Raw genomic sequence first — 124,630 nt, forward strand, 5'->3', positions numbered from 1 at the left:
TTTTAAATTTTAGCTAATTATCTTATTTTAACCGTTCTCGAGACCACTAGAGAATTTTATCTTGCTCCCACTCCATTTGACTTTTTTCCCTGACTCTGCCTCGCCAGCTTCCGTGCGGTTTTAATAATAAAGGTCAGGAGGAGGGTTCCAGAACCAAGGAACGCCGAGGTCCAAGGGAAGGGACAGCAAGCCGGATTCCAGAGAAACTGAGGACGCAGCTAATCCCTCCACGAACTGGTGCAAAGGGCGGAGAAGCGGGGACCACACCCCCGCGGCGCGAGACCCGACTGGCCAATCGCCGCCCCCAAGCCCTGCTCTGTTCTTTGATTGGTTTTGGTGGAGACGCCCCCACCACGCCTCGGTCTGCCTACTGCTTGGCTTTGACTTGTACGGTGGCCGGCGGAGGACAAGAGGGCTGCGCAGCTGCGACAAGTTTATGTAGGGAGGGGGTCGCAGCTCGTAGCTTAAGGCGTCAGAGAGCTACGCGGCTGAGGGACATGTCGGCGGCCTCTTTGGTGTCGGTGCTGCTCGTGGCGGCGGAGAGGCACCGGTGGCAGCGAGTCCCGCGCTTGCTGCTGCCGCCGAGGTAACGGCGGGTGGAGGGGCGGTGGATCTTTGTCGCGCCCGGAAGTGAATGGACTCGTGCGCGCTGTGAGAGGCGCAGAGGAACCAAGGGTCGAGGGAGAGGAAGGACAGAAGAAAAATTCTAGCCCATCCCGGGAGGATTCCCTTCTTTTTCCCTTCCACACATCCACCCTTCAGCCTTCTGCCCATTTTGGAGGGGGTGGAGCTGGGCCTGCCATCTCCATGCTCCCCTCGCCACAGGGGCAAGAAAAACGCTTGTGCGGCTGCTAACCATTCACACTGGGCTTTCACTGCTTGCAGTCTGTGGCGAGCTTTGTTATAATCCCTCTTCTGGTGAAGTCCGAAGGAGCCAACGACTTGCCCTAGATTGCACTGCAGCTGTGTGTGTTGGTTGCTCAGTCGTGTCCGACTCTCAGTAAGAAATGGCGCCAAGATGCTAAGGGCTCTTGGAGTTCTTCCCCTTCCCTGAGATAAATCAAGTTAACAACAGCAAATTTATCGTCCAGAGGGCTGATAGGTTTTGTCAACAGCTTGGTACATATCAGATATGACTCACTCTAGCTAACCTGACTGCTGATGAGTTTCAGGTTTTAAGCTTTGGCGCTTATGGTAAAGAACCCACCTGCCAATGCATGATCCCTGGTGGGGAATATCCCCTGGAGGAGGGCACTGGCAACCCACTCCAGTATTCTTGCCTGGAGAATCCCATGGACAGAGGAGCCTGGCAGGCTACAGGCCATCGGATCTCAGAGTTGGACGCGACTGAAGCGACTTAGCACGCACCCACGACAATAACTCTGGCAGTGAAGATACCCCCAGGTTTCCAGATAGCAGGCTTCTTTAACTTCCTTTGCCTTCTCTTCGCACCTCCTCTGCTTCCTCCTCGTTTATCATTCTGGAAAGATAGTATAGTTTAAGGGCACAGACTCGATGCAGTCAGAGTTCTGGGGATTCAGTTTGCTCTTCACTGGGTGTGTGAGTAATCTTGGGCAAGTTACCTACTTCAGTGCATCAGTTTCTTTAGGAGGAGATGATGATACTATCCCTAGAAGAGACAACACTAGTATCTTGGACTATGTTTATTAAATGAATTAACATTAATGTGAAGAGGCTTAAATAGAATAAATAGAATTAGAACTATTTATTCTTAAATATAATCTGATGCATATGAATCAATCCATAGAAGTAGCCTTTGCAGACTCAATGATTTAAGTCTCAAGTTTTTTTGTTTTCTTTTATTGTCCCAAAGTTATTGTATATATGTAGATTTTCAGTTATTTAATTGTGTAGGACTAGCCCCAGAGTAAAATATGATGGTGAAAGCAATATTAGTGCTCTTGTCTTTCTCCTGATTTTTTCTTAAGTTTCCAGGGCTCTTCAGGATACTATACAGACTCATTTTCTCTTACTTCTCTCTACCTCTCAAATTTTTAGGTATTAGGTATCTATTCTCAAATAGTTGTCACCCTGGAAAATGTTAGAGTTGTTAATGGCATGCAGAACTAAAATCTTATCAGTATATAGGGTGTTTACATGTCTTTTTTTTTTTTTTAAGAATTGGGATTTCATTCTAAGTGACAGAGGGAAACAACTGGAGGAGGAATTGAGCAGGGAGTGCCATGATCTGATTTATTTGTTATTTGTAAAGATTTTATTTCAGTTTTTAAAAAATATTTATTTGGCTGGGCCAGGTCTTCGTTGCATCATGCAGAATCTTTTAGTTGGAGCATGCGGAATCTAGTTCCCTGACCAGGGATCAAACCCAGGCCTATATTGAGAGCGCCAAGGCTTAGCCACTGAACCACCAAGGAAGTCCTTCTTTACATATCTTTTTTTTTTTTTTTTTTCAGTTGGAGGCTAATTTACAATATTGTGGTGGTTTTTGCCATACATTCACATGAATAAGCCATGGCTATACATTTACATATCTTTTTATGTTATGATTTTGTAGTAACTCAGAAAAGAAATCTAGTCTAGTGTAGAATTTTTTAAATGCGGATAAACTAGTGTAGAAATTCTTGAATCAGGGTACAATAATCTCATGAAGGCAACTTCTTAATGTTTTTTAAAGCATTTTAAATTGTAAATGGTCAAAAATGGAGTAGACCAGTCAGAATGTTGTTGGGATAGAAGATTATAGTTAAAGTGATGTGTGTGAGGTCTACACTGGAAAATGGCAGAAGAAGACTTTAGTTCAGCAATGTCCTTAAAACAGAATCAGAGTCTTAGCTGGATTTATCAAAAAATTGCAATTTTATAGACACTTGTCCCGGAGAAGGCAATGGCACCCCACTCTAGTACTCTTGCCTGGAAAATCCCATGGACAGAAGAGCCTGGTAGGCTGCAGTCCATGGGGTCGCTAGGGTCAGACACGACTAAACGACTTCACTTTCACTTTTCGCTTTCCTGCATTGAAGAAGGAAATGGCAACCCACTCCAGTGTTCTTGCCTGGAGAATCCCAGGGACGGGGGAGCCTGGTGGGCTGCCGTCTATGGGGTCGCACAGAGTCGGACTCGACTGTAATGACTTAGCAGCAGACACTTGTCCAGGACAGGCCTTGAATCTTATCAGTAAACCTATCTGAAGACTGTGATAGGAAGAGACTTGGATCCTGTCCTCACCACTGAAGCTCAAGAAAGCTGTCAGGTGATTGGAAAGATGTGGGAAGGCAGTAACCTCCTGAGAAATGGTCTTGTGGAACTCAAGTGCCGAAGCTATGGATCTTCCCAGGAGCCCTTTGTGGATGTCAGCTTTTGACTGAGTGTGCATCAGAGGGCAATGAGTGTCTGGTCCTCCACTCTAACAATCTAGCCTCCTGCATCTCTGCTCCAGTGAAAGGCTAGTCCTGTTCAATTACATTTCTATATATACTATTGATACATGTATATGTTACACATGTGAGTTATGCAGTATCTATAATCAGTTCAGTTCAGTTACTCAGTCGTGTCTGACTCTTTGTGACCCCATGGACTGCAGCACGCCAGGCTTCCTTGTCCATCACCAACTCCCAGAGCCTACTCAAACTCATGTCCATCGAGTCGGTGATGCCATCCAGCCATCTCATCCTCTGTCGTCTCCTCCTCCTCCTGCGCCCAATCCCTCCCACCATCAGGGTCTTTTCCAGTGAGTCAACTCTTCGCATGAGGTGGCCAAGGTATTGGAGTTTCAGCTTCAGCATCAGTCCTTCCAGTGAACACCCAGGACTGATTTCCTTTAGGATGGACTCGTTGGATTTCCTTGCAGTCCAAGGGTATTCTTTTTAACCGACAGCTAATAGGCATTGTATGAATCTGGCCTGCTTTCTATCAGTTCTTGGTTGGTTTCAATGTTAAGTTACTGTATCAATAGGTATGGTAGAACTTAAAGTTGTTAGACATTACAACTGGTTAAGATACAAATTATTAGGCTCCCTGCTTCTCCATTTCTTATATATGTAAAAATTGTTTCTTGAGAGAGTGAAAAAATCTTAGATGTTAATTACCATTGTTGGTGGCTCTGCAAAGCTCAACCCCTCCTACAAAATCTTTTTCCTTAGTATTTTTTTTTTTAGTGGGGAGTAATGAAAAAAAGATTGAGAAACACTGATGTAAGTGACTTGCTTGGTGTCACCAGCACTCTTTCTACTGCCTTTGCTCAGCTCGTTCCCTTTATTTCTCTGGGCTTAGCTGTGCAAACCTGTCTTACCAGAGGAGTGAATTAGATCAGTATTTTTCCAACTGTAGTTTGATCAATGTTTTATTTAATAAAATGGAATAGAACAGGAACTACTGAAACATAGGGAAATTTTTCTTTCTTGAAACTTCTGTGTTTGTATTGGATTGTAAAGTTGAACATAGTTTTTACTTTGGGTTCTAGTGAAAAGAGTTCGGGAAAAAAGCTGAACTGGATGATCTTGAAGTACCTTAGCTTTCGAATTGTCTCTAACTCCAGGCTCTCTTGCCAGACTCAGGAGTGAGCAGAGCAGGTTAGGTGGTCTGGTCAAGGACATGGAGTGCCAGGGAAATCAGTCAGAACGGTAATTTTTAATTTCTATATTTGTTTTCTTCCTACAAAGAAAATCTTATTAAATCATGCTGTAGGCTTTAAATTTAACTAAGGTCTTATCTGGACTTGATTTCAAGTTTTAAAAAATTGAGATTCTTCTGAAAAAGCAATGACAGATCTTATATATCCTGTTTAATTGTAATTCCATTTGGATTCATTTTATAGGGGATGGGCTTGGAAGCAAAGAACAAGGAAGTATGCAACAACCACAGGTACTGACAGTGTCTTCTGTTTGGCTTTGTTTCAGATTGTGAAGAAAAGGAAAGGTTTAATTATTTAATGTGTGCATAATAGATTTTTTTATATACTTAACTCACACTGCTGTGTACAGAGGGATAGAGGCAATGGAGCAGAGTGACGAAGAGCTTCACTCATTGTGGAGTGAAGCTAACCTGGGTTCAAATCCTGGAGCTACCATTTCTTTTAGCTGAATTGTTAGCCCAAGTTTGTGTGCCCCACAGACAGTGAGGCCAAATAAACCAAAACATTGAAGTCTGGAGCAGAGAAAGGTTTTCAGCACAACATCTTTAGAAGTCAGGTGAGGGAGATGGGTCTCAGGATATGTGATGAGCTTGTGCACAAGTCTCTGATTGGCTGATGGTGAGGAAACAGGGTGATGTCACAGGGTGATGTCACATTATCAGTCCTTAGGCTCTAGGAGGCCTGGGGTTATGTACTCATGGTCACCAAGTAGTTAACCAGTCCCCCACCTATACTGAGGGACAACTATATTTTGCATTCTCATTCCTTAATTCCCCAGTAATATTTGTATATGGTTTTCATGGTATTTTAAACAGGACAAAACATTTCCAAGGTCCTCATTGCAAACAGAGGAGAAATTGCCTGCAGGGTGATACGGACAGCCAAAAAAATGGGTGTACAGTCTGTGGCTGTTTATAGTGAGGCCGACAGGAATTCCATGCATGTTGACATGGTACGTTTTTAAAAACCAGAAGTCAAATTTTGTAAGTGACTGTTACTTGTTTATTGTGTCAGTATTTTACTTCTTGGTTGACAGTTTATATTTGCTAGTGTTAACAGTGTCTAAGTAGGTAAGTTCAATCTGCTCAGTGATAATTTTTCTTGGTAACCAAACATAACACCAGTGGGACTAAACCATGTGCTTAGTGGTGCAGTTGACTGGTAGGCAAGGTCCTGTTTCATCAAGGGTTGGTTCAGAGAGTGCAGCTGACCCACAGATCCCACTGTCGGTGGCGCACGTCCAGATCCTCGATTTCCCAGGACTGAGGTCAGCCTTCGCAACTGCCACTTACTGGCCAAGGGATCTTGGGCAACTCAGTGTTTCTGAGCCTTGACTTAACTGTAAATTATAACTGAAAGGACCTTACTCCCCTGAGGTTTGTGATTGTTATTAGTTACTAACACCAGACAGAACCCAACCATGGATGAACTTAGGTACTGGCCTTCTTTCTGGCTGCAGCAAGACTTCAAAGACTGACAGAAATTCCTGGTGACCTGCTTTACCTGGGTTTTCACACTGCACAGCAGGCCCATGCAGCTCTCTGGCCACTTTCCTCTCAGATTCTATCTAGAACCCATTTTGCTCCATTTCGGCCTCTGAGTCTCCACCTACCATGTGTTCTCACCTGATCCCAATTCACAGAGGACGTAGGACTGAGCTTCCTGCCGCAGAACCCACTCACTGCATCTGGATCTGTCCTCTTCCCATTCAAGGCCAGTTGTCTTCCTGTGCTCTGGAATCCTTCTGTCTCCTACCAAGAATCTTCCAATTTCTCCTTTTCTCACTGTGCACTCTTACTCTAGATTGTATCATCAACTTCTTTGGTAAAAACTTTCAAAAGTGAGTTTCTAGCCCACCCTACCTTTTGAATGTGATTCATGTCTGTCCAGCTCCCCCTGGATGGGCACCAAACCAGTGTGTCTGAAATTGAACTCATCACCTTTCATCTTTTCTGAAGCTGCTTTTCTTACAGACTTCCTTAACCCAGTAGATCGCAGTACCATTGCTTATAAGAATAATAATGCCAGAGATTTGGGGGTTATTTGAATATCTCCCATCCTCATCCCCAGTCTACATCATTCTCCCTCTCCCATCCAGACAATCCCCAGTTGTTGTTAATTCTGCTTCTCAAACATTTCTTTCCACTTCTGTGTGCCCTCTACCACCTGCGCCTTAAGTCAGAACCACTGTCATCCTCCCCGGTCAGATGCTGTACCCTCCTTGTACGTGGTTTGCCTACTTCTACTCTTGACCCCCTCCCACAATATTTTCTACACTCCAGCCAGATTGATAGCTTGAAAAGCAGATTTCCATGTTACTCCTATGCAAGATGGATACTATTCAGTGCTGGTTAACGTGGTTAGAAATTAATTTGCTGATAGAAATATATATTAATGACACCATTTCAAAGGGTGATTAACCAGGAGTGATTAAAATGTCATGTCTTTCACCCAACCCTGCAAACACTCCTCTAGATCTCCGCCCAGAGATACACTCATACATGTGCCCCCGGAGTCATGTACAAGATGTTGCTGGCACCCATTTGCCATTATGGCTTGAATGTCTGTTAAGAGGTACCTGATTAAATGAACTAAGTTACCTCCCTACTGTGGAACTTTATGCAATTGTTTCAAAAAAATGAGGTAGACATGTGTACTAGCAAGGAAAGATGTACTGTTAATGAAAAAAGGAATTGCAGACAGTGACTCTAGAGTTTAACCCTATTTGTGTAAAAGCAAAAACTAAAACTGTTGTATGGTTATATAAATATGTTCAAATAAATAGGAATGTGGAAATGGAAAGATATGTCCCAAACTGATCACAGAGGTAACTTCTGGTCTGCTTCAAGAGATGCTATGATTATGTGACAGTTTTAAGGGACAGTATAAAATAGTTCACAAATGTATAGAAGGAGTATTATCATACTGTAATAATGATAAAACTTCAGGAAACTTTGTAATTTTATTTCTTGCTGTATATATCTGTTGTATATTTTGTCTGTTTTCAAACTGCGTTTTTGGCATTAACTACATTTAAGGTTACTCTTGTTGCTAATAATAATGCTGTGACTAATGCCTCTTCCTTCCTAACCCAGAGCACTTTAATTTCACTCTGTGTGTTTTATTCATAAAAAGTCAAGTTTTGGGTATCTCATGCAAAAGATTCCAAACTGGCTAATTTTGGTAACATAGACATGAGCTGCTGCTGCTTTCTCAGTTCTTGCGTTGTCCTTAGGCAGCCAGCAGTTCTGTACAGTGTATGCATGGCTCCTAGCTGTGTGGTCTGTTAAGCCTGTAATATTCCTTCCACAGGCAGATGAAGCCTATCTCATCGGCCCTGCTCCCTCTCAGCAGAGCTACCTTTCTATGGAAAAAATCATTCAAGTGGCCAAGATCTCTGCCGCACAGGTAATAGAATCATGAAGAAATCTTCATTGCAAGAGGAATAAGTTTTGTACAGTTTACACAAAGTTATTTATTATTTATAGAACTTGTTCTCTCTTTTTAACTATTCCTAAGGTTTTTATATTTGATTATGGGGTTGTTCACTTCATGGGAAATAGATGGGAAAACAGTGGAAACAATGTCAGACTTTATTTTTGGGGGCTCCAAAATCACTGCAAATGGTGATTGCAGCCATGAAATTAAAAGGCTCTTACTCCTTGGAAGGAAAGTTATGACAAACCTAGATAGCATATTCAAAAGCAGAGACATTACTTTGCCATCAAAGGTCCATTTAGTCAAGGCTATGGTTTTTCCAGTAGTCACGTATGGATGTGAGAGTTGGACTGTGAAGAAAGCTGAGCACCGAAGAATTGATGCTTTTGAACTGTGGTGTTGGAGAAGACTCTTGAGAGTCCCGTGGACTGCAAGGAGATCCAACCAGTCCATTCTAAAGGAGATCAGTCCTGGGTGTTCATTGGAAGGGCTGATACTGAAGCTGAAACTCCAAAACTTTGGCCATCTCATGCGAAGAGTTGACTCATTGGAAAAGACCCTGATGCTGGGAGGGATTGGGGGCCCGAGGGGAAGGGGATGACAGAGGATGAGATGGCTGGATGGCATCACTGACTCGATAGACATGAGTTTGAGTGAACTCTGGGAGTTGGTGATGGACACGGAGGCCTGGCATGCTGCAATTCATGGGGTTGCAAAGAGTCGGACACGACTGAGCGACTGAACTGAAATGAATGGGGTTGTTATTGTAAACAAGACGTGTCCCTTCTCACTCATCAGCCAGTCTACCTTCTTACTGAATCCTGTGCTTTAAATCTTTAGATGTAAAAGCTTTAGATCTTCGGGGAAACAGGTAGAGGGAGGTTTTAATTACATATTTAAGAGGGAGATCCTCTGTCTTCCAAGAAATCCTCTATCTTCTGAGACAGGTCCTAGGAACATCAGATTCTTAGGGAGATTTCTCCCTAAGAAAGAATTAGATGTTGGTCTAAATTATAAGGAAAAGTAGAATCAAAAAAGGAATCTTTTTCCCTCTTGACTTCCCAGTCTCATTCCAGGGCCCTGCTCCCTGGTTTTTCAACATCTCAGGCTCAAAACTTAACTGCTATTACATCTCTCATCCTTCAAAATAAAACAGGAGCCAACTCGTATTGAATCTTTCTATGAATTGTCTCCAGAAGTTCTTTTTAATCACACAGCCAGTCCTTACAATCTCTTATCTGGATTTTCTGATTCTCATCTGATTTCCTTGCTTCTAAATACCCTGCCCATCCAATGAGTTGTGCTAGGCAGATAACTGCTAGCACTTGCTTTTACTGTAAGACAGGTGTTTCCTAAACACTTGTTTTATCAATACCGCCTACTCTTTATTTTTTTCTCAATAACTTGCCCCCTGTCTCATCCTATTCCCCAGTGAGTAAATCTCCAGTGCTTACAAGGTAAAGTTCAAACTCTTCAGCCTAGCATTTGAGTGTTTCCAGTATTTATCAAAACTTACCTGTCATCACCAGTTCTTTATTATGGCTACAGTGAACTTTTCTCCATCTTTACACATCATGCTTATTTCCCTGAGCATTTGCTTATATTGTTCTATGTGCCTAAAGTACTCTTTTATTTGCTCAGCAAGCATTATTTGGTCTTCTGCTTTGTGCCAGCTTCTAAGTATGAATGCAGCAATGACTAAGAGTTTATACCCTGTGTCTAAAGCTACACTCTGGTAGTTGAGGCAGAAAATAATGAAACCAGTTCATTTCAGTTCAGCCGTTCAGTCATGTCTGACTCTTTGTGACCCCATGGACCGCAAAACGCCATGCCTCCCTGTCCATCACCAACTCCCAGAGTTTACTCAAGCTCATGACCATCAAGTCAGTGATGCCATCCAACCATATCATCCTCTGTCATCCCCTTCTCCTCCCACCTTCAATCTTTCCTAGCATCAGGGTCTTTTCCAATGAGTCAGTTCTTCGCATCAGGTGGCCAAAGTATTGGAGTTTCAGTTTCAGCATCAGTCATTTCAATGAATATTCAGGACTGATTTCCTTTAGGATGGACTGGTTGGATCTCTTTGCAGTTTAAGGGACTCTCAAGAGTCTTCTCCAACATCACAGTTCAAAGCATCAATTCTTCAGCGCTCAGCTTTCTTTATGGTCCAACTCTCACATCCATACATGACAAAAACTATAGCTTTGACTAGATGGACCTTTGGTGGCAACGTAATGTCTCTGCTTTTTAATATGCTGTCTAAGTTGGTCATAACTTTTCTTCTAATAAGCAGGCATCTTTTAATTTCATGGCTGCAGTCACCATCTGCAGTAATTTTGGAGCCCATGAAAATAAAATCTGTCACTGTTTCCATTGTTTCCCCATCTATTTGTCATGAAGTGATGGGACCAGATGCCATGATCTTCGTTTTCTGAATGTTGAGCTTTAAGCCAACTTTTTCACTCTCCTCTTTCACTTTCATCAAGAGGCTTTTTAGTTGCTCTTCACTTTCTGCCATAAGGGTGGTGTCGTCTGCACATCTGAGGTTATTGACATTTCTCCCAGAAATCTTGATTCCAGCTTGTGCTTCATCCAGCCCAGTGTTTCTCATGATGTACTCTGCATATAAGTTAAATAAGCAGGGTGACAATATATTCCTTTTCCTATTTGGAACCAGTCTGTTGATCCATGTCCAGTTCTAACTGTTGCTTCCTGACCTGCGTATAGGTTTCTCAAGAGGCAGGTCAGGTGGTCTGGCATTCCCATCTTTTTTAGAATTTTCCACAGTTTATTGTGATCCACACAGTCAAAGGTTTTGGCATAGTTAATAAAGCACAACTAAATGTTTTTCTGGAACTCTCTTGCTTTTTTGATAATCCAGCAGATGTTGGCAATTTGATCTCTGGTTCCTCTGCCTTTTCTAAATCCAGCTTGAATATCTGGAAGTTCACAGTTCACATACTGTTGAAGCCTGGCTTGGAGAATTTTGAGCATTACTTTACTAGTGTGTAAGATCAGTGCAATTGTGCAGTTTGAGCATTCTTTGGCATTGCCTTTCTTTGGGATCAGAATGAAAACTGACCTTTTCCAGTCCTGTGGCCACTGCTGAGTTTTCCAAATTTGCTGGCATATCAAGTGCAGCACTTTCACAGCATCATCTTTCAGGATTTGAAATAGCTCAACTGAATTCCATCTCCTCCACTAGCTTTGTTCATAGTGATGCCTCCTGAGGCCCACTTGACTTCGCATTCCAGGATGTCTGGCTCTAGGTGAGTGATCACACCATAGTGATTATCTGGGTTGTAAGATCTTTTTTGTATAGTTCTTCTGTGTATTCTTGCCACCTCTTCTTAATATCTTCTGCTTCTGTTAGGTCCATACCATTTCTGTCCTTTATTGTGCCCATCTTTGCATGAAATGTTCCCTTCAGTTCAGTCAGTTCAGTCGCTCAGTCGTGTCCGACTCTTTGCGACCCCATGAATTGCAGCACGCCAGGCCTCCCTGTCCATCACCAACTCCTGGAGTTCACTCAGACTCACGTCCATCGAGTCAGTGATGCCATCCAGCCATCTCATCCTCTGTCATCCCCTTCTCCTCCTGCCCCCAATCCCTCCCAGCATCAGAGTCTTTTCCAATGAGTCAACTCTTCGCATGAGGTGGCCAGAGTACCAGAGTTTCAGCTTTATCATCATTCCTTCCAAACACCCAGGGCTGATCTCCTTTAGAATGGACTGGTTGGATCTCCTTGCAGTCCACGGGACTCTCAAGAGTCTTCTCCAACACCACAGTTCAAAAACATCAGTTCTTCGGCACTCAGCTTTCTTCACAGTCCAACTCTCACATCCATACATGACCACTGGAAAAACCATAGCCTTGACTAGATGGACCTTTGTTGGCAAAGTAATGTCTCTGCTTTTGAATATGCTATCTAGGTTGGTCATAACTTTCGTATCTCTAATTTTCTTGACACGATCTCTAGTCTTTCCCATTCTATTGCCTTCCTCTATTTCTTTGCATTGATCACTGAGGAAGGCTTTCTTATCTCTCCTTGCTATTTTTTGGAACTCTGCATTCAAATGGAATGCATTCAAATGCATTTAGTATCTTTCTTTTTCTCCATTGCTTTTCACTTCTTTTCTTTTCACAGCTATTTGTAAGGCCTTCTCAGACAACCATTTGGTCTTTTTGCGTTTCTTTTTCTTGAGGATGGTCTTGATCCCTGCCTCCTTTACAATGTCACGAACCTCCATCCATAGTTCTTCAGGCACTCTGTCTATCAAATCTAATCCCTTGAATCTATATCTCACTTCCACACTGTATAATTGTAAGGGATTTGATTTAGATCATACCTGAATGGTCTGTGGTCATACCTGAATGGTTTTCCATACTTTCTGAATTTAAGTCTGAATTTGGCATTAAGGTGTTTATAATCTGAGCCACAGTCAGCTTCTAGTCTTGTTTTTGCTGACTGTATAGAGCTTCTCCATCTTTGGCTGCAAAGAATATAATCAGTCTGATTTCAGTGTTGACCATCTGATGATGTCCATGTGTAGAGTCTTCTCTTGTGTTGTTGGAAGAGAGTGGTTGCTATGATCAGTGCGTTCTCTTGGCAAAAGTCTATTAGTCTTTGGTCTGTTTCATTCTGTACCTTAAGGCCAAATTTGCCTGTTACTGCAGGTGTTTCTTGACTTCCTACTTTTGCGTTCCAGTCCCCTATAATGAAAAGGACTTCTTTTTTGAGTGTTAGTTCTAGAAGGTCTTGTAGGTCTTCATAGAACCATTCAACTTCAGCTTCTTCAGCATTACTGGTCAGGCCATAGACTAGGATTACTGTGATATTGAATGGTTCGCCTTGGAAATGAACAGAGATCATTCTGTCGCTTTTGAGATTGCACCCAAGTACTGCATTTCATACTCTTTTGTTGACTATGATGGCTACTCCATTTCTTCTAAGGGATTCCTGCCCACAGTACTAGATATAATGGTCATCTGAGTTAAATTCACCCTTTCCAGTGAATGAAACAAGTAAAGAACTAATATAAATAAGAATGTTATAAGTGGTAGAAAGAAAATAAAGCTGGATAAGGGGTTACATACTCTTTAGGAAATGCTTTTAAATATTCATATAAAAGTGCGATCAGCGCCTCTCTGAAGAGGTGCCAGTTGAACAGAGACCTGCCTGAAGAGAAGGAACCAGTCATAAAAGTTCAATCAAATGGGACTGCCAGGACACTGAGATGAGTATAAGGTTGATGTTCAAGGGACAAAAATATTCAATATGGTTGGAGGGAAGGCAACTTCCCTGGTGGCTCAGACAGTAAAGCGTCTGCCCACAATGCGGGAGACCCAGGTTCGATCCCTGGGTTGGGAAGACCCCTGGAGAAGGAAATGGCAACCCACTGCAGTATCCTTGCCTGGAGAATCCCATGGACAGAGGAGCCTGGTAGGCTACAGTCTACAGGGGTCGCAGAGAGTCGGACAGCTGAACAGAGACCTGCCTGAAGAGAAGGAACCAACCATAAAAGTTCAGTCAAATGGTACTGCCAGGACACTGAGATGTGAATAAGGTTTATATTCAAGGGACAAAAATATTCGGTGTGGATGGAGGGAAGGCAGTGAAGAGCTGTGTCATTCAGGATCCAGTTAGTAAAATTCCACTAGATATTTCAACAGAGGGGAATTAAGTTAGGGATTAGTTCCACCAGTTGTCTAGAAGGACTAGAAGAGAAAAAAAGTATGATGAAATTACCTATTGATAAAAACTTACCTCTTTGACTGGGGAAGAGGTTGGAGGAAGGACCTTCTACCTTCTGCAGCTCTTCCTCAGTTCTCTGTGGAGGGGCCCTACCTAGGAGCATGAGGCTAGTTCTGAAAATTCCAGGGGAGACTCATCTCGGGAACTGCTGGTGAGGGCTATGGAGGAACAGAGAGCTTCCCTGGCTGCCAGTTGCCCTACAGTGACCCCTGCTGGTAGAACCTGATAGGGAACCAGCTGTCCAGAATGGTAATTGGCAGAGCCTGGTCGCCAAACTCAGTGGAAGGTTGGGTTTGGAGCTGGAAAACCAACAAGACACAAGAGGAAAGTGCTAGATGATGAAGCTGAGAAGGGTAGAGGCAGCATCTTTTAGACTACTATAGGCCTTATACAGAGCATTAGTAAGGAGTTTACATTTCATTCTAAATAGCTATTAGAGGATTTTAAGCAGAGGAGTGAGGTGATCTGATTTATATTTTAATAAGATCTTTGTGGCTGCTGGTGGGGAATCAGCCAGTGGAAGAGAGCAAAGGTGGAATGAGAACAAAGGCTGCAGTCAGGATAATTAGGAGTCAATTGCTCCAGACTTGCTCTTCACTAGCACCTGAATTCCTGCCTCTAACAAGTCACATTGATGTCTGCCTTTTCCTTTAGCATTTGCTTTCCAGTTCCAGTCATCTTTAGATTTAATTAGCTATTTTCTTGTTTAACAATTTTAATGCACATCACGACTTCTTGACTCCACTGTGCTCCGCTTAAAACAAGAACCCACATTTGAGACTTTTTTCTCTACCTCCCAACATTCCTGTTACCTGGCACAGGGAGTCATTAATTTGAATTAATGAATATATGCAGTTGTTTTGTATTTATGTGTTTCTGCATCAGTGTTCTCTTCTTTAGAATCAGAGTTTCTAGACTGAACAATGTAGGCATTAATTTATAAACACAGATATTTAAAATTTGCTTGTTTCTAAAACTTTTTAATTATCAGTTGGAGTAAAAGGCCCTTAGGAATCCAGGCACTGTAACGTAATTGTCACTTTGTATCTATTACGTGTTTGAGCTTCCACGATACAGTATTATTACCACCATTTTACAAACGTAAAATCTAATGCGCAAGATACATGATACCCAAAATCATCCAGTCTCACTACTCAAAGTGTGGTCCATGGCATCATTTGGTTGAAATATAGGTTCTTAGGCCTCACTCCTAGCCAGGTATAATTTACATTTTTATGCGTAATTTGCATTTTTCCCCCAAGGTCCCCAGGTGCTTTGAAAGCAAAACTTGTCTCATCAATGAAAGAGAAAGAATTAAACAAAAGTTTCCTGACTCTCAGCTCCTATTTAATAGACCTTGTCTGGCATTTTAGGAAAGAGGAAGGTGTTGTTTAATCAGAAGTTTCAAAAATAACTTCTTGTAAGCCAGTCAGCTTCCTTATTTTATCTTTGCTTTCTAATCAAAGAAGTGAAAATCCTTTTCCTTTTTAATGGCAGTTCACTGAGACCATTTTTCAGTGTAAGTAATGACTCTATAGCAAATGTATCATATGTTAATTCTGGGGAGTTTGTCAACGTGGTATCTATCTGGATTAGTATTACGTTAGATGCTGTGAGAACACAAATAGTGTTCAGTTCAGTTCAGTCGCTCAGTCGTGTCTGGCTCTTTGCGACCCCATGAATCGCAGCACACCAGGCCTCCCTGTCCATCACCAACTCCCAGAGTTCACTCAAACTCACGTCCATCGAGTCAGTGATGCCATCCAGCCATCTCATCCTTTGTCGTCCCCTTCTCCTCCTGCCCCCAATCCCTCCCAGCATCAGAGTCTTTTCCAATGTGTCAACTCTTCGCATGAGGTGGCCAGAGTACCGGAGTTTCAGCTTTATCATCATTCCTTCCAAAGAACACTCAGGGGTGATCTCCTTTAGGATGGACTGGTTGGATCTCCTTGCAGTCCAAGGGACTCTCAAGAGTCTTCTCCAACACCACAGTTCAGAAGCATCAATTCTTCAGTGCTCAGCTTTCTTCACAGTCCAACTCTCACATCCATACATGACCACTGGAAAAACCATAGCCTTGACTAGATGGACCTTTGTTGGCAAAGTAATGTCTCTGCTTTTCAATATGCAAATAGTGTTACAGTAACACAAATAATCTTCATACATTTTGCCTGGATATTTAAGATTTGAGGTGAATTGTAAGCATTACAGATAGTGGTTAAGAGTAAAAGCAAGAAATAAGTAATATGGGACTATTACTGGGGCATAGTGATTGGAATTAAGTCAGAAAACTTAGGCCAGAGAAAGCTGCCTGATCAAAAAGGAAGTTTGGTAGGTTACAATTTACAGGGCTCTTTGCTTGCTTGCGTTCATGCTAAGTCACATCTAACTCTTTGTGACCCTATGGACTGTAGCTTGCCAGGCTTCTCTGTCCATGGGTTTCTCCAGGCAAGAATACTGGAGTGGGTTGCCATGTCCTCCTCCAGGGGATGTTCCTGACCCAGGGAGCAAACCTGTGTCTCTTACATCTCCTGCATTGGCAGGCAGGTACTTTTCCCCTAGGGCCACCTGGGAAGCCCACAGGGTTCTTCACTAAAAGGCTATTTGCCAATTAGGGGAGCAAACCTTGCCCTCACTTTGGCAAGAATCATATTGATTGTTTTAATAAAAGACATTGAATAACGTGTGCGTAGCGACTGAGCGACTTCACTTTCACTTTTCACTTTCATGCACTGGAGAACGAAATGGCAACCTGCTCCAGTATTCTTGCCTGGAGAATCCCAGGGACAGAGGAGCCTGGTGGGCTGCCGTCTATGGGGTCACACAGAGTCGGACACGACTGAAGCGACTTAGCAGTGATATTGAAAGAAGTTTGCAAAAGATGTAGAATTCTTTTTTAAATTTTTATACAGTTTTTAAAGGATACATTTCACTTGCAGTTATTACAAAGTATTGGCTATATTCCCCGTGTTGTAGAATATATTCTTGTAGCTTATTTTATACGAAATGGTTTATACCGCTTAGTCTCCTCCCCCTATTTTGCCCCTCCGTTTTGCCCTCTCTGCACTGGTAGTTCTATGTATCTGTGAGTCTGCCTTTTTTTTTCCTGGTCATGCAGCGTAGCTTGCAGCGTCTTAGTTTCCTGGGCAGAGATTGAACCTGCGACCCTGGCAGTGAGAGTACTGAGTCCTAACCACTGGACTGCCCGGGAATTCCCTGTTTCTTTTTTGTTGTCTTCACTAGTTTGTTGTATTTTTTAGATTCCTCATATAAGTGACATCATATTTGTCTTTCTCTGTCAGATTTATTTTACTTAACATAATGCCTTCCAAGTCCATTCATGTTGCTGCAAATGGCAAAATTTCATTCTTTTTTATGGCTGGGTAGTATTCCATTGTGTACATATACCAGATCTTCTTTATCCATTCGTCTATTGATGGGCATTTGGGTTGCTTGCAGATCCTAGCAATTGTAAATAATGCTTCTGTGAACCCAGTAGAATTGCTGGGTTTATGGTAGTTCTCTTTTCAGATTTTTGAGAAGCCTCCATAGTGGCTGCACCAATTTACATTCCCACCAACAGTGCAGAAGTATCCCGTTTTGCCCATATCCTTACCAGCATTTATTATTTCTGTTCTTTTTGATGGTAGCCCTCTGACAGTTGTGAGATGATATCTCATTGTAGTTTTGATTTGCATTTCCCTGTTAATTAGTGATGTTGAGCATCTTTTCATGTGCCTGTTGGCCATCTGCACTTCCTTTTTGGAGAAATGTCCATTGGGTTCTTCTGCCCATTTTTTAATCAGGTTGTTTGTTTTTTTGATGTTGAATTGTATGAATTGTTTATATGTTGCATATTAATCCCTTATCAGTCATATCATTTGCAAACATTTTCTCCCATTCAGTAGATTGTGTTTTAGTTTTGGCAATGGTTTACTTTGCTGACCAAAAGCTTTTAAGTTTAATGTGGTTCCTTTTGTTTATTTTTGCTTTTATTTCCTATTCTTTAGGAGACTGGTCAAAAAAATATATATTGTTGCAATTTATGTCAAAGTGTGTTCTGCCTGTGTTTTCCTCTAGGAGTTTTATAATATCTGGTCTTACATTTAGGTCTTTAATCCATTTTGAGTTTATCTTTGTATATAATGTTAGAGAATGTTCTAATTTTATTCTTTTACATGTGGCTGTATATGTACCACTTATTGAGAGTGGTCTTTTAATAATAAAGAGACTGTCTTTTCTCCATTGTATATTTTTGCCTTCTTTGTTGTAGATTGAACATAGGTATGTGGATTTTTTTTTTCTGGGCTCTATCCTGTTGCATTGATGTATGTCTGTTTTTATACCAGTACCATACTGCTTTGACTACTATAGCTTTGTAGTATAGTCTGAAGTCAGAGAGTGTGGTTCCTCTAGCTCTGTTCTTAAAATTGTTTTGGCTATTTGAAGTCTTTTGTGTTTCCATGTAGAATTCTAAATGTGGCCATTTTGACATAGGCATTTTTATAGACACTATAAAATTTACTGATGAGCTAAATTTCTGGTAATTTGTTCTGTGACATGGCTGTATTGAGAGAATCTAGAAGATATAATGGTAAGCATGCTCATTAGACTGGTCCTCTTGATTGTCAATTGTCTCAGGTCTCCTGTGGCTGGGAAAGTGGTAGTAGTAGTAAGCTCTGGCTGAAGATTAGAACCACTGAGGAGCCTTTTAAAGAAAATGTTGATGGTAGTACCTTGGGCGGGACCTAAAATTACCTGGAATAGAGCTTTCTGCCCTCTGATGGAATGTTGATGATTATTTTTTTCTTGAACTGAGTGTTTATGAAAACTATGTTTAAAAAAGCTATATACTTACAATGTGCATTTTTTTGTAAAGGGGCTTCCCTTGTGGCTCAGCTGGTAAAGAATCCGCCTGCAATGTAGGAGACCTAGGTTTGATCCCTGGGTTGGGAAGATCCCCTGGAGAAGGGACCAGCTACCCCCTCTAGTATTCTGGCCTGGAGAATTCCATGGACTGTATAGTCCATGGGGTTGCAAAGAGTCAGACACGACTGAGCGACTTACTTACTTTTTTGTAAGTATATTATTATTTAGTGAAAAGCTTTTGCCAGGCCTCACCCATCCCCTTGGTTACCTGGATTAGCTCCTAAACACGAATGTTTTGTGAAAGTGCTCCAGTTTCTTTTAATGTGCCACCAGGAATAAATAACTTTATTAGAGACATTTCAAAATCATACACACACAAAAAAATAATTTGAGGATTATGAATTGTCTGCTCCACCGTGGAAAGCAGACACATCTCAATTTTGCTGAAGACAGAACCAATAATAACAACAACAACTTTGTATCTATGCATATGCTTGAACAAGCACAGCGCAGAATAGACACTAACTGTAAACATGGAAGGAATTATTTTGGCAGAGATTTAAGGGTAGGAGATGATACCAGTTTTCTGTCTTTTGTGTTAAAGGTGTCTTATTACCAAAGGATGAACAGTCTAAAAAGACTTGCAATCCTGTGTTGCACCAGAGTGAATCGGCAGCTAAACGCTTGCCTGATGGCCAGGAAATTAGCCCACTGGTAGTGGTAGCATTGTTAGATTTCCTTTTTAATCCATTCAAATGCTCGAGGATACTGTGGTTTGTATACCTTAGTGTTCACCCTAAATGAAATTAGTTAAATTCCTTGAGGCCATTCCCATAATGTGTTTGAACATTATTGTTTGCAAAGAGACAGCTGCTTTTCTTCTTAGTTACAAAGAGAGAGTATTTATCTAGTTAATCAGGGTTCTGTTGAATTAGGTAGGTAGTTCCAAAAGAAGGGAAGCTAGCAGCAAACACAGAAAATGAAATTAAGGAAGCAGTTGTATTTGCAATAACATCAATGAAAATCAAATACTTAGTAAAAAAGTTTAAGACCTATCTACTGAAAACTATGAAACATTTCTGAGAAAAATTAAAGACCTATACATGCATGTTTATAATAGCATTAATCATAACAGCAAAAAACTGAGAAAAATCCAAATTAATAAAAAACAAAATGTGTGGGCTTCCCTGGTAGCTCAGTGGTAAAGAATCTGCCTGCCAATATAGGAGACACAGGTTCAATCCCTGGTCAAGAAGATCCCACATGCTGGGAAGCAGCTACGCCTGTGTTCCAGAGCCTGGCAGCCGAAACCACTGAGCACGTGGCCACGACTACTGAAGCCCATGTGCCTAGAGCCTGTGCTCAGCAACAAGAGAAGCCACTGCAGTGAGAAGTCTGTGCACCGCAACTAGAGAGTAGCCCCTGCTCACCACGAGAGACAAGCCCAGGCAGCAGCGAAGACTCAGTGCAGCCAAAAATTAAATAAAAATAAATAAAATTATTTTTTTTAATGTGATATAGCCATATAGTCTGTAAATAAAAGTGGTATATATATCCATGTTGTGGTATGCACCAGTACTCTTTATTTTTCTTTTTGCTGGTGAACCACAGAAAATTATAATAAGTTTAAGCCAGACATATAAAATTGTAGACTATATGGTTCCATTATATGAGTCTTCTAAAAGAGGTAAAATTATATAGAAAGAAGCAAGTCAGTGGTTGCCTGGTTCTATGAGCAAGGATTCATCATTTATGCAAATGGGCATATGGGAATTCTGGTAGAAGTGTCCTGAAGCTGGGGTATAGTCACAGTCCAGTGACAGCACAGTTACATAAATGTGCTTGATTCATCAGACTGTCAATGGGTGAATGTTTCATATTGTAAATTCTACCTTTAAAAAAGCTGTTAAAAAATCCGATAGGACTGGCATGTAGACCTGTTTTACTTTGCCTAACATAAATAATATTTGACATTTCATATAAAATGACTAAAATTGAACTTTGGTTTAAAAGGAACAAAACTCTGAGCTGACATCAAAATGTGATTATTTGTATTCAGTATCTAGCATATTGCTATGTGCTGTTACTAAGATGTGGGTTTTTCTAGTCACAGGAGTTTCCCAGACGTCTAAAGCTTACCCCTTTTATTTTGAAAGGTTCTTTGGACTGTTTTGAAATAGGGTTGGATAAGCTTTTTTCTTTTCACATTCTCTTGGTTATAATTATATGTACTTAATTATTATTTTAAAAGGACAGAAATGCCCTCAGGACTATTGAAGTTGGAGAGTTGCCTTACTCCTTGCTAAACCACATAAGCCTGTTCCACTTTTTACTCTCCTCTCTTTTGTCCCTTTTCACTGTCAGCATGTTTCTCTTAGAAATCTTGCTGTCATTCAGTTACTGATTTTCCTCCTCTGTGGGATAAGACAGTCAAGTACATTTCTTAAAACTCTGAGTAAGTTGCAAGTGATTAGGTTAAAATCTAAGAGGGTCCTTTTTCACTGAAGTATATACAGACTTTAATACTGTTTGACTATATGACTTTTTGTTTGATTCTTAGCTTTTTTTCTGGAAAGGCAGCATCAGCAGATAGTGACCTGAAGCTAAATGAGTTAGTATTGTGTAAGGGTGCTCTTTGCAACTTTTGGGCACACGGTTTCGGTTCTAGGTCAGCTTTGTAGAGAGAGCAAACCGCCCCTCACCTGCCTTACCACCCTGAAGTTCTTTACTCCTAACTGCAAATATTCCGTGACATTTCGTATATACCTGAATTTAAAGCAGGATACTTGTATACTAACGTTCATAGCAGCATTATTCACAGAAACCAAAAGGTGAAAGCAGTCCTCATGTCTATCAACAGATGCGTGGATGAATAAAATGTAGACTATAACTGCAGTGGGCCATTATGCAGCCATAGAAAGGAATGACATTCTAATACTTGAAAATAGCATGCTAAATAAAATAAGCCAGAGACAGACAGACAAATATTGTTTGATTCCCTTTTATCAGGTACAGGAAAGATGGAAAATAAAATAGAGGTTATCAGGGAATGGGAAATTATTATTTAATAGGTATAGAATTTGGGGGTTGATGGATGATGGTGATGGTTGCACAACATTGTGAGTGTACTTAATGCCACTGACTATATACTGAAAGTGGTTAAAATGGTAAATTTGATATATTACCACAATAAAAAGAAATATTGGTTTTTCTGTTTCAGGTAAGGCTTCAGAACTTTAGTATGAAAATTCAATTGTAAGTCAAATATGCTTCAATTAAAAAATATATTAGAAAAATAAAGTTCAGACGTCTCTTTGGAAACATATTCTGATAGAGACCATATGTACCTATCAACAGCGTAGGGAGAGGCCTCCCCAGAGGGAGATGCCATCACCCGTATCACGGTCTGCCAGGGGAGCACTAAAAGCTTATCTATTCATTTCTCCCTTCTAGGCTATCCATCCAGGATATGGCTTTCTCTCAGAAAACATGGAATTTGCCGAACTGTGTAAGCAAGAAGGAATTATTTTTGTAGGTCCTCCTTCATCAGCAATTAGAGACATGGGTATAAAGAGGTATGAGTTTATATCTTTTAAATATGGCCATAAGAAGGTTAATTGAAATGGTTTATTTTACCTACAATAGACCTAGGTAATAGGTTAATATATCTTTACGTCATCATAGGCATAACTTACGTGTATGCCACTACAATGCATTACAGAAAATATTCAAGTATCAAGTATAATAATTTTTGTTGGTAATCAATATGTTGATCAGTTTTTGGGGATTAAAAAACAGGATGGAATGAACTACGATATGAAAACTGGATTGAGAAAACTAGTAGATATTTTAACAATTGTATTAATATTAGTTGTCTCAGACTATAGTCCTTTCTTTCCTATGAAGTGTTTTCTTTTTAAAGTTCCATTGTATTTTATAGACTCAGCGGTATTTGTGTTTTTCTTGTATGAAATAATTCATAGCTTTGGAGCATATTGATTTTTTTATTCTAAAGCACATCCAAATCCATCATGGCTGCTGCTGGAGTGCCTGTGGTGGAGGGTTATCACGGGGAGGACCAGTCAGACCAATGCCTGAAAGAGCACGCTAGGACAATCGGTTACCCCGTCATGATTAAAGCCGTCCGTGGCGGAGGAGGAAAAGTAAGGTTGTGCGTGCTTGTATTTTCTGTTTTGGACTAGTCTAAGTTGTTTTACTTATGCTGTAGACATAACTATCTTTCCATCTTAGGGTATGAGGATCGTTAGATCTGAAAAAGAATTTCAAGAGCAGTTAGAATCAGCACGGAGAGAAGCTAAGAAGTCTTTCAATGATGATGCCATGCTGATTGAGAAGTTTGTGGACACACCAAGGTAGCTTCAGCTCTTTTATTCTGACTCAAATTTTAAAATTAAGTTAGAAATGCAAGCACATTATGTAAAATAGAAAGTTCCAAGAGTACGTGAAAATACATTAAGTATAACAGAAAATACATTAAGTTCCTCAGTCCCACTCGACCTATATTAAGGTATGCATTCCTCCAGGCATTTTCTACATGAATAGAAACATTTATACATAGACACACAGAATACAAGATACATACAGAAGAACAGTAAATAGAACCTTAGTAATATATGCTAGTATTATATGGTAGACATCTTTCTCTGTCAGTAAATGTAGATATACCTCATTATTTTTATTGGATGTTTATTGGTTCCATGATAAAGATGTAGCATTAATTCATTCATTGCATTTCTTGTTGATGGAATTTAGTCTTTTCAAAGTAAAATTCTTGTAAGAAGTTAAGCTTTATATTACAGAACTCTGTAAGCATGATCTGAGATGTTCAGAAAATGGAAATAGTTACCCAACTTGAATTGTAATTATAAGTAATATGTTAACAAATAATCCTAATAGCTTGCCCTTATTTTGCATTTAACCATGTGCCAGAGTTTAAGTATTTTACATATACTAAGTAGTAATCTTAGTATATTTCTAAGACTCTTTGCAACCCTGTGGATGTCCATGGGGATTCTCCAGGCAAGAATACTGGAGTGGGTTGCCATTCCCTTTTCCAGAGGATCTTCCCAAGCCAGAGTTCGAACCTGGGTCTCCTGCATTGCAGGCGGATCCTTTACCACTGAGCCACCATGGAAACAAGTAGTAATCTTGCTGTCCTTCCATTTGTAATCTAATTCCTGCAACAGTCCCATTAGGTAGGCCTTGTTCTCTTTTTTTCAGGTGAATATACTGAGCAGCAGAGTGGTCAGCTGAATTGCCTGAGGTCTCCCAGTTAGGAATTGGTGAAGCTGAGATTTGAACCCAGGCAATTTGACTCTGGAATTCACACTCCCAGTGACCACACTAAACTGCTTCTCTGGGCACCACTATAGCAAATACCATGTGCATTTCTAATTTATTTTATTAGAAATTTTATTTTCATATGTATTGCTTAAAATAAGATACTGATTGTAAAAGCTTCTTGTTTCATAGATTTTGTGTTAAATATATAGACACACACATATATAAACCTGTAAGTCAAAAGTGACTTTATCAAGAATAATTCATTTTGTAACAATAACCAGAGAGAGATTTACCTTGAAGATGATGAGCTAAAGCTTCAGTCCCATCTCTTGTATGGGCATCTTTGAAGATTCTATACCTATTTTTTGTACTTTTCTTAAAGTGGGCTCCCAAATTGTTTTTGTTTCAAGCCTTACAAAATTTAGAATTGTCCCTGAACATGGCACAGTAAATTAAATTCATTTAGAATGTGGCAGTTTAAAAAAAGTCAGTCTCAAAATATTTTCTTCATGATAGGCATCAGGAAAAGTAATATGAATACATTACAAACTTGAAAGATACAAGAGATGGAAAACAAAATCATTATAAGTATTAGCATTTCTACATATTTGTCTTCTGTATTTTCTAGTAATAACATTTCAATATCATGATAATCACACTATTTTGTATTCTGCTAAATAATTATCTGTTGAATTAAGGGAGGGCCAGAAGAATGTGGTGCCAATAACTGAGAAAAGTAGAAATCAAAATGTATTATATATCTGATTAGAACTATTGAGCTTTTATTTGAAAGGTTGCGATACGTAACAGTCTTCAAAGTGTACTATTTTATCTAAAAACAAAATCAGACTCCTTTCTCACTTTATATTCAGTATATATTCTAGATGGATTAAAAGTATAAATAGGAAAATAAAAACTTTAGAACTCTTAGAAAATACCAAGGCATTCCTACTAGAAACCAGCTACATCGTGTAACTAGCCAGACCCCGGCAACGCCTGAATTGGAGTGACTGGGATTTAATGCACTTCCTGGTTCTCAGACACGGTGTTCCAGAATCTCTGCGTTAGATAAAACAACACAGAAAATGATCATCAGAAAAAGGGAATTAACAAGAGTGATTTGACAACTGTAGGAATCCTAACAGAACACAGATCCTCAGAGGGAAGAGCCAAGGGAAAATGTTTCCAATTTCTGAAAAGTCAGAAAAGAGCTGTTCTGTGCTCTTGGTGTGGCCTCAAGTGTTCCTTTCGGAACTTGGAGTTCCTGCTCTAGTGTCTCCTTTCCTGGAACAGCTAAAGGATAAGGGGGAGTCAGTGGATGTGGTAAAGTCAGGGACTTGGATCTCTATAATGAAAGGAAGAATACTAGGGGGAAAATAGAATCTCTTGGGCTTTTGATTCTTAATTAATCTCACAGATGAGATTATTCAAAATAAGGATAGCAAGAATGAGTTTGGTGTTGGTAGCTTACGAGTAAATAAAAACAGGAAAGATCAAGGAGGCAAATCCAAAAGGAAGAAATCAGCTCCTATTATTTTGTCAAGAGAATATGTTGGACAAATTGGGACATTTTTAAATAGAACATTCAGTAGAAGTGATACATCAAGGAAAAAAATATCTTCCAAGTTGTTTAATGAAGTGTTTCATGAAGTGAACAAAAAGGAGCAGAAATGAGCCATTGTGCTGCAATAGGACATCATAAGACTTTCTGGATTTTTAAAAAATTTCTTGTATGTTTGATACTTTTTATTCTAAAAGCTCAACCGAGGGCTTCCCTGGTGGCTCAGTGGTAAAGAATTCAATTGCCAGTACAGGAGATGCAGGTTTGATCCTTGAATCAGGAAGATCCCCTGGAGTAGGAAATGCGTACCCACTCCAGTATTCTTGCCTGGGAAATCTCATGGGCAGAAGAGCTTGGCAGGCTGGAAGAGAGTGAGACACAATTTAGCAACTAAATAATGAAAATTCAACTGAAAAATAATTTCTGTATTAGAGTGGTGAATGTGTGAGATGAACTACAGTGTGAATGGATCAAAATGAATCTCCTGGGAAGGATGCTTTCATGTTCACCAAATGGTCTGGGTTACCCTTCTTTCTTTTTAAATGTTAGGTGCATTTACTCTTAATATGATTTCTGATAATTATACTATGTTACACTCAACATTCAGAGAAGGCGATGGCACCCCACTCCAGTACTCTTGCCTGAAAAATCCCATGGACGGAGGGGCCTGGTAGGCTCCTTGGGGTCACTGAGAGTCGGATACGACTGAGCGACTTTACGTTCACTTTTCACTTTCATGCATTGGAGAAGGAAATGGCAACCCACTCCAGTGTTCTTGCCTGGAGAATCCCAGGGACGGGGGAGCCTGGTGGGCTGCCGTCTATGGGGTCGCGCAGAGTTGGACACGGCTGAAGCGACTTAGCAGCAGCAGCAACACTCAACATTAAAGTGCCTTTTTTTGTTTTTTGATTTAATATTAATATGTTCCAAAAAACTAATGATCCATGTAAATTTATTCCCTAACCTTTCTATGGATAAGCCTTTGTAATTTTCAGTCTGCCTTAGTTTAAAATCTGACTATAAGAGTTGCTTTTTAAAAATCCTCCAATCATTAAGAAAAATGTTGTCACTGACTTTTTGAGAATACATGACATGTGGCTATAATTTGTAATTTTGATATAGTCAGATTTATCAGTCTTTCCCTTGTCAGCTTGCATTTGCTACTTGCTCCTACTGTGAGGTCATAGATATGGTCTCCAGTGTTTTCTGAGTTTTCTTATTTCTCACTCATTCCATGTATATAATTTTTTTTCTTGAAAGTTTAACCTACAAATGGAGACTTTTCATTGGGTTTTTAAATAGGCATGTAGAAGTGCAGGTGTTTGGTGACCACCATGGCAATGCCGTGTACTTGTTTGAAAGAGACTGTAGTGTACAGAGAAGACATCAGAAGATCATTGAAGAGGCCCCAGGGGTAAGGATCTTGTAAAGAAATTTGTCAGCTTTTCTATATTGTAAACCCCAGACTTTCATGTCAGAAATCTGTGAAGCTAGTGTCTCCCCCAAAGTGCTGCTGAACAGCCACTCTCCAGTAGTAGTAATCTGATTTCACTGTGGTGCTGGGGGTGAGGAGCAGATTGGTGTTCAGAGGGCACACTAGGACTTGGATCCTTCTGGATAGTGTCTAGAAAAGCTGCTCTGATCCACTTTGGACCTGACTTACAGTGAACAGCTACTGTTTCCATTCAGATTTTAAATTGTAATTAACTAGGATGTTTGACAGAGAAGTCAATGGCACCCCACTCCAGTATTCTTGCCTGGAAAATCCCATGGATGGAGGAGCCTGGTAGGCTGCAGTCCATGAGGTCGCTAGAGTCGGACACGACTGAGCGACTTCACTTTGACTTTTCACTTTCATGCATTGGAGAAGGAAATGGCAACCCACTCCAGTGTTCTTGCCTGGAGAATCCCAGGGACAGGGGAGCCTGGTGGGCTGCCATCTGTGGGGCGCACAGAGTCGGACACGACTAAAGCGACTTAGCAGCAGCAGCAGCAGCAGCAGCATGTTTGAGGAGTGGAACGGTCTTGTTAATTGAATGTATTCTTTCTGAAGAAGACTCCTTAACTGCTACTTCAGATGTTCCTAAATACACTAATGGTATTCCCAACTTAAAGGTTTTATTGTATAGGAGAGCTATTTGCTCTTATTTGGCAACTTTGCCCCTTTAGAATTGTTTTCATCTCTTTGAGACCACCTCTTGATTGGCTCAGCTTGTTTTCTGGGTCATGGCCTACTCCTAGAATTACCTATTTTGGGATTTACATTTCTTTGCAACCTGCTACTGCTATAGGTCTCTTTTGTGTCCAAAGTTATATATGAGTTTTTTAAAATATGTATTTCTAAAAGATCATGGATCTAAAGTTTCTGGTTAATCAGTTTGTTATTCTCATACTATATTCAGACTTTAATTTCTGTTGCAGAATATATTGTACTGTTTCAAGTTGTTCAGTCACTAAGTCATGTCTGACTCTTTGAGACCCTATGAACTGCTGCACACCAGGCTTCCCTGTCCTTTACTATCTTCCAGAGTTTGCTCAAACTCATGTCCTTTTGAGTCGGTGATGCTATCCAACCACCTCATCCTCTGTCATCTCCTTCTCCTCTGGCCTTCAATCTTTCCCATCATCGGGGTCTTTTCCAGTGAGTCCACTCTTTGTATCAGGTGGCTGAAGTATTGGAGCTTCAGCTTCAGCATCAGTCCTTCCAATAAATATTCAGGGTTGGTTTCCTTTAGGATTGACTGGTTTGATCTTCTTGCAGTGGAAGGGACTCTCAAGAGTCTTCTCCAGCATCACAATTTGAAAGCATCAGTTCTTTGGCACTTAGCCTTCTTTATGGTTCAAATTTCACATCCTTACATGACTACTAGAAAAACCATAGTTTTGGCTATATGGACCTTTGTCAGCAAAGTAACATCTCTGCTTTTTAATATGCTAAGTTTGTCCTTTCCTTCCAAGGAGCAAGCATCTTTTAATTACATGGCTGCAGTCACCGTCTGCAGTGATTTTAGAGCCCTCCAAAATAAGATCTGTCACGGCTTCCACTTTTCCCCTTTTATTTGCCATGAAGTGATGGGACTTAATGCCATGATCTTAGTTTTTTGAATGTTGAGTTTTAAGTCAGCTTTTTCACTATCCTCTTTCACCCTCATCAAAAGGCTCTTTAGTTCCTCTTCATTTTCTGCTGTTAGAGTGGTATCATCTGCAAATCTGAGATTGTTAATATTTCTCCTGATAATCTGGATTCCAGCTGGTTATTCATCCAGCCCAGCATTTCACATGATGTGGCACCCAACTCCAGTACTCTTGCCTGGAAAATCCCATGGACGGAGGAGCCTGGTTGGCTGCAGTCCATGGGGTCGCTAAGAGTCGGGCACGACTGAGCGACTTTACTTTCACTTTTCACTTTCATGCATTGGAGAAGGAAATGGCAACCCACTCCAGTGTTCTTGCCTGGAGAATTCCAGGGACGGGGGGGCCTGGTGGGCTGCCGTCTATGGGGTCGCACAGAGTCGGACACGACTGAAGCGACTTAGCAGCAGCAGCAGCAGTCTGCATATAAATTAAGTAAATAGGGTGACAATATACAGCCTTGACGTACTCCTTTCCCAATATGGAACCAGTCTGTTGTTCCATGTCTGGTTCTAACTGTTGCTTCTTGACCTTCATACACATTGCTCAGGAGGCAGGTAAGGTGGTCTGGTATTCCCATCTGTTGAAGAATTTTCCACAGTTTGTTGTGATCCATACAGTTAAAGGCTTTAGAGTAATCAATGAAGCAGAAGTAGATGTTTTTCTGGAATTCTCTTGCTTTTTCTATGACCCAGTGAATGTTGGCAATCTGATCTCTGGTTCCTCTACCTTTTCTAAATCCAACTTGTACATCTGGAAGTTCTCAGTTTGCGTACTGTTGTAGCCTAGCTGAAGGATTTTGAGCATAACCTTATTAGCATGTGAAATGAGCACAACTGTCTGAAGTAAATGTCAACAATTTCAATAAATGCTTATTTTCAAGCAGTGATTGCATAAATAAAAATCTGTTGAGCACAACTGAACAATGTTAAAAAGTTTTGCCTACTTTTGATATACATTTCTTTTTATGAACCTTTTTTTTTTTTTTGGCTGTGCCATGCAGGATCTCAGTTCCCCAACCAGGGATTGAACCCATACCTCCTGAAGTGGAAGTGCAGAGTCTTAACCACTGACTACCAGGGAAGTCCTTGAACATTTCTTATTAACTTGCAATCTCAAGGTTTACCTTTATTCCAAAGTAATTTTGGGGCATATGACCCATATTGTTTTATTTATCTTGAAACAAAAAGAGATTGTTCAAAGTTTTAGTATTGATACAAGTAATTTTAAGTGAACACATGGTCATGAAGGTTATTTTGGTGAATTCCCTGGTGGTCTAGTAGTTAGGACTTTGCACTTTCACTTCCAAGGGCCCAGGTTCTATCTCTGGTAAGAGAGCTAAGATCGCACAAGCCAAAAAGCGCAGCCAAAAAGATGGTTATTTTGTAGGTACTAAGTAATATCTGCAATTCATAGAAATTACTAATAGAATACTTTGGTATACAGACAGTTGAACTGTGGTATAAGACAGTATTTCATGATGAAATAGATATTTATCCTTATTTTCTCTTTAATGTAGTATTTGAAACATAGAAATGTAACATTGAATCTTAATGGAAACCTCTAGTAGAACAAAGTACTAATGGAAATTTATTTCAAATATTTTTTCATAGCCTGGTATTAAACCTGAAGTAAGAAAAAAGCTCGGAGAAGCTGCAGTCAGAGCTGCTAAAGCTGTAAATTATGTTGGTGCAGGTATGTTAAGATTTGCTTCTAATAGAGGGGGAGGAAAAATTATTTGTGTTTTGAAAGGCAAATGAAATATATAGTTTTTAAATCACTGACTTTCAAACTTTTGACTATATCCACATTAAGAAATACATTTTACATTTGGATCCAGTATGTGAACATAAATGTTGGTTTATATACATGTATATTTGGGGGAAAAATCATTTAAACAGTACTTAGCCTAATTATATGTAATGCTATTTGATATTTTCTACCCTATTTTAAAATAAAATCATTAAAATGAAATTTTTGCATTTTTTAAAATTAGTAAACTTTAGTTTTTTTAGAGCAGTTTTAGGTTCAGAGAAAAATTGAGCAGCAAGTTCAGAGAGTTCCCATCCCCCTGTCCCCCTACACACACAGCCTCCTCCTCTAGCAATATCCTGTACCAGAACAGTGCTTTTGTTACAACTAATGAACCTGCGTATACACATCTTTATCACCCAGGGCCCATAGTTTACAGTTTGGGTTCACTCTTGATGTACATTCTGTGACTTTGGAGAAATAGATAATGACTTGCATCCCACATTTATCCACCATTGTAGCGTCTTACAGAATAGTTTCAGTGCCCTAAATAGACTCTTCAGTCTTCCCTGTCTCCAGTCCCTGACAATCACTGATTGTTTTATTGCCTCCATAGTTTTGTCTTTTCCAGAATGAAGCATATAGTACATAGCCTTTCCACATTGTTCAGATTGGCTTCTTTCACTTAGTAATATGTATTTAAGTTTCCTCCATATGTTTTCATGGCTTGATAGCTCATTTCTGAATTATAAATAAAGCTACTATAAACAGCTATGTACAGGGTTTTGTGTGGACATAGTTTCAGTTCATCTGGGCAAATACTAAGAAGTATGATTGCTAGATCACAGGGTAAGAGTATGTTTGATTTTGTAAGAAACTACCAAACTGTTCAAAAGTGGCTGTGCCATGTTGCATTTACACCAGCTTGTGTGAGAGTGTCGGTTGCCCTGCATCCTTACCAGCATTTGGTGGTGTCAGTGTTCCAGGCTATGGCCATTCTGATAGGTGTGTATCTCAGTGTTTTAATTTGCATTTCCCTGATAATGTATGTGACAAGTTGGGAAGAACTGACGTTTTGATAATGTTGAGTCTTCCTACCCATGAACATTTCTCCTTTTATTTAGTTCTTCTCAATAAATGTTTCAAATGTTTAAAATAATAAAACAAAGGAAAATTTCTATAAAAAAAAAAAAAGAAGACATTAACATAATGTTTATTTACTGAGTAATCTCCCAGTGGGTCACTAGAAGGAGGACTTTTTTTAAAGACATTTCCAAAGCCCACAGTGAAGAAAAAAAAAATGTTGTGTTTTTCTCCACGAAGTTAGAGTGAGATGGGATGTCAGAGTGTGAGGTTTCTAGGGACTTGGTGCATAGGAGCAGTAATGGTCCAATCATGTTCTAACTGCTATGACAGCTGAGACTGATTCATAACTTGGGCTTGCCATTTGCTCAAAACCCCAAATATACTTTTCTATTGTTAAATTTCATGTGGCTCCCTAGTTTTGAGAATCATTTGCTGCTGGAAAATGTGAGATGTTTTCTTCATGAAAAGCAAACTGTTTACCATTCAGTGAAGGTAGGCATAAAACTTGATATGATCTTTTGTGAAAGATTTTGATTCCTATTGACTAAATGCTGTTGAAATGTGACCACTGTATTTTATATTTTAGGAACCGTGGAGTTTATCATGGACTCAAAGCACAATTTCTACTTTATGGAGATGAATACAAGGCTGCAAGTGGAACATCCTGTCACCGAGATGATCACAGGAACTGACTTGGTGGAATGGCAACTTAGGGTGGGACTATTTTTTCTGTTAAAGATCAGTGTTGAGAATATGTTCCCTTCTGGCCTCTTAAAAGAAGGTGTCACTTTGGATAAGGGTTCAATTCTTTGTGGTTGTCATGAGTATAGGAAAATGGGAGGTTAATGGTGATGTTACATTTGATGCACTTTAAGGACTCATATTTCTAATCTGTCACTTACCATCTTTTCCCCTTAGACTTGGGGCAGCCAACAGGTAAGCTGCTGTCACTGAGGCTTGCTTGTGACCACATTGTCTCAACGCAAAGCCTTGTCTTCTACCTGAGGCTACATTATTCAAGACCAGGCCGTCATTAGAGTTTAGAGGCAGGATAGATGCTTGCCAAGGTGAAATAAGCTAAGGAAGGGTTGAGAATGAAGAGCTAAAGGAACAGTTCAGATTTACAGAGTGGTCTCTGTGCAAGTTCTGACACACTATTGATGGCCCATAAAGGGATGAGTGTGGCCATTTAGAATAAATGTCTAAAAAATGTCAAAGCACTTTGACATTTCTATGACACATCTACTGTATTCTACTGAACTATTACATCTACGGCTTCTCCTCACAGGCCTAAATCAGAGTTTTACAAAGCTTATTGCTTCAAATATTAATGATAATAACTTAGACTGTTTTGTTCTCTTTATTAAAAACAGTAGATTTTTACAGTCTATTTTTTAATATAATAATGTTTTTAAGTAGTATGAATGTTCTTAATCTCTATAGAGTTCTTTGTTCACTATATAGCCTGAATCTAGATTATTTTTTCAGTGTTGTGATGCCAAAGTCTTGATTATTTTGATAATTTTATCTTTGCAAAATTTCTGTGGACAATAATATAACATTACTTTTGCTGCTTCCTTGGGGATGATTGGTGGTTTTAATTGAGCCATAAGATTCTTCTGGCCTCTGTAGCCTTAGGAGCTACACATCAGGCTAGTAAGTGTTAGTAAGTGTCAGGAAAACTGTATTGGGTTTAGAAACTTTTGGAAAGAGTGCTTATGTTTCCAGAATTCAAGGAAAATAATTTTTCTTGAGTAGTAACCAGGAGAGTTCAGGATTTTTAAATCATGAAGGAGTAAGTGTTTCTAAGAATGAAGGAAAAGAAAGCTTTTGGATATGAGGGGGAACCAGCAGGCATTTATTTCTGCAAGTCGAGAAACTGTAAGAGCTCTAGAAAGAGAAATAGGCTTTCATTATCTGGGGAAGGTTTCTAGAGCTTAGGGATGCCACTGGACCTTATTTATGCTGTTCAAGACACTTGGGAACCTGGCTTCCAAGCAGAGGTAAAACAGTGGGTCTCACCATGTGGTGAATCAAGAGTTCAAGCTCCAGGACCTCTCTCTCGAGTCACTAGCTTCCTGGAGTGCGTGTGCAGTGATGTGAGCACCCTGGCTGCAGGCTCAGATGGTTAGCAGTGTTAGGAGAGGCTGGTGAAATGTCCAAGGTCCAAGGGATTCCAAAGAGTCAATGTCTAAGCCTGAGTGAACTCAGATGGTATAGATTTCCAAGTATTCAGAAACATGGTTGGGCCAGTCTCTTCTGGGTCCAGATAGAAGCCAACTTCAGAGGGAAACAGATAAAGATAAGTCAGGTTGAAATTGAACTATATAGTCAGAAATAAAATCACATCTTAGAATATGAACATATAGTCGTTCTTTTCCTTTTTATGCTAAAACAAATAGAATTCCGTACCAAAATATTACAGAGAATTTTATTATAAAGGATAGGAATGAAAAAATAAAAGCTAACACGTACCGAGTATTTACTGTATGCCAGGCATTGTTCTCTGATGCATTAAGAGGTTACAGAAACTTACCCAGAATTGAGTATGCCTGAAACAGAAAAAGTATAGAGACAGAATTTGAACCCAGGCAGTAGGGCTGCAAAGTCTCTGATTCCAAACACTGTGCCTTAAAGTCATGCAGTTTAGTCCATTTTCCTTTCATTTTCACTGTTGTAGTTCCTGATTTTTCTTATTTACAAATTTTGAGAGATGAAACCTTTGCTTGTTTTATACTTACCTATCTAATGCAGTGTGCTGCTGAGTTACTAGAGTTTTTCCCAATATCTTTAGCCATTTCAGTTTGTCATTTTCTCATCTTGGAGGAAAATACAAGGGTAGAGTGAAGAGTGACAGTGTGCCCTCCGGTAGCCTTTTCCAAATTATTCTAGTTGAAGAGAGAGATTTGGTGTATCGGTATATAAGAGCCAAAATAATAATAATTAGAGTAATGATTAACAATGCTGATTATCCTGTTTATAATCTGGTGTCCTGCAATATATATAAATAACAAAATTTAAAAACATCGTGTTCCCCTGCCTGTTTTGCTTGATCACTTGGTGGTGAAGATGACAAAGATGACAAATGCCATACTTTAGCCATAGCTGTGAATATAGTCCTGAACACCAACTAACAATTTACTATAAGAAAAGATTGACATGGTAACTGAGTGCTAATATTTTAAGTGAAAACTGAGACTATCTTGCCAGTAAGAAATTTTAGTTTCCATTATATTGATAAAGCACTGATATTGGTATTTATAACTTAGTCATCAGTTTGCCTGTTTTCTCTATTTTAAAATTGTAGAGATTTATTGTAATTAATGCAATATTTCCAGGCTGCATCTGTTTTTTAATCTATTTTTGCTTTTGCCTAATACCCAAGTGGGTGGACAAAATGAGAGTTTTTAATTGGCTTCATTATAAAGTCCAAATGTACATTTTACGTAGAAAAAGGCAAGACCATTTATACAGTCTCATAGCTGCTATCAGGTGGATTTTCATAATAAACACATACTCTTCTTTTACCAGATTGCAGCAGGAGAGAAGATTCCTTTGAGCCAGGAAGAAATAACTCTGCGGGGCCATGCCTTTGAAGCTAGAATATACGCAGAAGATCCTAACAATAACTTCATGCCGGGGGCCGGACCACTAGTGCATCTCTCCACCCCTCGAGCAGACCTTACCACTAGGATTGAAACTGGAGTACGGCAAGGTAAAGTGAAATTAAAGGACAAAGTCTTGGTGGTTAAATTTTTTGGTACATTGTTGGTTTTGGATAGGGTCTTTTTTCCTGTGTCTTGTGGATGTATCTAGGTTTTCAAAATAAAGGATTTCTTTGATTTCTCAGTAATCTTTTCCTTTTGGAATAGTCACTTTTAAAGAATAACTAGTATTGGGGCTTCCCTGGTGGTCCAGTGGCTAAGACTTTAAGCTCCCAATGCAGGGGGCTGGGGTTCGATCCCTGGTTGGGGAACTAAATCCTGCATACCACAACTAAGACCCATTGCAGCTGATTATGAAGAATAAAATTAAAAATAAAACAGATGGCTAAACATTTATTTTTTTAAAAAAAGAAGAACTAGTATTTTTAAGCAGTACTGCAGTCTTTTTTGAAATGCAGCAGCACTTAGTCAAACCTCAGCAACAAATATTTTCTGGTATTGTTTATATTTTTATTTTGCCTAGTTCCAAATACAATTTAAGGGGACTGATATCTGCCCAGCCCAAGGCACTCTGCCTTCAAGGTACTAAAAGTCAAACTGAAAAATTAATAAACTTAGTGCAAGCTAAGCAGTAATTTTAAAAAGTTAAAAAATAACAATGCAAGAGCTAGTATAGTTCACATATGATTAATAACCACGGTCATAACAGTTACTTAGCACTTACTATGTACAGGTACTGTTCTAGGGGTTTTTCCTCCAGGGGCTCCTTTACTACCCTATGATCACCTCCATTTTCCAGATGGGGAAACAAGGGCGCAGAGAAGTGACTTCTCCAAGGTCACCATTGGAGCCAAGATGTAGACGCGGGCATTCTGGCTCCAGGTCTATGATCTGAGCCACCACCATCTATTGCCACCTTAACTTTAGTTGCCAGAGAAGTTATACAGATGGTGAGTGATAAAATATAGAAATTCTCAGGAATAGCAGGTTATGTTAGGCTGGTGTAATCGGGACATGTTTCTAAGAGGAAGTCTGGAGTGAATTTGAATAGACAGATTTAAAAGCACACAGAAAAGTGAAGAGAAGAGGATTTAACAAAAGGTGTATTTGAAGAACTGAGAGAATATGTGGCTGGAGAAAAGGATTCAGGGTGGTGAGTAATTGGAGATGTGGCTGGAGATATGGAATAAGAGCAAATCGTATAGGGTCTAGAAAGCTAAAACGAGGAATTAGGACTTCTAAACAATAAATTGCAGGTGATACCACTCTAATGGCAGAAAGTGTAGAGGAACTAAAGAGCCTCTTGATGAGGATGAAAACAGAGAATGAAAAAAATGGCTTAAAACTCAACATTCAGAAAACAATCAAAAAACATTCAAACATTCAAAAAACAACAACTCAAAAACTCAACATTCAAAAAACAAAGATCATGGCATCTGGTCCCATCACTTTATGGCAAATAGATGGGGGAAAAAATGGAAACAGTGGCAGATTTTGTTTTGGGGGGCTCCAAAATCACTGTAGATGGTGACTGTAGCCATGAAATTAAAAGATGCTTGCTCTTTGGAAGAAAAGCTATGACAAATCTAGACAGCATATTAAAAAGCAGAGACATCACTTTTCTGACAAAAGTCCATATTAGTCAAAGCTGTGGTTTTTCCAGTATTCATGTATGGATGTCAGATTTGGACCGTAAAGAAGGCTGAATACCGAAGAATTGATGCTTTCAAATTGTGGTGGAGAAGACCCTCGAGAGTCCTTTGGACAGCGAGGAGATCAAACCAATCAATCCTAAAGGAAATCAACCCTTAATATTCATTGGAAGGACTGATGCTGAAGCTGTAATACTTTGGGTACCTAATGTGAGGAGCCAACTCATTGGAAAAGACCGTGATACTGGGAAAGATTGAGGGCAGGAGGAGAAAGGGGTGTCAGATGATGAGATTGTTGGATGACATCACCAACTCAGTGGACATGAGTGTGAGCAAACTCCAGGAGATAGTGAAGGACAGGGAAGCCTGGCATGCTGCAGTCCATGCGGTTGCAGAGTCAGATATGACTTAGTGACTGAACAATAACTACAACAATAAACTGGCAGCATTTTGAGAGCTCTGGATAACCTACAGTAAGTTTGGTAGTCAGTAAATTTTTTAGCGTATCAGTGAAACTTCATAGAGAGAAGAGGGGACTTGCAATAGGAAAGAAAAGGAATTTAAGGCAAGCAAAGCTTGCAGTATAGTTTAATAAAAGTGCTCAAAGGATAACAGATATAATTCTCAGACAGACTCCCTGATTTATCCTGGCCCTGGGAAGGATAATTAGTACAGGAAGCTTTCCCCAACCCTCTTTTGTGTCCCCTTGTGTATTCCTTGGGATTCCCCGTTTATATCATCTCATGATGATCTTTTGCCCCTTGTCTAATTTCTCCATTAGACTAGGAGTCGTACAAGAGGGACTAGGTCTTCTACGTTATATTTGCAGGACTTTGCTCAAGCTGAGGCCTAGAAGGTGTTCGGTATGTGTTGGTGGATGGATGGATGGGTGGATAAGGGAATGTAATCTAACCTCTTAATTGTATAGATGAAGACTCTGAGGTTCAGAGGGGTCAAGTGATCTGCCAAAATCACAAAAACATCTTTGAACAATATTCTTTGTAATATACCTCATCTTTTTTACTTGAACCATTTCTAACCAGTGAGATGTGCATAGTTCAGTTTCTTGGTCGCTGAGACTCTGACACAGCTGCTGTTTATTAGCTCTGCCAGGTATGGCAATTTGGCACTTGATTGTCATTCCTCCCAGCAACCATATAGGATAGAGGAATTATTTTCTTTATTTTTCTGATGAGGAAACTGAGGGGGTGGAGGCAAGGAAACAAGGACAGAAGTGATTGTGATATGAGGGTTTTCACTGACTTCCAAAACAAGAAGGAAAAAGAAGATTCAGAAGATGTTAGGATGGGGCAAGCCAGCCTGTGTGTCGTTGGATGACTCTTTTGAGGCATGGTGCTCTTGATAGCCATACCCTCCTTCAACTTCTGTTTTTAAATCCCTTTGAGCCTCAGTTCCTCGTGAATAAAGTGGTGGTACTGATATCTGTCGTGAGAATAAAGTGTGAAATGTACAGAAAGCCCCAGGAGAATGTCTTGCTTGTCATATTTTCTCTCTTTTAAGTTATAACTTTAGTTTCTGTGGTTTTTCAACTTCAGGAGATGAAGTTTCAATGCATTATGACCCCATGATTGCAAAGCTGGTTGTGTGGGCTGCTGATCGCCAGGCAGCCTTGACGAAACTTAAGTACAGCCTTCGACAGTACAATGTGAGTGAGCTGGAGCCGTGTTAGTGACCGTGATGATCTCTGGATCTCTACAGCCAAGCGTGTCCATTACGACTGGTTGACCTTTGTCCTTGTCAACTTATTTCTACCAATTTCCCATATGTCACAACAAAATTATTTCACATGGGAGTATTTCCCATGGGTCAGAATAGAGTTTGAAGACTTCCTGATTTCAGCTAGAAAGGAAAGATTGCAGGACTAAAACTATTAGCATCAGCGTTAACCTCAGTGGGATCCGATGTGAAATTTCTATTCAACCTGTGGATGAGGCCAGCAACACAAGTGTGGCCAATCCTCTGATGTTATTTTCTGCCAAGGAAAATAATTATGTTCAGTTTTATCCATTTGAAAGAGTTTGTTGCTTTTCTGTAGCTATAAATTTCCTTGCTGCAGTAAGCCCCATACCATGCTGATTTAGTGTCATAGAAGGATTTCTTATTAACCCATGATATTCAGGTGACTATATTTCATGAATTTGATCAAACCTCCGATTTCTGTGGCTCCACCCACACCGGCCTCCTTGTGACTCCTTTGACACACCCAGCATGGAGCCACATGTTCCCTTTCTCCCTCCAGAATTTTCTTGCCCCATGTGATTCCCTCCTCACTGCCCTCTGCCTGGCTCACCATGATCCTTAGAGTCCTTCCCAGGCCTCCCCACAGGACCTTTTGCTGCTGTCTGTTCCTTTAGCCAGCCTTATTTTTTTTTCATATCATCTGACATTATAGTAGATATTTATAGACATTGTTATTTGTCCCTTGATGTAAGCTTTGTGATGGCAAGGACTTTGTTTTGTTCCTCACTGTGTCCCAGTACTGGGGTCAGAGCCTGGCACCTAAAAGGCTCTCAGTAAGTGGCTATTAAATAAATGGATGAATGAGAAAATGAATGAATGAACCTGAGAGCTCAGACAGCCGGTTTTGTCCTAGATCCCATTTATTGGGTGGATTTGGGTTAATTCTATACCTTTTCTTATTTTTATATCAGTGTGTACAAGTTGAATTTTAATGTTCAGAGGAAGCTCTTTTCAGGTCATATAATCCCACCCCCCCGCTGTGTAGGAGTCCTATTCTGTCTGCAGTTTTCCTCGTTCGTGGGAGTGTTCTGAGAAGCAAGTCTTCAGTATCTTGCACATAAATCTCATTTCAGTTTCTTAATGTTTACTTGCTTTCCTAACTTGAGTCAATTAAATATCTCCACACCACCTTCCCAACACCATTTCCTACATCCTGTTTATCATAGTAAATTAATATAGTGTGAAGTGCAAATGCATAATAATGGTGAAATGAATTTGTTTTGTTTTTCCTGAGAGTTAGTCATGGTCGAAAATACTTAGTAGAAAGAAAGAGCTGATGCCATAGAAATGTTTTCCTGAGTATGTTGTTTTCCCCACTCACTGGGGACATGGACATTTTTTCCTCCCTAGATTGTTGGACTGCACACCAACATTGACTTCCTCCTTAGCCTGTCTGGCCACCCGGAATTTGAAGCTGGGAACGTGCACACTGATTTCATCGCTCAACACCGCAAAGAACTGTTGCCCGACCGGAAGACCACAGCCAAGGAGTTTTTATGTCACGCAGCTCTGGCCCTCATCCTCAAGGAGAAAGCTGTGTCTGATGTCTTCAAAATTCAGACACAAGGTATGGAATATTTTTCTATTTCTTCTGCTTTGCAAAATTTTATGAATATCATTGAACATGCTTTTTCTTTTGGCCATGCTGCATAGCTAATGGGATCTCAATTCTCCAGCCAGGGATTGAACCCAGGCCACAGCAGTGAAGGTCCAGAACCCTAACCACTAGGCAACCAGAAACTCCCAGTTTTCTTTCTTTTATTGCCACTCCTGCCTCCCTTTTCTTCCTTCAGTAACTGACACCATCCTCTGCTAAAGTGTTTCTTAGTATCAAGTAAAGAGCTTTAGGTAATATTCATGCACCCAACAGCATGCTTTAACCCATTCAGTGTAACTTAACCCATCACTTAAACAACATAGAGATGGACTTACTTTCAAGAAAACACCAATTCTCCCCACATCTCATGCTGATATGCCTTACAACTTCTTTTTGTTTTGTTTTTTCTAATTCACTTTTTATTTCCTTCCAACTTCTTTTATTCACCACTCCCTGCTTTGTTGTATCCTGCATACCGGCAGCAGCTTTCTTGGTCCTAGAGACAAGACAGTGCTGGAGATGCTCAGATTCCCTTAAGTTACCCATAATTTATTGTTGAGTTATTCTTCTGCTCTCTCTTTTTAAAAAATATTTATTTATTTATTTGGCTGAGTCAGGTTTTCATTGTGGCACATGGGCTCTTTTCTTGTGGTGCATGGACTCTCTAGTTGTGGCACACAGGCTCCAGAGCGTGTGGGCTCAGCAGTTGCTGCAACTGGGCCTAGTTGCTCTGCGACGTGTGGGATCTTTGTTCCCTGACTAGGGATCAAACTTGAGTATCTTGCATTGCAAGGCAGATTCTGAACCACTAGACCACCAGGGAAGTCCCCTTCCTCTCTTTTTCTATTCTGAGATCAAATTTCTGACTAGCTAGATACCTAGGTATTTCATCATATCATAGAATCTGAGTATGCCATAGAATCTGAGACTATGACAGAGATTCATCCTGGCTGCCATATGTATGCATCCCTGCCTCAGCATTCCCACTGAGTTGTTGCCCAGCATCTTCCTAACACCTCAGGAAGCTGGAAATTCATGATGAAAATTCATTAGTCAATTACAGTTTCAGTCAATTCTCCATTAAGAAGTTCTTCCCACTTGGTTGAACAAAATCTGAGCTCTCCCACATTTGCTCCATAATATTTCCTCAGGCTACCTCTGATCTTTGAAGCAAACAGGAAAAAAAAACCCTGAATCCATTTATCCCTTCATTATTATTAGGATTATTATATTATTATAGGATCCTATTATTGGGATCTTTTTCTAGATTCATTCAAGAAAGTGATATTAAGGGCTCCCCCCAGGCGCTTCCCTGGTGTCTCAGGCGGTAAAGCATCTGTCTACAATGTGGGAGACCTGGGTTCGTACCCTGGGTCAGGAAGATCCCCTGGAGAAGGAAATGGCAATCCACTCCAGTACTATTGCCTGGAAAATCCCATGGACAGAGGAGCCTGGTAGGCTACAGTCCATGGGGTTGCAAAGAGTCGGACACGACTGAGCAACTTCACTTTCACTTTGGTGGCTGAGCGGTAAAGAACCTGCCTGCCAATTCAGGAGACGCAGGTTCAATCCTTGGTCCAAGAAGATCCCACATGCTGTGAAACAGCTAAGCCTGTGCACCACAGCTATTGAGCCTGTGCTCTGGAGTCTGGGAGCCGCAGCTACTGAGCCCATGTGTTGCCACTACTGAAGCCCCTGCAGCCTAGAGCCCTGTGCTCCACAAGAGGAGCCACTGCGGTGAGAAGCCCGCCCACCGCAACTAGACAAGAACAGCCCACACAGCAGTAAAGACCCAGCGCAGCCATACATGAATTAATAAGTAACATTTTAAGTTATATTGAAAGCTTAAAACATATAGCTACATTTGGAGATTTGTGCTCTGTCCTCATTTTGTCCTTTTACATTAAATAAACGCATCTACCTGTACCCCATCTGGTATTCCTCAGCCTGGACTTAGCTTTTTTGGAATGGAGTGTCCTCTTACTCTCACTTTCCTTTTTAAATTAAAATTTATAAGCAGCCCAGAGAGGAGTTTCAGAATAAATTGCTTCAATTTAGCTACTCCATAGCTCCTGGAAATTGTCTAACAGAGGGTGAACACACAAGTCTCTAGAGGAAGACCAGTAACAGAGAAGAGCGGAAGAGGCCAGGTGAAAGAAAACTAGTGAGTAGTGAGGATCCGGGCGACCTGGAATGCATTTGCCCTGTCAGAATTGTGACCACTGTGCAGTTTATGCTGCCAGAGGTGGAAAGTTGAGGTTGTAAATATTCTGATTTTTCAAGAAAAACTGGGATTTTTTTCATGTAAAATTTCCTGAGATGTGAATAAAGTGTCTAAATTTAAAGCATTGCATAGAATAAAGAAAACATATTTGAGCTGTCAGTATAGGACCTCTGTTTTATGTTTTCTTTTGTTAGTAGGCTTGATGTTCATAAATTTGTTGTTGAATTTTAAATTTTTTCTAGATCAATACTCTCCTTTTGCATCCAGCAGTGGAAGAAGACTGAATATCTGTTACTCTAGAAACATGACTCTTAGGGATGGTAAAAACAGTAAGTAATGTTTTATTAAAAAAGAAATGTGCTTCATAGAAATAGATCACATTTACTGAAAAAAAAAAGAATTCAGCCTGGCCATGATCAATTACATTTTTTAAGATCCTTAGCCTAAACATTAGAAGGAAGCATGCCAAAATAATAGAATTGGCTCTGGGTAGTAGAGTTAATGATATTTATTTTTCTTTTTCACACTTGTTTTATATTTGGTAAATATTTTAAAAATAGGTCCTAAAACATACATAGGAAAATGAAATATATACAAAACATTAGTGAGATTAGCATTGGATGCTAGGATTTGAGGCACTTTTTTCCCTCCTCTTCTTTGTACTTTCATGGCTCTGCCATTTTTTTCTGTGAGTCTGTATGACTTCTAAAGAAGAAAATAACCAAACTTCTCCAGGGGAGGAGGATTGCCCACCCCACTGCTCACCAGGCAGCATTACCGAGGGGGAGTCACTGTTAGACCCGCTTATTGCTGATGAAACTGAGATAGGGGAGGAGCAGTTACTCAAGGCTATTAAGTAGCAGAACCAAGACTGACACCCAGTCTTTCTGGCCTTGCCCCCTGTGCTGTTTCCACCACTTTTCCAGTAGAAAATTGATTTTTGATTGCCAACTAATTGATGGGCCCGGTATGGGGCCTGATTTATTGTAACTGACGTCTGAAAGAGATGACACTTAAGCCAGAAGATGGTTTGTAAACTTATGGCTTGAACAGTGTTCCAGAGGAACCAGAATCCTATGACAACAACTGGCTGTATTTCTTTTGTTGAAGGACAGTTTACCTGGGAAGTCAGAGGGGTGCAGAGCCAGAGCTGGGAGGGATGGATAACCTTGAATGTGAGGTTCATTGAACTGTGGGAGCTCCATTGTCAGAATGTGCCTACCAACTATAACAGAGATCATCACAGCACCCTCCTCCCTGGACAGAGTAGGATTTTCTTTACCTCAACTCTGGGTAGATACCAGTCACTCATTAATAAGTAGCTCTTTAGGCATTTTTTCATTCTGAACCTAGATGGTCATTGCCCTATTTGCATTGAGTACATGGAAAGAACATTTGCAAAGATCCCTTATAAAGTAGCCTTCTGTGAGTGGTTAACCTATCCATTTTATGCTGTTGTAGTTATTTCATCCTAAAAAACAGCGAAATCTGGGAGTATCTTGCCCTAGACTCCTCTGTGCTGAACACAAGTATCAGCAGCAAAGTTTCAGTGGCCTCTTCAACCTGAATTAAACAGAAAAATCACATGTATGATTATAATTCATAGGAGCCAATGGTATTACTTGGTGTGAATTTTTACTAAGCAGTATTTTGAATTATGTTGCATTTCAATTTTAAAATAAATATATAATTGAGAAATCAATATAAATGATGTTCACTACATCCTTTTTGTAGTATTTTTCAATGATAATCCAGGTCTGAATATAACGGCTTTCAGAAATATTATGTTGAGTCTCTCATATATGCTAATCAGTAGTGACCATGGTTGAATAAGAGAGTGCTCCAAACAGGAAGTCTAAGGGCCCAAAATCATTTGTGAATCTAAAGGAGAACCAACTCCTAATGATCTCAGTAAAAACAACCCAGCATTTTATATATTTAAAGCTTGAAAAATAATCTTCCTTTGTTATAGCCATGTTTCACAGAACCCTGCCCTACCCTCAATAACAGTAGCTAAGATTTATTGAGTGTTTGATATATATCAGGCCCTTTGTTAAGCACTTTCCATGGATTATTTCATTTGCATTTTCAGAATAGGCCATTGAGGTCAGTGTTATTATTAGCGTCAACTTTATAAATTGGGAACCAAAGCTTAGAGAGATTAATAGTTTTCTTGAAGTCATACTAAAAGTAATTGGTAGAGCCAGAATTTGAACCCACTGTCTAGGGTACATGTGCTTATCTAACACTGCACCATGCTAAATGTATATACCTTATATAAACATATAAGAGGATATTAAACACATATCAAATTTACAAGAGGATATTTAAGGTTCTCTTGTGGGGGTTAAGTATCTAGAGGAGAGAGGAACAAATTCAGTTACTCTATAATGTATAAAATAGTTTTCCCGGCAGTGTCTTTACTATGATTCTTTTGGCATTCCTGTCAGTTAAACACTTTTCGTATCTTATAAATTAAAAGTAAACTGATCTGGTGTAATTGAATATATTTTCTCTTAAGAAAGTGTAAAGATATTGATAAGATATAGGGAGGAAAAGTTTCATTCATTCATACACTCAGTACAAAGTTTTTGAAAACAAAATATTCTGAGTAATGTGAAGAAGTAAAAAAAGATGTTAAGACATTTACCATTTGGCAAAGGAGAAGTTATATATGTTGACAATATGGATGGTGTAGGGCTTAATAATGCAGGCCCAGGAGTCAGATTCTATGGGTTGAATTCTGCTCCCCTCTTGTCTATGACCCTTGGAAAGTCACACTCTCTAAGCATCTCATGTCCTCAGCTATAAGTGGAGATACTCATGGCAGTTGCTTCCTTGGGTTGTTGTGTATATTAAATGAAACAATACATATAAAGCATTTTAGCTTGTTGAATGACCTAGAGCAAGCAGTCAACAGTAGCTATCATCATCAAAATCATTATTATTAAATTATCTCCTCGTTACTATGGAAAGAGCAAAGTAGACATGTATGTCACATGTTAATTTTTAAAAACTGGTTGCTGAACAATGTGTATAGCAATATGTTATTTTTATAAAAGAAAAATATAAGTTTATGCATTCAAAAAGGTCTAAAAGGATTCACACATTAAAGTGTTTAATAATACATCTGGGCAATAAAGGGGACTTTCACTTTTTATATACCTCAGTATTTAACTTTTGTGAATATTTTTTGCAATTATTAAAAACAACTGATAAAGAGAAAAATCACTGTCATTTAAAATTGGATGAGGGGAGAATCATAATGGCACTTTATATGCAGAAGTCTAAATGTTCACAGGAGAGAGGATTTGTTCCACCTAAACAGACTCTTCCCAAGGACAGTGAGTGAGTATGATGTGAATGATGGATGGAGTCTCAGGTGGTGTGGCTGGGGATCAGCAAAGTGGGAAGGAGGCGCATTAGCAAAGAGGCACAATTGTGGAGAAGGCCAGAGGCACGTGTGGAGAATATGAATGGTGCAGTTTCCCATTTGTTTGTAACACAGGGCTATATAGAAGGATGGTGGGCAACAGGACTGGGAGTTTGGTGCCTTCCATACCAAGCCAAGTACTTTGAGTTTTGGGGGGCCATGCTGGGCCGCATCAGCTGGAATGGTTGAGACAGGAAGCAGGAAATTTAGGGAGGCCCTCTTAAGTCAGCCAGGCCAGAAGCCATGGGCCTGAACCAGAGTAGAGTGATGGGAATGGACAGGAAGAAATGTAGAGCACAGGTCTTCAGGGGCAAGAACTTGGCAGCTTTGTGGTGGCTATTGGAGGTGAAAAGCAAAGGATGGAGGATAAGGCAAGAATGACAAGTTATAAACCTGGATGATGAGAAAAACAGTGTCAGTCATGGAGTTGACAGGTCAGGAGGGAAGGCAGGTGAAAGGGGAGATGATTTGTTGGCCCCATTAGGTTTATTTTAAGATGTCAGTGGAGGATCCTGCTGGGAATGACTAACCAGAGTTTTGGAGCAGGAAGGTCAGGCTGGAAACAGACTTGAGCTGGGAGCCTCAGAGTGCTGGTTAATGTTTCAGGTGTAGGTGAAATGACTTTGGTCTGCATGCTCTACCCCACAAAATTTCCAGCTCCTAGGGTAGTCTTTAGGGTGCAGTCGATGGGGTCGCTAGGAGTTGGACACGACTAAGCGACTTCACTTTCACTTTTCACTGTCATGCATTGGAGAAGGAAAGGGCAACCCACTCCAGTGTTCTTGCCTGGAGAATCCCAGGGACGGGGGAACCTGGTGGGCTGCCGTCTATGGGGTCGCACAGAGTCGGACACGACTGAAGCGATGCAGCAGCAGCAGCAGCAGCAGCAGCAGCAGCAGCAGCATAGTCTTTAACCTATTCTCTAGTCACATAATGATATAAGTATATTTTGCATTATATTTGTATAGTCTGATACAGTTTATAAAGTGCTTTCACATTCATTTAATCATTTACATTTTCATACCCAGTGAATGGGTCAGAATGGATCAGAAAAGCAGGATTTTATTTTATTTTTTATTTTTTTAAATTTATTTATTTAAATTGGAGGCTAACTACTTTATAGTATTATAGTGATTTATACATTGACATGAATCAGCCATGGGTGTACATGTGTTCCCCATCCTGAACCCCCCTCCCACCTCCATCCCCATCCCATCCCTCAGGGTCATCCCAGTGCACCAGCCCTGAGCACCCTGTCTCATGCATTGAACCTGGACTGGCGATCTGTTTCACAATATGATAATATACATGTTTCAATGCTGTTCTCTCAGATCATCCCACTGTCGCCTTCTCCCATAGAGTCCAAAAGACTGTTCAATACATCTGTGTCTCTTTTTCTGTCTTGCATATAGGGTTATCTTTACCATCTCTCTAAATTCCATATATATGCGTTAGTATACTGTATTGGTGTTTTTCTTTCTGGCTTACTTCACTCTCTATAATAGGCTCCAGTTTCATCCACCTCATTAGAACTGATTCAAATGTATTCTTTTTAATGGCTGAGTAATATTCCATTCTGTATAGGTACCACGGGTTTCTTACCCGTTTGTCTGCTGATGGACATCTAGGTTGCTTCCATGTCTTGGCTATTATAAACAATGCTGCGATGAACATTGGGGTACACGTGTCTCTTTCAGTTCTGGTTTCCTTGGTGTGTATGCCCAGCAATGGGATTGCTGGATCATATGGCAGTTCTATTTCCAGTTTTTTAAGGAATTTCCACACTGTTCTCCATAGTGGCTGTACTAGTTTGCATTCCCACCAACAGTGTGAGAGGGTTCCCTTTTCTCCACACCCTCTCCAGCATTTATTGTTTGTAGACTTTTGGATAGCAGCCATTCCAACTGGTGTGAGATGGTACCTCATTGTGGTTTTGATTTGCATTTCTCTGATAATGAGTGATGGTGAGCATCTTTTCATGTGTTTGTTAGCCATCTGTATATCTTCTTTGGAGAAATGTCTGTTTAGTTCTTTGGCCCATTTTTTGATTGAGTCGTTTATTTTTCTGGAATTGAGCTTCCGGAGTTACTTATATATTTTTGAGATTAATTCTTTGTCAGTTGTTTTGTTTGCTATTATTTTCTCCCATTCTGAAGGCTGTCTTTTCACTTTGCTTATGGTTTCCTTTGTTGTGCAAAAGCTTTTAAGTTTAATTAGATCTCATTTATTTTTGCTTTTATTTCTATTACTCTGAGAGGTGGGTTATAGAGGATCCTGCTGTGATTCATGTCAGAGTGTGTTTTGCCTATGTTTTCCTCTAGGAGTTTTATAATTTCTGGTCTTACGTTTAGATCTTTAATCCCTTTTGAGTTTATTTTTGTGTATGGTGTTAGAAAGTGTTCTAGTTTCATTTTTTTACAAGTGGCTGACCAGTTTTCCTAGCACCACTTGTTAAAGAGATTGTCTTTTCTCCATTGTATATTCTTGCCTCCTTTGTCAAAGGTAAGGTGTCCATAGGTGCATGGATTTATCTCTGGGCTTTCTATTTTGTTCTATTGATCTATATTTCTGTCTTTGTACCAGTACCATACTGTCTTGATGACTGTAGCTTTGTAGTAGAGCCTGAAGTCAGGCAGGTTGATTCCTCCAGTTCCATTCTTCTTTCTCAAGATTGCTTTGGCAATTTGAGGTTCTTTGTATTTCCATACAAATTGTGAAATTATTTGTTCTAGTTCTGTGAAAAATACCGTTGGTAGCTTGAGAGGGATTGCATTGAATCTATAGATTGCTTTAGGTAGTATACTTATTTTCCAATCCATGAACATGGTTTATTTCTCCATCTATTTGTGTCCTCTTTGATTTCTTTCATCAGTGTTTTATAGTTTTCTATATATAGGTCTTTTGTTTCTTTAGGTAGATATATTCCTAAGTATTTTATTCTTTTCATTGCAATGGTGAATGGAATTGTTTCCTTAATTTCTCCTTCTGTTTTCTCAGTGTTAGTGTATAGGAGTGCAAGGGATTTCTCTGTGTTAATTTTATATCCTGCAACTTTACTATATTTATTGATTAGCTCTAGTAATTTTCTGGTGGTATCTTTAGGGTTTTCTATGTAGAGGATCATGTCATCTGCAAACAGTGAGAGTTTTACTTCTTCTTTTCCAATCTGGATTCCTTTTATTTCTTTTTCTGCTCTGATTGCTGTGGCCAAAACTATGTTGAATAGTTAGTGGTGAGAGTGGGTACCCTTGCCTTGTTCCTGACTTTAGGGGAAATGTTTTCAATTTTTCACCATTGAGGATAATGTTTGCTGTGGGTTTATCATATATAGCTTTTAAGAAAAGCAGGATTTTAAATGTCTTAGGATCACAGAGATGATCGTACCATGGATGGCAGATTTGGGCCTTAAGCCAGAACTTCTCTTTCCCAATTAATTACGTTTTCTACTATGACACTACAGCCTTTCTTTTTGAGGGGGAAATATCTGAAATATCCTATAACTGTAAAAGAGTTAGAACTTCAGTTTTAAAAAAGAAAAGTCTGAAATTCACCTTTATTGAAACCTGTCTGATTTTTTCATTTTTTTAAATTTTATTGTCAGGGAGTTAAAAGATGTTGATATCCCTAAAAACTAGTTTTCCTTAGGTTGAAAGTGAGGTTCTCAGAACCTCAGTTACTGAATAAATGTATGTCTTCTAACTGTTCTTCAATTTCCCCACTTTTTCCATAAAGATGTAGCCATAGCTGTAACATATAACCGTGATGGATCATATAGCATGCAGGTAAGCCTCCTTGGTTTTGTTCTACAGCTCAGAGCTGAATCTGATTTCTCTCATACTGAGTAGAGCATGTTTTCACTCTGTACTTTATTTGAAGCTGTTGATTATCATGACTATAGTTAGGAGAATGTCATGAGCTTTTATTTCAGACCAATTTGGAAAAATTATTCCCTATATAGTTTCTGATTATTTACTCAGTTTGGCTGTAATTTCCTTAAGAATAAAAACTTGGTTAAAAAAATAATGATAATAATATTTGATATAAGACATCTAAAAAGCCCCTAAATTATGTGAATGTATTTATATCTAAAGCAGCAGTTCTCAAATGTTTGGTTTCAAGACCTCTGTACACTCTTAAAAGTTATTGAGATTCCCCAAAGAGTTTTTGTTTGTATTAGTTACATCTATTAATATTTACCATTTAGAAAATTACATCGAGAAAAAAATGTGTTATTGTTTTAATGTATGTTTTTAAAATGTACATAATATGTGATTTGTCATTTTAACCATTTTTAAGCATACAATTTCATGGCATTAAATCATTCACATTGTTGTGCAACCATCACCACCATCCATCTGCAGAACTGTTCTCCTGCAGAACTGAAATTCTGTCCCAATTAAAAGGGTCCACTCCCCCTCCTCCACCCACCCTTCCTGGGCCCTGGCAATCACCATTCTACTTTGTCTCTGCAAATTGAACTGCTCTAGGTACCTCGTATAAGTGGAATCATTCAGCGCTTACTCCTTTTGTAACTAGCTAATTTCACTTAGCATGTCTTTGAGGCCCTTCCATTGTTGTAGTATCCATCCAAATTCCCTTCCTTTTTAAGGCTGAATAATATTCCATTGCATGTATGTACTACACTTTATTTATCCAATCTAAATACATAGATGAGTAGTGGACACTTGGGTTGCCTCCATCTTTTGCCTATTATAAATAATGCTTCTGTGAACATCTGTATACAAGTATCTCTTCGAGACCCTGTTTTCAATTCTTTTAGGCATGTACCCAAATAAGTAGAATTCCTGTATCATATGGTAATTCTCTTTTTAATTTTGGGGGGAACTACCATACTCTTCCATAGTGTCCATACCATTCTACATTCCCATCGGCAGTGCACAAAAAAATCCAATTTCTCCACATCCCTCCTTGCCAACACTTATATTCTAGCTACTTTGTTTTGTTGTTGTTGTTGTTTTTATTAAAAACAAAAAACCCCTAAGGTATGGAAGTAGTATCTTACTATGGTTTTGATTTGTATTTCCATAATGACTAATGATATTAAGCATCTTTTCATTGCTAATTGCCTACTTATCTTCTTTAGAGAAATATCTATTCAAGTTATTTGCCTTTCTAAAAAAATCTGGCTGGGTTCTTGTTGTTGAGTTGCAGGATAAACTGAGAAAAGATTATCACCAAGCACACATTCCATTAGCCATCAGAGTAATATCATTATCATGTGTCCTAGAATCTCTAGAAAATTCCACTATATACTTGTAAGAGAATGAGAGTAGAAAAAAGACAATATTATGTTATTAAGAAATTGTTTGACTTTGTGGAACTCCTTAAGGGGCTTGGGGGACCCCAAGGGATCCACAGGTCATACTTTGAGGCTCTTTAGTCAAAATTTTTGTGATAGACCTCAGTTTTAAAAAATCCATTACATTGGCAAAATAAAATGCCAAAGGATTAAAAAACAATGTGAGAACTCAACCAAATTCCTATAGTGAGTATAAAATTCAGAAAATAGAATAAATCATTTTTCCTATGAGCTAAGAGATTTCAAATCCAACAAAATGAATTTATCAATGATGCTCTTTAGATTCCCCAACACTTTGAGACACATTGATTTCCTTTCTCTGTGATTCAGACAAATGATGGGAAATCAACTTAAGTATATGGGTTGCAATTAATATTGGTAACCTCTGGTTTAGGGACCTCTTCTTATCCCTTGGTAAATGGTAAAGTAAATTGCAGATTTGTTCTGGTCTGCTCATGGAACTACCTTCACAAATTTAGAATGAGCTTCTATACGTCTTTAAACAAAACTGTTCCCAATCTAACCTTTATATCCTGAGAATTCCACAGACGTTCAAATGGCTGTCTTAGTAGGTTACAAAGCAGAGTGAAATGTCATATTTAACTTAGGATAGATGAGAACCATGTATAAATACTGCAGTGTGACCTATTTCACTTTAACCTATATAATATATTTGAAAAGAATAGCCACAGGACTCTGACTCTTAACAGGGGAATTGAAAAATAAAGAAGATTTAAATGAATTTTATGTGTATAGGGGAAATTTTTTCTTGTGTATATAAATGAGAAAACATCCTTTAGAACAGCATGATTTCATGTCCTTTTGTCAGCTACTTTGAAAAGATTAAGTGTGAAATCTGTTCTTTGGTACTCTGTCTCTCAGAGTAAGAAAACTGTGCTCAATCTCCAGCTAACTTATCTTCTTAAATCATAACTGAAAACCCATAAATTCAATCTCCATGTTGGTGAGATAAAAGAAATCAATCTAATTATGAGATTCTGGCGTTATTCATCACTAACTTTTGCACAGTAAAACTCAATTTACTTTGGATACTCAGAAATGAGTATTAACATATAATATACTCAACTGAATTTTAATAATTTTTCTTACTTTGATTTGTATTTCTATCTCACTTTCTTATTATTATTCTTAAAGGAACTTTTATCCGTAGCATTATGGTGCTACTGTAGATATGTTACATAACTATTTTTTTTTTCTTTTAATTATCTTACTGCTGTTTCTTTCTAGACTATTTTGTTTATGAATCTTAGGAAATTTCCTGCATGATTTAAAAAAATGTTTTTACCTGTTTCCTTTTGAAACTATTAACAGTAAAGAATTGATTTTGATTTTAATTCTGTAAGGTTGTTCATTTACTTTAAGGATCTTAATTTTTTGTTTTTTCAGATTGAAGATAAAACTTTCCATGTCCTTGGTGATCTTTGCAGTGAGGGAGACTGCACTTATCTGAAATCTTCTGTTAATGGAGTTGCTAGTAAAATTAAGCTAATTATCCTGAAAAACACTATTTACCTATTTTCCATGGTAATGTCTTTTTAGTGTTTTATAATAACACTATTGGAGTTTGGGAGAAAATTGCTTGACCAGAAGTATTCCACTGAGAAATTAGAAAGATCCTGTTTTGGAACTTCCCTGGCAGTCCAGTGGTTAAGACTCTGTGCTTCCAATGCAGGGGGCATGGTTTTAATCTCTAGTCAGAGATCCTGCATGCCACACAGTGCCCTCAGAGGGATGAGGGCGAGCAGCACACCCTGTTTCCTTCTCTCACTGCTGTGACTTTGTGTCTATCCCCCTTTCAGTCTGAATCTTTGTCACGTTTCTACCTCTCTATTTCTCCATTCACCACATCTGTTCTCACAGATTCTCACTGACAGACACATATCCATTTCTTCCTTTAATTCTCAAATACTCTAAACACTTCCCCCAACCACTGTCCTCCTGGCACTGGGAATTGTGGAGACTTGGGAGGAGGTGACCATTGTGGGAGGAGTCTGTGGACCAGATATTCCTTACAGGGGAGGTGCGTGTGGGTTAGTGGTGGTCTCTTGGCAGTTGAAGGATGGTTGAGGTAGGCTTGGCATGGATATGATTAGGAGCTTGTTAGGAGACCTTAGCGTTCTGTGTGGGCGAAGAAAGGAAGTGGATTATCAAATTTCCTGTGACCTCTTCAGAGCCTTCTCACACTTGAGAACCATCTTCCAGACCAGAGTACTTTGTGATGAGATGCCTTCAGTATTCCAGTAATTAAACTGTATATTTGGAGTCAAGGATGATCTCCTTTTGCCAGGCATTGCTTCCATAGTCTGTGTGCTATAACAGTATAATGGCAGAGGCAGTAGAATGGATTGGTGAAGAGCATGAGTTCTGGTTCGTGACATTGTACAGGAGGCAGTGATCAAGAATATCCCCAAGAAAAAGAAATGCAAAAAGGCAAAATGGTTGTCTGAGGAGGACTTACAAATAGCTATGAAAAGAAGAGAAACAAAAAGCAAAGGAGAAAAGGAAAGATATACCCATTTGAATGCAGAGTTCCAAAGAATAGCAAGGAGAGATAAGAAAGCCTTCATCAGTGATCAATGCAAAGAAATAGAGGAAAACGATAGAATGGGAAAGACTAGAGATCTCTTCAAGAACATTAGAGATACCAAGGGAACATTTCATGCAAAGATGGGCACAATAAAGGACAGAAATGGTCTGGGCCTCACAGAAGCAGAAAATATTAAGAGGAGGTGGCAAGAATACACAGAAGAACTATACAAAAAGATCTTCACAACTCAGATAATCATGATGGTGTGATCACTCACCTAGAGCCAGACATCCAGGAATGTGAAGTCAAATGGGCCTTAGGAAGCATCACTACGAACAAAGCTAGTGGAGGTGATGGAATTCCAGTTGAGCTGTTTCAAATCCTAAAAGATGATGCTGTGAAAGTGCCACACTCAATATGTCAGCAAATTTGGAAAACTCAGCAGTGGCCACAGGACTGGAAAAGGTCAGTTTTCATTCCAATCCCAAACAGAGGTAATGCCAAAGAATGCTCAAACTACCACACAATTGCACTCATCTCACACGCTAGCAAAGTGATGCTCAAAATTCTCCAAGCCAGGCTTCAACAGTACGTGATCTCTGAACTTCCAGATGTTCAAGCTGGATTTGGAAAAGGCAGAGGAATCAGAGATCAAATTGCCAACATCCGCTGGATCATCAAAAAAGCAAGAGAGTTCAAAAAAAACATCTACTTCTGCTTTATTGACTACGCCAAAGCCTTTGACTGTGTGTATCACAACAAACTGTGGAAATTTTTAAAGAGATGGGAATACCAGATCACCTGACCTGCCTCCTGAGAAACCTGTATACAAGTCAGGAAGCAACAGTTAGAACTGGACATGGAACAACAGACTGGTTCCAAATAGGAAAAGGAGTACATCAAGGCTGTGTATTGTCACCCTGCTTATTTAACTTCTATGCAGAGTACATCATGAGAAATGCCAGGCTGGATGAAGCACAAGCTGGAATCAAGATTGCCAAGAGAAATATCAATAACCTCAGATAGGCAAATGACACCACCCTTATGGCAGAAAGCAAAGAAGAACTAAAGAGCCTCTTGATGAAAGTGGAAGAGGAGAGTGAAAAAGTTGGCTTAAAATTTAACATTCAGAAAACTAAGATCATGGCATCTGGTCCCATCACTTCAAGGCAAATAGATGGGGAAACAGTGGAAACAGTGACACTTTATTTTTTGAGCTCCAAAATAACTGCAGATGGTGTCTGTAGCCATGAAATTAAAAGATGCTTGCTCCTTGGAAGAAAAGTTATGACCAACCTAGACAGTATATAAAAAGCAGAGACATTACTTTGCCAACAAATATCCGTCTAGTCAAAGGTATGATTTTTCCAGTAGTCTTGTATGGATGTGAGAGTTGGGACTGTAAAGAAAGCTGAGTGCTGAAGAATTGATGCTTTTGAACTGTGGTGTTGGAGAAGACTCTTGAGAGTCCCCTGGGCTGCAAGGAGATCCAACCAGTCCATCCTAAAGGAAATCAGTCCTGAATATTCATAGGAAGGACTGATGCTGAAGCTGAAGATGCAATACTTTGGCCACCTGATGCGAAGCGGTGACTCATTTGAATAAGAGCCTGATGCTGGTAAAGATTGAAGGCAGAGAAGAAGGGGACAACAGAGGATGAGATGGTTGGATGGAATCACTGACTCATTGGACATCAGTTTGAGTAAACTCCTGAAGTTGGTGATGGACAGGGAGGCCTGGCATGCTGCAGTCCATGGGGTTGCAAAGAGTCGGACACGACTGAGTGACTGAACTGAACTGAACTGATGAGTTCTGATGTGTGAAGCTGTTTGCTTTCAAATCCTGGCCCTACCGGCATCTGCTTGACCTTGAGCAAGTTAAACTCTCTAGGTTTTAGTTCTCCTATTTATAAACAGGAATAAGTAACAATACCCACCTCATAACGTTATTGAGACCATCAAGGACATTTTATATATTTCTTAAGAAGAGTTCCTGGCTTAGACTAAGGAACTGAGAGTGGAGATGCTACTAAAATGGCTTGTAGACAGTGGCTGTCTTTTACCAACAGTTAGGTACTTAATTCTTTTAATCCCCTCTGTGGTATGTATGCCATTACTTCTTTATAGTAGAAATCAAGACTGAAAGGGGTTTAGTAATTTGCTCAGACGCTCAGTTGGTAAAGAATCCACCTGCAATGCAGGAGATCCTGGTTCGATTCATGGGTCAGGAAGATATGCTGGAGAAGGGATAGGCTACCTGCTCCAGTATTCTTGGGCTTCCCTTGTGGCTCAGCTGGTAAAGAATCCGCCTGCAATGTGGGAGACCTAGGTTTGATCCCTGGCTTGGGAAGATCCCCTGGAGAAGGGAAAGGGTACCCACTCCAGTTTCTGGCCTGGAGAATTCCTTGGAGGGTCGCAAAGAGTTGGACATGACTGACCGACTTTCACAAAGCTAGTTAGAATCCTGGTATTAAATAAGACTCATATTTAACAAATAGCTTGAAAATAATCATCACCTCAGGCCTATTCATAAAACTACAGTGATAATATCTTAATTTCATTTCTAATTTATGTTATAAATATACATCCTATATATATATCCTATAAATATCATTTCTACTTATAGGATGGAAGTATTCAGATTGGCATTCCGGTTCCCCGATACTTGTCTTCAGCAAGCTCAGGAGAAACCCAAGGGGGTGCTGTAGCTCCTATGACTGGAACTGTTGAAAAGGTATTGACGTGAATGTATGTAGAATGATGTCCAGTAAGTCCCCATAAATGTCTTTGTTGAACTTTGTTTCATATATCCTTCTCCCCCTCTCTAAATCTTGTTCATTGGAAAGCATCCATTTCAAGAAAACAAGAAGATCTATCAAAGATTCAAGTTCTATATTACAGTCTTCAGTGAATCATAAATTTACCTAATTTATGATAAGGACTTTTCTTTGAAGTGAGAATTCCATCAAAGTAGTTGACTAAAATGGAACATTCACCAAGCATTATCCCAAATTTGAAAGGTATTGGTGAAGAACAACGTGTCTGGTGTTGAATGCAGTATATATTCAGATATGAGATCCATACTGGTGATGACTTCCAGTGGTGGTAGACCAGTGGTCTCCTTTTATTTACTTGCGTACAATAGAGTGCCCTCAACTGCATTTAAGTCATGAAAATCCTTGGTACCAACAAATAGAAGAAGAAAACAACTACTTAAATAGTGTGAATGATTTCACCTACCACTCGTGTGTGGAAATGTTTGCCCCAGAAGGGCAGTGGGCTGGGGAACTTGCACTTGCCTTTTACTCATTCAGTCTCAGTTCCCAACAGGCCCCTCGTCATATGGGCATCCCTGCACAGGTTTACGATTAAAGATGCACTTTTCCCCTCATAACTGGCCTAAACCCAGATTGTTGATTTCATCGAATGCCACTAAACTATCACTCAACATTGGGTGATCGAGGGGCTTTGAGACGTGTTTCTCATTTTTCACAATTTGGCCTGAACGCATTGACTTCAGAACCTAATTCTACTGTGTGATGTTTCTAAAAACTACTTAAAACCATGTTAACCGAGAAGATAGTAAAACCATATGGCATATATGATTTAATTTATACTTGAAAAAAGGAAAATAGAGATTTTTTTCTGGGTTGCCAACCAGTTTAATTCTTTTAACAACCTAAAAACTAGAAAGCCAGGCAAGACCCTGCACTCTGCCTGTTGTGAAGACATTTAAGTGTAGTACAGGCATACCGTAGAGATACTACAGTATCTCTACTTGTGAGGTTCTCTACCACCAAGTACAGTACAACAAGTCACATGAATTTCTTGGTTTCCCGGTGCATATAAAAGTTATGATTACACTGTAGTCTGTCAAGTGTGCAATAGCGTCATGTCTAGAAAAAAAACAACATACATACCATAATTTAAAAATACTTAGATGTATGCGCAGCTGAATCACTTTGCTATACACCTGAAACTAACACAACGTTGTAAATCAACTATATGCCAATATAAAATAAAATTTTTAAAAAATCTTTATTGCTGAGAAATGCTAACCATCATCACTGCTCTCAGTGAGTTATAATCTTTTTACTGGTGGAGGAATACTGAAATATTGCAAGAATTACCAAAATGTGGCACTGAGGCACAAAGTGAGCAAATGCTGTTGGGAAAATGGCACCCAGAGACGTGCTTGATGAAGTTGCCACAAACCTTCAATCTCTTAAAAAAAGGGGGAAAAAAAAGGCATTATGTGCAAAGCACAATAAAGCGATGTGGGCCTATAGTCCTTCCCTGTTGGTGATATGTCTTGTCTGTCTGTTCATGAGAAAACAGAAAGACTTGAAATATGTAGAATGTATTCACTGATTCAAGGAAAACTAGATGGGGCGGGGGTGGTGAAGGTGGGGAACTAAGGAGTGACCCCACTATGACAGTGCCTGCAATGCCAGGCGGACCTGTGGGTCTCTGACTGGGGCCAGTGTGTTTGTCTTTGGCAGACAAGACAAGCACATAGACACATACTTCTCTGTACGTTTGTACCAACTCTGCGCACCACAGATCAGGTGTATAATTTGCCCAGTTGTCAGATCGCATGTAGACCATCACAAGGGACCTCTCTTTTTAGATATTAACCTGTCGCTCTGAATCTCTAGGTGTTTGTGAAAGCTGGAGACAGAGTAAAAGCTGGAGACTCTCTGATGGTTATGATTGCCATGAAAATGGAAGTAAGTGAAATCATGGGTTCACTTGCCAAGTAAATTTTGGAAGCTATCGGTCCCAATTTTTCTTTTGTCTTATTTTGTAAGTTAAGACCATTTTAAATATCAGGGGGAAAAAAATCCTTCCCTAGTCCAGTTGAATTGGGGTTTCCTGTAGGGGAGCCCAAGGATCAGTAGTTTTTAAAAGCTTCCCAGCTGAGAGTCTACTGTGAAGCTTGGGCTGAGAATTACTAGCTAATCCAGAGCTTCCCAATTATTGACCTTGAATGGTTTACAGGTGTATCAAGGTAATGACGCCTCTCAACCCCCAAGTGCACCATAAACATGTTTTGATTTTCTCAGTGTGCTGCGATGTGAGAAAGGTCAGGAAGCACTGATACATGACAAAACATCAAAGCAGCTGACTTCATTTCTCACTCTTCCTGTGTCTTGACTTGGTGTGTGCTCAACCCTCGTTAGTATCACAGCCATTGTCTGCCATGCCTTGTGTCTCTACAGCATACCATAAAGGCGCCAAAGGATGGCACAATCAAGAAGGTATTCTACAAAGAAGGTTCTCAGGCCAACAGACACGCTCCTTTAGTCGAGTTTGAGGAGGAAGACTCTGACGAAAGGGAAGCAGATTAAACTCCATCAAATAAACAGCCAGTTAAGCAACATGTTCAATACAGTATTCACACCAAAAAGAGAAAGTGCCTTCCTGCTTTTCTTGGGATCTGACGACTAGCACTTTTACTAAATGATTGTATGATTCTGCTTAAAACCCTTTCATGTTTAAAAATCATGTACTTGGGTCACAAATACAATAAATTCTCTCAAAATATTTCATACTAATTAAAGTATACTTTTTAAATTGGGAGACAGTATGGTTTCTTTCTGCCTCAAATATTATACCATGCATTGTTTTTAGGCAGGTGGGCAGCAACTTGATCAAAAGAGAACTGAGAGAGAAAAGGTCACTTAACTAAATGAGTTATCTCCCAGGCACAGTCATGACAAAAATGAACATTAACATATTTCAGAGACAGATGCCATAGCACTAAACTCAACCTAAGAGTTTTTGCCAAAGAGTAACTTCTTAGGCAGTTTAAAGGCTTGGATGTTATTTGTTTCTTGTTTTTGTGATTGGAAAGTTTCTATCCAGACCGCCTTTGTCTTTATTGTACTTGCTAAGCTTGTACAAATGTATATCCACACACTTAAGCTTTTGTGTATATGTATTTTATGCACGTATATATAATATCTAAATTGTACACTAGAATATAATTTTTCTAGAAACACACTTTCAAGCCTCTTCATTTTCAGGTATCTACTGAAGTGTTAAATATTTGTTGAATTGAGTTCTAGCTGCACACATGAGACTGCATTCAATGTTGTAGAGACTGCAATGAGATTTTAAAATATGGTCTTTGTACTCTAAGATGCTGATGACTTAATTGGGAAAATAAGACATAATCATGTGAAACGTTATGTGGAAAACAATCAAATCCAAAATTAAGTAATTCCATTGTCAAGAGAGTGGTGAGAAATGTACTAGATACTGACTTTGGAAATGCTGAGTTCCCAAGGACATCTGATCACACAGCAGTTAGAACATCCATTTTTCCAACAAGGCAGCAAGAAACTCAACACACTAAGATGTGGGTCTGGGTGAAGGCTGATGGCTTATGATGTGCAGAATACAGGTCTTCAGGAGTTGGGGGAAGAGACTTCAGTGGGCAGGTGTGCACAGGGTAGGTTTCTTTAAGGAAGGAGAACCCAAGGGCAGTAGCAGGAGTGCATGGAAATTATACACTAGAAAGGAAGGAGCAGAGCCTACACTGTTGAAAATGAGCAAGTTGGGTTCTATATTCGGGAGCAAATCTGCCCAACTGGAGAGGGAAGTGCTTGGATGGGTGAGTAGGGACAATAAGAGAGAAAGTATGAAATTTAGTTTGGGACCAGAAGGTAACTGGCATGGAATGGCAGGTTTAGATTTTATCTTGCAAGTTGTAGTTACACTGAATTATTTTTCAGCAGGGAAAATTTTATCTGGCTTATTAGAGTCTGTTTAAAAAAAAAAACTTTGATATTATTTCATAAGGGTGAACATTTGTATACCTTATGACCTAACATCCCAGTTCAGAAATGTACAAACACACTTGTGCACCAAGAATGTTGATAGCCACGTTACCCGTAATAGCAAAGCTTTGGAAAGGATCCGAGTTGGTTGGCAGGAGAAGGAATAAATCACTGTGGTATGGCACACAGTGGAATACTATGTAACAGCAAAATAAACAAGAGCATCAGCATGGATGAAATTCGAATTCATAATAGTGAAATAGCATGTACCAGGAGATAGACACATGGTACTATCTTTACAGACTTGCAAAATCAACTAGATTCGTGTATATATATATATATATATATATATATATATATAATAAAGCTATTTTTTTATTAAGGTATGGCTGGTTGATAATGTGTTAGTTTCAGGTATACAGCAAAGTGGTTCAGTTTGATATCTATTATTTTCAGATTCTTTTCCGTTATAGGTTATTACAGATTATTGAATATAGTTCCCTGTACTATACAGTAAGTCCTTGTTGCTTATCTATTTTATGTATAGTAGTTTATATCTGTTAATCCCATGCTCCTAGTTTACCTCTCCCCCACCATTTCCCCTTTAATAAAACATTCTTTAAAAAGTAGAATTAAAAATTAAAGACAGTGATCAGCTCCAGGTAATTAAGCAAGGGGTTGACATGTATGAAGTATGTTCAGGTAGACGCAGGTTACGGTTTAGTGTTCTCGTTGTACAGCTGGATGTTTGGTGATCATATACATTACATATTCAAATAATATTTTAGAAAATTTATTCTGGCAGTAATTTGCAAGTTGGATGGAAGAGGAAAGGACTAGAGGCTGGAAAACCAGTTAGGAAGAGGTGCTTACAGATAGATAGTCATGAGGAAGTAAAGGAAGAGACCATCAAAACCAGGGCTTTTTTTGGTGATGGCACAGAGCTCTCAGCAATGAAAGCGTCGAGTCCTAATCATTGGAGCACCAGGGACTATCCTAAACCAGTGCTTTTAACTATACTTTTAGCAACACAGCCTTTTCCCTTGTGTAAACAAAACTTCCTCTTTTGACCGGAGGGAAGAGCGAAGGTGCTTTGGTAGCAATTTGGGGTTGCTGTATGACCCTCTTCATACCTTCAGGAGCACAAGATAAAGTTATTCTCTATTTCATGGTGGAGGAGCTCTGTGGATCACAAGTAATGATGTGTAGAGAAGGAATTGGAAGCCAGCTACCCCAGTTATCCATATATTGGGGACTTTCTTTGAGATCATCGCTGTGGTGCTGTGTGAGCGGTTCCTTTGCACATAACTACATCTATTTCTTCTAAAACACTTAGGGCATTTGCTGTATACCTGGGCCTCTGAAAGCAAAGATGGTAAGAAATGGTTTTTGCCCTTGCCTCAATTAACGGGAAACAAGATCCAGCTGTATCCAGTAATGTACTGTAATTGATGGTGAGTGGTATAATATGCTTGGGCACCAGGTGCCCTCAGCGGGGAGGGTCAAGCGACTGGAGTAATAAATTCTGCTTTGGGTCAGGACGCTGAGGGAGCAGCAGTGACATTTGAACCAGCCTTTGGAGGAAAGCCATTTGCCAGACGCAGAAAGAAGGTAAGCCCAGGCCATTGCAGGCAAAGGAACTAGCAGGGCTAATAATAACAGCGAGGTGTGAAAGTGCGCACTGCTTGGGGATCAGAGAGATCCAGCGGGGGCTGGGCCGTGGGGGGCGTGGCCGAGCGGGGCTGCCCGTCCGGGACGGGCTTTATTCTGAACGCAGTTGGGAGCCCTGGAGATTTTCAAACAGACAGGTTTTTCAGAGTTATTTCTGGCCACAGTCTGGAATATAGATTGGAAAGTGGAAAGAGGCTGGAGACAGTGAGTCCGAAAGAGGCACCAAATATGGAAGCCTGGCCAGGGGGTCCATGTTCATGTCTCCTTGACTTCAAAGTAGTTCTTTTTTGGATAAGATCCATTTATAGGCATGGATCAAAACCTGAGCCATATTGTTAGTTGGAAGAAAGCTTGTTTGCTACCTTATCTTTGACGATAACATTCTGGATGCAGTGTGTTTTAGGACTATAATAACCAAGAAAACAAAATTTCAGAGCCCTGATGGTTGCCTTTTAACCATTGAGGAAGACACATAGTGTTGTAGACAAAACAGCTTTGGAGTTACAGTTCCTGCATTCAGGTCCTAGCCTGACCACTTACTGTAGTGTCTTGGGCATGTCCTTCACCTTCTCGGAGCTCTGCCTGTGAATGAGGGTAGTAGCACTACCTCCCAGAGTTGTGAAGATTAAATGAGAAAATATAGAGGCTGACTATAGCACTGTGCTTGAAACATCATTTATACTCACCTGGCAGTTATTAGTAATTTCTAACTTCAGTTACTGCGTAAGAGCAATTAAGAAACTGCACTAAATTAAGCCCAGCTGATTATTCTTGCCAGCAAAATTCCCAGGACCTGTGGTGGGGGAAAAAATCCTGCCTGGTCATGCATCACTCTATCCCCTCTCTCCACTCCCTCAGCCCTAGCCCGCTCCAGGGTCAGCCAGGCACCTGTCGACCTCAGGCAGACTGGTGCTGTCAGGGGAAGCCTCCATCAGCCCCTCCCTCTACAACAGTCAGCTGCCAGGCTGGCATGTCCCAGAGCCTGTCTGCCTGCTAATGGGACAACAGTGCTTCCAGAAGCAGCTTGCCTCTTGCGCAAAGGCTGGGCCTGGACCTGCTCCACCATCCACATCAGTTGTCACTCATGTTTGTGGCTGGTACTTGGAGGGGAAATCTTGGTATCTGGATAAAGCCTGTTTGAGTGGGCATTACCATTCCACTGGTCAGCATTGTAGAGAGGGCTCTTACTTAATTCAACTCTTTTTCCCCCACTATCACTGGCTTCTCTTCTCTTGCACAAGTACCATTTTTGACTCCCCAATGGTTCCCTTAGGAATATTGGGTGTTGGAATGTGCAACTATGTTCTGCCTACACATAGAACTTCTGCTGTTGCCGTTAAAATATTTACCGTGTTGATAGTAATACTTTACATTTCTGTTGCACCTTTCATCAGAGGATCTCAAAAAGCACTCCTAGATATTCACACTAAGCTTCAAAATACCCAGGAAAAGGAAAATGTGATTTAAACTGCATGGTGAGACTGGAGGAGATGGCTGTCCCCAAGTGCTTTGCTCCAAGCCCAGAGTAGGGAGTCTTGGGTCATTAGTCCCCTTCTGCTAATGACACCCTGCTCCCTGAGGGCTGGCCCCAGGGAGCTGCACCCTTGGGGTTAGTAGTCTAACTACTAATTCAGAGTCTGGGTAGACTCAGAGTCTGAGTCTCAGAGTATAAGTTAGACTGTACTCAGTATAGGGCATCCCAGGAGGCCCTGCTCACAACTCTCAAAGTCTCTGGCTGGGTGGGAGCTGTCTTGCCTATCCACCCCCACACCCTGTGAGTAACCCTGGAGACACTATTTCTTCTGCGAGTGCCTTGACCGTTAGCAGATATCATAGCCCTGATACCGATGATTACCCTGTCAGCCTGACATTTGTCTCCCCATCTGCTGGATCCCAGGAAGCAGAATGCCTTGGTGCCTCTGATTCGGACTCAGTCTCCTGCACTGCGTTGCCTTCCCTGAAGCCTCCAACCACAGCCTGTATGTAACTTCCTCCCTCCCAAGATGGCTAACATTCTCTGTTCTTACCACTGCTGGTTAGCATTTTCCTAAACCCTTTGATTACATTTGAAATAACTCTCATTCCACATACACCACTCCCACCACCAGAAAATAATTTTCAAAATCACTAACAACAATAAAGGTAACCTGGGATGTCTCTGTCTTCCCAGTTGTTTTTATTCCTTTTTCATTACCTCCTATATCATAAAAGCCATATGGTTTTCTCCATTACTGAAAGCAGCCTTCGTGTTAATTTTCAGGCAGACTGGCACCTGCCTGTTTGTTCCTGTTACATATTTGGCCACACACAGAGCTTCCTTTTTTGATGTCTCCATCTAAACAGACTTCTCATCCACAGTTGCCCTCGACCTTCCCTGCTCCTCTCGCAGAACTGACCCCTGCTGAGGTCATTCCATGCTATCGTATATTTAAGATAAGCCACACATGTTTAGTTCCTCAGCCATGTAAATATTATTAGTCTGTTCTCAAATAAATATTTAATTTTGGAATGTCTACTTTTGCTTTATTGACTATGACAAAGCCTTTGACTGTGTGGATCACAACAAACTGTGGAAAAATCTATATGCGGGTCAAGAAGCAACAGTTAGAACTGGACATGGAACAACAGACTGGTTCCAAATCGGGAAAGGAGTACATCAAGGCTGTGTATTGTCACCCTGCCTATTTAACTTATATGCAGAGTACATCATGAGAAATGCCAGGCTGGATGAAGCACAAGCTGGAATCAAGACTGCCAGGAGAAATATCAATAACCTCAGATAGGCAGATGACACCACCCTTATGGCAGAAAGCAAAGAAGAACTATAGAGCCTCTTGATGAAAGTGAAAGAGGAGAGTGAAAAAGTTGGCTTAAAATTCAACATTCAGAAAACGAAGATCATGGCATCTGGTCCAAATAGATGGGGAGACAATGGAAACAGTGACGGACTTTATTTAGGGGGCTTCAAAATCACTGCAGATGGTGACCTCAGCCATGAAATTAAAAGACGCTTGCTTCTTGGAAGAAAAGTTATGACCAACCTAGACAGCATAGAAAAAGCAGAGACATTACTTTGCCAACAAAGGTCTGTCTAGTCAAAGCTATGGCTTTTCCAGTAGTCATGTATGGATGTGAGAGTTGGACTATAAAGAAAGCTGAGTGCCAAAGAATTGATGCTTTTGAACTGTGGTGTTGGAGAAGACTCTTGAGAGTTCCTTGGACTGCAAGGAGATCCAACCAGTCCATCCTAAAGGAAATCAGTCCAGAATATTCATGGGAAGGACTGATACTGAAGCTGAAACTCCAATACTTTGAACACCTGATGTGAAGAACTGACTCATTTGAAAAGACCCTGATGCTGGGAAAGATTGGAGGTGGGAGAAGGGGACAACAGAGGATGAGATGGTTGGATGGCATCACTGACTTGATGGACATAAGTTTGAGTAGGCTTCAGGAGTCAGTGATGGACAGGGAGGCCTGGTGTGCTGCAGTCTATGGGATTGCAAAGAGTCGGACATGACTGAGCGACTGAACTGAACTGGATATATTCCCATGCTTCAAAATCCAAAAATATATATAAAAATATATACAGTGAAAATCTCCTTCCCTCCCACACAGCCGCATCACCTCTGGCAGTAGTAACCACTACTTTTTTCTTTTTTGGCTGCACTACTCGCCTTGTGGGGTCAAACCCATGCCCTGGGTAGTGAAAGAGTAGATCCTAACCAGTAGACCACCAGGAAATTCCCTAGTTAACCACTATTGTTTGTTGTGTATCCTTTATTACCTGAAAACTGAGTTCACCTCCAAAGATACAACCAAGCCAAACACTGGGAGGAGGAAGGACTTATTACTTTCAGCAAGTAAGGAGAACACAGGGATCTCTCCCAAAGCAGTGTCCCAAACAACAAAATTGGGGAAAATTGTTTTTTTTTTTTTTTGGATGTGGACCATTTTTAAAGTCTTTGCTGAATTTGTTACAATATCACTTCAGTTTTATGTTTTGGTTTTTTTGGCTGTGAGCCATGTGGGATCTTAGTTCCCTGACCAGGGCTGGAACCTGCAACCCCTGCATTAGAAGGTAAAGTGTTAACCACTGGATCTCCAGGGAAGTCCCTGGGGAATTTTTAAGCTAACAGTGTTCTACATAGGCATGAAGGGGCTTTTGTGGTATATGCATATTCACGAAGGGGCTGGAGCGGGGGGAATTCAGCGTAGAACTGGAGCAAAGATTGACAGGCCAAGCTTTAGTTAATTGAAGTCATGAGGGTCAGAAAAGGTCAATATCATCATTCCCTAGATTCCAACTAGTCTGGGATCACCTGGGTGGGGACCAGAGTTCCTGCAAACAACTCAAAGATATGTATCAGATTGTTAGGTACACTCCCTTGAGGAGCACTCTACTGACTACTGTTTCTTGACTGCTTTCCCTTTGTTCCTCTCTTCTACAGTAAAAGTCAAGTTCTGCACTTAGCTTTTTTATTTAGTAATGTGTGTTAGAGAGCCTTCCTTAACAAAATATAGGGAGTTTCCTTATTTTGTTTTACAGCTGCATGGCATTCCATTTGTTCCACCCAATGGATATAATTTATTCAGCTAGACACTTATTGGTGGGCATCTAGGTTGTTTTCAGCATTTTAGTATTATTAAGAAATGCTGCAGTGAATAATGTGACAATATCTTTTTTTCCCATGCTCAATTATATCTGTTAGGATAAATTCCCTGAAGTGAATTGCTGGGTCAAAGACTAATAATGAAGTATTGAAAAATTAAGTTAAAAACACCAAATAGTTGAAGGTATTTTTACTGTGCCCACAGTAACAACTCACATTTATGAAGCCCATTTTAGGATGTACTGACATTTCATCACCAAGAGGTATCACCACGATTTTGTTGTTGTTCAGTCACTCAGTCATGTCCAACTCTGCAACCCCATGGACTGCAGCATGCCAGGCTTCCCTATCCTTCACCATCTCCTGGAGCTTGCTCAAACTCATGTTCGATGAGTTGGTGATACCAACCAACCATCTCATCCTCTGTCATCCCCTTCTTCTCCTGCCTTCAATCTTTCCCAGCATCAGGGTCTTTTCTGATGAGTTGACTCTTTGATCAGGTGGCCAAAGCATTGGAGTTTTGGCTTCAGCATCAGTCCTTCCAATGAATATTCAGGGTTGGTTTCCTTTAGAATTGACTGGTTTTATCTCCTTGCAACCCAAGGGACTCTCAAAAGTCTTCTCCAACACCACAGTTCAAAAGCATCAATTTTTTGGTGCTCAATCTTCTTTATGGTCCAACTCTCACATCACCATTATTATCCTCATAAAAATTTGAAGGGACTGAGATAATGAGAAACTTCGACACAATCATATTTTCAATAGTTGGTGGGACCAAAACTGAAACCAAGACTTTTCATTCCAAAATTGTGTGCTAACTATATAATGCTATCTCCTGGGGGAGTGGGGTGGGGTAACAGTTTTATTCATCAAGAATTTACATTCCTCTTATTACCACACCAAACTGGGATCTGCTCACCAATTTGCAGTAAAGTTAATCTACTGACACTGGGTTGCAGTGAAGGAAAGCTCAGCATTTATTGTAAAGGTGCCAATATAAAGCTCCCTAAAGGGTTTCCTCCTCCTGAGAAATCTATATGAAGGTCAAGAAGCAACAGTTAGAACTGGACATGGAACAACAGACTAGTTCCAAATCGGAAAAGGAGTACATCAAGGCTGTGTATTGTCACCCTGCCTATTTAACTTATATGCAGAGTACATCATGAGAAATGCCAGGCTGGATGAAGCACAAGCTGGAATCAAGACTGCCAGGAGAAATATCAATAACCTCAGATAGGCAAATGACACCACCCTTATGGCAGAAAGCAAAGAAGAACTAAAGAGCCTCTTGATGAAAGTGAAAGAGGAGAGTGAAAAAGTTGGCTTAAAATTCAACATTCAGAAAACTAAGATCATGGCATCTGGTCCCTTCACTTCAAGGCAAATAGATGGGGAGACAATGGAAACAGTGACAGACTGTTATTTTGGGGGCTCCAAAATCACTGCAGATGGTGACTATAACCATGAAATTAAAAGATGCTTGCTTCTTGGAAGAAAAGTTTTGACCAACCTAGACAGCATAGAAAAAGCAGAGACATTACTTTGCCAACAAAGGTCTGTCTAGTCAAAGCTTTGGTTTTTCCAGTAGTCATGTATGGATGTGAGAGTTGGACTATAAAGAAAGCTGAGTGCCAAAGAATTGATGCTTTTGAACTGTAGTGTTGGAGAAGACTCTTGAGAGTCCCTTGGACTGCAAGGAGATCCAACCAGTCCATCCTAAAGGAAATCAGTCCAGAATATTCATGGGAAGGACTGATACTGAAGCTGAAACTCCAATACTTTGGCCACCTGATGTGAAGAACTGACTCGTTGGAAAAGCCCCTGATGCTGGGAAAGGTTGAAGGGGGAGGAGAACGGGACGACAGAGGATGAGATGGTTGGATGGCATCACCAACCCGATGGACATGAGTTTGAGTAAATTCTGGGAGTTGGTGATGGACAAGGAGTCCTGGCCTGCTGCAGTCCATGGGGTCACAAAGAGTCAGACATGACTGAGCAACTGAACTGACTTTCACATCTGTAAAATAACTCAGGAAATGTGCCTCATACACTATTATCTAGGTACTCCAGAGAGGAGCTAAAGCAGAGAATATGGGAGGGGGTCTTTCCCCCAAAGTACCCATAGGGTCTTGCTCAGTTACACTCTTACCTATTTTCTGAAAACCTTTCCTCCTTGGCTGAATATCTTTTCATGCTTTCAGATCTCCACCCAGATAACTTAATGGTACCAGGGCCCTCATGTTTGCTTGACCAGAGGATCCCAGTCATACAACTGGCGAGATGCCTTTAAAAACTCAGTGTAACTTAAGGTGGAATTGGAACTTTGGAAATAAAAACTGTTCTATTCAGAATGGGGGTTAACATTAAAATATCCTCCAAACAAACCGATCCTCTGATGGCCTCATTTCTAGAATAAGATTATCCACTTGAAGCCTTAATAGAAATACCATGTTTCAACATTGACAAAGAATTTGTTAATTTCCCAGTTGAAAACTGTGGGATTGGACAGTAGATGGAGGCAATGAGTTCCTCAATTCTCAGAGATTTATAATACTTGAAAGGACTTGGAAACATCTGATGTTTGGGAAAAAAATGTAGGTAGATTCAGTAACAGATTAGGTCTTCTAAGCAGAAGGGTAGGTTTTCACCCTCTTCCTGGAGAATGTGAAAACAGATTAAGGGAAAACATAGGACTCACCAAGGCCAGCATTTCACTTATAAAACTGAAAGAATTAAAATTTAAGACAATTTCTTTAACTCTTAACTTTTAAAAATGTTTATTTCTTGTATATTTTTGCCTAATTTTATTATTTGCTAATGTAATTCTCAATCCCTGGGTCAGGAAGATTCTCTGGAGGGGAAAACGTCAACCCATGCCAGCATCCTCACCTGAAAGATCCCATGGACAGAGGAGCCTGCTGGGCCACGGTCCATGGGGTTGCAAAGAATCAGATACGACTGAACACAAACACCTACCTGTGGGCAAAAATATTTGTCCCTTCCTCCAACAGCATAACATACACATGAGCCCAGAAATTTGATTTTGTTATTAAAACAAAAGTGGTTTGATCTCTTAGAGACACTAAGAGAACCCGCAGAAAAATATATCAATACCTTAATTATTTTTTGATTCACAGTGAGAAATGTATCTGTCACAAATCAGAATACATGTATTGATTTGAGTGGTGTGTTTCTCCTGGTGCGAAAAACACTTGTAAGCCAAATTATAATGTTGAGGCTTCTTGTTGAGCAAGAACCCAGAAGAAAGGAGTTTGTTGCATGGTAAAGGACCTGACAATGTGATGCATCTCTCTCCACAAAAGCAATGCATACTGTTGGCTCCAAAGCCCCAAAAAGTTGAAGACAAGCTACCAATCTTCTCCCCTGGGATTTCCCACTTTAAAATTTTTCATTTGCTCATTCCTATTTTTTTTTAAATATATTCTTGCTTTGGATTTGTTAATACCACCATTAGCCTATTTTCCCTAAACTTTCCTGATAAGAATCACTTGGAGCACTTGACAAGAATAGATTTCTGAATAAATTTCTAAGGGGAAGGACTGGCCTTCTGCATAGTTAACAAAGGCCCCAGGAAGGTTTGGGAGTGACAAGTTAGTCCAGCGCATCTGTGTAATGTTCCCACAAGCCACTGCAGATCCTGATCCCACTGGGCTAGACAGGGCCCGAGATTCTCCATTCTTAACAGACTCCCAGGCACCTAGCCAGGGAATCGCATTTTGAATAGCATGCCTCAGTGGTTCTCAGAAAGCATGCCAGGCCAGCAGAGTGGACAACAGCTGAGGACCTCTTAGAAATACAAAGTCTCAGCCCCATCCTACACCTACAGAATCAGAAACTCTGAGAAGGGGACCCAGCCATGTGTTTTAACAAGGTCTCCAGGTAAGAGTTTGATACACCTTAAAATTCAGTAAGCACAGATCTAAAGATATGTTTAGCTGCTTTTTACTGTTTCTGATCAGGAAACTATTTCATTTGAGATGAACCTTTGTGTGTTTCTCAGTTTCTTCATCTGTGTACATTTAGATAGTTTAACTCCATTTGAGGTGGTGACTTGCTAGCACCATTGTAAAGGGTTCAGGAAATATTGGCAAGAAAGTCATCATGGAGTATTTGAGGGGAGTTTGTTCCTTCTTATTTTTACATTTAATTTTTTAAGGATCACTGAAGAAAGCATTTTGTATTAATACAAGGTAATGGGTTGTGCATGCATGCTTACTCAGTTGTGTCTGACTCATTGTGACCCCAGGGACTGTAGCCCACCAGGCTCCTCTGTCCATGGGATTCTCCAGGCAAGAACACTGGAGTGGTTGCCATTTCATTCTCCAGTGGATCTTCCTGATCCAGGAATCAAACCAGCATCTTCTGCATTAGCAGGTGGATTCTGTTACAACTGAGCCACCTTAGATTGTCAATACAAATGCATAAAGGGACCAAATACTCAGACAACACCTGTAAGTGAAGTAATGAGTTCAGGGAGGAGGTCATCAGGCCTCAGAAAGTAGTTGTTCTGCAGCTGTACCCAGTTGGTGCCAGGTCAGGTGGGAATGTGGGCCCAGAAGTGGGCACATCTTTGAACTGCTTACCAGAAGTCAGAAAGCCGACTTTTTACATGATATCTCTTTATTTTTTCAAAATGTTAGCAAACTATTCACGTTTATGATAAATATTCTGTGTGCCTAACAAGAGAGGTGTCTGTTAGCAGCTCTACCTCAGAGAGACTAGTTCTGGAGGTAATAGGCTGGCCTTGTCCTCCCTGTGCATCACTGAGATGTACTGAGTATGTCTCAGAAAGAAGAGAGAGCCAAGTGAGATCTATTCCCAGCTCTGAGGGGGCCACAGCTGTGAAACGCCAACCCACACCGCGTACCATGCTCCTGTGAAAGGCCAGTCAATTCTCTTCTCTAAGTAACTCTCGGAGTAGCCAAGGGGTAGTGCTCACAGAACTATCCGGCACATTCTAAATGGGGAAACGGCACAGTTTTACACTGTGTAACCTGTCTGGAAGCTAACAATACCTAATAGTCAGGATAGTGGTCTACGGGCAGATTCAGATTTTGTGGGTCCTGAAGCTTATATTACTTTGCCAACAAAGGTCCGTTTAGTCAAGGCTATGGTTTTTCCAGTGGTCATGTATAGATGAGAGAGTTGGACTGTGAAGAAAGCTGAGTGCCAAAGAATTGATGCTTTTGAACTGTGGTGTTGGAGAAGACCCTTGGACAGCAAGGAGATCCAACCAAAGGAGATCAGCCCTGGGTATTCTTTGGAAGGAATGATGCCAAAGCTGAAACTCCAGTATTTTGGCTACCTCATGTGAAGAGTTGACTCATTGGAAAAGACTCTGATGCTGGGAGGGATTGGGGGCAGGGGGAAAAGGGGACGACAGAGGATGAGATGGCTGGATGGCATCACCGACTCGATGGACGTGAGTTTGAGTGAACTCCAGGAGATGGTGATGCACACGGAGGCCTGGCGTGCTGCGATTCATGGGGTCGCAAAGAGTTGGATACAACTGAGAGACTGAACTGAACTGAAGCTTATACAATTTGTGGGGACTCTAAGGAAAAAAAGGTGAAACGAGGAATACAAAATTAGCTATGAAAGTACACAGAGGTCTTAACCAAAGGTGGGAAAATGTTTACTTTTGCAAACTTTACCAAAAAACCAAATGCCCAGGGCATTGGAAGCGGAGGCCCTGCAGTTTCCCAAGTGTCCTTACACATCTGCCTCTGTCCTGGTGGCCACTGGCTGCAAGCAGGGGTTGGGGTCAGGGATGCAGGTGTGGGTGTTCTAGGGTGCTGGTAATGTTGGTTCTTAACCTGGCTTAGGGGTTCATTTCACAACAGTTTGTTAAGCAGTGCACTTATGTTTTTGTATTCTTATGCATATTTCATAATTTAAAAAATCATTTGAACCTTTTCTAAGTCAGCAAAAATATTCATTGGGTGAAGCAGGTCATCACAAATATTTGTTGAATGAATGCACAAATGAATTCATTTTCGAATCTATTCAGCCAATATATACATCAAACACCTAATGTGTAAGGATCCCTGCTAGGTATTATGTTATTAAATACTTTATAGTATTTAATACTTAAGTAAAAGAAGTAAAACTTAAAAAAGAAATTATATTTTATTTCACCATGTTTAAAAGTTAACCTGATTCTTTTATTATATTTTATATACAAATAAAAATATAAAAATATAAATATTGTTTTATGTATTTATAAGTACTCTTGCCTGGAAAATCCCATGGGCAGAGGAGCCTGGTAGGCTGCCGTCTATGGGGTCGCTAAGAGTAGGACATGACTGAGCGACTTCACTTTCACTTTTCACTTCATGCATTGGAGAAGGAAATGGCAACCCACTCCAGTGTTCTTGCCTGGAGAATCCCAGGGATGGGGGAGCCTGGTGGGCTGCTGTCTATGGGGTTGCACAGAGTCGGACACGACTGAAGCGACTTAGCAGCAGCAAGCTGGATACATACTTTAAAAAGAAGAAAACAGGGACTTCCCTGGTGGTTCAGTGGCTAAGACTCTGTTCTCCCAATACAGAGGGTTTGAGCCTCATCAGGGAACTAGATATCACATGCTGCAATTAAAAACCCTGGATGCTGGATCTAAAACCTGGTGCAGCCAAATAAAGAAATAAGAAGAAAATGTATTTAAATTTAATACTCTTTTTAGTTTTAAAAAAATAAAAGAAAATTATTTATTTAGCATATTCTAAAGGCCAGGAATATATTTTTTAAATCATGCATAATTCCCCCACACTAGCATAGTCACTATTATTATTTTACTGTATTTCCTTTCAGCCTTCTATTTACAGGTACACTGTTTACATAATCAAAATCATTATGTTCATAAAATTTCAACACTGATTGTTTTTACTTACACATCATAAGCATCTTCCATGTTGTTACATGGTCTTCATAATTCTAACTTTAAAAACTTGTTAATTATTCCTTAGTTATCCTGGTAATCAAATAGGATATAATTTATATAACCATTTTCCTCATCTTAGACATTCAGCTTATTTAAAATTTTTGCTATTATAAAATGAAGTAGAACTTACTTTGATGTACAAAACTTTCTTTTTTCCTATTAGGATCATATGCTTAAGGATATACATCTCTCACTTATTTTTTCCTATAAATTCATATATTTGTCCACACTAAAAAAGAACTAGAACTAATGTGGAAGTGAAAAGGAAACAGGTGGACAGATGGTACAAAAGGGAAAATCCCTTGTGCATAGGTTTTCAAAACTCTTTATCTTGAGTTAATCCAAGACAAACCTTCCATTTTTGTATTAAAATTCATAGGATCTTTCTCCTATCAAGGATGTTCTCTTACTTTTATTTGGTGACCATGAATAGCATGCCAAAACTGACAGATTCTCTCTAGAGAATTAATTTCTCAGGTTGTCAGAAACTGTGATAACTATCAAGAGAGAATTTTAGTAGCCAGGTGTTTCAGATTTGCATTTGCTCATGTCATATATAACATTTTCATTTCAATTTAATTCAAGAGATTGAGGATCTATATTGTCTCAATTTCCCGTACCAAAAATCTGGACAGGTGTTGTGATGACTTTTTTCTGATTTGAATATAGTTACATGGAAAGTCATAAAAAGCTCTCATTACACGTTTAATTAATTATCTTTACTGTGAAATCTGGGCGTAAGTATTGGCAAAGCACTCAGAAGCAGGCATAAACACAACACAGTCCCTCTGCTCAAGGAGTCTGTAAATTATTAGGAAATCAAGAACATAAACCTGAGTTAATTAACTTTCTAAGTAAAGTTTATGTTCTTAAAAAATTGTGTAGACACTCCAGGGAAATGTAAAGACAACACATTTACTTGATGATATTAAGGAATTATTGTTGCTTTTTTAGATGAGTTACTGGTATTGTGTTTTCCCCCCCCTAAAGACCGCTTCTTTTAGAGATACTAAAATACAAATGAAATAATAATATCTGAGATTTGCATCAAAATGATGCAGGCCATGGTATAAGTAGGGTTGGATGATGCAAGGCTGGACTTGAGATGATAATTGTAGAATTTGGGTGATGCGTGCATGAGAATTAATGATACCATTTGGTGTACTTTGTATATATTTGAAAACTTTTACAGTAAAAAATTATACCTTATTTAGTCTTTCTTTGAATGGGATATCAAAACACTATTTTTAATATATGTTTTGATATATATGTGACTGGAACCTCAATAACCCAACATACCATTTGACACCCTCTCCACCTTCATACCCCAGGCCAGCCTGCCTGCCTTTTCCCCCTGGGCCTCGACCAGACGCCTGTGATCAGGTCTCAGTATCTGCCCTGCGTTACTTAGAGGCAGCTACCTGGGAGGGAGATTGAAAAGGTAGTTTGGTTAGTGAGAAACCTGACTCCTGCCTGAAGTTTAAAATCTATATTTATTTTGGAATAAACCAGAAATGATTCATCTTATGAGTTTCCTCAAGGCCAGTGGAATCCTAAATTCTCTTGGGTGAGTCTGTTCATTCTGAGCTCTAATTGAAACCACAACGTGGAAACTGGTTGACTTTTCTTTTATATACAGTATCTGTTAGAAGCAGTAACATCTGCCACCATCTCAATTCTTGTCTTCCTTGACATTGGGATTGATTTAATCAATAGAGTATACAACTAAACAAACAACAAAAACTAAACTAAACAACAACAAAAATCTAAATCAAAAAGCTTCCTGTAAAACAAATGGAAAATTACAAAATAAAAATCTTAATTTTCTGCAGTTTTACAAGCAAGGTGAAAGTGATTTGCTTTTCTTTTGAATTGTTTTGAACTGGAATTGAAATTTGAGTATAAACTTGGTACACTCTCAGAAACTGTTTCTTTTCTTGTATTTCCTCTTTGTTGAAGTTGTTCCCCTTAATTCATTGAATTATATGAATGTGATCATTTAAGTCACTGTTACTAAACAGAAAATCAGATGCCACTATTATTTGATTTTAGATTCATATTATACATGAAGATCCCATCAATGAGAAGGAAGTATATTTTTAACATTTTGAAAGGTCAATTTCTAATATCTATTCTAATATCTATTGCTATCTAGTTTAATGGTTCCCAAGTTCTTTACTCTTTCATTTTTTAATTTAATTTTTTTTGTTCAACTTTTTGGCCACAAAGTGCAGCTTGCAGGATCTTAGCTTCCCCAAACCCAGGTCAAGGCAGTGAAAGCCCAGAATTCTAACCAATAGGCCACCAGAGAACTCCCCACAAATATACAATGAACTCTTTTTTTCAGTTGTACCAGGCAGCATATGAGATCTTAGTTCCCTGACCAGGGACCCTACCCTTTTACAATCTCCTTATCATGGCAAATAGATGGGGAAACAGTGGAAACACTGTCAGACTTTATTTTTTGGGGCTCCAAAATCACTGCAGATTGTGACTGCAGCCATGAAATTAAAAGACGCTTACTCCTTGGAAGGAAAGTTATGACCAACCTAGATAGCATATTCAAAAGCAGAGACATTACTTTGCCAACAAAGGTTCATCTAGTCAAGGCTATGGTTTTTCCTGTGGTCATGTATGGATGTGAGAGTTGGACTGTGAAGAAGGCTGAGCACTGAAGATTTGATGCTTTTGAACTGTGGTGTTGGAGAAGACTCTTGAGAGTCCCTTGTACTGCAAGGAGATCCAACCAGTCCATTCTGAAGGAGATCAGCCCTGGGATTTCTTTGGAGGGAATGATGTTGAAGCTGAAACTCCAGTACTTTGGCCACCTCATGCGAAGAGTTGACTCATTGGAAAAGACTCTGATGCTGGGAGGGATTGAGGGCAGGAGGAGAAGGGGACGACAGAGGATGAGATGGCTGGATGGCATCACTGACTCGATGGATGTGAGTCTGAGTGAATTCTGGGAGTTGGTGATGAACAGGGAGGCCTGGCGTGCTGCAATTCATGGGGTCGCAAAGACTCGGACACGACTGAGCGACTGAACTGAACTGAACTGAATTATTTCTATCAACAAAGACTTTTGGTATTAAACCATTTTTTCCCCTATCAACATGCATTTTTAAAGAAGTCATAAAGTAATTTCTCCACTTTTTTTAAGCAATGAAAGAACATAGGCAGTTCATAATGAGCTTGGAGTAACATGTATTACTACTTTGAACTAAAACAGTTCCAGCTAAAATGAAAGAATTTCAATCATTTTAGCAGTAGAAAGCTTTTCTTTAGCTAAACCATTTCTGTTAGACTTTTTTACATGTTGAAAATGGTCTGTGTTGTGATCTGTATTGCTATCTTTCCAAACATTAGTTGGGGTAATAGCTCTAATTCTAGAACTATATCATTCAAGACTCCTATAAAAGTAAATTGGTAGCAAAAACCAAATAATGTATGATTCTTTCAGATGATTTTTCTCCTCATTGCTAAGCATTATTACACATAACATTGTGGGAATTAGTAAATAATTTTCTACTTGCATGTGTACGTGCTGAATTGCTTCAGCTGTGTCCAACTCTGCAAACCTATGGATGGTAGCTTACCAGGCTCCTCTGTCCATGAGAGTTTCTAGGTAAGAATACTGGAGTGGGCTACCATGTCTTTCTCCAGGGGATGTTCCCAGACCAGGGTTCGAACCTACATCTCTTATGTCTTGTGCACTAGCAAGTGGGTTCTTTACCACTGGCACCGCCTGAGAAGCCCTTTTATTTGTATACTTGCTCCCATTCTTTCTTTTCTGTGTTTTCTTGCTGTAAGACCAATCCCTGGCTGTTGCCAGAGATCAGAGGCATCCCGAGGCTGACAAGTAGACATGTGCCCACCAGGCAGGCAGGTGGTGAAACAAGTGGCTTATATGGAAGCCCTTCCTATCCCTGCCAGGTATAGTTGATTTATAATATTATATTAGTTTCAGGTGGACAACATGGTGAATCAAAGTTATTTATAGATTATACTCCATTTAAATTTATTATAAAATATTGACTATATTCCTTCGCTAATATATATATAATACATACAATATTATATGTATGCATATAATATATAATTAATATATTTAATATGTATAAATATATATGTATAAATAATATATCCTTGTATCTTATTTATATTATACATAGTAGTTTGTACTTCTTAATCCCCTACTCCTATCTTGCCCCTCCCCACTTCCCTTTCCCCACTGGTAACCATTAGTTTGTTCTCAATATCTGTAAGTCTGTTTCTTTTTTTGTTAGATGCACATTCATCTGTTTTATTTTCTAGATTCCACATGTAAGTGATATAGTATTTGTCTTTCTCTGTCTGGCTTACTTCACTAAGCATAATACCTTCCAGATGTCCCTCCATGTTGTTGCAAATGGCAAAACTTCTCTTTTTATAGCTGAGTGGTATTCCAGTGTATGTATATGTGTGTACTCTCACATCTTCTTTATCCATTCATCTGTTGATGCACACTTAGGTTGCTTCCATATATTGGCTATTGTAGATAATGCTGCTGTGAAAACTGGGGTGCATGTATCTTTTGGAATTAGTATTTTTGTCCTCTTTGGATATGTACCCAGCAGTGTAATTGCTGGATCATGTGGCAGTTCTGTCTTCTGTTTCTGAGGAACCTCCATACGGTTTTCCTTAGTGGTTGCCCCAATTTATAGTCCCATCAACAGCGTAGAAGTGTCCCTTTCTCCACATCCTCACCAACATTTGTTATTTGTGGTCTTTTTCTCACTGATTTTTCACACAATACTCTGAGGTAGATATTTTAGAGATGAGGGAATTGGATCTTGTATTAAGGAAAATGCTGACATTGCCTTCATAATAAGTGATAGAGTCTGGTTCAAGCTCAAATCCAGGTAACTCAAAGCCCACACTCTCTGCTTCACACAGCCTCCCTTTACCCATAATCCTGTTGGGTTACCTGGATGCAGTGCTTGTAAACCTGCCCAAAGACTCTTTCTTCAAGTCTCATAGTTTCCACATTGCCTGATCCTAGGTTCCTGGGGTGGATGGGCAATGATGCTGGAACTGTTTAGTTCTTTCTTTATAGTACTTCATACTGTGGCTGACATGTAGGTGTTCAATGAATGCTGAGAACAATTACATATCCTGAAATTTTGAACAAAGCTCAGATTTGAAGTTGAGAGGAAAGCAAGAATTGATCTAATCCAAACTTGCCAGTCAGAGGAACTGAGGGCCAAAGGAGACAGGTATGATTTGCTCAGTCATATGCAGACAGACTAGAACACCATTGTCTTAGTCTGTGACTTTTTCATGTCATCCCATAGGTCTATTTCAAATATTTCAAAGCTGATGCCACTCCTCAATTTGTATGTTAAATAGAGAGAACTACAGGGACTCTCTTAATGGTCCAGTGGCTAAGACTCCATGCTTCCTGAGTAGGGGACCCAGATTTGATCCCTGGTCAGGGAACTAGATCCCACATGCACAGCTGAGAGTCTGCATGCCACAACTTAAAGATCCTGCACGCTGCAATGAAGATCAAAGATCACATGTGCCCCAACTAAGATCCAGTACAGCCAAGTAAATACATAAAAATAAATACTTAAAAAAAGAAATACAAATGTAAAGAGGAAAAAAAAATGGATCAGAACTTCATATAAATAAAATATTCCAATTGCAGGTCACTTAATAACTATTATTCATGATTTCTTTTGAGAAATCATCCATCTCAAAGACTGGAATCAAATCTTTGGCACTTGTCAGCCACAAGATCAACCAAACAAATGAAACACCTGACTCAGAGGGTAGAGGACTGAGAACCTGGGCTCTGGGCCATCCACTTCACCCAAGGTATGTGGCCCTGTCACATGCACCCAGTCCAAGCTAGGTGTTCTCTTTCACATTTCACAGCTTGCTGTTACTCTGTACGGCTGTATCCTATCGATCAGGAATGAAAATAATCCCTTCCTGTCTCCTAACCCCTCCCTGGTGATTCTTTCCAGCCAGACCTGATCTGCCAAGTGTGCTGTCACCAGCCAACGCCTTCTGAGAGCTCACCAGTCAGGCCGGACCCTGGACCTCTGTGCTTGCTTCCCCTCCATTCAACCCTCACCCTTGCACCCTTCTTCCCCATCAGACTATCAACCAAATCAGGGGACCTCTTCAAATTCTCTAAAATTCATTACTCAGTTGATCTGCAGCCACATTTTCCTGTCTTTTGCTTGTGGTCAATTAAGGGTGGCCAGGTCACATTTCATTTCTAAAGAACTTTGCCCTGTCATCTCCTGTCCCAAATGTCCTAAAGGGTGTTTCCAGGTTTCCCCCAACAGATTAACCTATTTGGGTTTCATCTTTAGATTCCTTCATTGACGTCCTCTTTCTGTATATTTATTTTCAAAATGATAATTTCATAATATTAACAGGTTTTTTTTTTTTTTCTTTTTCACAGTGCTATAGGGCTACCCTGACCTTGATATTAACTTTTTAAAAGTTTTACAACATTTGCACAGAAACTTTCTCTTTCACCAAACTCTTCTCTCATCACCCATCCCAAATAATTTCTTTGAAAAGAATGACATATCTTGAAGGGAGCAGAGAAAATGGCATTTACTTACTGTGTAGCCCTGAGAAAAACACCTCAAAATTCTAAAGTGCTTGTGAAAGGCATTTCAGTATTTAATATGTCTTCTTTTGATTGAAAAATACAGAAATTACATTTAATAGGATGACATGTTTAAGGATCAGGCATATTATTGTTGCTTGGTAGACATTTATAAATGTGTAGAGGTGATTTTCCTATTTTGCTATGCACACTGAAAAACGTTTATCCCAGATATAGGTGCATATTTAAAGAATAAGTCTTGGAACTTCTTGGCCAACCAGTGGTTAAGATTCTGAGCTTCCGATTCAGGGAGTGTGGGTTTGATCCCTGGGTGGGGAACTAAGATCCCACATGCCTATGGCATGAAATAAAAACAAACAAACAAACAAACAAAACAAAGGAAGAATTCTTATCACCCACCTTGCCAATGTTTTTCTAAAATATTTATTAATTTATGGCTGCACTGGGTCTTCACTGCTGCACATGGGCTTTGTCTAGTTGCAGAAAGCAGGGACTACACACTAGTTGGGGTCCATGGGCTTTCCATTGCTGTGGCTTCTCTTGTTGTCTCTTGCCATTTTTTTCCCCCTCCAATTGAATTATGTTAGCTTCCCAAATGCTACATATTGTTGTGCTCATGTGTGCTCAGTCACTCAATTGTGTCTGACTCCTTGTGACCCTATGGACTGTAGCCTTGTAGGCTCCTCTCTCCATGGGATCTTTCAGGCAAGAATATTGGTGTGGGTTGCCATGCCTTCCTCCAAGGGATCTTCCTACCCAGGGCTTGAATCTGAGTCTCATCTCCTGCATTGTAGGCATATTCTTTAATGCTGAGCCATGAGGGAACCCATTTTTGTACTATTGTTGATTATATATTGATATTCCAGGTTTACTTTGGTTTTCATCTATTTCCTGGAAGTAAGGTCACTGATTACTCCTATTTGTTGGGCATCTTCTCCAGGCCAGCCACTGTCTAGGCCAGTGCTGACTGATACAGTAGCCATTCAGCATATGTCCAAAGCCATTCAGCTTTGGACCAGAGCACTTCAAATGTGACTGGTCCAAACTAAGATGACTTTAAGTGTAACATACACATCAGATGTTAAAGACTTACCATGGAAAAAAGTAAAATATTTCAATATTTGGAGTACATGTTGAAATGCTGATACCTTAGATATCTTGGGTTAAATATTGAAAAATGAAACAGCTAAAAATCTGTTTCTTTTCACTTTAAAAGTTTTTCAATACTAGGAAAACTTAAATGTCATATGTATCTCACATTTGTGGCTTGCATTATATTTGTCAGACACTGCAGTGCTCGCATAAGTGCTTCATACATGTCACAATGCATGCATGAGTGAATGAATGAGACAAGCTCTACTTTCCTGACCTTTCAGGACAGTTCACAATAGACCACCAGAAAGGAAGCAAACAAACTTAGGGGTTGATAGAATCTCATAATTCAACCCAGTCTTTTCATTTTGAGAATAACAAGTCCCAAAGAAATTTGCATGACATGCACTATTCACTGAATAAAGACAGAAAAGCAAGGTTTTGATTCAATACCAGCTTTTCCTCTGTCATTATCAGCAGAGAATGCCTTGGTGAGGATACCAAAAGTACCCAGGAATAAATGCCTGGGATTCTAGGGGATCATCTAGCCTACTACCTGCAGAACTGTTTCAGTCATTAAGATCTCAACGAATTTACTCTTTGCAACTGATCAGAATTGTTCCAGACAGACACCTGGTCTGAGCCATAGTCTCATGAAGGAGGGACCAAGCTGAGCCAGGCAGGGAGGTCCAGGACGGACATCTTGGGACAGTAGGGCATTGTGACCTCATCAGTGATGGTCTCAGACGCTTTCCCATTGCTGGCCCTCCAGTCTCAGCTGTTACTGCAAGTCCATTCCTCTACCATGAGTGTGGAGCAGCTAAAATCAACAGATCCACATGTTCCTTGAGGTGACAGACTGGCTCTGGTGAATATTCCCATTTTCCTATTTAGAGGGTGACCCACTGGAATACTGCTTTTGTTAGTTCTCTTCTGTGAGGAGGACAATGGTACCCAGTTTCCTAGGGACACTCCTTGAGGTTTATTCCCTTGTCCTAATTAAGGATTCCTCTTCAAATGGTTCAGAATGTGGGGGAGAGGCTCAGGCAGTCATTTCTTTGACATCCCTGGTAACATTTGTCAGTGACAAGAGAACCCCAAACCTTTCAGCTCTTCCCCTACTCTGGTGAGTTTGGTGTGAATTTGGGACCATGGTTCTCACACTAGACAGCCCTGCCCCGAGGCCTAGTCCTATCTGCTTTACCCTTTAAAAAATTATAATTCTGGACTGATAAAATCTAAATGTTATGTTTTACTTAAACTAAAATAGATTGCCTTGGTCAGTCTCATTTACTCTTAACATATTTATAAATAGGCAAGCTTGAATTCAATAAGCACATTTATGTAAATGTTGGGCAAAACTGAGTCCACTTAAGTGTGGGAGGGTGCTGGCTGTGCGTCCCAGACTAGTGCCTTTGAACTGTAACTGTGTCTACATAGTTACCCTGCAAGCTTAATTTTAGCTAGATGAACTACCAGAAATGTTAGCAATCTGTCTTTTCAGATTACTTATGCTCTTTCTTTTTGCTGAAAGATAGATTTTGAAAGTATGAAATCCTTGGTTTTACATGTTTCTTTAAACAGACTTGCAACAATTTTACCAGAAAATATAATGTCTTAACATGAATTTTAAACTTAAAGGCAACAATTATTTTAAAATAGTTGCATGTTTTACCTTGAAAATTGTATTATATACAAATACTGAATATTACTTTGTCTATATAGCTATAGGTATACAGTGACTATATGTGTGTATGCACTCACTAGACATACACAGAGGTGTGTGACATAAATATATGTGTATCTGTATATCAACATCTTTTTTTATATCTATGTGTAAATACAGATTTCTAGTGGGGGAGAGGCAGGATGATAGTGAATTCCACCTTATTTCCTGCTATATTGAGATTGTCACTGCACAAAATAATCTTTACAAATGCTGTACTTAAAAAACATCAACTTCTTAGCTTAAATACTTGAAACCTCATGACAAAAGAGTGATATGAACATGTTAATTAACATTCTTTAGTTAATTAAATCATGTAATTTATGCTTTATCTTTAGGAATTTTCCATTTAAAAATAATCAGGACAATTTTAACAAGTATGTTTCTCTCACTCAACCACAATGACTGAGTAATAATTCTCCGTTTCACATTCAGTACTGTAACTTGGAAGTGCAGTAATGGGTACAGTTGCTACTACATTTACCATCTGACCATATGGTATAACATACATCTGCCAAGGAGTAAAGACATCCCATTACAATAACAAACAATATAGGCACAGTCTTAAGGCAGATCAAAACATCAGTCAGGTATCATCCTTCTTTTAATTTATCCAGTGTTACCCTGGAGTATGTATATATGTGTGTATGTGTGTATATATATATATTCTATATTCAAGGCACTCATTTTGACACTGAAAACTCAGAGATCTATGCTGCTGGGTCTCTGGCCTAGAGCAGTGCACAGTCTGGCAGGGGAGGTCATGGAGGCAAACATTATCATATATGATGTCATAAGCATAATAGAAGTGTATATAAACTGTCACAGAAGTACAGAAGGAGAAACATACCTACCTGGTGGAATGCAAGGAATGAGGTCAGGAGCTTATCACAGAGAAGATGGTCTCTGAGTTGAGCATGGAGGTTTTAGGTAGGAAATAGCAGTGAAATAGTTAAGAGAATAGAGTCTGTTGCCAGACTGCACACATGCTAAGTCGCTTCAGTTTTGTCTGACTATATGCAACCCTATGAACTGCAGCTGCCAGGCTCCTCTGTCCATGAGATTCTCCAGACAAGAATATTGGATTGGGTTGCCATGCCCTCCTCCAGGGGATCTTCCCAATCCAGGGATTGAACCCATATCTCCTATGTCTCCCATATTAGTAGGCAGGTTCTTTAACCACCAGTGCCACCTGTCTGGGTTTAAATCTCAGCTTTACTACTTATTGGCTGAAGAACATTTGGCATGTTACTCAACCTCTCTGTGAGTGGGTATAATCTTTGGGCACAGTTTATAGGGTTGAAGGAAATGGCAACCCACTCCAGTATTTTTGCCTAGAGAATCCTGTGGACAGAGGAGCCTGGTGGGCTACTGTCCATGGGGTTGCACAGAGTCGGACATGATTGAAGTGACTTAGCATGCATGCATGCATAGGGTTGAAGTGAGGATTATGTGACTTAGGCTGTGTATGGGTTTAACACAGTGCCTTGAATATGGAAAGCCCTCAGTCAGTGTTAGCCTGCTACCCAGGGATAGCAGAATGAGAGATGGCAGGCTTGGGTTGTTAAAACAAATATGAGGTGCATTTGTGTGGAAGGGGGTGGAAAATTGCAAGGTTAGTGGACAAATTATGGGGAGAGAGCCTTGGATGCCACACCAAAGGGGCTCACATTTATGGAGCCCAATGAGAATGTTAAGGATGAAATTCAGATTTGTGTTATAGCAAGAGAAGTCTGGAATGGTAGGGGAAGAGTAGAAGCCAGAACTTGAGTTAAGAGGCTACTGATGAGAAGAGATACAATAGAGGCTTGGGTATAGGAGGATAGAAGATAGAGTGCAGATTCAAAATTATTTAGGAAGTGAAACTGATGAAGTCTGGTGAGCAATTAGATTAGTGGGATGAAGTAGGAGGAGTCCTGAATGACTTAAATTTCTGACTTGGCTGATCTGAGAAAAAGACAGGAGGAAAAGCAGATTTGTGGATAAGGTTTTAGATCTGTCAAGATTGACAGGCTGGTGAAGTAATCAAAATTAGTGTGCAGGCCTGCTGCTCAGGACCTAGAAGTTAAGATTTACGACTCCTGAAGATATAGATAATAGTTGACATTGTGGAACTGTGAGTGAGAGCATGACACAGCTCATACACAGGAAGAGATTCAGGGATAGTTCTGAAAAGCCTACCATTTAAGATCCAAAGAGAGCTGAGCCAGCAAAGGAGAGTGGCACAGAGGAAGGAGGAAACATAGTAAAAAGTGGAATCATGGAACATAATGGAGAGGAAATCTAAGGCAAAAGTGTTCAAATGCAGTAGAGAGGTCAGAAGAACCGTTTGTTGGAGGTGCTCTTGTTTAATTGACAAGTCATATCTGACTCTTTTGCGACCCCATGGGCTGTAGCCTTCCAGGCTCCTCCATCCATAGGATTTTTCTGGCAAGAATATCAGACTGGGTTGCCATTTCCTTCTCCAGGGGATATTCCTGACCCAGGGACTGAACCTGCGTCTCCTGCATTGGCAGGTGGATTCTTTACTGCTGAACCACCAGGGAAGCCCTTGCTGGAGTTGGCAGTCAGGAAAAAGAGCTTAAGAAAACCCATGAGCTGTTACCTTAGTGAAGTATAAGTTTGTGGAAAGAGAGACAGTGAATCCTCATTAAGACCCTGCTGCTGCTGCTGCTGCTAAGTCGCTTAAGTCGTGTCCGACTCTGTGCGACCCCATAGACGGCAGCCCACCAGGCTCCCCCGTCCCTGGGATTCTCCAGGCAAGAACACTGGAGTGGGTTGCCATTTCCTTCTCCACATTAAGACCCTAGATGTTACTTGATATCTCAGGTCAAATGCTAGGTGAATTCCTAGAAGGAGAACATCTATGGCTGTGGTCCAGCTTCAGGCTTGTTGCATTAAGTAGATCTGGTCTGTCTTTACTGAATATTTTCCCAGGGTTTAGCAAGGAGTCTGGGACATTAATATGTGCACACTGAAGGCTGGTGAAAACAACGGATATGTGCTTATTGGTAGCCAGGGATGGGTCTTAGTCCTGGGAGCTTCTGATACATGGCTGCTCCAGGAAGTGTCAGGAGGCCCCCGCCCCCGGAACAGCCAAAGAAGTTTTGATAAGAATTTCAAAGCCCTGAAGTCACTGGGTTGATCTGGCAGCCTAAGCTAGTATTAGAGGGGAAAAGGATGTTGTTGAGTACAGTGATAACAGGTGAGATTGATAACACTTCCACTCAGGTTGGTTCTGTCCTGCAATACAGATTTTTTGGCTTCAGTCTTAGATGTGATTTTTTGATGTTTGCTTTATTACCTGTTTTCTTATTTCCTTCCTTTGTGAAAGCGTCTCATCTCTTTAACTGGATAGTCAATTTTTTAAGGTCAGGGACCACTCCAAAGAATCTTTTGTACTCCCTGTGACATTTGATCCCCGGCAGAAAATCCAGGTACCCTCAGACTCATGAGACTTAAAACCAAGATCGTATCAACCCTTGTTAAAAAAAAAAAAAAAAAGATAGTTCTTTATTTTCCAAACTTATCCTAGGAAGGTTGAACTAAGCGCATATTTAGAGCAAGGCACTCTATCCGACACCAGAATGGCATGAATGAGGCCCTGAAACCTCAGTCCTCCTCGCCTGGAATCCTAGGGCCATCCCACTGGTCTTCCTGTGGACACAGGTCAGGGAAGAGTCTGGGCCATTCTAAAGGGCATTCTGGCTCCCACATGGGAGACCATGGTTTCCTCCGGTATGTCCACGTGGGGGACCCGAAGCAGTCCAGATACTGGTCTGGGAGAAGAAAACACTTGGGGGTGGAGGTGTTTTTACTATTTTCTCCACCCCTACACCTTCACCCCCACCCCCCGCCTTTTGGTATTGATGGGAAGGGGTGGTTTGGGTCGGATCTAGCGCGTCAGTCCTAGCCCTTCCAAGTGGTCCCCAGCTGCTCAAGTCTTCGGCCACCGCTCTTCCCCTCCTCCAGTCGGTGGAGACCCGGCCCGGCAGTCGGACGGCGTAAGGAGCGCGTAGGCAGCGTAGGTGGTGTCCCCCGGCCCCCCACACGCCGGGGGCCGCCGGACGCGGCGGGAGGATGTCTGCGCGCGCGGTGCGTGCGTCGCCCCCTGCCCCGCCCGCGCCCCCCCCACCCCACCCGGGGGGACCCCCGCACCCGGGGGAAGCCCCGCGCGGGGCGCCCGCCGCCCGCCCCAGTCCCTCCGCCTCCCGGAGGCCCGGGGCTGCCTCCTCGGGCCGCGCCGGGGCCGCCCCGCACTGCGCATGAGCGGGAGCCGGGCGAGCCCGTGAGAGGAGCCGCTGCCGCCGCCGCCGTCCATTCGCTGCGGAGCCGGAGGAGGAGGGGAGAGGCCTGGAGGACACCAACATGGTGAGGCACTGCGGCCGCCCGCCCCGCCGGCTGGGGGCCGGCGCAGCCGCGCACCCCCGCCCCAGCGCCCTCCGCCCCGCGGCGACCCCGCCGCCCCGAGCTTCGGCCTGCGGCCTCCGTCCCGCTCCCCGGCGGGGCTCTCTTCCCTGCCTCTCCCTTCCTCCTTCGCCCCTTCCCGCCCGGGCGCCGCCGCTACGCGAGAGCCGAGGAGGCGGAGCGGAGCCGGGCCTAGTCGGGAGCCCCGGGGAGTTTGGGACGTGGGGAGCGGCCCCCGGTGCCCCTCACTGGGCCCGACGCGGCGGGAGCAGGCGTTGGGGCGGGGGGAGGGGATGGGGCAACGGCCAGGTCCCTGCCCGGCCCCCACGCCGGCTCCATTGTGTCTGGCCGGGGACCGGGGTCAGGGGTTCCGGGTAGGAGGCTCCCCCCGCCCGGAGCCGGGGCTTCCCCCTCCGCCCCGCCGGGGAGAAGGAAAGACTTTGTCGGCGCTCCTCTCCCTCCTCCGCTCCGGCTCCAGCACCCCTCAAGTCTCCAGGCAGTTTTGCTTGGGGCGGGGTAACAGCCCTCTTCTTTCTCCATCACCTCTCGCTGTGTCCCGTGCTCTTGGAAAATGGGAGTTTCACTGGCCAGTTGGTGGAGGTTATATTTACCTCTTCTGAGAACATGGGAGACCGCTGAGCTGGGGGGACGTGGGGGGAGGGGGAAGTACGGAAGTGTAACCTGTTCTCATTTCATAAAATTAGGAGAAACAGACTTGCTACCTTTTGAGCACATATTTTGTTTCCTTGAGGTGGGAGGAGTAATTGCTTTATTATGCCAGTTAAAGACTATTTGTGATTTTTAAAAAACAGTTTGTCAAGTTAGTCCCCTCTGCTTTTTTGTTTGGAAAATGTCCTACAAGCTTCAAGACGTGGTGTTCAAGTTATGTGTTTACAGTTTGGTAATAATGTACCTGACTCTTGGACTTTTTGTTTTTCAGAAGCGATGTTTGGCATTGTAGTCTGAGCATGAGTTGAATTCCACGCAGGTTACTGTATGAATAGACAGTAAAAGTGATATTATTGTCCTTTTGCTCATGGGGAACATAAAGGCCTCTTTGAGAAGGGTGTATGTGTGTCTGCTCCAGTGTCTTTGTTTTTGGTTGGTCTTATTTCTGCTGAATGACACTTGGCTCGTCTCAGCCTCCAACTTAGAATTTTGGTGTCGTGTATGAATATGTGGTTTCGTTTACCATGTACTCAAGATCTAGGTTCTGCGGTAAGTTCCATGAAAGCTGACCATTTGTATTTGTAAGAAAACTTGCCATAAAGTACTGGTTAACGTTTAGATTGACGTTACATTGTTCAAAGATCCAGCAGGGGTAAACTAAACAGTTTCCAATTTCTTAAGTATTTTGACGGTCATAGATGTTACTCCTAAAGTTTCCAGACGCTTGGCTTACAGGAGTAAGCTTGAAGTAATGAAATGTAATTCCCTGGTAAACACCCAGTGAGCCCATCGAAATGCGTTCTGTTCATAATAGCCTCCAATCACCATTATCCTCTGGAATCCAAGGTGTTGATAATGCTCATTACCTGTTCATGAATTCAGGATTCACCTGATTCAAATGAGAGTTCAACTTGTATTGGGACTTGTAAGCATTTGTCCTTTTATTGCCATTGAAGTAGCTAGTTTTGGAACTTAGCCATAACTCATTTAATTACACTAGTAATGGGAAGATATTACTAATTTAAAACTTTTTTGTGGCTGAACTCAGATCATGTCACCAGGATTGTCTTGGTATGCTTTTGTTAGTTTGGAAGCTAAATCACCACAGGCCCAAAAAGAATTTAGGCCATAAGAATTTTCTAGTTTTTCATTGTAAGTTTATTATACTTATAATTATTTCTTGATACAATTTTGGGGCTAATGTTTCTTAGTGTGTGTAACGCAGTCCATCTCTAGAGCACATGTTATATTGTCACTTCTGGGATTCGGGGTCAGACTTAAATGATGGAATATCTGAATTTTTTTTTAATATCTATTTTGTGTAAGAAAAAAATTTGTTCATTTAACCTACCTGACACCCACATAGAGGCCAAAAATAGCTCCAAAACTAGACAATATTTTGTTACTCCTGAAAATCTTTTAAAAAAGTGTTTGACTTCTGGCTTGTTTTCTTATTCGTAAGAGGACAGGATTTGATAAAGGTACATTCAGCTAAAATGTTTGATTTTAATGATTTTTCTTAGATGTGTGAGAAGTTGTAGACTGTGTAATCTACTAGATTTTTATAGACTCACAGCATCATGAAATTTTTACACCTGAAATATATCTTCAGAGATCATCTAATTGACTCCTCTTCCCTTTTACAGAAGAAGAAATTGAGGATCAAAGAGGTTTTGAGGTTCAAGTTTGCAAAATTATTAATTGCAGAACTGAAACTAATTTTTCCTGGTTTTACTATGTTCCCCAGTACTTGTGGTACATATAGTCTTAGCTCACATGAAATCTAATGAAGTGGTTGAAAATTGATTTGAAGTTAATTTATTCATTTAAACAGAGGGAAACCCAAGTGTTATTAATGAAAATGTTAAATAACAAAATTCAGATGAGTGGTTAGTGCTGTTAATTTACTATGTCTTTAATGTTTTTTTTATGTGTGGACTTTGAGATTTAAGATTATATTTTCAACAAATGTCAGAGTTTGTAAGTCTAGATTAATGTAGGCCTGTTCAAGGTTGTCTTCCTATTTCACATTGTTTTGCATATACGTAAGTAGATTAAGGGAGGGCCTTAATTAATTTTAATAATTATTTCTTAAATGCCTACTGTATGCCAGGCACTGTTCTGGGCACTGGGGATGTGGATACACACGCATAGACACACAAACACATATGTATATATATGTATAGACACACACACACATATATATATATATATTTTTTTTTTCCCCTTGAGATAAAAATCCCTGCCCTGATGAGGGTTGCATTTTTACTAGGGAGAGACAAATAATAAGCATAGTATATATATTTTTTCTTCCTTACTGTGTTAGAAAGTGTAAAGTGCTTTGGGAGAAAAGCAGTGTTGGATGGGGGGAATTGGGCGTGTTGGGGCACAGTAGAATTGGGGGTGCAAAACAATGTTTGCACCACTGATGAAGTTGATTTTGAGCTGACTGGGAGATGAAGGAGTAAGCCACCCAGAAATGTGGTCAGTGAGTTTGAGGAGCAGTGAGTCCAGTGTGGCTGGAGCATTGTGGTTGGGGGAGAGGGGCATGTTGGGCATTGGAGCAGATGAGTTGTGAGTGGTAAGGAGTGGAGACGGGCATGGGTGGACATTGGAAGGATGTTGTGTTTTTACTCCAAGAGAAATAGGAAGCCAGTGAAGGATTCTGAATGGTATGATAGACCTTGTTTCTACTGTCTCATAGTGTCCTGTTACAGATAATTACGTCCCAAGCAGTTTTTAAAGACAAGAAGAAATGCAGCTTCTGTGTGTCGTTTTGAATTCTGAGTAAGGTGACTGCCCAATATTTAATAAATAGTAGTTGAACATCAAGTTTACCTAGCCATGCTAGTTAATAAAAACAGCAGAGTACAATCTCTTTTGTAGATTGTTTTTGAGTATGTAGTAGTTGGCATGTCATGTAATGACTATGCAAAAAAACTGGGCCTTTGGGGAGAAGGAAGGACATTAGTGTTTATTGAGAACATACCCTCTCCTAGTCAAACAATTCACAGCTGTTTTTTATCTCCATTCCAATTTGTGAGATAGATATTGCTACCTCCTTGTATCATGTCTGAAAAAGGACGTTCAGCGTTTCTAAAGAGATGACCAAGGTAAAGAGTTAGTATGTGAGAGAGCAAGGGATTAGAATCCTGGTCTCTGGTTACACACTTCTTCTACCCCTCCTCTTTTTTTTTTTTTTTTTTTAAAACCCTGCAAGCAGCCTTTCCGTATGAGTGTGGAATTTTTGATTGATTTCACTCTGGTTTCTTCCTTATATTGAATAGTGACCTAGTTGTTTCCGTATCAAATCAGATGATCTGATGTAAACATTTAAGTAACTGAAAAATTAGAACTCTTTTGGTACATATGGTAAAAAAGTTGAAAGTAAAATTAACTCGTGGTGGTGGGACTTTTTTTTTTAAGTTTTAAAAGAGCTGAGCTTATTTGAGTCAAGTGGCTCTTTTGATTATGACTTCATAGGTTGAATAAAGCATAATGAAAATCTGTGAGAAAGCCCCCTTTTAAATTTGAGTGTATGTTGCTCAAGTTGTGATAGTATTAGCCATGACATTTGATGAAGAGAGATAGTTCCAAATAGGATTCAATTGCTTTGTGGACACAAACAAGCTCTTGAATAACCTGCTGACTATCTAGTTTACCTAGTCACTTTAGATGTATATCCCCACCTAAGAAAAAGCCAAAACAAAAGGGGAAAATGCCACTGAAGTGTCTTTCATCATTTTGTTGAATCCATTTTATATAATTCAGTTCAGTTCAGATAATTAGTACCCAGTAAAAGTGATTAGACTGCTTATTTGCATTGTAAAATTTTAAGAGAGATTTTACTTTAAACAGTTTTTTGCTAAAGAATTCTGTTTCAATCCACTTTTGAATCCCTTAACACTGAATAGCGTTCAGCAACAGAGTTTAAGTTGAAGTACATGGCCGATTCCTTTGTAATACTAAGATATTTGTATTTCAGCAAACAGAGCACTTATTTACTATTCAAGGATTTTAATATTTCTAGGTTTAGAAATTGAGTAGACACCAAATTTTAGAATTAGGAGATTTCATTTTTCAAGGATCATTTATTCTCTTTGTGAAACAAATATCCATGATGGTTGAATGCTAGTCATTATTATGACTTCTTTAACTGTGAGACTTTAAAAATCTCATTTAATTCTTTGTTGTTTTGTTTTCACCTTACTAATTTCTTTGTTAATATGAGATTTCATTAGAAAAGATGTTTGTGGAGAGAAAGATCAAATTTAAATTAGCTGCCTTGCCTGCTTGTTAGATGTTCAGGCTTTAAGTTTGAGATATGAGTTGAAATATGACTAACGGAGGTACTTTAAGGAGGTTATTTCTGTCCTATTATCAAAGGTAATCAGGAATAACTTTTTAATAGTCAGAGCAGTCTTCTCTAAACCAGAATCAAAACATTTATTAATTTACAGTGGTAAGCATCTTTTGAAAAATAATTCTGAGGATGCGAAGGAGAAAAATAAACTTTGACCAGTGGAACATTTTTTTAAAACCTTTGAGGAAAATCCTTTAAAAACTACAAAATCAGTCTGGATCTTACAAGTATACTTCTGAAATATTTTTTCAGGTGAATTACCATTATATAAAACATCATTAGGTACAGTGATTACATAGTATAGTACGTTATTCCACTTTTGACTTAGAGCTAGTGCAGCATCTCTCTAAGAGTTCATTTTAACTGTCATCCAAGTGCAGGAAGTATACAGATGAATGATGAGAGCCACAGGCCTTAAGTAACTGTTCTAAACTGCAGATTATAATTTATGTGAATACTGAGGCTTTGGGGTTTTGTTTTGCTTAATATTTGAAATTGTACACATTTGATTGTATTTTCTGGCTATAATCTGTACATGTTTTGTTTCTTCTCTGAGTTTCGAACTTTCTATTGGAAAAGGAAACCCTGACTTTCCCTAATTTTCGCCTTTCTATAGTTAAAGCTATAGATTGTGGCCACGTTTTTAAAAATAGACTATGACAGGACAGTAAACACATTTTTCTTAGAAATAGTCTATCCACCTCTTCTCCCCTATCCCTCTTCCCCAAAAAACCTAAAAGGAAGTTCTCCCCTTAAATTAGTCTTTTGGTTAGTAAGGGAATGCTTAATGTGCAATTTTTGGTCAGAATGAAAATTTTATACCTTTGAAACGAAAAAGGCCAGTTGATTAGTTATTTAACTTTCCATAAAAATAGGTGAAGAAATACTGCTCACAATCCCCTCTCCCCGCAGCGCACACAGTAATTGCTCAGTGGTTGCACTTTTGCCCTTTTTGTTTTCTCTCTCACTTGACGACAGTGTAAAATAAATGGAAAAACTGCATGTCTTGAAGCTAGGCACCAGGGTTTCGTTTCTGGTTCTGCTACGTTTTGGGTAAGTCTGTCTTTAGATAAAAGGAGCTCTGAGGTTTGATCTCCACATTGGTTAGAAAAAAAAAGAATCAATGATAGGCAGCTTGGACAATTGATTATTTAACAATTAAATATCTAGCACAGAGCTGGCACACAGTAGGAGCTCAAATGTTAGCTTTCAGTTTTCTGATTATGGTAGTTGTTATTCTTTATTACTATCTTACTTACACAAACTTATTTTTTTCTCTGGAGTGTATTCTTTGTGGACTTGTAAGGAGTCCTTACTATGTTCTGGTTACAGTTCTAAGAGTTTAACTCTAATCAGTTCAGATAACCTTCACACCCTGTTTACAAATGAAGAAACTGAAGCACATAGAGATTAAGTAATGATCCTAAAGTCACACAGCAATTAAGAGGCACAGGTGGGATTAAAATCCTGCCAGTCTGATTTGACAGTCTGCGTTCTTTACCTCTCTGTTGCAGGTAGAAGGGAAGAGAATTTCTAGTGACTCCTACCTAGATTCTTAGCCTGGCTTTCTGATAGAACTTTGCCCCTAGGTGAAAGTCTTCTCTGGGAATAGAAAGTAGCCTGGTTAGTTGAATTGATTTTTCTTGAACTTTTGATTTCAGACCTACAACCTGTGAGAAGGCCTTTTTATAGATGAGTGGTTTGGGATGTTGGTAACATTTGGCTATATCTGCTGGATACTATGTATCATATATAGAAAGTATGACTTTCTGGACTTAAACCAGCTCTTCTAAATTTCAGATGAAGTTAAATTGTTAATTATATGGTAAACACATGAGAACCACATCCAGAGCTTTTAATGAAAATTATGGATGATCATTACAGTGTTTGAATTTTTAAAACATTGTCTTTTGTGAGGTAAGACTCATCAAATCCTGAAATAACTAGAATTGAGTTAGAAAATTAATTCTTTTAAAAATATAAAGGCCTTGGTATCTGTTTTTCTGGAGTTTAGACTGAATTTGAAACTTAAAGGGTACGAGATTGAAATTTAAGGGTGAGATTCTATTCAGAATAATAGGAATAATAAAATCTTAATTTTTTGTTTTAAAAATGCCACCCGTTAAAATTATTTTTATTTTGAAATTGTTACCTAGAAAATAATTTTCCATGTTCAGTGTTTTTCTTGATGGAAGTACTTTTGTAACTTTATTATCATTTTTTGTTTTAAAGCTTTTTTTGAGTCCCTATTCTTCTATCGCAATAGACTGTCAAGTTCATTCACTTGGCTGTATACTTGGCTATGTCCAAAGTATTTGTCTTGATTTTTTCCCCCCCAGATAAACTGTTATTTTAAATGTAAATTCCAAAGTTCTTGAGTGGAAAAAAAATTGGAAACATCTGCTAAATTTAAGTATTAAACTATATACTGATAACCACATTTTTTTAAATTTTGGAAAGATGAGAAAGTAGATGCTTTTTACTGTTCAGATTATAGTATTTCTAACTTTAGTAATCTTTGATATAATTGTTATTAGCTTTCTATTACAAGACACAGTGTTTCTCTGTTTTTCTCCCTACCTCTCTTCCTTCCTGTCTCTTTCCCCTTTGTTTTGCTAGAATTAGAAATAATTAGGGTCAGTTCAGTTCAGTCGCTCAGTCGTGTCCAACTCTTTGCAACCCCATGGACTGCAGCATGCCAGGCTTCCCTGTCTGTCACCAACTCCCGGAGCCTACTCAAACTCATGTCCATCACGTTGGTGATGCTATACAACCATCTCATCCTCTGTTGTCCCCTTCTCCTCCTCTCTTCGATCTTTCCCAGCATCAGGGTCTTTTCCAGTGAGTTGGTTCTTTGCATCAGGTGGTCAAAGTATTGGAGTTTCAGCTTCAGCATCAGTCCGTCCAGTGAATATTCTGGACTGATTTCCTTTAGGATGGACTGGTTGGATCTCCTTGCAGTCCAAGGGACTCTCAAAAGTCTTCTCCAACACCACAGTTCAAAAGCATCAATTCTTTGGTGCTAAGTTTTCTTTATAGTCCAACTCTCACATCCATACATGACTACTGGAAAAACCATAGCTTTGACTAGACGGATATTAGACGGATATTAGTTGGTGAAGTAATGTCTCTGCTTTTTATATGCTGCCTAGGTTGGTCATAGCTTTTCTTCCAAGGAGCGTCTTTTAATTTCATGGCTGCAGTCACCCATCTGCAGTGATTTTGGAGCCCCAAAAATAAAGTCTGTCACTGTTTCCGTTGTTTCCCCATCTTTTTGCCATGAAGTGATGGGACCGGATGCCATAATAATTAGGGTATATTCTGTATTTTATACATTTTACGTACTTTGCCAGTATTGAATTTCCTTGAAAATTTGATAATCTCTAGATAGTTTTCACACTTGAGTCCTAAAGATTGTATTGCTTAATCTTGTTAAATGACCACCCTAGTTTGTTCCTTTTAAGTAAGTCTTAAATAGCATGTACTACATTTGAGTGCTGAATCATTGCAGTTGTCATATGTTTTTGCTCTTAGGAAGATACCCACTGGGTTTATAGTAGAAATAGAGACTCTCCATCTGTTTTTTCTTCCACCTCAGTTTTCTGTCCACTTTCTCATCCCTTATAAAATACTTCTTTGCTGTCTAAATACCCTTTTCCTCTTTCTCAAGTTGATAGAAATTTAAATCTTTGGTCTGTACCCTCAAAATCAGAACTGCTTGCCTGGTGCCCCCTTGTGGCCTGGGCAAAGGGGATGGGTGTGCTGTAGCTCTCCTAAATAGGCCTGGGGAAAGGGCGGATGTGTGTAGCCCACTCCAGCTTCCTCGAGGCAGCCTTTCCCTAGTAAGAGAGCAGGTGGTAAGATTTATTCTAGGCACAGAGAGCTGACAGAGGAAAGGTCAGAGTGCATTAAAAGTACAAAAAAAGGGAGGGTGCTCGTCAGACTTTGCACAATGGAATTGCTCATTACGACTTGGCCTAGCAGAAATTTGTACTGTCGGTTCTCAGTGAGGTATCACTCATTAGCCTCTGTGGTGTTGCAAATGGGTAGCTGCAGCCCTTTTTCTTAAAATATATTGCCCCATATACTGGAAATGTAAACCCATTAAAATAATTTCTGTTTGCATATACATGGACATTATTTATACTTTTATTTCAAGTAAGATATGAGATGGAGTTAATTCACTTATATAATTGTTATTAGTTTTTATGGATATGACTGTTTTTTATCTTTGTCCCCTCAATTTTCTAATATCTTGCTTTCTGACAGGAAGTCATTAGTACAGTGAACAACTTTTTGACTGGCAGAAGTGACTTAAGCTGTGTTTTTCCTTCCTCTCTTCAAAACTCATTCAAGCCTCAGGAAATACCATGGGATTTAATACTGTATGATACACCCCTGCCGCCCCCCAATAATGTTGATTGCTTTGCTGCCTCTTAACTTCTAGGAAAATGGAAATGTTTAATTAAAAAGTTATTTCCAGATTGTGGCCTGTAGTTGTTATCCTTCTAGGTTAATCTCCAGCACTTTGTGCAACATTATACAGTGGTCAGTGATGATCATAATGACCCTCAGGTACTTCCCTGTTCTTCAGAGGATTAAAACGTATGTCGTATACTACATCTCTTAGATACTGTATCACTTACATGTATTATATCTCTTAGAAAGGGTATATTCATGTTAAAAATAGCTTTCAGTAGCAAAAGTTGAAATCAGAGTGGTTTCCTTTCAGTTCAACAGTATATTAAGACAGGTATCTTCCTTGTCATTTAATTTCATTGTGGGTTTTTTGCAGTTGAATAACATCTTTAGATAGTTTTCAAGTTGGGACTCCTAGACATTTGAGAGATGTGTCAAATAAATGGGATATGAGTTATCTGGTGTCCAGAAGTGGTAGATTTATTTATGAAATAACAGGAGGCTAGTAAATTTATAGTTTCTCAATTTTAATGGAGAATGGAGGTTGAGATTTTAATGTGTAATCCTAAGCAATAACACATTTACAGAGAGAGAAGAATATGGCTGACAGATTAGACTCCAGGGTATTAAAGATGGGGTTGGTTTTCATATTTGATTTTTGCACAGCCTTATTTTTACTCTGTGAAAGGTGGAAATATTTATATCTTCATTAGTCTTTTTCCTGAAAACCTCAAAAGGTTTATAAATATGTACAGCAAGCAATGTGGTTTATAGAAAGATTAGTAAAACTCAGATTCATGAGATCTTTGTGTTCTTGACCCATTTCTACTAATAACCTGGGTGATTTTCTTTTAACAAATTCCTTAACATTTGGGGTCTGTTCTCTCATCTGTACAATCGGGATTGAGGTTTGTGATCTGTCTGTCTGGGCCAGATCAAAAATGCTTGGGTTCTCAGATGTGTTGCTTAAACCACAGGACACTGTATCTATTAATGTGTGTCCTACTCCATGCTTTTTTCTCTTCATTGGCAATAATAGCTCAGGAAGAACCCAAGTATTTTGCTGAGAGATGGTATTAGGACTTGCGAGAGGGAAGAGTAATAGCGGGGAGGCTGAAATTACAGAGGAGACAGCTTGCATGAGGAGACAAAGAATGTGGCCCTTGAAACTGGGAGAGAGTGGAGGGCCTAACTGCCCTACTTTATTTTGCTTAGGACTCAGGGCAGGTGAGAAATGAGTATGTGTCAACACAAGGCCAGTGAGAAGGTTATTACAGTAGAGTCTGGCTAGAGAGAATGTCTGCTAGGCTCAGGCCATGGGAAAGGTAATTTCTTTCATGGTGAAAGGAGGAGAATTCTATTAAAGATTACCTTGGTTGGGAGGATGCACGGTACTTGTTCATATTTCACTGTTTCTGGTTTGATTGAAAATATGAAGAAATTCTGTTGATAATTATCTTGGTTCCTGACCCTTGTAAGGAGAAATGTAGAGTACCTCATATTCTGTTGCTTGTCACATTTGGTAAAAATAGCAAGAAAACCGGGGTTGGGGGGTGAATAGGGTGGTTGGGGAGAATTGTACCCCATATCCTTTATAATGTGTTTTAGGACTGCAACAAATATTTGTTAATCTCATTGTTCCTCAGGGTCACTTGAATGTTCTGACTGGCTTAAGTAATATCATCTTCCCCACCACTCCTTAAGCATCCTTTGGAGCTTTGTGCTTGGTTAAGGTTTTGAGAGTTAGCTCTGCTTCCCTCCTAGAGCCTTTGTACATGCTCACAGGACCCACTTTTAGGAGAAATGCAGGGTGGGTGAATTTCTTTTGCCTCTGTCCTAGTTTCTTTTCCAAAATGACAGCGATTTTGTGTTTTAGATTTTTTAAAAATTTGCCTTATTAATAGATCAAAACATTAAGCTAAATGTTTTATTATTTTATGAGGCATGTGTATTGCTAAAAATGATTTAGTCAGCAGTATAGAAATACTTAGTCTTTTGTGACGTTACAGAGTTTCAGTTTATTTTCTGGTTTCAATAGAACAAGTTGAAATCATCGCAGAAGGATAAAGTTCGTCAGTTTATGATCTTCACACAATCTAGTGAAAAAACAGCAGTAAGTTGTCTGTCTCAAAATGACTGGAAGTTAGATGTTGCAACAGACAATTTTTTTCAAAATCCTGAACTTTATATACGAGAGAGTGTAAAAGGATCATTGGACAGGAAGAAGTTAGAACAACTATACAGTAGATACAAAGGTGAGTGTTTGTGACTTTAAATATTTTTGAACCAGGTTTTCCAGAGTTACATGCTTCTTGAGAGAAATCAAATAATACAGAGGACATTAATCGGGTAGATGTGTCTAACAGAGCTCTTTAGATCTTAGAATTAATTTAAGAAATCTGAAAAATTATTTCCCTCTTTTCACTAAAATTTCTTCTTAGTGTCTTTATTTCCTTCCCTTTTATTTGCCTCCTTTTTTCCTCCTCTGTTACCCAGTTTGAGAATGGGGACTGGGGGGACTAGGTTTTTTCCCTCATTTTCATAAAACTCAGCTAAGCCAATTTTAAGGAAACCTGCCTAATAATTTTAATAACTTTTAAATAATTATAAAGTAATATATACTTTTAAAAAGTTAAACAATACATAATAGATTTAATAAAGAAAAAGTCAATAGTTTCTATGTCTTTTACTTATTTATTCTCCTGAGAGAACCAATATTTAATAGCCTGGTGTTCAACTTTCTGTGTCTTTTATACAGAAATATATATATATATATAGAATTATTTCAAAGTTTTTCCAAAGGTGGGATTATATTAATATTTTATACATAGCTCTTGCCCCAAAGTCAAAAGATGTGCACGTTTTTTTTGACAAAGTTTATGAGTACTTCTTTCTCCTTGTATTTGTGTCTAAATTTTTGCTGTCTGAAAAGTAAATTTTGATAGTTGGGGATTTTCTTTAATTTGAATAGCAGATGTTTGTCTTGTGATTAGAATTGAATCACACAGTTTGGTTTTTCTGGTGTTATCTAAGAAGTGATTTCTATAGTGAAATTAAACTTTAAGGAGAAAAGAATTTCTGTATAGAATACTGTTTAGAGTTCCTTTGTAAAATGTGGATATGTTCAGTAAAAATCCTTTTTCCCCTGTATAGGAATGTCAGATTTTCTGGTTCTGTGTAAGTATGGGACTTTTTTCATATGAATAAATGAGACTTTTAAAAAACCAGGTCCTATCTAGTGCCTTTCCTGCTGTTTAAGAATGCTGTTTCAGGGGTAAAGTGGCTTTAAATATTACAGGGGAAAATAACAGTTAAAACTATTTCTTCATATTTTTGGTCTGTTGTGATCATTTTAAAATATGGAACAGAAAACATTCCGTTTCTCAGTTTTAGGAATAGCATAGAAAGTATGGCACTAATTTCATATTGTACTGGTGTTTTTAAAGATCCTCAAGATGAAAATAAAATTGGAATAGATGGTATACAGCAGTTCTGTGATGACCTGGCCCTCGATCCAGCCAGCATCAGTGTGTTGATCATCGCGTGGAAGTTCAGAGCAGCAACACAGTGCGAGTTCTCCAAACAGGAGTTCATGGATGGCATGACAGAATTAGGGTGCGTGTATAATCTTCATATGAAATTAGGTGCAGTGCTGTAAGAGTTACTGTGGAACTGATATCTCTGCCTCAGACATTGCTGTAAATAGAAATGGGCTAATATGCTAGTTCCTTCCCATGTCAAGTTATCTGTGTAGTTAGTACAACCTGTTCTGTTCTGTTTGCTTTATGCTTTTATCATTTGTTTCTAAGGGAGGTTCACTAGTATTAAAATTACTGTGCTTTAATATTTTATGTGGGTAAGTGAAGTGAGCAAGTTTTAAGTTATTTCCTAATGTGAGGTGGTGAACTCTGAATTTGTAAACAAGCTCCTAGAATTTAAAAATCTTGGAAGTTACTAATTACTTTTTGTTCTACACAAACCTTGACAACTGGTTAGCTAAATGTCTTGTTAATAAATAGATTGAAAAGTCATAGGTAGAGGTTTTACCTGTGGCCACTAGTTGTCTACATTTAATGAGGCTCTGAAAGTATTCAGTCTGTGATCAGTGACAGGCTGTCCTTAATGTTTTTAGTGAGTGCTTTTGAATAATAAAAGCTGAACGTTTGTTGAACATTCATTTCAGGAACTATGCTAAGTAAGTACTTCACCTACCACTTCACACCAGTTTTGTGATTGTAGTAGTGGTTATACCCGCATTTAAGAAATGAGGAAATAGAAGTAGAGAGAAACTAGAGAGTTAGGTAGTATTAAAGTATCAGAATGAAAAAAAAAAAAAAAAAGTATCAGAATGAATTCAGTCATTCTGATTCTTGAGAGCCTGAAGGACATTGTAATCAGTCAGGGTCCAGACCGGACACACAAACCATACCAGTGATTTGAACAGGGTAAATTTTAGAAATTGTTATATTGTGTAAATGGGGTAAAAGAAAATTCTAAGTATAACAAAGGTGGTAACTGTAAGAAGCTGTCACCACCCCTGGAGCTGAGGGAAGGAAACAAGGAACGAACTTGGAAGCTTAAGAGGATCCCCACAAGGCTAAGATTCTGACTCCAGAAGACGGTGCCTGGCTACTTCTGGAGCATGCTGCCTGCTTCTCGGAGAAGAAGCTAGCTCTAAGGGTCACTTGCTGAGAACCGTGCAAGTTGCACTGCTAGGACCTCCCAGTACACTGAAACCCTCGCTCTCTGCAGAAAAGACTGGGCTAAGAAAAATTCCTTCCTCCGCTTCCAGCCTTTCATCGCCCTCTATTGGTAGAACCTAGTGGTGAGCCAGCTGACAAGAAAAAAAATGAAGTCTCACAATTTGTAGTCCACTGCAAACAGTCACAAAGTAGGGCAAAGAAGGGTGAATTTAAAGCTAAGAAACAGTAAATTAATATCTGGTCTCGACACGGTTTTATAGCCAAAGCCAGCCTTATCCTGAACTTGCTGGAATTTTCTATACTAGGACCGGTTTGGAGTTTTCTATACTAGGACCGGTTTCACTGGAACTCTTTTTTTCCCTCATTCAAAAGTGAGTTCATGTAAAATGTAATGAACTTCCAAAGCAGAATTTTAATTTACAAACTAATAATCTGGGAGGTGTTACAAAGACCATGAAAGGAAAACAAAAGCAAAAATGATTTGAAGGAAAAAAAGTATAGTGATTGGTTTGTGGAATCTATAACAGATAGAAGATTTCTACCTTAAGGAAAGTAGGACTTGGTACTTGAATCCATTTAAGCTCCTTGGAAATTGAATGGTTTCAGATACAGAAAAAAGCTTAATACTGATTTGAGATAACTTCAGTTGGAGATGGTACTTTGAATATAATGAGAAGTTTTCAAGAGGAATGCCTGTTTCCTCACCTAGCCAAGAGACCGTACTTTCAATTTGTTTGGAAGCTAGACCTGTGGATTGTTTCCATGTAAGGAATACTGCTACAGTTTAAACTGATGATTCCAGAGCTGATTGCTATACATTCTCATCTGTTCATTACAGCTGACTTCTACCATTTGGGTGTATTGATTGTCCCATGAATACATAATTAAAAGTCATAGCCCATTTCTCTTAAAAATAGTGATTATTGCTAACCTTTAATCGCTCTAGAACTTTTCTTCTTCCAGCTAATCCCATACTTGTTTATATAATTTAAAAAGATATTTTAATGGATTTTTAAAAAGAGTTCTATGAAATAAACTGTTAGAGGAATAAATAAGTTTTTGATTTATAAAGAAAAAGCTTATCTTTTATAAACTTAATTTTGTATAGATGTGACAGCATAGAAAAACTAAAGGCCCAGATACCCAAGATGGAGCAAGAATTGAAAGAACCGGGACGATTTAAGGATTTCTACCAGTTTACTTTTAATTTTGCGAAGAATCCAGGACAAAAAGGTTTAGGTAAGAATTTTTAAAAATTATATTTGGTGTTTCAAATACATTCATCTACATTGACCATGTCACTTTTGTTTTGTAATTGAAAGTTCTGTTTTGAGCATAAAGTTATTATCAGCTACTGAAAAACAATGAGAAACAATGAACTTCTAGTTAATCAGAAAATACCCTGCCTATTCAATAATAGGGTTACTCTAGGTACTATATATGAACCACTGATTTTTTTTTAAGAACTACAATACAGGAAATATTAAAATTCCACTGACATAGGTATGTATGTTTGCTTGTTTATTTTTCAGAAGATACTGTAGGATCTTAGGATCATAAGTTTTTCACTGTGTATCTGTTGAAATAGCATTTTAAAATTTCTGAGTCTTAGAATGTGACTCTATTCTTTTTTGTAAATTTATTCTTTTTGATTTGAAGTATTTGGAAACTGTAAGAAAGAATAAAAAGGTGATTTTTATTTATCATCTTGTCCCAAAATAGCCACTGTTAACAGTTTAGATCAGTCAGTTTATACTGTAGAAATAACCACACATTTGCTCTGGGGATGATGGCTAAGGAAGTGGAAGTAAAAGCTTCAGTGCAGATCATTCAGAGAAGGTAGACAGTAGCACATAATACAAAATAGGGTTTTAGATAAAAGGAGAAATGAGTAAAAGCAGGAATGGCTGGGAAGTGCTTCCTGGGCAAGAGGGAATGTGAACTCAAGGATTTGATATTTGGCTGGGTAAGTGAAGATGAAAGATGTTCCAGGGAGAGGGTAGTTATAAATGAAGGTCTCAGACTTTAGAAATAAGCTTGGCTTCTTTGTAGAAGAGAGAAAATGATTTGATTTTAGTGCAAATGCTTGTTTGGAGCATAAATTGGTGAGACACAATAAGACTCATTTAATAAGACTTCTTTTAAAAACAGGACAGAAGGGCTTAAATTGGAATCTGTGGGCTGTGGGGATGCACTGAAGATCATGATGGTGGCGCAGTGTGCTAAGTACTTTACATACACTGCCTCATTTCATGTTTAACAACTTTATGAGTTACTCATTCTTTCATTCAGTAATTCACCAGCTACCATGTGCCACTCATAGAGTGCTAGAGACTTATCCTTTTTTGGCAGATGAAGAAATGGAGGCACAGCACGTTAAATGATGGAAGTGAGTTTGTTTGTTGATTTTGAAGACAAGGTAATTGAAGATAAGGTAATAGGAGAGGCTAATAGGGGCCTCTTGTACTAATCATTCTTTATATTTTAGATTAGCGAGAAAAAATGAGAAAAGGATTATGGAATTAGACCGAGGAAGTGACTGAAAGCTTTCCAGGTAGCGCTAGTGGTGAAGAACCCGCGTGCCAATATAGGAGAGGCGCAAGTTTGATCCCTGGGTTGGGAAGATTTCCTGCAGGAGGGTACTACAACCCACTCCAGTATTCTTGTCTGGAGAATCCCATGGATAGGGGAGCCAGGCTGGCTACGGTCCATAGAGTCACAAAGACTCGCACATGACCGAAGCGACCTAGCATGCACACACAGGACGTGACTGAAAGCTAGCGGAAGGGATGAATGTACAATATTTGTACTGGAGAATTGACCCAAAGAGGGACTAAATGTGACTGAATACAAAATATCTATTAAGCAAAATTTGGAATGATGAAGTCGTCTTTTCAGTTAATTTCGGTTGGATTTTATTCTTCCAGGAAAAGTCCTCATTTTGCAGACAAAATAAGCTGGGATACCCAGTGTTAATTTCTCTGTCTTGTATCTGTGGCCACCTGTTAACTGGATTGTTTTTTCTAGTCTCCTTTTCTCTTCCCACAAATAAAAATCGATTGAAGCATTTGAATTTACATGTATGTACTGAAATAATTATTTCTGTTGTGTTTAAAAATGTAGCACAATATTTTGATACGAATAGAGAAAATATTGTGACTATCAGATGTTGATTTAAATGGGGCTGACATATTGCTTAGTTATATCTCTGCCTCTCACTAGAGCACAGTATAAATGATATTTTTGGGTGACTATGTAGTTTTGATATTGAATCTTAGTTTTTATTGTATTTGGCAAAGATAAAATTGACATTTTATAGCTGTTTTATAGCATATTAATTTTATATTAATATGGTATATTGGAATTTTAGATTACAGGAAAAGTTGAGAAAAGTATACTGAAGAATTAGATTTTAAAATTGTTTTATTCTGTAGTAAGTATTGAGCTTAAGAAAAAAGTAACATTGTTTAATGGGTGTAGAGTTTGTTTTCTAAGGTGAAGAGTTCTGGAGATTCATTGCACAATAGTGGGAATGTAACTCACATTACTGAACTATACACTGAAAAATGCTTAAGATTATAAATTTTATGTGTATCTAGCCCCACTCCAGTACTCTTGCCTGGAAAATCCCATGGATGGAGGAACCTGATAGGCTGCAGTCCATGGGGTCACTAAGAGTTGGACACTACTGAGTGACTTCACTTTCACTTTTCATTTTCACGCATTGGAGAAGGAAACGGCAACCCACTCCAGTGTTCTTGCCTGGAGAATCCCAGGGACGGGGGAGCCTGGTGGGCTGCCGTCTCTGGGGTTGCACAGAGTCAGACATGACTGAAGCAACTTAGCAGCAGCCACAATTTAAAAGTTGTTTTAAAAAAGCTCCAAATTGTAGAATGTACAGCACAAAGTGAGCCCTAATGTAAACTGATACACTTTTGCTAATAATATTGGCTCATCATTTGTAAGAAATATACTAAAGACTTCCCTGGTATCTCAGCTGGTAAAGAATCTGCCTGCAGTGCAGGAGACCCTGGTTCAATTCCTGGGTCTGGAAGGTCCTGTAGAGACGAGATAGGCAACCTACTCCAGTATTCTTGGACTTCTTTGGTGGCTCATATGTTAAAGAATCGGCCTGCAATGAGGGCGACCTTCCTTCCATCCCTGGGTTGGGAAGATCCCCTGGAGGAGGGCATGGCGACCCATTCCAGTATTCTTGCCTGGAGAATCCCTATGGACAGAGGAACCTGGAGGGCTATGGTCCATAGGGTTGCAAAGAGTTGGACATGACTGAAGGACTAAGCACAGCACAAAGCAATATCTTAAAAATGGGGGAAGGTAGTAGCATGGCACTAGTGATAAAGAACCCTGTTGACAGGAGACAAGAGACTTATGTTCAGTTCCTGGATTGGAAGATTCCCTGGAGGAGGAAGTGGCAGCCCTCTCCAGTATTTTTGCCTAGAGAATCCCATGGACAGAGGAGCCTGACTGGCTACAGTCCATAGGGTCCCAAAGGGTTGGACATGACTGAAATGACATAGTGTACATGCGTGGGATAAAGATATATGGGAATTCTGTACTTTTTGCTCAATTCCATAAACCTAAAACTAAAAAGTCTTAATTAAAAAAAAATAATAAAAGACAAATCATAATTTCTCTTTTTGTTTTTGCACTGATGTTGGGTGTCAGGAAATGTAATGACTTGCTTAGTTGAAGTTAATTAAAAAGAAAGTTTTCTTGACAGCGTTTCTAAGGGTTTACAGGGCTCTTAAATTATAATATTTGGCAGAAAGGAATTAGGAGATGGTAGGAGAAGAGTTGAGGCCCAAAACAAATTGGCAGAGAGCGACAGTGACAGCATTGTGGTTTATTTATAAATAGCTGGGCTAGCTATAATGAGAGCTGGTGTTTCCCATATTTTCTCATTTTCTGTAACCTTATTTCTTATGACACCAGGATAGGATACTTCCTTTGTCACCTTCTGCTTCAGTCACCTGCCATTTCTGGTAGTCTTCTGAATCTTAAATTTGAAAGGGATTTCATAAGTTCTGTGTTAAATCTAACCTATGCAATGTAGCATCTGTACCTGATGCTCATTTAGCTTTTATGTTTGAACATACAGGGTGGGAATTGAACACATGTCATTTTAGAAAGTGGTTCATTCTTATCACAGAATACTGTTGTTGTTTTTCCTTATGACATCTTTGTCCTTACAACTTTTACAACTGTTTTTATTTGTCCTCTGCAGCAGCACAAAGGAAGGCTAACCCTTTCAAGATTTTTCTCATTTATCCTTTCTCATTTTTTTCAAGTCAGCATTCCAAACTATTCTTCATTTGAGAAGACCTTTGTTATTCCTGTTGCTGTCACCCCTAGATAACATTTCCAGTTTCTTGGTTTCTCTCAAAATAGAATTCTTAAAGCAGAATATAACACTCCAGAAGGTGGCTATTTAATGTAGAACACCATGGGTCTGTTATTTTTTGGAAGACTGTTCATTCTATTAATTTGTCGAAAAATTGTTTTTGTTTTTTAACAGCCATATTATTTTTAGGATCATCCTGAACTTATTAAACTTATTAAACCTGAACTTTATTTTCTTATAAACTGTTGCCAGTTCACCTAGAATTTAGAAATTTTTAACATTTATTAAACATTTAATATTTGGAAATAATTTTATAGAGTTTTTTAATGTGTATTTTTATTTACACAATCCCATTTGGTTCTTATAACAACACTTTGAGCTAAGTAAAACCAACCTCTTTGTCATTAAGATAAGGAAACTCCTGGTCAGAGAGGCTGACTTTTAAGGTCACATAACTTTAGAGTTGTTAGAATTGGGACTGAACCTCACATCTTCTGACTCCACATTTTATGTTCTTTTTATTGTATTATGTTGTGAACTGAACTTAGATATTTCTAGGTAAATTAAGACTTTGTGAAAAGGATTTTAAATCACCATTCATCCTCCCTAGTGAGTTGGCAACATTTTGTTTCCCTTTAGGGGATTCAGTCTCAATTCATGTCCATTTTTGTCTGGCACGCAGCTGATCATCTTTTATGAAACAGCACATAGCCCTTGTTGATTCTCTGTGAAAGAGTGTCACTGGGATTACCTCTGTTTGCATTTTTTATTTTATTATAAGGGCTTAAGGCTTCATTCTGCAAGTATCTGTTTTAGGTAATACTATTACTAGGACTTTCTTGTATCTCTTTCCCTCTGTGTTACCCTTCTGTTTATTCTAATTGCTGTTGTTGCTTCTTGTTACATTATTGAGTTTCTTTTCTTTCCCATACTGCTTCAGAATATATAATAATAGTTTTAAAAATAACTCAAACAATAGTAATAGAACATATTATTTACCAGATTGTTCTAATACTTTATGTGTATTCTCTCATTTAATTCTTACAACAATCTCATGAGGGTAGATACTATTATCTTTATTTTAAACTGAATTACAGAGAAATGAGCTTAGTTGCCCAGGGCTGCTTAATTAGGGGAAGAGTTGAGATTTAAGATGCTAAACTACTACATTAAACCACTTTTGTCTAGCTGAACTGTTCTCTCTGTCATTCAGACATTTCTGACTAAAGGGCAGCTTTTCTTTTTTTTTAATGTCTGCGCTGTGCAGCTTATGGGATTTTAGTTTCCTAATCAGGGACTGAACCCAGGGCCCAGACAGACAGAGTGCTGGGTCCTAGCCAGAGGGCCACCAGGGAAGTCCCTGAAGGGCAGGCAGTTTTTCACAGGCTTGTGGCAATTGACATTTTATTCCTGTAAAATTTAATCTTCTGTGTTTCAGCTCCTAATAAAAATGTATTAATATTTGAGTATTCCTGTTTCATCCAAAAACATTTATTGACTGCTTACTCTGAGAGCATGGAGTTAGGAGCATCTTTGTCTGTCTGGGTGAGTTTGCAAAGTCTTCACAAAGATTATAATATTTGATCCTTGAAGAATGAATATATTATTTCAAAACCAAAAGAAAAAGAAGCTATCTTGAATGTGGAAAGATTAGCAAGTTCAATTTCTTGGAGGTGAGAGACAGAGCACCTTTGAGAAACTGCAAGTGAGTCCATTTGACTAGAATTGTAGATTTTATCTGAAGGCAGTGGGAAACATTGCAGATTTTTTAGAAGTTAATAGATTTTATTTCTTGAATTGCTTTAGATTTACAGCAAAATTGAGCAGAAGATACAGAGATTTCCCAGTTATCCTATTCTCCCACACATACATACCTTTTCCCATTATCAAATCCCCACCAGAGAGGTACGTTTGTTACAGTTGTACCTACATTGACACATCATTATCATCCAAACTTTAATTTTACAGTAGGGTTCACTCTTTTTCTTTCTAAAAATTTTATTGAAATATAGTTGATTTACATGTTGTGTTTCAGGTGTACAGCGAAGTGATTCAGATATATATGTGTGTGTGTTTATACACATACACCTTTTTTCATTATAGATTATTATAAGATATTGAATATATTTCCCTGTGCTATACACTAGGTCCTCATTGGTTCTCTACTCCATGTATAATAGTGTGTATATTTTAATCCCGAACTCCTAATTTATTCCTACCCTAGGGTTCACTCTTGGTATTGTATGTTCTATGAATTTGGACAAATGTATAAGGACATGTATCTACCATTATAACATCATACAGAAAAGTTTCATTCTTCCTGAAATAATTCTGTGCTCTTCCATTCATCCTTTCCTCCCGCCTAACTGCTGGCAACCACCGATCTTTTTTCTATCTCCAAAGTTTTGCCTTTTTTAGTTGGAATCATACAGTGTGTAGCCTTTGCACATTGCCTTCTTTCACTTAATAGCATTATTATGAATTTGTTTTCTTCCATATCTTTTTGTGGTTTGATAGCACATTTCATTTTAGCACCAAACAATTTTCCTTCATCTGGATGTACCACAGTTTGTATGTGTGCCTACTAAAGGATATGTTGGTTGCCTCCAAGTTTTGGCAGTTATGAATAAGCTTATGTAAACATTCATGTACAGGGTTTTGTGTGGATACAAGTTTTCAGTTCATTTGGGAAAATACCAGGAATGTGATTGCTGGATCATATGGTAAGCGTATGTTTTGTAAGAAACTGTCAAACTATTCCAAAGTGGCTGTACTATTTTGCATTCTCACCAGCAGTGACTGAGAGTTCCTTTTGCTTCATATCCTCGCCAGCATTTGATATCATCAGTGTTTTGGATTTTGAGCATTCCAAAACGTGTGTAGTGGTGTCTCGTTGTTTTAATCATTGAAGACTTTTAACATGGAAGTGAAACCAAATTTGTGTGCCTGCAAGGTCCATCTGAAAGCAGTGTGGTCCTTTAAAAGGAATAGAGGCAGAACTATAGGAAGAGAAATTGCTTATGAAGCTAGAAACAAAAAGGACCCTGGCATAGGCCCTGAAAGTGGGAATGGAGAAGAGAGAGAGATTTAAAAGGTACTTAGAAGCCAAAATGAGAAAGCTTTGTTTGAAATTGTGATGAGGAAGTTAGTATTAACCCCCATTTGGGGGTGTTTGGAGATGTGCAAGTGGTATTTTTGGTATTGTTATAATGACAGGGTTTCTTTCAGAATTAGGGGGCTGCTCAAGGACCTGCAGTGCATAGGACTGTTCCTTACAGTGAAAAATGGCGTTTCACTGAGAAACACTGTAGAGTGATAACATTCATTGAAAGAGAAGGAAATGGTAGATCTGTAGAAAGAGTTGAGTTTGAGTCCTATTGAATTTGAGTTGTTTGTGGATATCCAGTTGAAGATACCCTTAGGCAGTTAGATGTAAGAATCAAGAATATATAGAGAGAAGTTTCAGATTTTAGGACTTGATAGAGATGGTTGAGCATACAACTTGAAAGAAGGTAAAGGTTTGAAAAATATGAGAGAAGTAGAAGTGGTTATTACTGACATTCAGTGCTACAGAATATCAACATTTAATGGATGAAGGAAGGAAGAGGAGAAGTAAAAGAAAATAAAGCCAGAAAGGACAGAGGAAAATCAGTAGAGTAATACTGTTAAAGCTAAAAGAAGCGACAGTTCCATCCCAGAGATGTGCTCAATTTTGTCAAATATGGCAGAGAGCCCAGTAAATTAAGGACATTAAGGTTTATTTGGCAACCAGAAGGGCTTGGTGACCCTTTAGAGATTACTTTCAGTGGGGTGAGTGACGAAGGTGGACACTAGTTTATAGAATTAAAGTGTCTGAGGGGTAAAGAAATTGGACAATGAATGTAGATTACAGAAAGTTCTCTTCTTTTACAACCTGAGGCATTTATAATTGTCTCAGGGTTTACAATTACTTGAATATTTCATTGTTTCTCATTATTATTTTCTAAAAAGGAAAAACGCTAACACAGTAATAAGCTTAGTTTTCATAAATTTAATGCATTTGAAGTGAAGAAGGATATCATTAAGCATGCTAATAACAGCAAATCCTACTAGACAGGCTAATAGCAGCAATTTTACTGCACGTTATCTCTCTGCTTTGATTGGTATGCTGTATGTTTGATTGGTAAGGAAAATAATAAAAGTAAAGAACCTGGAAGGAGTATTTGGTGTAGAGCATTAAAGATTGCAAAGATTAAAAAGGATTTGTGATTAGGGACTGATGTCCTGTTTCTAGTTCTCATAAAACATGGGGATCTGAACTTGACTTTCAGACATGTTTTCGTGAGCACATTAAAAATAAAAGTAGAAGACTCCATGCACTGTTTCAAGATAATTTGTGAAGGGAAGGAGAAAGAGGGTAGCTAGTAAGGGGATGGAGAAATAGAAGAAAGAAAGTTTTTTTTAAAGATAGTTGATAACTTGAGTATGTTCCTTTGTGGAGGGGGAAGCCAGAAGACAGGGCAAAGTTGAGGATACAAGGAGAGAAGAAAACTAATCTGTAAACTAAAAGGCAGGATGGCATATTGGATCCAGAGTAATGGTGTTAGGGGCTTAACCTTGGATAGGAGAAAAGAAGAGGCACCTTTTCCATTGAGTTTGAGGGAAGACATAACGATGGATTTGGAGGTGAGTGCATATTTGTAACTAGAACCGTAGGAAGCTTGTTCATTCCCCAGTTTCCGAATGCCTGCTGTGTATTTCAGTGCTAGTTTGGGGATATGTAGTCCCTGTCCTTGAAGAGCGTAGGATCTAGTGAAGATGGGAGATTTTTTGCCTTATGTCCTATTATGTTTTTCTTTCAGGTAGGATGTGAGCCTGTTTTTGGAGTCTTAGTCTCTCATGATTCTTCAGATTCTTCAGAGTAGTTTGGAGATCATATCAAAAAGAACTTTTAAGTTACTTGGAATGGAATTTTTCCTGACCTGGAAATGTAAATTTACTCATAAAAGCTTGATATAACTACTTTAGTTCTTCTTTTAAGACAGATACATATTTTGTCATGCAGTAATACTGCTTCTTTACTCTTCTCTGCTCCAGTTAAATAGTCATTTATATCCTCTTCATCAAACTTTTAAAAAGACAGACTTAGTTTATTATTAATTTAAAACTTTTAATCAGTATTCTTAATGGTCTCCTTGAGGTCAGGATCAGTGAGCCAACAACTTGGAATATAAGATTAATTAGGATTATGGATAGCAACTCATTGCGTTACAGCTTATACATGTACATTGGTGATTTTCATCTTGGGGCAGTTTTGCATCCCAGGGGATCTTTGGCAATATGTGGAGATGTTTTTGGTTGTCACCACTGGGGATAGGAAACTGCTACTGGCATCTAGTGGGTAGAGGCCAGGGATGCTGCTAATGCTGTAATGCATAAGACAGCCTCCCGCAACAAAAATGATCTGGTCCAAAATGTCAAAAGGGCTGAGGTCTGGTATACATTAACATTTCAATACTTATGACATAATCAAACATGCTTACCTACATTATCTCATTTAAACTTCAGAAACCCCTAATGAGGTAAGTGATACCCTTCTTGCCCTGAAGGAACCATGCATTGGTGGTGGAAGCAGGATATAAAGCTTGGACTTAAATCTATAGGAAATTTTTATTATGTAAGTATTCAGGACACAAGGCTTTTTTTTTTTTTTTTTAATTAAGGCTATCTTTATCTTACTTGGTGTTTTTTTTCAGGGACAAATATTCCTGGCATTTGAAGTACATAATTTATTTTTAATATTACAGATCTAGAAATGGCCATTGCCTACTGGAATTTAGTGCTTAATGGAAGATTTAAATTCTTAGACTTATGGAATAAATTTTTGTTGGTAAGTTCATGTTTTCTGCGGTTTGGTGTTTTCTAAATTTTTGCTTTGTTTGAAGATAAATTAACATTTTAAAGGATGCCTAACTCATTTCAGAGCATGTAATGGACGTAGAATGAGAAATTTGATTTCCAGAATTTTATGACATAGGTTATTTTGAATTCTTGTATTCAGCATCTTCTGGACTGTTTTTTTTGAAACCCTTTTTAGTGAATTGGATGCTTCTTGTTATTTTTTTTTTTTCCTTAATAGGAACATCATAAACGATCAATACCAAAAGATACTTGGAATCTTCTTTTAGACTTCAGTACAATGATTGCAGATGACATGTCTAATTATGATGAAGAAGGTAATGAATATTTTGCTCTACCAATTCTTTAAAAATATCTTTAATCATACACCCTGGAACTTCTTGTCTACTTCTGTTTTTCTTAGGTTTCTCTTTTCTGAGCTTTTATTTGTGCTCTTCTGAATGTAGAAAATGCCTTCATCCTCTTTTACCAATCTGTATTATTTCCTTAAATACCAACTCTGTATTCATGTTTTCCAGAAAGGCATGAGTGATTTTCATTCATGTTTTAGATTTTCAGTCTACTTTAGGAACTTACTCTTTTCTTAATGTACTTTTATAGTGCCTATATATATATTTTTTTTTATTGTCTGTTTTGTCTGTGAGCTTGATTGTAAACTCCTTGAGTTTTGTGACTTAGGCCACATGGAAATGGACTTTATTTTCCTACTGTAGCACTATTGGCATTCAGTAATATTCACTGATTGAATACTTTTCTGCTGTTTCTTCATGTATTTAGAAAGGTAACTCTACCATCCACTACCAGGATATTTTTGTTTTCTGGAACTGGTAGTAGTTTACATTGATCTCTTCACACGTACTTACCTGCTTCCCCTTGAGAATTAGCAAGATGTATTTTGATATTTTTGAATAGACAGTATTTTTTGAAAAATCTTTAGTAACGTTGGTCTCCTTAAAAGTGTCCTGAACTATTTAACCTAACCACAGATAATGTTATTTCCTTATCTTTGTTTTCATTGTCATGTATTGTTTTCTTTAAGAATTGAGAAATGACTAATTATTGATGATTGTGCTTTCTGTTACGCCTTATCAAAAGTGGAGAACTTGCTGATTTGGAAGTTGCCATAGAAGCATGTATAGAGCATGCATATATATAATTTAAAATCCTTTAGTAATTTATTATCATGAAATAGGTTAGTGTCTGATCCTTGCTTTTAATTTCCTTTGTAAGATTGCCCTAAAATGCAGAAAAAGGTTAACTCCAACTTAATATGCTTTCAGCAGTGGCAGTGTGTCATCATATCAAGGCTGGATTTGACCAGATTACTTCAGTGGCCTTCAGAAAACCATATATTACTGATTACCAAGAGTGTTATTTTTTATCATTCAGAGAATGATCAAGTGTTGGAGTAATAGAAAAGAGAAAATGCAAAGAATATTCTAGGTTGAAACTTTAAAGAACTAGAAATTTGGAGGTCTTATCAGTGTGGATATTTATAATGATATGCTTTAACAATTGTAGGGAAGATATTTAAGAAAAAATAAGGATTCTGCTAAATACTAGCCTTATTTCTGCTTTTGTTTCTTTCCTTTCTCACATATCCCCCCCACAGGAGCATGGCCTGTTCTTATTGATGACTTTGTGGAATTTGCACGCCCTCAAATTGCTGGGACAAAAAGTACAACAGTGTAGCACTGAAGGAACCTTCTAGAATGTACATAGTCTGTACAATAAATACAACGGAAAATTGCACAGTCAATTTCTGCTGGCTGGACTGAACTGAAGATCAATCCTCACAATTCAGACTGAGGGTTGAGACAAAACTTTAAGGATACATCTTGGACCATATCGTATTTCATTCTTCTAATGGTGGTTTGGGCTTGTCTTCTAGTCTGGGCCGCTCTAAACATTTATTATTCCAACATTGTGGATTTCATCTTATATCTGTGGACCATCCTAGTTTATTCTCCCATAAGTCTTAGAAGCTTTATGGTGATTATTTTGAAGTTTCCATTCTTGCATAAAGCACAATGCTGTCTTCATCAGAAAACAAGTTTGGCATAAGAATTAAACATATGAACGTCACAGTTTATAAAAACTTCTTAAATATATGCTTTGGGCTAGTTGCAAAGACTATGCTGATAGCACTTCCAGTGAGAGTGATATATTTAAGTGTACCGGATCTGGAATGGTGTTTTGGTATGGGGGGATTTTTTTTTTTTTTTTCTGGCAAATTACATGTATTGTTAATGTGAGTAGAGTATCTGATGAAAAAAAGTCAAAATAACCAACGTGAAAAAATTTTAGGATAATTTGGTGTGCCTACCCAAAATTTTATTGTGTTTTAGACCCTCGATTTCAAAAGGTTCCACAGAACTAGTCTGCACTTATCTTACCCATGTTTATATATAGTTGTCTTACAGGGGCTTTTATTTAGAAAAACATCTGCATAATGTTAGATTCTACTCCCGTCTACATTATGCACCTCATAATTGGATTTCATTATGATTTTGAAATGCTTATATGCCTGTTAAGTAAGTTAAACTATTTAATTTGTTTGAATGTTTTAGATTGCTACATAATACAATATTCTAAATTTAGGCATGAGGGTTTATTTTTGTTTCTTTTTGTTTTGTCAGCACACTATGGAACACAAATGAAATTCTCTTAATTTATAAGAAGAAGTAGGAATTAAATTTTGAAAATGGTTGTAATGAGCCATGAAGTTCAATTCTTATAGGTACTGCTCTTTCAGACAAATAGTCCATTTTTGATGACTTCTTATTTTGTTGAAATTGTTTTAACTGCTAAATCACTGTGGTTGCCAAATACTTGAGGAGCAAGGATTTTCAAGCAAGCATGCACTTGATGCAAAATACAAATCTGGCTTCTATTTTCATAAATTATTTAGTTTCTACTATGTTTTATTTCACTCAGATTAGCTCAGTTTTCACATCAAAGCAGAACTGTATCTTGTATCTATTTTTTTTTTATTACAAGACCTGTGAACTGCTTTCATGCTGAAAATGCTCATTTCTCTGTTCACTTCTTGACATGTGAAGAAGGGTTTATTGCTTTTTTAAACATTTCTTTAAGGCTGGTTTAAAAAATGTAAAACTTCAGAGACTGGATGACTGGTTTTTAGCAGGAGTAGATTTTGCTTGGTGTATCCAGGCACTCTGTAAGGTCTAATGTTGAAATTATCAAAGGAATGTACTTCAGAAAAGCAGTACATTATAATGTAGATGCGGAAATGATTTTAAGAAATGGATATATTAAAACTACTTATTTACATGATTTTGAAATTGACTAGAAAGCTCTTCCCATAGATATTAATATTCTAATCATAACTTTAATTCAAAAATATGATTCTATCAAAAGAAAATTCTGACAGTTTTATTCAGGTTACTAGAATTGGTTATTTAAAAAAAAAAGAAAAAAGAAGAATCCTGCTGCTTTCAGTATTTCCTGATTTCATATTTGTAAATATTAAGAGGAACTTCAATTATGAAATATTTTAAAAAGATATATATATATATATATATGTACTATTTTGTTTCCTGTCTTAAAGATTTTGAGTTATGCTATTGTTTTTGAATTGATTAATTAATTCCAGTATGCTGTGTTTTGAAATGAGATCCGATTAGCTTTTTTTCCCCAATAGAACTTGTTTTTCATATAAGTCTGATATTGGTTCGTGGCCTAGTGCCTTGGGTTTTACAGACTTTTCCTTTTAAATGCAAGACCTTTTCAACAAAATAGTGTTTGTCATCAGTTTGGTACTAAACATTTATAATTACTGTGTAATTATAAACAAAACAATACATAAAGCTTTGAATATAATTATGTAGCATAAAAGTTAAGGTTGTTAACTCTATGATGGCATCTTAGAATTAAACAATACTATTACTAGGGCCTGAAAGAGAAGACTGATTTAATGTGGTGTGATTTTTCTGAGGATAAATGTCTGGTTACGTAGGGAATATTTTGTACTAAGAATGCTTACACATAATGGCCATGTGTGTGTGAGTGTGTGTGAAAGAGTGAGATTGACAGGTTGAAAGGGACACACATGCTCACACACACACAACTTGAATTGCTTTAATTAATTAGTGTTTCAGCCTTCATTTTGGTTAACTCCCCATGCTGATTCTTTTGTTTTAAACTGAACCACAGGTACAGTTTCCTTTTTGCCAAATGTCAAAACAGGTACACATTTTAAAATGTAATGCTTTTTAAATAGTAAAGTGTATAAAATTAGAAGTGCCCACATATAAAAATACTTGAGATCAAGGTTATCTTTAGTGACTATCATCTGCATATCTCTGTAAGTTCAATTGTGTTTCTTACATCCCTGTCATATTACCAACAGAGGCAATAAAAGCTTCAGTGAAATTGCCATGACTAAATCTTTTCACATATTATTTCAGTGTAATACTTTTAAAGACTAAAATATACCGGAAAACTTTTCTAGAAAGGATAATTATTAATGGAAAGAGCATTGTAATGGCAAGTTTTTGGGAGAAAAGACATGCCAAGTCTTGTTTACTATATTTGAAATGTTTACAACTATACTGGGCTGCTTTATTTAACAGTACTGTAGTTGTGTAATATGGCTTTGTAAGTATATGTTCTTCATTAGACTTTTAAAAAGTTTTAATGAGTGAAAGAGAGTTAATAAAATAACATGGGAAATCTTTTATATAATACCCTTACTGGGAAATTCTTATTTAAGCAAGGTATACTATTTTTTTTTCCTCAGAAAGATTTAAGTGAATGAAGTGTTCATCTGTTTTTTATTTGATGATAATCAAGAGGTTTGAGTAGTTGTAGACAGTTTAACGTGCACTTTGCTTAGATTTTTTTAAAACATGTTACTATGAAGACTACGTATTGTAAACCTTCTGTAACTTTTACATATGAATGACAGAAGAAAGTTAAACCTAATGAAAGAATTTTGGAATAAAGGAAAGTGGTGCTGGGGAAATTTATTATAGTTCACAAAGTATGCCTTTGTAAACCTGAATCAACTTTCAGCAAGAATTAATTTATGGAGTTCTAAATGTTAAATTGTATATATTTAATAGAAAATACTTATTTGACACCTCAGCAGTTTTCTTTAAATGTTACTTTATACTTTTAACAACATGATTTATATTGCATACATAGATGTTTTGATAAGATTTTATCAAATTTGATAATGTAATGATAAAATGTTTTTAAAATGTGAACTATTTAACATTTATCTTAATAACTGAGCACACAATACCCGATTGTGATTTCTACATAATGTGATAATTAGGGTTCAAATTATGGTTCATCATTTAATTGATTATAAACAAGTATATTTCTGAACTCTACTTGCCTCCATTTTTACAATCATATAGCAATAATTTCTATTTTTATTTTATAGAAATGTGGTGAAGTTATGATACCTTTACCTTTGATTTCACAAGGGGAAGTGGTTTATATTTTATAGTTTTACATTTGAAAATTCCTAATAGTACAAATCCCCTTTTCCAGGTTTACCCTTACTCTTTGTCGCCATTTTGGTTGAATATTTGTTTGATTTGTATTTGATTCTGGAGGCGGATAGTTCTGTTTTTTTTTTTTTAAACTCAATACAGTTATATAAATGGTTTTACCAGAGCATTCTTGCTATCTATTTTCTTTACTGCCTGTTGGGTAATTGGCATTTCTTGCTGACAAATTCATTTATTTGACAACTTTCCACTAGGCTCAGTGTTTTGTGTTAATGTGGCTTTTGACTTCTCTTTCATCTTTTTTTAATCTGCCATAAATAAGGAAATTATGACTTTAAAAAAGTGCACAGCTGTTGTAGTAGATGGAATTCCTAAAAAGTAATGTCTTTATGGGAGTTTTGAAGACAGATACTTGGTGAATCATTTTATGTTTTAAAAATTGAGTTTCTAAAACATTTTTTTAATCTAAGTATATCCAAGTTTTTCTTAAAAGTATTGCTTATTTATATTCACCTTATCTTTTCTGTTTGTGCTATACAGAAATCAGTATAGCTTATAACTTTTAAAGCATTGTTTTTCAAGAAACGCCTTGAGGCTGCTGTATTTCATGAGGTCGGAAGCTTTCTACTTTATCTCTTGTATCTTATTGGCATTGCATATGAGATTTGGTCTGGGGAAAAATGTTTGGTTAAAAAGGTGTTTTTCTGTTTTTAATAACTGGCTTAGAGGGAACATTTTACAGTGGAATAGGAAGAGATAGAGTCAGATTGAAATTAAAGCAGGCTTGATTATGGAAAGTAGCACTGCTTTGAAGAGAAGAATCCATCAAATAAGTTTAAAGTGAAGAATAGTTTAGAACCAAAAATAGTAAAAACAAAGCTTGATTTAAAACAAAAAGTTTGGAAACAGAGGCAACATGTGAATGGCTTAATGAGCAAAGCAAAGAAAAACAAACGGATAATATTCATTTTATATTTAGTATATATATTTAGGCACACATTTACTATAACTATTAATTTTATTTCAGGTTATGAAATAAAACTTTGGATCTAATGGAAAACTTGGGCAATGCCAAATGAGATTTTTACAAAAAGGAGTACTGTAGGGCATAAGCTAGGGGCTAAGGAGAAATGCTAAGGTAAGCTCTAGACAGTGCTCTTGTTACGTAGTTACATGACACAGAGGTAAAAGAGCAATATTTGACCAGTAAGATTTAGAGATGTGTGTACATGAAATCTTTTGAAAATACTTGTGTTTTCAGTATTCTTAATCCTGAGAGTGTGTTGGAATTCACTGTACTGAAATTACATGTAATGAAAGCCAGAGCTTTAAAATAGTCATTCATAAGACTGTTGTAATGGTACTCAATAGCAACAGCTTTATTGAGGTATAATTTATACACCATGAAATCCAACCATTGTAAGTGTACAATTCAGTAAATTTTAGTAAATTCATTAAAAATTTTAGTAAATTCATAGTGTTCTGAAACCATCACAATCCAGTTTTAGAAAATTTCCATCAGCCTTAATAGAAGTTCCTCTCATGCTCCTTTGCGTTGGTTCCTGCTCTTACCGCAAGACCTAGGCAGTCACACTGATCTGTTCTATAAATTTCCCCTGTCCAGAAATTACAGGTGACTAGAATCATACAATCTGAAGTCTTTTGTTTCTGGCTTCTTTCCTTTGGCATAATGTTTTTGAGCTTCATCCATGTTAGGGTATATACCTGTACTTAATTCTTTTGGTTGCTATGTAGTATTCCATTATGTAGATATACTACATTTTGTTTATTCATTCGCCAATTGCTGGACGTTTGGATTGTTTACGTTTTTGTTATTATGAATAATCTGTGAATATTCCCCATAATGACATTCCCCATGTCATTATGTGGACATATATTTTAATTTCTTTCAGGTAGATTCCTAGGAGTGTAATTGTTGGATTGTTTCAAAATTTTACGTTTGACTTTCTAAACTGCCCAACTTTTCCGAAGTGGCTGTACCATTTAAACATATTCCTAACACAATATGTAGGGTTACAGTTTTTCTAAATCCTTGTGAATATATTTATTTTTATTATTGTCATCCTGGTAGATCTGTATTTTAAGTGTACAAGTTATATATATCTAGCTATCCTAATTTGTTTGTCTTTTGGATGTGCAATTTAGTTGAGTATAAGGTGGCCTGAGGGATTATAAAATTACTCGCTGTGTACATATATTTGGTTGAAGGCAGTATTTTCTGCAAATCAGTGAGGGTAGTTACTGTACTCTTCAGTGGGGGTTCCAGTCCCTTAGTGAACTCCAGTGAGGAAATGAACTGTGTAGGTTAAGAGTGATGCTGATGGCTGTTGCATTGTGCTATTTTGTGTACAGTGCTTGATGTAAGTTCCCAGTTAGCCTGTGACTGGTGGTAATACTTAAAATGTTGTATAAATAATTGCACAGACATGTCAGTCTCATTATTAATTTTCCCAGAGCTCTTTTGTTCTGGGAATGAATTTTTTCAGTTTGTAAAACTTTAGATGATATTGTTTAGTTGCTTCCAGCCACTTTTGCTCTTAGACACAGTAGACATTGGAGTAGTGTTTATTTGTAATAGAAAACTTCAGGATATACAACAGTAGATTAGTATAATGAACCTACTTCAACACAATCAATTCATGTGGCTAATCTTGATTTATTTATATGGTACCCATCTTCCCAACCCTGATTTATTCTGAAGCAAGTCCCAGGTAGCAAATAATTTCATTTGTAAATATTTCAGTATGTATGTCTGATACATAAAGCTCCTAAAGATAACCAAAACACTATTATCATGCTTAAATGTTAACCATTTCTTAGTAATTATCTAGTCAGCATTTTAAATTGTCTCATAATTTATTTTTCCAGTTCAAGTCTGGTTTCAAAATAAGGTCCATATATTCTGTATATCTATAAATTTCTTTTAACTGATGGGTCCCCATACCTGCCTCTCTTCAGCTTGAAATTCATTTGTTTGAAAATGTATTGGTTGCTTTATATTTTAAAATTTCTATGAAATTTATGTTTAAGGTAACCTTTGATGTACTTCATCAAAAAATATAACTTGAAAATATTTTGGAAATTAATGAAGTGTGGTATAGAAAGCTATAATAATTATATCAATAGACATTCCCTTAACTTTAAAAATATAATGGGACTTGTATTCAGAATATATAAAGAACTATAGTTAACAATAAAGATAACCCAATTTACAAATGAACAAATAATTTGAATAGGTCTTTCTCCAGAACATATATACAGATGAAAAAATATTCAACATCATTAGTCATTAGGGAAATGCAAACCAAAACCACAGTGAGTTATCACTTCACACCCTCAAGAATTACTTTAGTGAAAAGGACAAGTGTTGAAGAGCATGCGGATGAATTGAAACCTTTGTACATGGGTGGGAATGTTAACACGGTGCAGCAGCTGTGGAACACAGTTTGGCTGTTCCTCAGAAAGTTAAACATAGAGTTAGCATATGACTCAGCAGTTCTACTCCTAGAAATAGAATTGAAAACATTTTCACATTCCATCCCCTGGTAACCACTATCTTACTTAGTGTGTCTTATGAATTTGATCGTTTTAGGTACTTCATAGGGCTTCCCTGGTGGCTCATCTGGTAAGGAATTCACCTGCAATGCAGGAGACCTGGGTTCGATCCCTGGGTTGGGAAGATCCCCTGGAGAAGGGAACGGCTACCCACTCCAGTATTCTGGCCTGGAGAATTCCATGGACTGTATAGTCCATGGGGTCGTAAAGAGTCGGACATGACAGAGCGACTTTCACTTCACTTCAGGTACTTCATATAAATGGAGTCTTTATCACAGTATTTATCTTTTTGTGGTTGGCTTATTTCACTTAGCATAATATCCTCAAGCATCATCCTCACTGCAGCATGTGACAGGAATTCATTCCATTGTAAGTATATATCACATTTTACTTTGTTTCTCCATTTATCTGTCAGTGGACATTTGGCTATTAATTGTGCTGCTGTGAACGTAAGTGTGCAAATATCTGAGACCCTCCTTTCACTTCTTTTGGATAAATACCCAGAAGTGCTATAACTGGATCCTGTGCCATTTCTTGTTTACATTTTTTGAGAAACGTCTAGGCTGTTTTCCACAGCAGTTGCACCGTTTTAGTCTTACCAGCAGTGCACAAGGGCTCCAGATTCTTCACATCTTCATTAACACTTCCTGCCTCCTTCCTTCCCTCCCGCCTTCCTTTCTTTCCCCCTTTCTTGTATTTGTCATCCTAATGAATTGAGGTAATACCTCATTGTGGTTTTTAATTACATTTCTCTGGTTAGTGATATTGAGCATCTTTTCACATGCTTGTTGGCCATTTATATATCATCTTTGGAAAAATGACTAAGTCCTTTGCCCATTTTTGAATTGATTATTTATTTTTTTGTTGTTGTCAGAGTTCTTTTGATATTCTAGGTGTTAAACATTTGCTCAAATGTTATTGTCTCTATTGGTTTTCTGTCTGGATGATCTATCCATTGATGACAATGGAATATGGAAGTCGCCTACTTTTATTATGCTCTTGTCTATTTCTCCCTTTGAATTTCTTCTTTTGTTTTGCTTTATATTAAAACAATATGTGTGTGTATGGAATTTTGGATTTTCAACATGAAGGATAATATCTGCAAATATAATTTTGGTTCTTTCCAATTTAGATGCTTTTCATTTCATTCTCTGTCTTAATTGCTGTGGCTAGGACTTTAGATACCTTGTAGAAGTGACAAGAGTGGGCATCCTTATCTTGTTCCTGATCTTAGAGGAAAAGCTTTGCATCTTTCACCATTGAAGTATAATGTAGCAGTGGAGTTTTCATATATGATCTTTAAATCTTTTATTATGCTGAGGTAGTTTCCTTCTATTCCGAGTTTGTTGATTTTTTTTTTTTGTCGGTGGTGGTGGGGTAATAGGAAAGGTTATTCAGTTCAGTCGCTCAGTTGTGTCCGACTCTTTGCAACCCCATGAACCACAGCACACCAGGCCTCCCTGTCCATCACCAACTCCCGGAGTCCACCCAAACCCAGGTCCATCGAGTTGGTGATGCCATCCAACCATCTCATCCTCTGTTGTCTCCTCCTCCTCCTGCCCTCAATCTTTCCCAGCATCAGGTGGCCAAAGTATTGGAGTTTCAGCTTCAACATCTGTCCTTCCAATGAACACCCAGGACTGATCTCCTTTAGGATGGACTGGTTGGATCTCCTTGCAGTCCAAGGGACTCTCAAGAGTCTTCTCCAGCACCACAGTTCAAAAGCATCAATTCTTCTGTGCTCAGCTTTCTTTATAGTCCAACTCTTACATCCATACATGACCACTGGAAAAATCATAGCCTTGACTAGATGGACCTTTGTTGGCAAAGTAATGTCTCTGCTTTTGAATATGCTGTCTAGGTTGGGCATAACTTTCCTTCCAAGGAGTAAAGCGTCTTTTAATTTCATGGCTGCAGTCACCATCTGCAGTGATTTTGGAGCCCAGAAAAATAAAGTCAGCCACTGTTTCCCCATCTATTTGAAAGGGTATTGAGTCTTATCAAATGCTTTTCTGCATCAGTTAGTATGATCATGTGGTTTTTGTCCTTCACTCTGTTACTGTGGCGTATCAGAATGATTGATTTTCATATATTGAACCATCTTTGCATTCCAGGAACAACTCCCACTTTGTCATGTTGTACAGTACCTACTGGAACTCTCCACAGAATGTAATCAGAGAACGTTACACCTCTTCTCTTTAAGGCTCTTTGTTGTTGGGTGTCTGGTGCAGCAGTATGGCCTTACCTAATACTACATGCACTAAATGTGAAGGTTTTCCAAGGGAAATAAGAAAAATTAATGAATTGGATTCTCAGATACTTTTTATTTCCAGATTCATTAATAACCAAATCTGTAACTTGCTTAGAGACGTGAGAAGAAAGTTTAGCTCACTGGATCACAACCTTTATCTAAGTTTTTTAGTTTATTTTTAAGGTAACTACCTAGTCCTACTTCTGGGGGTTCTGCAGAGCTGGAGCTCCAAAACAAAAGGAGCCACCCATGTGATCGAGATTAGCAGAGAACAACAGTAGTTGAAAGTCCCTGAAGCATGAATGAACTTGG

General features: G+C 38.9%; 2 protein-coding genes across 7 annotated transcripts; both read left to right on the forward strand.

The window, feature by feature from the left end:
* The first annotated feature begins 379 nt into the window (after window positions 1-379).
* MCCC1 (methylcrotonyl-CoA carboxylase subunit 1) lies at window positions 380-59,291 on the forward strand. 3 transcript variants are annotated; one of them, XM_019959114.2, is made up of 19 exons: window positions 380-586; window positions 4,796-4,842; window positions 5,428-5,564; window positions 7,925-8,020; window positions 22,128-22,249; window positions 22,690-22,837; window positions 22,926-23,047; window positions 26,842-26,953; window positions 30,285-30,366; window positions 32,096-32,223; window positions 35,041-35,224; window positions 38,383-38,492; window positions 39,938-40,154; window positions 42,651-42,737; window positions 49,574-49,623; window positions 52,569-52,706; window positions 56,335-56,442; window positions 58,367-58,438; window positions 58,931-59,291. In XM_019959114.2, the coding sequence occupies exons 1-19, from the start codon at window positions 498-500 to the stop codon at window positions 59,057-59,059; spliced, it is 2,178 nt and encodes a 725-aa protein (XP_019814673.2). In that variant the 5' UTR covers window positions 380-497; the 3' UTR covers window positions 59,060-59,291. The 3 variants fall into 3 exon arrangements, with proteins under 3 accessions (XP_019814673.2, XP_019814679.2, XP_070647367.1); XM_019959120.2 differs by lacking the exon at window positions 5,428-5,564 and having other exon boundaries at window positions 389-586; XM_070791266.1 differs by lacking the exons at window positions 4,796-4,842; window positions 5,428-5,564 and having other exon boundaries at window positions 390-586.
* Window positions 59,292-82,207: 22,916 nt separating this feature from the next.
* Window positions 82,208-117,417, forward strand: DCUN1D1 (defective in cullin neddylation 1 domain containing 1). Of its 4 annotated transcripts, none has more exons than XM_070791330.1 (7): window positions 82,208-82,329; window positions 99,084-99,300; window positions 100,492-100,660; window positions 102,857-102,987; window positions 112,897-112,979; window positions 113,229-113,325; window positions 114,621-117,417. In XM_070791330.1, exons 2-7 carry the CDS (start codon window positions 99,126-99,128, stop codon window positions 114,698-114,700), a joined length of 735 nt encoding a protein of 244 aa, XP_070647431.1. In that variant the 5' UTR covers window positions 82,208-82,329; window positions 99,084-99,125; the 3' UTR covers window positions 114,701-117,417. The 4 variants fall into 4 exon arrangements, with proteins under 4 accessions (XP_070647431.1, XP_070647437.1, XP_070647419.1 ...); XM_070791336.1 differs by lacking the exon at window positions 82,208-82,329 and adding an exon at window positions 84,097-84,117; XM_070791318.1 differs by lacking the exon at window positions 82,208-82,329 and adding an exon at window positions 87,404-87,558.
* Window positions 117,418-124,630: the final 7,213 nt, after the last annotated feature.

Source organism: Bos indicus, chromosome 1 (assembly GCF_029378745.1).
Source record: "Bos indicus isolate NIAB-ARS_2022 breed Sahiwal x Tharparkar chromosome 1, NIAB-ARS_B.indTharparkar_mat_pri_1.0, whole genome shotgun sequence".
NCBI lineage: Eukaryota > Metazoa > Chordata > Mammalia > Artiodactyla > Bovidae > Bos > Bos indicus.

Coding starts and splice junctions, on each gene's coding strand:
- MCCC1 (XM_019959114.2), top strand. CDS start 498: ATGTCGGCGGCCTCTTTGGTGTCGGTGCTGCTCGTGGCGGCGGAGAGG. Junction 4,843..5,427: donor GAAGTATGCAACAACCACAG/GTACTGACAGTG, acceptor TATTTTAAACAG/GACAAAACATTTCCAAGGTC. Junction 58,439..58,930: donor TGATTGCCATGAAAATGGAA/GTAAGTGAAATC, acceptor GTGTCTCTACAG/CATACCATAAAGGCGCCAAA.
- DCUN1D1 (XM_070791318.1), top strand. Junction 99,301..100,491: donor ACTATACAGTAGATACAAAG/GTGAGTGTTTGT, acceptor GTGTTTTTAAAG/ATCCTCAAGATGAAAATAAA. Junction 113,326..114,620: donor GTCTAATTATGATGAAGAAG/GTAATGAATATT, acceptor TCCCCCCCACAG/GAGCATGGCCTGTTCTTATT.